Raw genomic sequence first — 110,396 nt, forward strand, 5'->3', positions numbered from 1 at the left:
GTAAATAAGACCTTACATATTTAATACAGTGCGTTACCCCTGTACAAATGGAAAAAAAAATTAAGTTTAACATTTCTAGACCAATATGGCTGTTAATTTCTGTACAATGCCAACTCACACTACAAGTGGGATACTTTTTTCCAAAGTTGACATCACAGCTAAAGTTTCCAAAAATTCAAATTATATATATATTTATATAAAAAGATAACCAATAGCGATTCACTAGGCATCAATAGCAGCAACAGCCTTTCCAGCTTCTGCAGTCATTTGAACAAAATTATACACATTAGACTTCCAACTCAACTCTTCTTTCCAAAAATGTAAAAAAAAAAAAAAAAAAAAAAAAAAAAAAAAAAGACAAAATCCCAGAAAAAACAGCAAATTCTGCTACTGATGTGGTACCTGGTGCTTTTTATTAGCTTTTCAATCATTGTCTGGAAAAAAACCTCTAGAATAACATTATTAAAAACAGCTCCAGTATAGCACAGTCACTACTACATATCATAAGCAGGTACAGGATATCTTACATTCACAGAAATATCATACAGTACTGTCCTACAGCTATAATACTAGAGGATACAATTAAAAAGGCATTATTTGACTTGATTCTACTTTCCAGCACACTGTGGGCCAGGAGGCGGTGCGACGCAGCTTGATATAAAGAATGCACCTTTTAGATAAAAATCGCTTTAATCTGACAAGGTTTCTTTTATTCTAGTGGCACAGTTTTAAGTGCTCGTTGCTCTATACAGACATAAGCTGGAAACCGTTTCAAGATCACTCGCTTCATATAAAGGTAGCTGGACAGAGGTGAACAGGACAAGTTTGACTATCGATGCGCTTAACCTTTCAACTCCAGAGGTGAACAACGGAGGCGGGGGGAGTGGATGTAAAAAAACACAGGTGGCCAAACAGCATTTCCATATTGTGATCTAAATACAGTATATTATCATCCAAGAAGCAGCAGCCAGCAAGCACTGCCTGCAGAGGGAAGTTCAACAACATCAAGGTTACTCTGTGTTATAGTGGGTTAGATGTCACATGGCAGAGGCAGTTCTGCCCACTACCTAATTCCCCCATTCATTACAAGACAGCAGCTTCTTAAATCACTAAAAAAAAAAAAAAAAAAAAAACTTAACACACATCACCCAGCCCAGCACTGCCTTCAGATCTGCATATTCTCATACACATGGGTTTATAAAAAGATAAATAGCAGCTGAAGAACAGGGCCCGAACAAGGAGAATCCACGTTGCCAGCCAGGAAGAGGCCACCTCCTCCCCGCTCTGCTCTCGCTCCGCTCCCACGCGGGCAGCACACAGGTGTGTAAGCGATACATGCGCACACGCGTGCACGCACACGTGCGCACACACTACCAGAAGCAGCTCTCATGCTGTTAGAAAAGTACAAGCCCAAGGAGCTTAGAAGCTCAGCTGGATACGCAGTTGACATTGTAAACGCTGATGGCTTCTACGCCCCGTGCGCTGGTCAGAGCCCCACGGGGAGAGGCGACACTAACGTCTCACCCCTCGGGCTCCCGCTGCTGTCACCTCGCCCGCCCTCCCCTCTTCCCCCACCTCCACGGCAACACGGCCCCTACGATTTTGTCTCCTCCGTTTTGATTGCCTGAGGTTTGATTGGTCCAGTTCTGACGGGCTTGGTGGCTGTGGCGGGCGCAGGGGCCGGTTTCTCCTCCGCCTTGTCCGGGCAGCTCCCGGCGGAGTCGGCAACGGCCTCGGCGGCTTTGCTGCCGTTCTCCTCCACCTTCTGCGCTTTGCCTCCCATCGGTTTGCTCTGCTGCTGCTCAGAAAAGAACCTCTGTGTGGACTGAAGTACCTCTGCTCTCTGCTTTGCCTTAAGAAAGAGAAAATATATTTACTGGAGACAGGGCACAGGAATCGAAGGGGCTTCCTAAGCTGACCACAGCGGCCAGGCTTCCCTGGAAAAGCTGTGCGCCTCCCGTGGCTTCCCGGCTGTCGCCACGTCTGGGCGCTTGGCTCAGAAGTCTGTTTTACATCCTGCCCAGGGTCCCCTGGCTCTTTACACTCCTCGCTTCAGAAGAGGGATCAAGTTGTGTGAAACATCTTTTTGAGGCACGCGCAAGGGCAAGCTGTCCGTGCAGAATTCCAGGATGCGCTGCGCGGGCACGGCTGGCACCGGCACTGCTGCCCCCGCATCCTGCTCGGCACCTGGACGTGCGCCTGTGACATACAGCCCCTGCTCTAACAGATTTATGCTATGTGGACTTTTCCTCTGTCAGCAAAGCACTGCGCAGACCAGGCCTTCCAGAGCAAGTACCCACCTCTCCTGACCAGATCGAGGCTGAAGGCAAGTACGGCTCTAAGAGGTCAAGCTTCTGAAATCAGCACCACCAGGCCCAACACTGGCAAATGCTTTTTTTTTTTTTTTAATTAAAAAGCAGCATGTTATGCATACAAGCCAAGCCTCTGTGTACCCAATCTTCCATAACTTTAATCATTTTATCAAAAAAAAAAAAAAAGGGGGAAAAAAGCAGAAATTTGCCACAAAAGCTCTTAGCAGCTCCAAGCTGCACCGTAGCTCCAAATTCAACCACCAACAGTAAAAAACAAACAAAACCACAACCCTCCCCCAAACTCGGATGTGCAAAAATAGCCTGTGTTTACTGTAGTGACAGGGACATCCAAATCCTCTGCCTGGCTTTCAGACAACCCCCGAGGTTAAGATAAACAGCCGGATTACTGGGCTGCAAGAAGGATGCCAGAATAACCTATACCCCTCTGAACATGGTTTGCAGAGAGAATCAGAAAACTAGGACTGCCCAGCTCTGTTTACTGTGCCTGGCCCAATTCAGTTGATAACAGAGTCGGGATGACACCAGGCACCACCTGGTAGGGCCACAGGTAGCATAGGCCAGGGGTAGGACACTGAACTGAGCACATTATCTGGAATTTAAGGGGGTAACCAGTTGTGCTGTAATCATACATGTTTATCACTGTGAAAAACACACATTAGCTTTCCTTCACAACACATGTTCTATGGCGAAAGGCAGTAAATGAAGGAGCTCCTTCCATGACCTTATCCATACAAGCAGCTTGCTCTACCAAAAGTGCACGACATGTCCCCACACAGACCGTGGCCGCTGCTTCATCCTGAAGGGTGACAACTAATGTTCAGGTTCATATGCTCCATCTCTCGTGTAAAGACTCAGGCTCCTGAAATTTAGTCGCTGAGACCAACTTCAGCAGCAGCAACCGCTTCACAACCATTTGAGACAAGATTCATAGACCCTCTCTAGGCCTAACAAGCCACTGGGATTGAACTGGTGTCCACACACGTTCATGCCCTCTTCAGCCTTCATCATGGCCTGGGCCTGACTACCTCTGACTCCAGACACTGATCCACTAGGACCCCTGGCCACACGCAGTACAGGAGGGGGGCTCATGAGGCCTGTGCTCACCTGAGGCACCATCTGACCGGGCAGCACTACTGGCAGCCTCTGAACAGGCAGTGGGGAGGGGTTAGTACACGGGGCTTTTACCAATGAAGGGATCGGGTTAGGCTGAGAGAGGGTCTAAGGGAGGGGGGAAAAACAACAGAGAGACACTTCACAATAATGAAACTGCCAACCAGACTGCACTGGCATTATCTTAAATGTGGGGGGAAACAGCCTGCTCCATCAAAAGATGCCAAGAAAAGAGTCTTATTTTTGTCACTAGTGTTAGGTTGGTTAGATTAGCTAGCTTCTGCTAGCTGCAATCAAATAATAATAATAATTAAAAATAATAATAATAATAAAAGAAAATTAGTGCAGTCTCTCCAGGTCTGAAATCGCACATTTTTATATAGGGGCTATATCTACATTTCCCTAACAGCCTGACTGCAGTCACTTACAACCCTGGAGTGCTAGGAGCAGCCCTGAAGCAGCAGGCTGGGCTGTACAACCTTCAGAGGACTCTTCTAAACTCCATGAAGACTTCTGATGTGCATTTCACGCAAATAACTATCAATCTGCTTCATTTTTAAACATTTAAAACCTGCACTGGGACCCTTCTGAGATACTAAGATTCTGAAAGACTTACTTATGCAGAAACAAAGTCTATTACAGCTGTGTGGGGAAACCAGCAGAACTCTCTGTTCTACATCAGACACAACTAGTGTTAAATTACTCTCCGGTGCACACAACTGTCAAAATTAGAAGACTGCAAAACATGTATTACTAGTTAGCTACATAAAAGCTTTTACTTTTTTTTTTTTTCTGCCTTATTCTTCAAATCAGTGGTCTTTTTCTTTGAAGACTGCGGTTTTATATCTCCCTGTAGTCAAATGTGCAGAAACACCGATAAGTGTAACCAGGGTATAAAGAAGAGAGTTTTGTAGGAGTCACCAGTTTACCTGGGGTGCAAACTGTGCAGGAAACGGCTGTGTCATTCTCACTGCGGCAGCTGCTGACTGGAACTGCTTCTGGTAAACAATGCTGTTCATTTTATTGGATTGATTGTTAGGGCTTGTAGAACTGGCCCTAAAGGAAAAAAAAAAAAGTTATATATATATATATATATATATCCATCAGTTTGAATCACCACACTCCTCATGCAAAGGATGTTTCTGGCTTTAGCTAAAACTTAACTAGGAATTCAACATTCAGCTAAAAAAACTCTTCAGAGAGAAACCAACATTGGCTATTCTTCTGGATGTACTGGTGGCAAAGGCAAACAACCCTAGCAATTAGTAATACAAAGATAAAAGACACAGAAGTGTTTTATGATATGGAAAGATTGACAGCAAAACTCTTACCAATTAACAAAGTAAACATGCATACTAAGTTCATTTTTGAGAAGCTTGTAGACCACACAGTGACTATTTGTTTTCCAGAGCTGTTACTACAATTACTGCGCTCTGAAATTTTGAGTAATTTCAATTTAAGTACTGACAGTTAAGATGAAATGAAAAACAAAAACAAAACAAAACAAAAATCACCCAGTCTACAGCATCACCCCATAGCACCTATTTCCTACCACTCTTGTGTTCTACTCGTACAATCCCAGGTAGTTTTTAGGAGGATTGTTCAATTTCATTTAACTCAAACGCCCCCATTTTGTTATGCTTTTGGCCAAGCGCAGCAGAAGCGATGATCTACGGGCACACTGCTTTTGAGTTAAGATTAAGCAGCAGGTATTTACATTAGTGACCCCTCACCTCATACCTTTTGGAATAATTGGCTGATCAAGGCTGATTCCTTACAACATTTGAGATCTGACTTCAAGGAATTCTGAGCTTAAAAGACTCTTACCGGAAGGGACTGGAAGTTGGAGTAGTACTTCTGCCAGTAACCGGCGGTGTGCCAGGTTTAACTTCAATGCCACTTCCAAAGGCCTTCAGATCCATTTCTGATATCTGAAAAATAGTAGTTGATGTGTTTTTTCTAATGTGTTTTTTTTTAAAGTTAATTTTACTGGGTAACCTGTACTTTTAGCTTACCTCAGATTCTTCTCAATGAATAAAGGTCACTTAAAGCAAGGGGAGGTGAAAGCTAAACTGAAAAGCAGGACAGCCCAGCAGCACGCCCACTTGCATACAAATTTCCTGCACTCTGGCACTTACTTCCAATTATAGCATTGGATTTGAACGTGAATCTCCCTTAATTATTCTGGAAGATCATGATTCATTCCAAGTTTTTGGCCCTAAAAAAAGTGGTTTAGGGCAACATCCCCAATTAAACAGTTCTTATTAAACAAAGCATACAGCAAAGGGATTTGTGAATTAATCTCCAAGCTCTAAATGGAGCAACGAATCTTTTATGTCCTCTCACAAGTGCAGTCAACAGTTCAGCTTAAGAGTTGACAATAGTACATGAAACAGTATAAATTAGGTTCCTGGGACAATAACTTTCCATATAGCACAAGTCGTGAAGCACAAGTAGCAAAAATAATCCATTAAAAGTGGCTCTTTTAAGTTGACTATCCTTAGCAGAAACACGACAATCTTTAAACATAGGGAAGCAAAATCACCCTCAAGGCAAAAACCCACAATCACGACTCACCTCTTCATTTCTTTTTGAGGTGACATTCTCCAGCATTAGACAAGAAACACAGTGACAACAATGTTGTGCACAACCAGAATCAAAAAACTGTGCTGATAGTCCAGTGCTGTTTGCCTGCTGCTCTACCAGTGGCTCCTGTATGAGTTTCTGCACTGCTTCCTATGTGAAATATCCTATTAATTCTGGTCTACCAAGTCATTATGAAGCTAAATATGCCCTAGAATGCAAAGGGACTGGTAGCAAGTTATTCATCAGCTAAACTCAGCCAAACTTTTGCCAAGTGTACAAACCTAGTCACTCAGAGACTCATTGTCTGGCTCTTTTACCTTGTTCTCCCTCCCTTTGAAGGTCAAGGCAGGTTTTCAGATGCAGCACGGCTTGCTGTGCTGCTGCTGTGAGACAATGTAGAACCAACACTTCATATGAATTTCTGTCCTATCGACTTAAGCATATTGTTACCTTCCCAGTTGCAGCAATCATGCTGTGTTGAGTTCCTGCTGGGATTAATCCTCTGAAAGGCTGGGTTACTTGTGCAGGTCTACTCAGATTTTGAGCCTGTGCTTGTGGCGGTGTGTGCTGTAGTGGTGGTTGCAAAGACTGGGGGAGGGCAATTAGTGGCTGCGCTGTGGATCCAAAGTTGGGCAAAGAAAGCTGTGATCCTGGTAAAGGTACAGTCACCTGGAAAACAAAAGTACAGAATCACCAGCAACATATACACTAGGGTGATTATTTAACTTTCTCTACTAGCTCTACAGGAACAGCTATAATTAGGGCAAACAGCTAAATAAGTTCATATATTTGCCCACAGAGATGCGAGTAAATGATAATTGAATTCGCTCTTCACTAAGCCTTTATATTCAGTTCTGATATCTGGTCTTTGCTTTTCAGAAAAAGAACTAAACTCCAACATCAGCCGACATGACCTCCAAGTTGGAAGAAGGAAATTTAATTCAATTAGAAATAAAAGTAGAGCAAGATGGTCTTTTTTTTTTTTTTTAAATCATCAAATAATTGCAGTCATCATAATGGCACTGCTCAGGAGATTTTCCTTTTCAGAAGTGCCAAGCATCAGGCATTTCTTGGCTTAAACAGAACTTGAGGACAGTCCTTTGTTTTCATTAACAGGGAATGCTGTGGGCTGAAAATACTGCAGAATGCTAGTGATAAAGAGGTGAAAATACCACAGCAGTGACCTGATCTGCAAGAGTTCCTACATTTCCTAGTCTGACCATCAATGCAAACCCTTCAAAATAATACTGGGGGTGACTAGATGATGTGATATTCTCCAGATATGAAAGACTAAACCAAGGCTCTGCTCTTAGGCATAAAAGCAGAGACAGTCAAGCTTGAACGCATTAAACTAGCCCTTCTACAGGGCTCTGAGAACTTTTATGCTCAATTTTCAACATGAAACTCATTTTTAAGACTCTTTTCCAGATTCCTGTCTTGACCACTTTCCATGTCTATGAAGTAGTCTATTACAATAAAACAGCCCATTTTAAACATTTAACAAGCTACTTAAACAGAAATATATCAAAAGCAACCAACCCTAAAACCCCCATGAAATTTGAACCAGAAGACAGAAGCCACTACAAAGCATGCTGCAAATACGCCAGAAGGCTTGCACATAGCAAACTGGGTTCTTTTTGATCTCACAGACACATTTGGCAGCTCTGAGATTTTACCCCAACGGGGCTTGGTATTTACCAATTAGGCTGCATTAAGCATCTGCATTTTGCCTGGCTCCCTCCCCACTGTCACTGCTATATGCTCCCATAAAGGCAGTCTATGCCTGAGCCAATTAGCAACATTATTATGTTGATTAAATCTTTAGCTATCACTAGGAAGTGGATTATTTAAGAAAAGTTTGCCAGACAGCAACTGATATGAACTTGTAAACCATTAAATTTTTCAGTAACTCAAGTTCTTCAGCGCTGCCACAGTAGCTTTCCTTGCAGTCAGTTTTCAATTCTTGTATTTAAGATAGAATTAAAGATTGTCTCAACTGCCTACACCAAACTAAGAAACACAAACAACAACAACATGCTTTTAAGAAGAATACAATTTAGGAAATTTACCATGCCATAGTTTACCTGCTGGAGAGCACTGGGAGACTGTGCAGTGTTATAGAAATTGCTCTGGCCAGGCTGCTGAACTTGCCCAGAATACAGATTTGAAGCCTGGGTAAGTGTAGCTCTGGCCTAGGAAATGAGAAAGACACCATTACATGGAGAAGAAAAACAGGTCTAAGACAGCCTGACACATTATTTCAACTACTATGGTGTTAAAAAAAAAAAAAAAAAAAAAAAAAAAAAAAAAAAGTAGCACAGAAATCTGAAAACCTGAAGATTTCAGCTCTCATTTACAAGTGGTAGAACATTCCTTTATTACTTAAGGTAACAGAAATCAAACTAGCAATAAATGCACGGTTTCCTGTAAAATAGCTGGGAGAACAATCCTCAATCCAGAGATTATTCTAATGTATCTGCATGAAATAACAAGAACATTGTCTTAAGTGTCTGAACTTCCCTGCCAACTTGACTATCGTGTAATATTAGAGGCAGACTTATCTTAAGCTAGACAGTACTTGATTTATTATTGCATTATCTGTATCAAACGATTGCAGTCATTTTGCATTTCAGAGTATCTCCTACCTGGAGAATGTGTGTATCAATAAGTTGAGAGCCTCCCAGTCCTGAAGCTTGACTAAGCTGATGCTCGTATAAGATAGGAATAGGTTGTGTATTAGAAGTCTGTTGAAACGCTAGGCTTGACTGGGCCTTAGCCAGCTCCTGGTGTTGCACAGCTGGGAAGTTGTGCAAGGCTGTACCAGAGAGAACTACTGGCGATGGCTGAGACAGACCACTCTGCATAAAAGCTTGCTGGGATCTGCAAGAGATTGAAGACATTGACACATACATATAAAAACACATACACGGTCCAACCAGGAGCCACTAAGAATTATGAAGACAGTTATACGCTTCAAACACACCTAGAACTCCTGCATATATTGGCCAAATTTTCATCTGAAAATCTAGACTTTTTCCATTTACTCTATATGCAGCAAAATAACAGGTGCTACTAAAGGCCATGAGAATAATGACTATGCTTTTTATTTAAATAATCAAGTACATAAAGCTATTTAAATGTGCACGTTAAGTAATCACCACGTGGTTCTAACTGAATTGTAACACACGAAAAGTTTCAGTTAGTTTTTATGCTATGAGGCAAGCATAGTGTGGAACTATCACATGTGTCTAAGTCCCACTTAAACATGGAAAATAACTGCTTTGTTCTCTTAATTTCCAATATTTCCATATTCTGACCTGAAATATTTGCAGGTTAAATCACTGAATGCTAAAATCTGTAGTTTTAAAATTAATGTCTTGACTTCAAAAAAATCCAGACCACTGACAGACAAAGAGTCCAGTTTTAACTAGATATTCAACCGCCGTATCAGCAGCATGGGGAAGTTGCAGCTCGTTTAAAAAGCAAGGACCAAAACCAGTACAGCACGGTACTTATACAGAGGTTGTTTTAGTCCATCAGGAAATACTTATCCAAACATTTGCATTAAGTCAGCTGAAAGGCCACATTCTGATCACAGAATCAAAGGCAGTTTTAAAGTATCTCTGCTGAAGACTCTGAGAGGACAGAACAGAACGTTTTTGATGTAAACACATTTTGCATGAAATACTTGGTTGACACGTACAAGCTCGGGTTTTGTCCATCTGCTCTGCATAGAGGCCACATGCTCCTCCTTTGACAGAATACTTGGTCTAACTCCACTCTGTCATCTTAAATTACCTCTCCAAAAGATTAGATTTTGTGCTTTACATTATTGCCAATTTACAAGTTAAATTGTAACATAAGCATTCCAGAATGCATGCAGAAAATTGTCTTTAATATAGAAAAAGAAATCTTATCCTGTATTTCAGGTTTATTTATTTATTTTTTTTAATTTAGACCAGTTAACTTCCACATGTCAAAGCTTATTCCCCTCTGCATCTTTTAAGATGTGGGAAAGATATTCATACTTTTAAATACAGCACAACCCAAACAGTACTGGGTTTTGCTCATTATCACATCAGCCAGCAGCATTTAATCCGGACCATATGCCAGACTAACTGTATATCTGTAATGACATTCTGTTGCAAACAGTTGGCTAAACTGTGGAACAAGGGGCAATACATCCTCCAAAAGAAAGTCAGCCAAGCACAAAGTTAACCCATTCAAACATTTTTAAACAGTCAATCAGCTGTAATCAACAGTACCACCAGCCAGAAAACATTATGCCTTCATAAACCATATGGATCTGATGAACTGTAAAGCTGGATGTGCAGAACGCACTACTCCACCTGAGAAAGTGTATTCATCCAATACAAGAGTTGCTTAGCAGAGTGCTCAGGACAGAGAACTGACTTAGGGGTTAAGACATTCAGGAAACTCACAGCCAATTAAACCTTCCCTGCTAAGACCATCTTGTGTGGCTTCAACTCTCTGCATTGCTATAGCAAGTTTTCCTACAGCATGTGCAAGAGCCTGAAACTACATCTGCAAAGACACTTGGAGCCAGACAGCCAGTGTGCAGAGATCTCAGCCAGCCCCTTTCTTAAGGCACAAATAGATGAGAGAGATTGATCTCAGGAAAGACAGAAAGTTGCTACTGAACACAGAACATGAGTCTGTAAGGAAGCAGGCTCTGTAAATTCTGCCACTCAAAAAACAAACAAGTCCACATATGCTGCTTACCTGTAGGGCTGTAAGGAGGAGTTGAACAACTCCTGGGCTTGTGAAACAGCTGGTGCCGCTCCTAAACTCAGCTGAGCTTGGTGCTGTCCTTGTAGAGGTGCATAGATGGGGATGGGGATCTGCTGGACTGAAGCAGGCTGCACACAGAAGAAAACATTAGCTATCCAAGGACTATGAACTAAATCCACAGCTATTCACACTTGTTAAAGTTATATGCACCAAACGTGTATCAGGTTTTGTTGTAGATGTCAACAGGAACACCACAAACAAGGTGAAACCCCAAGGCTACATGGAGATATTGCTCCTGCTAATAAAGTTAATTGTGTATTTTTACACTTCCTCTGCAATTAAACAGCAAAAATGGCATTAATCATTTAGATTTGTGTACAAAACAACTGCACAAGATTGCATAAAACTTCATGCATTTTTACTAAAAAAGTAAAAAAGCCTTCAGTAACATGGCCACCTATATCCTACTATATTAAGTGTATTTATGAGAAAGCTTTTTCTATTAAATTTCATGACAAATGCTTTTGTTCACAGGAGCAAAAAACAAATGCATTCTTCAGAATGAAATAAGGATGGGCACAATTTCATTTTTAGAGTCTTTAGCCCCATCCTTCTCCCCACTAGCTCATCCACAGCATTTTAAAGACAATACAGTAGTGAGGAAAAAAAAGACATATCTAAATACCTGAGAAAGTCCTGGTTGAAAGCCTTGCTGCTGTGCCAAGGAAGGTGGTGCCAAGCGTGCATGCTGGGTGTTGAACAGATGACTTGTATCCATGTAGAATGCCGGGATTTGAGCTGCAGCGCCACAGAAAGAGCAATTCAATTAGTACCTCCCTGCCAGATAGGTTTTCATCAAGAGTTAGACACAGAGCCACTGCTGGTACTTCTCAGTGTGACTACTACTATGTAGAACAAGAAATGAAACTCAGGACTGAAGAGCAAGGTGCCTGTTCAGCACTGATGACTCTTCAAACTCACTCCCATAATCTCTCAGTCCTGCATATCCATTTTCAGTCCTATTCAATTTTTAAGATGTTTGCAGCGATGAACAAAGAGATTCTGGCCTAAACTGAGGTTTGGGTGAAGAAAATGGAAGAACGTGCTATACTGCCATGTAATTTAAACAAACTTACGGAAGGTTTTCTTTAAATAAAAATGCCGTGATTATAAGCTATTGAAGCTCTTTTGAGGAAATAAGCTGAGACTGAAGTCATTACTTGTCTTAAACAGGAATTTCTAGTTCTGCATCCAAAAGATAGTATAGAAAGAAATAACAACTTTTTTTTGTTTCAGTGGACAACTGACAGCATAGCACAATCTTTACACATAAGGGCAGAACTTCACATATTTAGAATAAGACCCAATTGAATACCTGCTTACAAATTTCTTGCCATCATTCTGCCCTTGCTGCAGAGAAAACCTAAACCGAATTCCATTCTCCAACTTCAGATCATTAAGAAAAGGGCAGAGACATGTTGTCTCAGCCAAAAATACTATTACCTGCTGCAGACTGAGACACGTAGACTTGGGGACTTTGCTGCTGCTGAGCGATGAGGGATGGCATGCAGCTCAACTGCGAAAAGTGACCAGCAGAAGCCAGACTGCTTGTCTGCAACTGCTGTGGTTTCACTTTACAGATATTGGGTGGGTCTGAGGTGCTTGTAGTCTTCGTACTCAGTGAGGAGGTTGTGTATGTTCCAGCTCCTAAAAGGAAAACAGCAAGCCACATATCATAAAGCAGCTGAATATATTCTAAAACTTTATTGTCTAGTGGCCAAAGTTTTCAGACAGCTACACAAGAATATTTATCACTGGAAAGGATGCTGAATCCTATTATAGCTGTTCTCATGCTACAAGATGTACATGTAAGACGGACAGAACAACTCAAGTTCAGTACAGGAACTGCTGCAACCCTAACATTTCTTGAGCACAAGAATATTAAAAAAATACAGAAGTTGACTTTGGTTACACTTTGGTTAGTAATCCACACTGCATGGCAGCTGTGCCTCTTACTGGTCAACCTGGCTATACCAAGGAAAGGCCTTTGTCAAGCACTTCAGTTGGGATTTGTTCACACATTCTAGTATTTCCAGCTGTGAAGATGTAACAAGGGCAGCAAACAAAAGATGCTGTATAAGATCCATGGCGGAAAGCAGCACTGTTTGTGAGGAGCACCTGGACACTTACTCTGCATGGCAACAGCTCTTGGAAGCCCTGACTCCCAAAGCTAGAGTGCAAGTGAAAATAAAAGCACAGCTAACTGGATGAAGTGACAGAAATTTGAAGCCACCTGCTAGAAGTAAGCAGCCATCAGAGCTACCAGCTTCTTCAAAGTCCACCTGTCTGCTTTTATTCAGTCTAACAAGGAGAAACCAACATGGTAGTGAACAGGAGAAATCTACCACCTCTCAAGCCTACACAAGTAACACAGGCAGAGAGATGTCTTTATGATATCCCCTCCCAGCTGTCTGTCAAGCAAACAACAGGAAGCACCTCCTTGTTAACAAGACTATTTGGGAAGCAACTGTCCAGAGCTGACATGTTATAATTGCACCAAATGCATTAGCTTTGCATTAAACATACTTCCAAAAGGAATCTGATCTCATGGCAAAACTTAGTTAAAGAACAACACCATTGGAACATAATTTTGACAACCAGTACCTGACAGAGAAGTAGTTGGTGTAACTGAGGCCACAGGAATAGGAGGCATTGATGCACTAGAGAAAGAGCTGTAAGTACCAGTGCTTGGCCCAGCGCTGCTGCTGCTACTGCTGCTGCCGTTGCCACTAGCAATGGGAGACGCTGCGGAGGTCACTGGTGAACTCTTCTCTCCCATGTTGGGGGAATTCTCCCATGCTTTGCGGGCAGACTCCATCTATTTAAAAGAAAACACATTTTCTTATCTATTAGGAAGTTTCAACTAGTCAAACAGTCTTCTTATTTCAACAGTTATTTTTAGTTGAAAAGGCAATTCAGGCTTCATGCGAGCCTCTTTAGTCACGAAAATCGTGCAACTCTTCATGCAAAAAAAGCATACAGCCTGATGCTGGAGCCTCTCTATTCCAACTGCACACGTGCATAATTAATTCATCTTAACATTCAGTACTCAAGAGAATTTGCTCGCACTAACTCATCTGGATTTTGTTTGACAGACACAGCAAAAGGCATAGGGCAAAAGAAAGGTAAAAAACACTCTAAGTATTTCCATGAAGCCCTTTACTGCAAAGTTATTAAGCCACGTAAATAAAGTATCACCTTATTTTCTTGATAAATCATTATTTCAAGTTTAATTTCCAAAGCAATTGCCTTTCAAAAAGCGATCATGAGCTGACATGACCTGTGCATACTGCTTTATATTAACACTAAAGACACTCCATGCTCCTGTCTTTGTAATGAGTTTAAATCTTGCACAGCAAGAAAAACTTAAGATTTTTATATGCAGTTCTCAGTTCCACCAACAGAGGGAAGAATTATTGTTCTACTGCAGTCAGTATCAGTCTGACTACTGCTTTAATAAACTTGCAATAACAGATATTTGAATTGAGACACTGTTGAGAGGCGACTGAAAGGAAATATTAATGTTTAAAACCACACTCCCCAATTTATGTGCTCCAACATGGCACATGCACTTCTGTACAATCCTCAGCTATCCCCATTTCCCATGAAAATATTTTTGTTAGCAGTGCTGGAAGCTGCAAGGTGAAATCTTTCCTCTGGCTGATATAAACTTCAGAAGGCCAGGCACCACCTTGAACAGTAGAAGCAGCAAATTCTACTGTTAATACTAACAGCAGTAGTAGTAACTCGTAGAGAGGAAAGTGCATTTTCACCTAGAATCTTTACCTAGTTGCCAGGATCAAGAGCCCTAACTGGGACTTGCAGTCTCTGTATAATAGCCTTTAAAACGCTGTTTTATGCAAGTGGAGCACTGTCTAACAGACCAAGGCAGGTTATCTGCACCTGGCGTTCTGGAATTGAAAAATAAACAAACAAAAATAACCCACAAACAAGGCTATATACAATAGTGAGCAACAGCGAGTCAAATGTTTTTGCTTTAGTGGAGAATAGCTAAAGCTCTGTGCTCCCAGAAAGAATGAAAGGAATCGGGAAAGCTGTAACAGGGTTACATATTGAATCAGACAGATTAAAACATCAAATAATTTCCCTTTTTAAGACCATTCTCCCTAGCAATCATGCACTCATGCTCAGTTTCCCCACCACAATATTTTGCTCTGAATTGGTTCCAATTCTTGTAGATAGGGCAAACTTGAGGATTTATTATTAATCTCCTGGAAAGGATTGTGCTTCAGTTGCACTACGGCTAAGACCACAAGCCCCCTTCTGAACACCACTGGCTTCTGATGAAATATGTAACAATTTAGCTCTGCTCTGCATTTAAAAGAAAGTGCTGTAAATGTCTGTAAGGAAAAGGTAGAGAAGCCTATACCATGATGTCCTGGAGAAGCTAGAGGCTACATAATGAATTTTGTCTTTCTAACCTAAACACTACCTAGATTCCAGGTCATCCCCTACCTGTACAATTTGCTGCGAGGGCCCGGTAACAGTCCTGAGCTTTCTAATAGCTTTGCTTTTAGAGAGCTCCTTAAATCTCTGATTTCTTAAACCTGGAAAATGGATGCAGGAGTCTGTTAATCTAGGAGCATCCATGGGACACCATGAGAATACAAAGCTCTAAAATTAAGTGAAGCTGGGGAAGGTGTGTGATTCTACTCTTCTAGTTATGGGAAGAGGCAAGTGTGAGTTGGGGTTCTTCAAAGCTTCTCTTCACTGCTGACCCACTGACCTACAGGCTGCATTAATGGTCCATGCGAAAGTTAACTGGAGACAAATACCCATGTCAATATCCTCAAATAAGCCCCAGCTTAATCAAGTGATGAGAAAGAAGTCACAGCCTGTCAGAGTCCGTTCCAAATTATTCATTTGTCTACACAGGAATTTTGACTGAACTCTGGAAAACAGAAGTGAGACAGAGAGCTCAGTTGAAGACGGATTTTGACTTTTTGCCCAGCTCCTTCTCTAGAGCAATAGCTCTTCTCTAAAGGGCTCTTTATAGAAGTCTCTGCAAAGAAAATGGATGTCTTGAGCCTTCCAAGCTGAGCACATTACAAACTGGTGGAACGATGGTGAGTAATGAGAGCAGTTTTAGGGTGTAACTTGGCTGATAATCCTTCTGAGTCTTTTCAGAGAAAACTTTCTGTGATAGAGGATGGAGAGAAGAAATTTGTTATTAAAATGATATTCCTTTCTGGAGACACAGCATGGAAATTTTATTCTAGGGAGGAAAGAAAACACTTTGCTCATTGCTGCTCCAAAAGCATCTTTTGAAAGCAAGGATTATATCACGCAGGATGAGACAGACAGCAGCTTTCCTCTGTTTGGGCCAAAATGCCTGTTGTGACAGTCTCTGTGTGCTTCCCAACAAGCATGTTGCCTTGCTTCTGCCAAAAGGAGGCAGAATTCCAAGGGCTGGAGCAGAGAACACCATTAAGATCAAGCTGTTTTCAAATACCCTCCTATTCTGATTGTGATCGGAGTACTTCAAGGTAGCCTCAAAACATGGATCTTTTACTCACTTGGTTATCACATATCCAAGATCTATTATCTGCTGAGAAAATAATTGAGCCTCTGCCACCAAAACCAAAGTTGTGGGATGAAATACACAAACGAAGATCGCGGCCTGCCCTGTAACTCAGCAGTGTCACATTCTTTGGAGTATCACGCTGTACTCATATTCCTACCTATATTGTGTTAATCAGATATCCAGCTATTAAACAAAGACTGCTATTCCAGAAAACGTATTCAGACGCCAGAAAATCAGATTATGAATAAACGTATTACATGAGAAGGCAATAGAAAACCAGTTATTTTGTTAAATTACTTGTCCCCCTCCAGCCCTCTCCCTCTTCTGCTAGTCCAAATGCCTACTGTTTTAAAGCGGTGTTACATTCTTTCAGGAAAAAAAAAAAAAAAAAAAACCAACCAAACAAAAAAGTGTTAACAAAAGAAAAGAAAAGGTACAACGAGAGATCATTAATAACTACAGTCCACAGAGAATATGAGCAAGCAGCAGTCAAAACGTGCCACTGGGATTGACAAGCTCCTCCAAAGGCTATTAGCTGTGCATTCAAACCCTGCTTTCAGTCCCATCTGCCACCAGTGGAACTCAGCTTAGTGAAACCAAGTTCAAACACCCTTCTCCCTCAATCGTAGGAGCAGCAGCAGCATTTCTACTAGTTCAGTCACCTACAGTCACAATCACAAAGCAGATCTAGAACACGAAGAGAGACCAAGAGCTCCTAAAGATACATAGCCAAGAGACCAACTCCATGTTAGTGAGTTATACAACGCCACAATCCAGCAAGGAAATGCCATCCGGAAGAGCGTATGCGCTTGCTCTACGCTGAAGACCGGGAAACAGAACCCTTACAACACCAACAAATCTACTGCTCCAACACCAAAGTACCACCTAGCTTTGACCATCTTAAGCTTTCGCCATCCATCTAAAGACCACGTATCGCTGCCTCAAAAACTCACAGCTAAGAAATTCAAGCCTGGTTTACTTTACAACCTTTAATTCCCAAATAAGCAACTTTATGCCACGCACTCAAACAAAAAACACCCAGTCAAACTCCAGTGGGTTGTCATGAACACTATGGTATGAGGTTACAATGCTAGGATTCTTTCTCAGGGTAGTGGGAGCCAAGATTGGTTGATGCCAGGTGTTAATGCAAAATGGGGTTAGAAATTTATGCTTTAAATGCATCCTTTGATATAATCTGTTGTTTCAGCCATCCATTTATATGCAAAAGCAGTTCAGCAGAGGAAACAAAGGAAGGCTCTAAAAAAAGGTTTCACCAGCAAGTTCTGCATTAACTTTTTTCCCCTGCATGCAAGAAAACGACCCTTAGAGGGATGTGGTACATACCTTGAGGGTGAGGTCGACGGTAGCGGGAGAAACTGGAGTTAGGCTGGAGCTCTGTTGTAGAGTCTCCCTCCTAGGGAGGGGAAGGGTGTGGGGCAGGGGCACCTGAAAGGCAGGCAACACATATCACATTCTAACTATGTCTACTATAAAAGCCCCAGAAAAGCAAAGCTCAAGCAGTATTAAATGAGCTACAATTTCTTCAAGGCTTGAGCATGTGGCAGGGAGATTTGATGAACTAAGATGAAAATTTAGTAGGTGGGGAAAGGCATTCAGCAGGTGCTGGGCTGCTTCTAAGCCCCCTTTAAAAGAGGCTGAAGACTCATGTTCCAAAGCGTCAATGTCTTCTGTACAAGCAAATACCATTCTACTTTGATTTACTTCAGAATACCTTTTTTGTTTATTGTTACACAAAAATTCTTCTCAAGCCAAGTTTGGCCCCTTTGCGCCAGGACAGTACATGGGGTTTGGCGACCTCTCGAGCTCTGAGATGCAGTTTCTGGAAGGAGGAAACTGTAATCCTTCAAAGTCACAGGATCATGACACCAAAATGAATTTGCCAACTGACAACTGAATTAAAGTGATTTTTTCTTTCAGTTAAGATGAAAAATGCCAAGTTTGGGAAAAACAAACTTAACAAAACGCTACTGCTATCTTTGACCAAGAAAACACTCACGATGGATCTCCAAGAAATTGTAATGAAATGTAACAGAGAACATCCTAATGGCCAGCCTGCTACTTCTGACCATTTCTTCACAATTTAAGTGCCAAGTTAATGGAGTTCCACAGGATGAACTAAAGCTAATCCAAGAGATCCACAGAGTGAAGCTTTGAGGCAGGTGACAGCACAGTTCCTTCGTGGCTAGGAGCTCCTATCCTGTGCTGCAAATCCAACTCCATCTTGCCACAAGGGAGCATAAAGATCATTAACACCACAGAATTCAGTCTCCCAGACTGACCAGAACAGCACAAAACACAACTGCATCATGAAATCCAGCAGAACAAGAAGGTCCACCAACATTGTTTCAAACCTGCACTGAAGAATGCCACAATGAGTTGAAATGTACTTCTTGCATTGAATTCACAAGACCATTTAACAAAACATGGAGACCCTAATACACAATTCTTTCCTCCCCCATCAACAAGCCACTGAATTCAATTCTCAAAGCTGATTATATTTCCACTGCTAAAGCAACAAAAGGAATCACAAGATCCAAGCTCCCAGCCTCATAACCCAGCAAGCTCAACACAGACTTGCCTCTGCTACAGGTCGCAACCCAGCTATTCCTCTTGGTCACCGTAACACACACACACACAGAGCCAGCACCATTCTCCGGGGGGCCTGCAAACATTGAATCTTGAATACAGCTGAACAACTGACATCTTGCTGCCTGCTTTCATGAAACAGTGAGCTGCTCCCTTCATGTGCTGTGATTTCAGAGCTGCTTCATTTTAAATGCGTTTCTTCAAACACGCTCACAGACCTTTGTTATTGGCACCAGGTTCAAGAACTGACTGCAGGTGAGGGCCAATTCTCCTATTATATCTTATTTTTGCTCTTTAAAATTCCCCAAGCAACATTTATTTTCTCCCACTTCTTAAGCTCTTTAGCTCATCATGGCTTTTTAAGGTAAAATAACTGAGACAAAATAAGAGTTCAGAAACAAATACTAACTGGACCACCTGTCCTTGAGAGCAAGAATCAGCTGTGCGTTGCCCAGTAATAACACAAAGGAAACCCTACTGACTTGTTGGCTGAAGGCAGTATTTTGTGGTCTAAAGAAGCATGTAATATTTTCTTGTCTTCAAAGTCAAGACGATCACTGCAATAGACTTACGTTCGTCACCAAAGTCTCCTCCATTTTTGTACTGCTAGTAGCCACTGTGTTAGGATGAGAAGAAGGTGTAGTGTAGTCTGTTACAGACTCCTGTGAAGAAAAATAATTCCATTAAAATATCTCCCTTATCTAAATTAGATTTCAAGTTCCTTGGGTGGAAGTCAGACCTTCTATAGGAGTTTACCAAGCAACAGAAGGTCAGAATTTCCTCCCAAAGCTTTTTTTTCCCCTCTGTGGCCATGTCCAGCAATCCTTGCTGCTGAATAGCTGCTAAGGCCAGAAGAACTTGAGGTATTAGCTTGCCTCATGGCCTTACAATATACAGCTGGAGGGTCTTTTATTTAAAATGCATTACCTTCAAAATACCGTCTTTAAAGTGAGCACGTGGGGTGAGGCAATTCCTGGGCACTAAACACTGAATTGTGGTGGTGCAAACAATTATCATTTGTCACCCAAGGTGCTTCAGCTTCCTACAGGCCATTTTAGCCTAGTTGGTTTAAAAAGCAAAATGCTTCAGTTAAAGCTTGTAATAGCTTTAAATAAACTTTAACATTTCTTAGGTAAACCTTTGACAAGGAAGGCCCTGCAGATTAAGAAAGAACAGCGGGATGTAAGCCATCCGATTGAGTGACTTTCATTTATCCTCCTCTGAAACAAGATAGTTTCCAGATAGTAGAGTTGGCCTCCTGATTTCTGTGCTGGGCAGTGATTTCACAGAAGGAAAAGAATGAAATTTCTAGTCTACTCAGAGGCTTTCCTTGAAGCTCATTCCTGGCACAGTCGAGCAGACCTTAGTTTTTCAAGGAAAGAGGGCTAGTTTCATTGATTTAATTGTATACACTGAAAAATCACAGCTGTGTGATGAAAATTCACCTAAGTGATATGCTCCTAGAGCATGACCTACAACAAACTTGGGGAAAAAAAGCACTGATACTGCTTGGAAGCTGAAGCCCACTGGAACCTCCTCCAGACAGGCAGTTCATTGCTACTGGAATTTGACCCCAAAACTTTGCTAGATAAAGAATGGAACTCCCAAGAAGCATTCGTTAGCAGACACTGAATAAGGTTTAAATGTTTTAAGTTCTACTTTGAAGCCCGAAACAGTGCCAAACACCAAGAAGAGGCCACCACACACACTCATTTTTGTGTCTATGAAGGAAGTGGAAAGAACTGTTTCTCCAATTAGTTTTTTCCTTCCCTCCTTGTTCCCACAATCCAAACTACTCAACTGCAAGTTGCACATTTGTATTTGCATCCAGTAGTTAATTTTGGTTCAGGCAAAACCAGACAAGCACATAAAGTTGCTCTAAACATAAGGTCCTTTTAATGAACTAATTAACTGGCTTCTTGGTTTTCAAAGAAGCCTGGCTCTATAGAGCGGAGGAAATTTTTAATAAAACATTATCCAAATCCCTTCATGGTTTGGATTCAAAGTCTTGTAAGGTCTTAGCACTGAAGTGCCTTACAAAGTTACATTAGAACTATGGATATTTTCACATGGCCTTTCAGTGCTCTCTTCCTCACTTTGGAAACAGCAAAAAAAAAAATGCTTCTTATGCAAAAGAATGAAAGAACAACCACATGCATTTTGGTGCCCTTAGAAGTACTTGCAAAGCTGAAGTACCTTACAAGAAAAGCTAGACATCCTGAATGTGCAGATAAGACAGCCCTTTAGCCCTAGAAAACACTCCATAACTGTAGATTGCTTAACCATCACCCTTCAATTATCAATACATGAAGTCTACAGTTCTCCTTTAGTTTTAGCCTATTCCTGTAAGTTTTCAGAGTCTTAATTAAAATGTTTCTCCTATGAAACTATTTTACCCAAGAAACCAACTAAGCCCTGTATTACAAACTAGCAACAATAACCACAAGAGAAGCTGTGCATGCTTTTCAGAAACCGTCTGAAAGTCATCGATACCCAAATAAAAAGAACAAGCAAGCATCTTACAGCTACCTAATTTGTCCAGAAAGGAGAGAGATCAAAACTTAAAGTGATTTTACAAACAAAAGGGTAAGGTAGGCCTTAGAGATGATACTGCCGTAAGGGAACCACGGACTATAAATGATCCTTTCACGGAATGCTTGACTTGTTCCTGGTTTGTAAAAACCATCCAAACCAGGGAGCTTATCGGATGCTGAGTCATCTGAGAAAAATCAACTCTCAACTACAAGCTATGTCCTCTTGTGCATCATCTCCAAAAGATACAGCTTCTCTCCAATACATGTGCATATTTCATTACAATGCCCACAGCCAGGTATTCATCACAACTGAGATTTGAAAGCTTCAAGATTTTGCTTGCAAATTGGATAAAAAGGTAAAGAAAACAAAGGGGGGGAGGGGGGAGTCTTACCTGATTCAGAGACATACACAATAAATCACTTCTACTCCAAAAATACAGCAAAACCCAAGAGAAGCAGCTGCAATCGCTTCAGAGGACCATCTTTATATCCCAAATTAAACAGCTAATCAGTATAAAGTAATTTTAATTCATACAATTAAAGGTAAAATTGTCTTGCATAATTATTGCAATATATGCATGTATTCTTATAACAGCATCTTGTTTGGGGGTGAAAGGGGGACTCTTACAAGGCTTCTGCAGGAAGTTTTAATTACCAGATATACTAAATCATGATGCTTCCAAAATTAGCTCTCAGAAGTAGGAAGAGTCTCTTCCTGGAAACTGAGCACTGGTTTCCAAGAGGGATATTAAAGAGTGTTAAAAGAGAAATCATTTAGGTTTGCTAAAACTTTAACACTCCTTGACATTCAAACAACAGATTAAGGATGGTGATGTCGCTTCTTCCTTCATTAATGAAGACAGAAAACACAAAAGCATGAAAAAAGATCTGTAAAACTAATCACTGTAGAACTTTAGGACAAGATTAGTATTTGAAACTATTTTAATGGCCACTTTATAGTGGTTAAGACTTTCCTAGAGGAAGTTTCTTTCCTGGAAAAAAATGCAGGCTGTTGCTCAACTTCCACAGAATTAAAAATAAACCACCTCTTTTCTAGAAAAGATGTCTGGGGAACTACTCCTAACAAAGGAATTCAAAAACAAAATGGGAACTGTTGAAATAGGAATTTCGCAACTATGATTAAATTATTCTATTAGCACCCACTTAACATGATAAAGAGATTGTTGGGGATTTTCACATGCAGCACAAACTAGAAAGGTTCATTTCAATCTGCTCTCCCTTCCAAAATGAAATGTTGCTCTTGATGTCCTATACTGCAATACTTCTAAGAATCTTTGCAACCCGTTTTTGATAAACAGAAAGGCGTAGAAAGACCATAAAATCCAGACTGCCCTTTTGAAGATACCCCACGTTTTTATACTACGATTACAGCGAAGAAACAATACTGATTTACTTAGTAGAGCTCTTCATGAGGGTCTCTGCCTAGAGTAATCAAACAAGATATATTTCCTACTCCGTAGGTGCCTTAGAATAAGTCAAAGTCCCCTTCTCTACGTCTCAAGCAGGCCACTGTAATGGCTCCAGTCATAACAGCTTGAAAAACGGCAAGAAAGCACATAGCATATATATATATAGATCATGCTCCTCAGCAAGTAATTGACTAAGTGTTTACGGGTCTGTACTTCACATTCTGCATAGAGTAAGTGCACTTAACCCTGTTCTGACATCAACACAGACCATTCACACCTGCTTAGTAGATTGAAACCGTCAAGGACACAAAAATCTGAATTTCCATACATATTTGCCTTTCAACTCAAAAAAATGAATTTTGATGGTGTGACACAAGCATCCCTCTGAACAATTCTTGCCCCGGAAAACATTTCACAACATATCATCTGTTTGCAGAACATCTTTGTAAATGCTGCTAAGGCTGTCAAAAACAAACAAACAACCCACACAGGGAAACATTAAACTGTGCGTTATCTGCATGATTCTTCAACTGTTAATACTGCTGTTTTCTGCAGCAATCTTTTTCCTAAGCCTGTTAAGAAGATTTCTACTTAAGACCAGGAAACGGGAGAATGAGACAGCACAAAACAAACTTGTGTCTGAACTCGTAAAACTGCAAGTGCATAAGAAGCCTTTTGCCATCACCAACACAGGTAAGTAGCAGATATCCAAGCAGTATGGTTTCTTTACAGTTCAGAGATGAAAGAGCTTGTGCCAAGTTCTTGCTCAAGAAGCACAGCTCCGAGCAGCAAGGGCTGTTTTGTAGCATTCCACGTGCCACCCCTTACATGAGACATTAGACAAAGGAGTAGCTGCCTTTCAGCCTTTCTTTGCTGTCAGTGCAACATGGCTAAAGACGGATTTTGAGAACGATGAATCCTGACAGGAAGTTGCAATCTACCTGTTAAGGTTAAGCACAGTTAAGCCTACAGAGAAGCCAGGGGAATTCCAGATGGCTAACTATGACCAGTCCTGAACATCCTGATACTGCAAGGGAATATCCTCACAATACCCAAGTCCTCAGAAGCTGACATATTGACCTCTTAGACCTATAAGGTCTCTAGCATACTACAGTTCCCTGCTTAAAGTCAAGCACTTGTCCTGCACATTGCAAACATGTTCAAGATTCAAGGCTACACAATCTGCCTACACCAGGCTCCAGTACCACTCTTCCCTGGAAAGGTAAAGCTTGGGCAGTTCTCACACTTGAAGGACAATAAATTAGCTTAAAACAGTTCAAGGTGAGATCTGCACAGAGATATAATGTCTCCATACCACTTCTGGAAAACTGCTGAATTCAAGCACTGTTCATATATTTCAACTCAGGGGGCTCTGCTGTCCAGGTGACTATCACCAGCAAGCAACCAAATATTAGTTCAGTGACCATTAACTCATATAATCATATTTAAAAACAGTGGTCAGTACTTTTTCCATGTTTTTCTTACCTTTGTGTTTGTTCCGAACTCTGGAGCAGACACAGATATCATCGTTCCTATTTCCGTACTAAGTTCACTTGCTGCTTTGGTCTCCTTTGTAGTGACAGGTTCGGGACTTCTGACAGAGGTGGGAGATGGCTTTTCCTGTCCCTCCGGCTCTCCCTGTTGGGCATCCTTCACCTTCCTGTTCTTTAAAGAACGCTCTTTCCCAATAGGACCAGGTTTATACTCTTTGTTTTCTACTGGACTCAAGTCTGGAAGCTAAGTTAGTGTTAACTTGTCAGTTAGGTCTTCCCCCCATGACCTATCCCATAAGAATTATGCTAACATGCTTAGAACATCAACTTAAAACTTTGCAAAGCTTTCCTAATAGGTAAGCATTTTCTTTTTCAACTTACAGATCATTTGAGACTAAGTTAGCAACAAGAACGTGAAACGCATCCATTTTGAACATTAGGAATCTCAAGCGGTGTGTTTTGAAGCAGTATGTCTTCTATGTCAAGTGTCAAGAGTTCAACTAAAATCTCCTCTAGTTAAAATCTACAGAACAAAACCATTTTCACTCTCCTTATGGGAAAGCATGAAAAAAGCATGTAAGCCACAAGACTTACATAGATGTTACTTGGATTTTCAGAGAACCCAGATTTTACAGGGCCCTAGAAAACAGAAGATTGCCTCCATTTAAAGCTATCTGGACACATGCATGTTGACAACATTTTTATCTAGGAATTGAGCACTAAACGTATACTCAGAGGGAAAAAAAGGCATGCAAGTGTTGCTGTATTTTGCAGAAACAGCAGCTAGAATAGCTGCTGTAATTCTGTTCGCGCAGCTGAACTAAAGCAGAATGAAAAGTCTCAAGTAAGCTGAATGCTGTACTGTTTAAACAGTCATATCCTTTCCACCCAAGACCATTCAAGCCCATTTAACCCCAGAGCACCACCAAGATTCATTAAAGGCAGTCCTCACATACTATTGCTTAAGCTTCCTTAATAGGAAAAGACAGAAGCTCTTCTGGAGCTGCTGGTGTTGCCTCCACATGTGCAGACCTTCTGCACAGAACAGATACAGACTGGGCTTGGGGAGGGGAGGGTTCCCTACCCAGGTGCTGCTACCCTCAGAAAGCAGCACAGACTGCAGGAAGCTTTCAGAGGGGAGCAAAAAGCGCAGACCTAACTCCACAATGCCACGATTAGGATCATCAGAAACCATCCCTCAGGCCTCCTTGCCCAAATATTCCCCTCTATCCTACCTCCACCAGTTTACAGAAAGAAATCTCACCTTAGAAACAAACCTGAATAGGTAGATTGATGTTTCTTATATGCTTCTCTTAATACTTCTCTTACATGCCTAAATCAGTTCAACAGTACCAACCTCCAGCTCTGACCATAAACTTGTATTGAAACTTCACAGCAAACAGTATCATCATGAAGGAGATTGGGGCAGAGGGAGGGAAAACGTGTGTGTTGTCACCACGAGAGCTAAAAGATTACAACCCTCTCCTTTGCCAAGAGCCCTCCAGAATATAAGCTCCCAATGAACTACAGCCCTTAAATCCTCCCCCAACTCCACACTGTTATAATTTACCATGCCATCGTACACTTGTTTTTCAGGGGGGAGGAAAAAAAAAAAAAAAACACTATAGGAGCCTGCATAGCTATAATATGAGAAACAAGGAGAGAAGGAAAAAAAAATACCCCAAAAAACAGAAGCTTTCTAGACATCAGATGACCTTATTTTGAGTTCAGTGCCTTTGGGTGATTTGATGTAGGCATCTTTAGGCAAACTATTGGTATATCTAAGAAGGTTTTTGGATGTGCTGGGTCATCACACTTCAGGAGCAAGATTAACCATGAAGTACTTCCTGCTATAAGAGGTCATATTTTGTGATAAAACCCAGCAGCTGCAGGATAACCAATAAGCATTTCAAGCAGTAGTAGTTAATTCACTGCACATGTGACAACTTTCAGATTTTCTTTTTCTCTTTTTTTTTTTTCTTTTCTTTTTTTTTTTTCTGGAGAAGGTTAGAAAATCCCCAACAAACTTCCCAGTCTTCTCAAAAGCCCAAAGAGCTTTATTTATTTACATCACAACCACTGCCAAGTCTCAAACACCCAGAGACTGAAACAGCTGGCTCAGTAAGATACCAGCCAAGTGTATCTGCCCTAATTTTTCTAGGAGTAGGAAGCTGGCACTAAGAGCTAGTAACACAGAGGAATATGCATTGGAAATGAAGGTAACAGGAATGTACATTTACTCCCATGGTGAAGTTTCACAGGAAAGAATTTAGATGATGTAAGGAGGAAAAAGAATTCCTTTTGAGGGGTCACAATGGGAAGACAAAGAAGAAATGATCAACTGGAGCACCTAAATCTCCACGTGACAAGCGATGCGCGTTTTTAAATTGAGGTTAAGTTTGGTTACTTACTCAGTCTTCTCAGATCTGTTTCATTAAAAAAGAAATCTAGACACCTATGCATTTGAGACTTCAGTGACTGACACTCCTCCCTTTCCCCTAAACACCTTTTTTTTCCCTGAAGCTTGATGCACTACTCAGTTTTGTAACTGATTTACTAAGCTAAGTAGGGCACCATGTGTTTGTAATTTGTTTGTTGCTTTTTTGTTTTGTTGTTTTTGGAATGCTAGGAGTCAAAGCTGGAGACACAGCTAAGACAGAAGTGGGAGTACCTGCTTCAAGAGAGCTCTGAAAGCTTGAGTAAACACAAAAAAACTCACACTCCATCCACTTCCATAACTAGTTCAAAACAACTTTGCCAATCCACAATCCCTTCTTTGGCTGAGTCAAATCCCTTTCTCCAAACAAACGGAGAAACTGTTTGGCTAGCATGCTATTTAATTTGAGGAAGTAAATGCAAGTAATTCCCCCATCTTCTCTCCATGAACCACTTGTTGATTATTTTAGGAAGCATCTAAGCAGAATGTGATTTTTATAGTAACAGTCTTAACTGAACAAATATCCTATTTCATTAATAATCACAATTAAACCATTACTGATCTGTAATTTTTTTTTTAACTGAACTACTTCGCTATTATTTAAAAGTTTGTACTGAAGATATGATCTTTTACCTTTTGTGCTTTGATGGGTCCAGCCCGAGGCTGTTTCTGTCTCTGCTCTTTCGGTTCCGGTAGCTTGTCAGTGGACTTCTCAGAAAGCACAGGGCCAACTTCATTGTCACTGCCACTGGAAGCTGGAGCTCCAAACTGAATAGTTTCTATACCGAGCTCAACTCCACCCTCCTGTCCAGGCTTTGCTCCCTAGTTAAAAGGTAAACATCTGCATTTCAAAAAGACTTCTAAATCAGTGTATTGCCACCAGTGCAGAATAGTGCAAATAAGATCAGCTTTTTAAAAACACAACTGTACTTCCAGCTTCTGTCAGCAAAAGCACCATTTGTCTCCACAACAGATTTGCAAGAGGAACAAACATAACTGAATGTACATCCTCAGCCCCCCAACTAACTTATTACTGTTTATACAAGCTCTGGGAGAGGAAAAACGAAAAGTAGTGGAGGAAAACACAATTATCAAGAACAAGAACTGGCAGAGAAAGAGAAAAGCACAATATCCAGGCGCCCAGGTTCAGATTGACACTATTCTCTTAAACACCATAAATTCTCTGAAAATAAATTCTCTTAAAACTTCAAAATTAATCACAGAAGCACTATGGTTGGAAAAGACCTTCAAGATCATTGAGTCCAACCATAAGCTCTTCAACACCATGCCTGCTAAACCATGTCTCTACCTGCCTCACCTACATGCTTCTTGAACACTGCAAGGGATGGTGACTTCACTACTTCCTTGGGCACCCTCTTCCAATGCTTGACACTCCAAGCATGCGTGTGGCACAAATACCTAGATAATCTGTACCTGAGTCCAATCAGGCATACTTTGAGTAAGCTCAGTATACAGCTACTCTTCTCTTTGTCCTTACCTCTGGAGATGGAGATGAGCCAAAAGATGTCAAAGGCTTGTTCCAAGCACTGACTGAAGGTGGCTGAGGTGGGCTAATAGGTCCCACTGGTGATAAAAAAAAAAAAAAAGGGGGGGGTTAAGAAGAATTGGTTGGTTAACATATTTAACTAAAATTATGAATTAACTGAAAAAAATGAGAAATGGTTTATTTAGTAAGCCTGGTGCAGTTGAGAAATTCTTAACATATTCAGCACTTATCAATACGCTCCTTATTTAGCCATTTTCAACTGGGACGATCCATCGTGTTTGGAAACAAACAAGCCTGACAAAACAACATAGATTTAAGAGAGCAATAGGTGCTTTAAAGAGTCTCAATTTACAGTCCTGCATTTGGAGAGGCTGCCCTTTACTCCCTGTGCAGCATCAGGACTACATTTGCAGGGGCAAATGAGGCATCAGTGAAGAGAGCTGGCAATCAGCATTCTCTAAATGCATGGCTAGTCCCTCCCTCCCCCACAAATTTCAAAAGACACCACTTACATTTTTTGGAGATGTCGTTTAGAACTGCTGTAGAAGGCACCTTGTTTTCCCACAACTCAGTTCCTAGCCCATTGTGAGCCTGGGTGTTCTGCAGAACTTTGCCCGACACTGTGTACTCGGGACTGGCTGTGCCCCCCGCAGCCTGGGGCGGAGGCTGAGCAGAAGCCTGGGGCTGCCCTGGAGCCTGGGTCGCACACGGAGGCTGTGCCTGTGCTTGAGCCTGTGCCTGCTGTGCAGCTGCAGCTGCTGCCTGTTGCTGCTGCTTTTTGGCAAACCTGGGTGGGAGCTTTGAATTCTGACCTCGTCCTTTTTCACTTGATCCTTTTTTGGTCCAAACCTGTAAGCGGAAGTCAATTTTATTCTTAAAGCAGACAGCCTGCATGGATGACGAATTGTACTGCATGACAGCAGAAAACAACACAGTTAAGCCTTCTTTAAAGAGTATTTTTCATGGTATATTTAACGACAAGAGGAGTGATTTATTTCTCATCTGTTTTCCTCTTTGAATCAACTAATACACAAGCAGTGGTGTAAGTCTAGTTAACAGTATTTAAAAAAAAAAAAAAAAAAAAAAAAGATATTTCAACTTTCCTGATGCCACCTGCCTTATAGTGACCAATCGGGGAGCACAGAGAATCCTAAACTAGGGGAAGATTCATTTACAAATTCTGAACAACTTTAAAATATTACAACTAAATGCACACATGTAAAAGGTCAAAATACAGCTGCTTGGGAACCAAGACTCCACAACTTTGCAACACCTCCAATACCCCAAGTATTGCAAGAAGCTTTTTCTCATTATAAATGTTGTGTCTTGTACCTGCACTGTTTGTTCTTCCTTCTTTCTGCGCTCTTCATCTTGCAAGCGTTTTTGTTGCTTCTTAGACACCACTTCAGTAAAACCATCATCATTCAAGTTAGACTGGGAGTCTTCAACTACTGTCACTTCAGGGTGATCATCAATAATCACAACACCTACAGACAAAGGAAAGGTATAGATGGTCCTTCCCTACTGCTTTAATAGCTTCAGATGCAGCATGAAATAGAACACACCAAGCCAAAAACTGCTTTAGAGCAGTAGCAATCTCCCCGCAACCAACTACAGATGGTGGCCCTGGTTATGCTAAGCTTCTGTGTGCAGTATTCACTGTGGCGAGCAGAGGGAGATTTTAATTGAATCACTGGCAATTTGAAGTTTTCTGTACCAGACTCTCCAAGAAAAAAGTGCTAAAACTGCTCAAAACAATGTCTTTTATGAAAACCATCTGGAAGTTATCAGCGATAACCTTCATAAGCAAAGGCAGTGGGTAAGCAAATCATCAGAAACCAAGTGATGGAAGGTGGTCTGAATGTCAGAGTTCAGAACAGACAGCGTAAGAGACTTGTTCCCACCTATACCTAAAAACAGTGATACACGTCACCTTTCAAAGAAATACACAATATTAATTAGATATGACAAAGGGAGCAACAACTGAGTATGTGATTTTTCTGTATTATTTATTTTCTGAAGATAATCTTTCTCCAAAAGTCTTCAAACATCTAGTTCTATACCCAGCAAAGCTAGTATGATTTACAAATTCTTGTTAGAATTAGATTTTATCAACACATACTTGCATAGTTGTTAAGATCAAACTGAGACAAGGCATCCACTTTTTCCTTAGGCTTGGGTTTTGGACCAGCCTTGGGTTCCTCTCTCTTTTTGCCACTGGCATCCTTAACACTCTTTTGTCCTGCAGCATTAGCACCTTCTTCCTGATGCACAGAATTGCTGTTGGTGGGATCAACAGCAGGCAAACTTGCTGTCTGCTCTTCAAATGGTCTGTGTTAGAAAAAAATAAACAGAAAATTGATAACCAAGGACAGAACAAACAATCAGGAAGACTAACAGCCGAACACACATCACAGTATAGGGTTACAACTATCTACTGTATAGCATCTAAAACATGGAACATTGATCACAAATTTAAGCCTGGCCTAAGCAAAAAAGCAAAACCCTACCTTGGAATACAACAATCTACAGCACAAGGCTTTTACATTTATTTTCCAAGATTTTCTATACACTAACATAAAAAATAAGTATATAGTCATAGGTCCATGTACTTCTGTCTCACTCTTTTCTATCAATTATTGCAAATCTAAAATGAGTAGCAACAATTTGGAGCCACAGCAGGACCACAGCCCAAGTTCACAGGTATCCATACTTCCTAAGAGAAGCCAACACTCACCCTCTTTTCCCACTTCTGGGTGGAGGACCACTCCGCCTTTCACCCCGAGGCCCCGAGAAGTTCCTCCCTGGTTTAGCTGGCCCATTGTTGCCACGTCGGTTTTGACGGTCGATTCCAGGCCGCTGACTAGAGAAACTTCTCTTGGCTATTTCCCTTTTGGGGGCTCCAGTGTTTTCTCCTGCTTTTACAGCCACTTGTGCTGCTGCATCAGCCGTTTTCTTCTCATCTCTCTCACGCCTTTCGTTGAAGTCACTGCTTTCTGAAGCTGTTTCCCATTCTTCATTTGCCTGATCTGAAGAATTTTGGTTGGACAAGTCTGGTGTCTTACTCCCCGAAACATCCAGTGTGGGATTGGGCTGCTCATTAACTGCATTATTAACTGTAGCACTTGTTGATGAGTTAGCTACTGCCTCGTTTATCTTTGAGGCAGCCTCTCTTTCTTTTAGGCGCCTGAAGCGTGGTGGCTTATCCTGCCTTGGAGGCCGAGCAGGCCTTTGTCTTCGTGGCCTTTCTCTTGTTGGATCAAACTTCCTCTCAAATTTTTGAGGTCTTTTATCGACTGGTATAGGACCATAATGTTCATTTCTTCTCAGAGGTTCCCCATCTTCTGGTTTAATGATTTCTGTTTGCCTAGGAGGGTTCCACTGATTGTCTCTGTAGGCTGGCCTCCTTATTGTAGATGGACGTGGAGGACGCCCATTAGGATCCCTACCACCACGTCTAAACATTCCCCCTCTGCCTCGTCTAGAAGGCTCTCCTTTAGGAAGAAACCCTGGTTTGGGTTTATTCTCATCTTCCCTTATGTAGGTTTTTTCTATGGATCTATTGTCTATTCTGATATTGTTTTCGGGTTTGAACATCAGAGGCTTTGGAGGCTTCTTGCTCTCAGGTCTTTCCTCTCTCTTGGGGTGCTTGCCTTTGCTTAGGCTGTCTTTGTCCGAAAGCAGTGTGTCACTTGCACTTTCATGAACTTCACTGTCAGAATCTGTTTCTGAACCATGCTGGCGGCGCCGTTTTGGGATAACTTCAAAATCAGAACTCTCGCTACGAGTTTCACTCTCTTCCCTTTGCCTAACAGGCCCCGAAGGCACATGGTCTGATCTAGGCTTAGTATCTCTGTAGTGTTGTGGGTACTCTCTGTTATGGCCTCTACTGCCCCGGCCACGTCCTCCATAAGAACCTCTATAGCTGCGACCTCTGGAGTAATATTCCCCGCGACCTCTACCTCTGTATCCTTGATCTGGGAACCAGTCTCTATCCCGAGCCTCTTTCCAGTATGTTCTAGGTGGTAAGCCAGGCTCTCTTTTTACGGGTCTGGTTTCTAAACGTGGCTTCTCTACAACCTCCTTGCTAGCTACCTTCTCTATCTGCTTCTCCTCCTTCGCTGTGGTAGCTGCCTGCTGGACATGGGGCTGCTGCGGGGCTGCAGGCTGGGCAGGGGGCTGCTGCGGGGCCGCAGGGGGAGGCTGTGGGGCCGCGGGCTGTGCGGCTGGGAGCTGCTGCTGCACTGCAGGTGTGGGTGGCTGTGCTGGAGCTTTAGCTGCTGTCTCACTTGGACTGCTCTCTGAGCTTGCTGGTATTGGTATTGAAGCAGCATCCTGGGTTACCTTCTTTGCTGGAGGAGCAGCACTGCTCGAGGCAGATGCTTCGGGCTCGGTCTGAGGTAGCGGCACTTGAGGTGCTTCCTTTTTGTCACTTTTTTCAGACTTGCCCATTTTTTCGCTAGTTGCTTTTTCTCCTTCTTTCTCCTTCCTCTGCTCACGTTCTTCTCGTTGTTCACGCTCTTCTTTCATATCTCTAAGCACAGGTTTTTTAATAGGACCAGATCTTCTTATTGGTCTATCACTGCCTTCTTCCCTTCTGCCATAACCAGGTCTAGGACCCCATCTTGTTTCAGACTTCGGTTTGAATGTTTTTTCAGGTTTTGGTCCTTCTGATGTTCTGTTACTGATCAAAGTTTCTCTTTTTGGCTTAATCTCAAGTCTCTCCACAGTCTCCTTTGTCTCAACAGACCTGTTATTTAATTTAGGAATATTTGTTACTGTCTCGTTCCTCTGGTCTTCTGATTTTAGAGAGTGACTTGAACCATGGGAAATGCTTCTCTTTAGAGAAGAGTGACTTTCCCCCACAGGCACCAATTCTTCCTGAGTGCTGCGTGTAACATTCTCATCAACTCCTTCAAAATTAACTGCTGGGCTAGGTGTGTCAGCATGGAGAGGCTGCACGTCTTCCGAAGGCCTGCTTGGGAACTTCTGTACTTCCACCTCTCCTGATTCTCTGAAAAAGTCTGTCTTTGGATGAGAGTCCAACTGGTTGTGTTCTACAGGATAAGCAGCGGGGACAGCAGCAACTCGTTCTTGCTCCATGTGTGCCTCAGGCCTAAGGAGAAGTAATAAAGAATGTTGGAGGAAGAAAGCTTTTATTCACAAACATTCTTACATATATGACATATCCTGAATTAGGTGCAAATTAACCTTCTAGTCCTTCCTATGAACCATGTCTTTTGTTTTAAATACCATCAATATTCACTTGCAGAATTTCAATGATGCTTGAAAACAACAGTGCCAAGTACATTATATTTCTGCAGCCACAGCTCCTTTTAAAGTTTAACAAAATTTACACTTTAAACTGTGCTTCATAATATGAATTACAGTTAAGTATGTGAGGCTCCAAGAAGCGTCGGGAATTCAGGCTTACCTCAAATCTTCAGGCTCGTCTAACACTTTGGGAGGAGAGCTAGCTTGCTGAGGCTCTGCGTGGGGGTATGGGTCAGAGCCCCACATCATGCGGGGCTCGGACAGCGGAACGGCGTGCTCTCTCGCCGAGCGAGCCATGTGCTCAAATGAATCAGAACTAGTTGCTGATCCCTCTATCTGGTCTCTTCTCATCAGTGGCTTGGGAGGCATCATTCCTGTAACAGATTTAAATTCAACAATTGAAACCATTTTAAGATTACCAAAGTGACCCGCATTCAGAGAGACTAAGCCTGTCAGAGATACCAGAATAAACTCTCTTCCCTCTTCCTTCTCTGCCACTCACACTGTTTGAACCATGTATCATCTGTTCACTGCTAGCTGACCTCAGGAAGATCTGATCTTCACCACTAGCACTCTATCTACTAACAAAAGGAAAAACTGTCTGCTTCCACTGTAACAGAAAAATAAGCTCTGGAAGCCTATAAAATTGTTGAAGAAGGTTCTACACTAAGAAATTGAGAAAAAGTGGCTTTTAGTACTTGCCTAAGGACTCCAGGAACCTTTTGTTGTTGCTGTTTCTAAAGGTCTGTTTTCACTACTTTTGCTCGGCTTGCCATTTCTTCCATTCATTCCTCACAGACTTTCTCAATACCTATTCCTTTGCATTCCCCAACCCTACCCTGGCTCATTAGCTGGTTAAATATCTCCTTTATATTACATGCCAGACTGGTATTATTTTTGCACAATAGCTTTTCTAATTGCAAGTCAGGCTTTCCAAAAATTCCACAAATTGCTATTCCACAAATTAAAAAGTGTTTTTTAGTGCCAAAGAAAGAATCCCATGGCCACAAAATTAGCAAGACTTTTCAGGTGTTAATAGGTGATTTTTTTTCATTTTAGGTATATTTTTCATTTTTATAAACAATGTAATATAAATAAGGCTGTCAGCAGATAATGAAAGGTGAGTGGTAAAAATGCTATTTTACTCAGTCTAGCTTAAGTCAACTTAAAAATCGGTAACAAAGCAATTTTTTAATTGACATTTTGAATATAGCTATCACCTGCAATACAGGACAAACCTATGATTTTACTTTATCAGAAACAGACGCTGATATATTTTTCCAGTGTTATTAATATCTGCTTGATTCTAAATGATGAAATTACATAGGCTTACCCTCCCCCTCCTCCACTAAAATATGCAGTTACTATACATAGTGTGGTTATAAAGAGAGACTTTTATTCCAAAACCCGGACAATTCAACAATCAAAAATGCTGCTAGGTTCTACCTGGATGAATAGGAGGCATATCCATTGCAGGCCTTCCCGACATCATTCGTGGGTCCATGTAGGACTGCATCATGAGCCACCGTGGATCAAAGCCCATGGAAGCTAAATGCTGGGGATGTGGTTGCATGGGTTGGTAGAGAGGTCTGTGCTGGGGAGGAGGGACAGGGCCACTAGAAGGCTGCGATGGAGCAGACTGGGGAAGCACACCCTGCTGCTGCTGCTGCCACTGCTGCTGTTTCATTTGCTCCTGCAAAACACAGTAGTAAGGGATTGTTTGTTAAAATGCATATTTGGGCAGAAATTAAAATAATCTATGGCTGTCATCCCCACAACACTAAGTAGCCTGAAAATTTAAGAACCAGCATGTATCAGCATGAACTGGTGCAGTGGGAAATCATATTGGACAATTCAGAATAGCCACAGTTTTGCCTATGTTCAGGAAAAATACAAAACCTACACTTTGTGCAATTCATTAATATAGTGAAGTGTTCTTCAAAGCTTAGGATCTGAGTGCAAATTACATCTGTATGTCAGGACCCCTTTGAGGAAATCTGTTAGGAGAAACCCATCACCTTTCAGGTTCCATAAGAACCCACAAGTCATTGCTCTACTTCCAATAACTTCTGCAAGAACAAGCCAGTTGCCCCTCTTGCTTTCTGATCAATTACATAGTTTCCAAATAGTGAGAAATACTTCAAGCAGAGCAATTCCTGCCACAAGTTGAAGTTGGAAGCGAACAACTTAGCCGCTTCTAAACTCGTATAATCACATTCTTCCAGAATAAGGGAGAATTAATATAATGTTAATGTAAACATATTATTTCTTCTTTTAGTAAACTACTTAGTTACCTGCTGCCTCTGAAATCTCGGTGGCAATGATTTCTGGAACTGCTTAGAATAGCCAGAGGAAACAGCAGGACGAGGCTGAGACCCTGAATCTGGCTCACTTTCATGAGTCACCTGTGTCTCTTTCTCTTTCTCATTCCGACCACTATCTTGACAGGTAAAGACTGGCTGATCTTCTGAAAAAAAAGAGTCAAATGTTAAGATACAATCTCACAAATGAATCTTAAAATTACAGCAATTTTGCCCTAACCACAGTGCCAGATTTAGTCAAGCTACAGGAGTATTTTTCTAAAATGAAAGTAGTCTGCCTTTTCTATTCTCAGTCTTAGTTTCAAAAAAATTTACGAAGTCAAAAAAGCCTAAGTATGAATTAGTTTATGATCACAGAACTGGTGTTGATACTTCCCTCAGTATTCTTTTTAAACAAATAAATTCGGCAATTAACCACAAGCATTGACAAAGTAAGCATTACGTGAACTAGGAAGTGCTGTGAATATAAATACTAACATGTTAACTCTGAACTTTTTTATTTAATGAATCAAAAATCATTTTCATTCACAACACAACCTTATTAACTATAGTCTAACAGAGGTCTCCTTTGGCACCCAAGCTCCACTACAAAAAAATGCATCAAGTCCCAAGACAAGTCCTAGTTGTGCAAGCATACCTTTTTCTTCCTTGTTATTCCTGCTTTCACTTTCTTGTTTTTCCACTACAGGTGCTGCCACAGGTTCTTCAGGCTCAGGAACCTCAGGGGCTGGTTTCTCCTCCTCTTTTTCTTTCTCCTTTTCCTCCTTTTCTATCTCCTTTTCCTTCTCACTCTCCCTTTCTTGTTCTTTTGCTTTCTCCATTTTTTCTTTTTCTTCTCTCTCTCTTTCTAGCTCCCTCTCTCTTTCCCTTTCTTTTTCCTTCTCCCTCTCCCTCTCTTTTTCTCTCTCCCTCTCCTTTTCCCTTTCTCGTTCCCTTTCCCGCTCCCTCTCCCTTTCTCTTTCTCGTTCCCTTTCCCTCTCCCTTTCTCTTTCCCTCTCTCTCTCTTTTAGAGGGTCATCTCGGGAGGGTTTTGTCACGCAGCCAAATTTCTCATTTAACCGTTTTAGCTTTTCTGCACAAGCTGCTTTTCTTTGTTCTTCCATTCTTCTTTCTTCCTCTTCTCGTCGCTTACGGGCTCGCTCAACTGCAGCCGATATCTCTGACTGCTGTCTTCTCCTCTGTTTCCAAATTTCATCTTCATCTGGTACTGGTTTAGGGGGAAAGGGACCCTGTCTTCCAGGTCCTACCTGACGATCAGGAGGAGGATGCTGCAATATTCAAACCAGTAAATTTAGTAGAGAACATATTACACCAGTCAGCTGAAATACATCATTTTAACTATCTTCCAAAACTTATACTTGGATGGCATGTTTACACAGCAAGGTTTGCAAGACAAAGCAAGTCCCCACCTTCCTGCTCCAGTTCTGACTCATGGAACCCAGAAGGAACAGTAGAAAGATTCAGCTGGCCTTCTGCCACACCTCACCCATCACTGCTGAGATGCCAAGATGACAAACATCATCTTGGTTTGGTTACAGTCCACTTAATCACAGAGACTCAGGGGAGAGCTCAAACAGGAGTGCCCACCAAAGCGAATGCTAAAGATGGGTAACAGGCTACCACCTACAGATTTCACTAGAGACATCATCTAATTCCCTCCATGACAGCATCCAAGCATTGCATGCAAGCAAATAAAGACAGCTCTACTTTTTCTTACCGGTGGTAGAATAGATTTTGGATGAAGAGCAGGACCACCTCTTTCATGTAGAGAAGGCTGTGTTGGACCCCGTTCCTATTGGATTGAATACAGTACTAAGATAAGCATGCTTGCAGTGACATAGGTTGTCAAATTTTGGATTTATTGCATTGAGACAACACATCTAGCAAACTACACTCCATCTGAGATAAATGCATATGCAAAAGAGGGCAAGAATCTATATCCTGTCATGAGAGCTAAACAATTATTTTAGAAGTGTATCACATCCAAATACCAAACTTTAGACTACTACACTATTTTTCTCTGAATTAATGTAGTGTCACACAGAATCACAGGATGATTGAGGTTGGAAGGGACCTCTAGAGATCATCTAGTTCAACCCCCTGCTCAAGCAGGGACACCTGGAGCACATGACACAGGGTGGCATCCAGGCGGGTTTGGAGGATCTCTAGAGAAGGAGACTCCACAACCTCTCTGGGCAGCCTGATCCAGTGCTCTGTCACCCCCACAGTGTCAAATTCTCGGAGGCTGTACGGTCCTTATACAGAGAGAAAAAGTAGTAAACCAAATTGAGGATCCCCAAACCTTCACTAAAGTAGCACATTTCCACAAAATTTCCCAGCAAGGCTAACAGCAGCTTTCCTGGGAGGAAGAGGAGAACCAATAAGCCTAGGCAGTTATTAATCTTCCTCTACTGCAGGATAATCAAAAAAAACAAACAAGCAAAAAACCTCACATTGGCTGAACTGATAAATTCTATATGGTCTTCATAAAACATTTCCGAGAAGTTGGCTAAGTTGTGCTGAAAAAAGCAAGTCACGATATAAAAATCAAGAAAGATGTATAGGCAAACAGGGCATGTTTACCCAGTGCCACTATAAAACAGGACAGACAGACAAGCACAGCTTCATTCCCTTTTACAGGGTATGGACTCACAAAAGTATCAAGTTAAAGTTTGTCAGGTAAGTTACACCAACTGACAGAGTTCATAAAGACTAGCTACAAAATAAAAATTCTTATAGCATGAAGAAGCTAAGCAGCACCAGACCAATTATAGCAGCACATAAGCAGTAGCACCTAATACTTTCACTTATGTTCATAACCTTAATAGACCTGACAGTTTGGAAAGACACCCGAGTTGGGCCTCTTCTGTTAAGGTTTTTACCAGAGGAGTTGAAGTGGAAAACAAAACAAAACAAACAAAAACCCCACAAACCTGATCAAGCTGAGAGGTTTTGCCATATGATGCTTTGGTTGCTGCTGTGGAAACCTGCGTGGCAGACTTTGTCTGTTCTTCTCCGTCCTTCTGGTCATCAGGGCTTTGAGAGTCTTTTGATGGTGTTTGTTCATCACTGCACACAAAGAAACAAGAAAAATGGAGGGTGTACTCCACCGAGGTATTTGGTGATTTACCTTCTATCCGCAACCTTTCTTAACAGGAGCAGAAGTTTCTCACCATCAGAACTGTTTCTACTGTATGCTTAACTGACTTGAGTGTAAAGTTATTCCAATAATTCAATATTATAATAAATTGTGTAAGTGTTGTCAAAATGAATAAGCTTTGCTTCATTCAACTTTCCCAAAAGCTAAGCCAATTACATGCCACTCATAAAACTGGCAGCACCAACTTACCCACTTTCCTTCTCTTTTTGACTACTTCCTTGCTCATCATCATCACTGAAGTTCAGCTGTTCAGTGTAATCCACTTCACTCTGTGCACCTGTTACATAAGCAAATACTCAATTAATGCTTTAGAAAGATTTAATGTACAAATAAAAACAACAAAAAAAGTCAATCTGATGCTCTTACCTGCCCAGCCCTCATCAGCCTCAGCATCTAGGTTATCAAATTTATCTAGTTCTTTAAGTTCACTAGCACTAAGAATAGATGGGCGCTCTATAGGTTCTGAACACCAGGAAGGTGGTCCTCTTCCCCTTGGCCCTCTGAAAGGGAAACAGAAGCAAAAGCCACTGTCACTAATCAGCAATATGAACAGATCAAAGTCAACTTGAGTGACAAGCAATTATTTCAAGTAGACAGGATACAGGATATATCAAATACGGTATACGAATTTGAGACAAGCGAATACTGTATTTCAAATAACTGCTATGGCACCATATTGATTTCTTACTTGTTTGGAAAGTGTCTGAAGATAGTTTCGTAATGGAAAAGTTATAGCCTTCACAGCAAACCTGACGCTTTGTGCTGTTACTAAATAGCTGAAAACCACACCTTGTAGCTTGTGCAGCACATACACAAATGTGACATCACTCATACGAACTTACCTCAAGAGATTTTTTTTTTTATACTTTCCAAGCTTTCCCCCCCTGTCTATGGTTCTGTACCCTATGCCTACTCAAGCTCTCCCAGTCACACCTCTCAGCTTCTCCTCCCACAACCCCAGATTGTCTGTCAAAGCTGTAACTCACTGCACATAGAACCCACCCATGCTCTCATGCATGTGTATAGCCACCTTCAGCTACAGAAAGACATACAGGAGAGAAGGAAGCTAGTTTTAACACACGGCAGAAAAGCATCCCCAAATCAAAGCCCTAAGTAGATAATTTCCTCAAGTTTTCCAGCTGGACAGATGTGGTTTTCAAAAAGTTCTGCAACACAAGTGACCCAATGGCACTGCTCTACACAAACCAGACTTGCAAAAAATCTAAACAGTGACAGTTAAGCTATATATAAATACCTTTAAAGAGAAAAAAAGCTAGTTTAAAGTTACAGACAGTTCATGCCCAACAGTTCACGCCCACACAACTGTAACACTTCCAAAGTTGCTTACCTGCCAGGGTCAGAACCAGGAAACCTTGTTGGACCTTGCATGGAAGGAGGATATGCCATTCTTGGATACTGATTAAACATCTAGGAAAGGTTTGTAATAGGAGTCGTTTGTTAAAATTACTGTATTAAACATACAGATAACATTAAAGGAATGACAGTGAAAGTAAAGAAAGATTTTTCACTTGAGACAGTTTGCTATTGAGAAGCGTATGAAATCAAGCCATCAAAGCAGAATGACTACAAGCCTTGATTAGCAGTATATAATTAGCATTTTCTCTTCAGTATGCTGCTAGTTGAAAAGAGTAATAACACACTTACATAAGGGGGCATCATTGCCCTGTACTGAGATGAGATTGGTGGTTGCTGCTGACCATTCAGCTTGGGCTGAGGGACCTGTGGTAGTCTCTTCTCTGCTCCCTTCTGGGCATCGTTTTGTTCACCAGGTGCTGCAGCATTATCATCTTGCCCAGGAGTTTTAGCTTCTTGATCAGTTGGAGACCCAGGCGAGTTCTTATTACCACCTTCTCTCCAGTTGGTACTATCTGCATTGGCAGAATCAGCACGAGAGAAAAAAGCAAAACAAAAGCAGACTTTATATTACAGAATCAGAGGCAAGTAAAAGGAAAAAATATTCTATTGAGTTTTCTGTGATACAAATATCTTTGTACAGATGGGTGTCAACATTTACTGCCCAAACAAGCAATGACTACTCAAGAAAAAAAGGGGCTGTTTTCCAACCCTCCTCAAACTTATACCCAGCTGAACTCCTGAAGGGCAAGAGCTACATTCACAGGTTGCTCTAGTTGTCTTTCTCACCTTCCAGAATACAATGCAATTTAGGAAAGGCATTAAAAATAGCACAAAATGAAACACAGCTTTAGTTGTTTTAAGTTGGCCACTCTTTCAGCTTGATGTCTTGATGGTATATGAAAAGCTGCTAACAGGGAAAAAAATTTCATAAGCAGCAGAGGACTACAGAGCCTGGCTCAGCTCTAACTCACAAGGATGGAATGGAAGTGATGAGAGCTGTACTTCTGGGTACAGGTGTTGAATAAAAAGCCTAGGAAAACTAAGATCTAGCAATCAAGCACTTGTATCAGACAGTCCTTTCTTCTACTGTTCTCTACAAATTTCAGAGCAAGTATTAGGGCAGAAAAAGTAAAATATGGCATCCTCGTTTACAACACTTATGGACCAGCAACAACTCGCAGCCATTCACTGTGCATGATGTTGTCCTAGAAATAAGCCCCTGGCCCAAGGCAATGCTAAAGCTATAGGCTTCCTGTTCCCATCAGAGCTCTTCCATTTTCCTTGCATGGCTGCTAAAGGGACAGTACTCACAAAGCCTGTTCAGCCCTCTGCCATCACCCTTAACAGCATACATAGTGCTGACCAAAACTACAACTGAATGATACAGGAGGCTGGAACAAACACATACAGCTACTCTCCTAGTGTTCCTTTATTATTTTTTTTTTTCGTGACATCTCTGAAATTTCTTGTCGACTTACTCTTAGCACTAAAATCAGGATCTGAAGTAGTACACTGTCTCAGTCTGCACTGCTGTGTGTTTTTACATTGAAAAAAGCCAAGAACCACCCAGGCTAGCAGCACAGAAGGGAGTCCACGACTCTGGACAGCCTAGGCCACTGCAAGAGCAGCACTATCTCCTCTGCCATGGGTACAAAGCAGTGCCAACCACAGTGTGGAAAGGGCTCTTTAGGTGTAAACCCTGCCAAAAAGTTCCGAGGAACAAAGGAATCCTGTTCCTCCTAGGAGACAAACATAATGCCTAATCCTTTCCCATTACAAGGACAAGGAAAATAATACACACCTCGAACTGAAACATAACACTAACCTTTTTTATGTTTATGATTGTCTTGCTATAGTTAATCATCCAAAACTGAAATAGATCTACCCCAGATTTTCACAGCACTGCCCATTCTGACCTTGCAGGCCGAACTTCCAAACCAGGTTATCTTTCAGGCTACACATATGAGTGTTACACATTTTGGGGTAATTCTAAAACTGTTTTCATGGTTAACTGATATTAGAAGAGCACTTTAAATACATTTTTGTCTGCTGAATGCCACAACAGCTAAAATGTTAGTACTGTGCAAACAGTAGAAGTCCCTTGGAAACAAGAGTGGATTACTGACCACTTTAGGAAAACAGGGAGAAAACTGCAGAACAGGGTTCAGAGAAATATGTTGTTTCCATCAATAGGGAACATGGCAGAGCAAGAAAAAAGCAGCCCCCTTTTCCCACAAATTCCTATGACAAGCTCTTAAACAAGATAACCATATAGTGAAATAGAGTTACAAGAGTTTCTTATGGAAGAACAATTTGGATCATTTTCAACAATTTATATATTGTAAAAGCATGTTGATTAAAAAACCCATTCAATGTACTTTACATGGGAAGCAAGAAATCTTGTAACAAGCAAGTTCCACACAAATATACGCAATTTCACAAGAACTTGTAGTAAATACTTACTTTGGGGTCGCAAGTTGGGTCCAGATCCATGCTCTTCAGGTGCATCTTTCTCTTTGCCTGACTTTTCCTGATCCCCAGCTGCCGGCAGACTGGGAAACTCTTGCTGGAAATAACTATTTACTTGAATAGCTGGACCTACACAGTAACATAATCAAAGTCACAATTTTTTGTAGTCTGAAGAGTTCAGAAGGTTACCCGCCCTCTAATTCTGACCATCCTTAAAAGGTCAACTTGAAATCTACATGAATTTACTGGTAACACAGAATTCACATGAGTCTACAGCAATCCTTAAAAAGGATTCACATTTGCTACCAAATAACAAAGTTGTCAAATCTACTGGGTCAATTACCTTTCAGGACTACAGAAAAATCCTGAAGTAACCAAAGAGACAAACGGACAGCTTGAACTGCCCAAAGGAACAAGATGCAACACAGGGAGCTCTTAAGTTCCTCAGCTCTGTCAACATCCTTTTCTCAAGCACAAAGACTTCCCTTGTTTTATTCACAGCAGTTCATCCAAGAACAGGCAGTTATGTTATTGCCAAAGCCCCTAAGATTCATCGCTGCTCTAATAACAAATAATTCCGCTGGACTATTGAAGGCCGCAGTTTTATCTTTTGAGAAAACTTAAGCATCAGAACTGGAACATTCTTTGATTCAAAGCTGAAGTTAAGAAAACTGCCACACAGGAAGACAATCTATGTTTGGTCTATAAGCCATAACAAAAGCCTTAAATTCCAATTCAGAGTTATGCCAAAGGTTTTAAGCAAGTCATTTTTCCCCTCCGGCCAGATACACACTGAATATTGACCTATTAGTCTGATAGCAAACCACTGAAATTTGCTGAGGAAAAAAAAATTTCCTTCAGTTTGAATAATGTCCTGCTCCTCCATCTATTTTAGCTCCTGGATACTTTAAGAGACAGCACAGTAGTGCACAAAGACTACGGGGCAAACTGACAAAAAATGGGATCTGAACACATACAGTCCAAAACAAATAATCCCTTGGGTCAGGAGAAAAAAAGGCTTCCTTATATCGTTTTTTTAGTCAAAAGACAGTTTCCTCTTTAATCCACAAAAGAATCCTTGAAAAAAAAAAAAAAAAAAAAAAAAAGGCTAACATAGGGACCTTGATGTTTTCCAAGATTAAGGAACAAGCACAAGGCAAAATCCTTACTCTCTTCACTTCTGTTGTGAAGTCGTAACAGCAAATACCACAATATTTACACTTGTGCCTACAGACTGCAGTGAGAACTTTCAAGCTTGATTCCAACTTCACCTTCTGCAGGTCATATTAACTGTTGTGGCTTTTTTTTGTTTTTCAGACACTGGACTCCTGCTGTGTCCATTTAGCTACACCCAAGAGCTTGTTTAATAGCACTGAAAGCAGCAGTCACACTAAACCGGCAAGGGATCTCCTTTAGAGGTCTTGTGACATGCGATGCTCCTGAGTTTTATACATCTTGAAAATGTTTTCTGCCCCCAAGTCTACGCTGACAGCAATGTTTTAATTGCAAAGCAATACCATCCTCAGTGATAAGCTCGACAGCGCTCAGGTCATCAACCTGAAATAGCTAGGCTGTCAGCCAACAACAGTTCAGCAATTAAGGTCTTCAAAGATGTTACAGCAGCAATTAACTTCACCTTCTAATCAACATGAGAGCAGAAAAATACATGCTGCAATTACATTTTAGAAGTCCTTCCTTTCTAGCTGGTCACATGGAATATCCAAGAAGGATTTCATCTTGCCTCACTCAAACGAAGGTTTACAAAAGCATGAGGCTGCTGGCTCCCTTCCTGCTGGAACGCGTGCCAGGCGTCTAGAAAAAGCTCAAGTCCCACCAGCCAACTGCAGAGCACGAAAATATGAGCACGACAGGTGTACCCTGAGTTTCGAACCAGGGAGGAGAGCAAGCAGTCGATGCCAGCTCACATCCTGCATTTTTTCTCAAAGCACCAACCGCACTACCGCATTAATGGAGTCAAATGAGGGTGCCATCTGGGATTGGCACACAGTTGCCATGGCAACCACAAAATAATTAGCTAAATGCATTTAAGCCACTGAGCCGAATCACTTTATTTCTCATGTCACATCAGCGGTGATCTTATCAGCTCACGTAGAAAGGTTGATGCAAAGTGATCTGCATGCCAGTGGGTTTTTTTTAAACATCTATTCTACAACACTCCTTCAAGACAAATTATAGAGCTGGTTTAAGGGAGTGGATTTTCCATACGGGAGAACAGTGGTAAAATGGGCATGAGACAGGGGAGCAAAAAGTGCAAACTCTTAAGAACTGCCACTTTGAGTATCTATTCCATTAAAATGGCAAAGTCATTAGACGTGCAATATTAACAGTAAGCTCTAAGTAATGGCTTAGAGGTTACCTCCATGTAATACAGATTTATACAACCATTCCAAGATTTGTCAAGAAAAGAGCTCACTTCAACATGAAAGACAATTTTCAGACAGAAATCTTGAAAGTCTCAGATTTAAGACAACAAAACAAGTCACGCGTTATTTTTCATAACGGAGATGTAGATATTCTGAGTAACCTCTCATTCCACATGCAATTTTAAAAGTCTGCTGAAGAACAAGCTCTAACCTTACATGCGCAACAGAAACAGTAAAGGTAAGATCCACAGTAACAGAAAGAATTCTCCATTCTTTCATATAATTACATAAGACACCTTTAATACTTTGCCTCAGCAACAAAAAAGTGCTACTTGAACAGTATCATTTTAAAAAGAAACGCACCAAACCAAGGAATCTAAGATAAAGGGAAAGGAGTGTTGCTACAGACATTTATACAGAAGGTAGACTATACACCTTTTGAATAAAAAATTCAGAATATTGAATAAATTGACCACTAAGCACATAAGTTGCTCCTTCCTGTGACAGAATTCTATGTACTAAAAATATACATTTCTTCCTCCACCCATTTCAGCCCTGTTCAAGATCTGGTGCTATAAGCACTATTGCTCTTCCAATCTCCCCCAAAAGGCCATGCAAGCCCTTTAAAAGTCAGACTTGCTACATACTAAATTGGGCTGGAACTCACTTGAGTGACATGGGACTGGCTCACCTTCAGGCCAAGAAAGTTGCTTCCACAGCATTCCTAGTCCCAGCTGGCTCGGTCAAGACTCAAAAGGTTGCTGAGTGTGGATCTCTCACAGCAGCATTCATAGCCCGCTAGGCCAGTCCAGATTCCCACCACCTTTAACACCACTTACCATCTCCTTGCCCACCTGGCTTGGTACTGGCCCATGATTTGGCAACAGGAGCTGCTTCTGGAGGAGCAGGAGCGGCAGGTTTTGGCTGTGTCTGCGGCACTTCTGGCTGTCTGGAATCAGAGGAAAAGCACTCATGAACACAAGAGAGACTGAGCGCAGAATGAGATTGTCAGGATGACTGCTGAAAATGAATGAAGTGAGATAACTGCAGCTGAAGAACCAATAACTAACAATTTTCATATATAACAACAGTTGTTATAGTAACAGATAAATGGAAATAAATTAGCTATCTAGATTGGATTTCCCAAAGTGAAGGGGTATGAGTAAAATGGCTGGGAAAGAACAGTAATCAGTCACGAACAGAAATACAGCTTTTAAAGCAGTTTATTAGAAGATGAAAATCCAGTCACTCTACAACCACAGAACAGAAAATTTTGGAATAATGTTTTCTTGGCTCAGTGGCTAAGAGAAGAAATCAATTTTTAAAAAATACCACCATGAGCACAGAGAGATGACACAAATAAGTCTGTCAGAAATTATGAAGTACAAGGAACTGATAAGAAAACCTAAAGACATCATAAAAAATAAAGGGTATCAGGGATTAAAAGAAGAAAGTTGAGTTCTACTGAGAACAAAGGTATGGTCTCAATTTCATTATCTAGCAATGAAAAGAGAGGCAGACATTTTCAACAGGCATTAATTTTGTTTCAATCTAAGAAATGAACACATGCTTGAAGAAGATCTTTCCAGTCTATAAACCTGATGAGGCTGTTCAACCCTTTTCAAGAATAGGTATTTCTCAGTTCTGGCTCTGCAAATATCTTAAGCCTCCAGACTGTCAAGAGTGTCCCCAAGTCAAAATCTCCCACTGATACTTATTTTTGCTAAAACAAAACTAATAGGGGAAATTACTAGACTAGAATTGCTTTATTATACCACTAAAGCAAGACCTAACTACCACAACACCATGTTAGCTAACCTAGCTCAATTTTTTTAGTCTGCAGTGCAGATTAAAATAAAAAATATTTTGCTAAATAATAAAGGATCAGTGCAAAGAACTACCCACTAAGCAAACTCATCCTGATCTTACTGGTCACTTACTTTTCTTCCTCATGCTGTTCTTGTTTTGAAGCCCATCCTGTGCCATCTTTAGGCACGATGTTCACATTAGGGTCATTGCCTTTGTTCTCTGCTTTGAGACTAGGGAGGTTAGCAGGGGGAGGCATCCTCCTCGAAATAGCAACTTTCCCAAGACTCTGCAATCCATGGCGTGCGGCAACTGCATGCCAAAACAGAAAGTGGAAGTTAACAGTGTTAATTGGCAGAGCTGCAGAAATAATAATAATTTTTAAAAAAGCTAGAAAAAAGTAAATTAAATAGAGAGGGAGTTTAAGAGAATAACAATTAGAAACTCAAAATACTTTACAATTAATTAAAAAAGGGAATTAGAAATATTCAGCCTGGCATAGCTTGAGTATTTTTTAAACAGCAAATCAATACGGTTAACCTATTCCAGAGATGAAATGGGATATATGGCCCACTTTTAGAAGCACTGCTCAGTGACAGTAAGGTAGAGGAGCTCTTGTAAATAAAATGTTGGTATCTTAAAGCCCTTTAAGATGGTGTTAAGTATTATTCATTCTCTTCCTCCTTTTGGGTTTTAACATACCTTGATGAGTCCAAGAACACACACATGGGTCCAGCCCATTTCTTTTTTGGTGCACAAGCCCACTGGCTGGTGCTTCAATTTCAGCTGGCAGATGCTGTCCTTGCAAAAACATTCCTACAAAGTGCATTTACTCCAGGCCACAGGTATGAAAAGCAGTACAAAGCTAACACTGCACAGGACATTCAATCTACCAATTAATTAATTCAGGTGAAAAAAGTACGATTTACTGCCCTAGAGTATGTTATAGCATACAAGTGTCATTTTCAAAGCTAAAATCTAGAACTACTGTGAACTTTAAAATAATATCAAATATTAAAAATAATTCTCAAGTTAGGATTTCTCCCCCTGGATTTAAGCAGATACATGAAATCACATTCCAGGCCTACAGAGTTTTTTTTCCCTATGCTTCTCAACCCTATCAATCATGAAAAAGCATAACCACATGGGGTCTTATTTGGGACTTCAGGAAAGTTTTGTCCTGTGTTTGCCTGAAAAACACACATGAAGCACACGATGCGACAGTGCACATTCCTGTCTTGCAGATCAAGCACCTCCAGTTCTGCACAGGTTTTGTTATTTATATCCTTAAAGGTATTGGAGGGGGAGGCGGGGGAAGGAAGCAGCAGGAACAAACATACTCACTAAAGATCTCAAAATATGCTCAATGGCAGAAGCAGTGTTATATCACTGCCCATCAATTTACAGTTAAAAAACAGCTAGGGAATAAGAGCAGATAATAAACAGTTCTCTTAATTCATCTACATTATACCTCCTAGTAACCTGAAAACATTGTCTTCTTGAACTGAAACACTAACTTACAAGTAATCAGAAACTGTAATCAAGATTCCTTCCCACAATTCTTCCATTTAACCACTGTCAAGCATGTCAAAAATCTTAGGGTTGTCAGGTGCTCATATGCTTTGCACTCCTGGATGGCTGTACTGCAGTGATGAGGAAATACTGAAAAATTAAGGTCAGTGTACTCACCTGTGGTTTTTTGAGTTTCCAGTGATTTTCCCTTGTAAGTATTAAACAGACTGAGTGTTGCATACTTGGTTTTTCCATCCTTTGCTTTTGTACTCTGACCTGACTTTTCCGACATTTCGGTGGAAACTCATCGAGTCTGGTACCTCCTTCTCACTCCTCAAAATTAGCCTGAAAATATGAATACCAAAACAATCAAATAATTTGAGCACTAGCCAATACAGGAGGCAAAATTCATGAGACAAAAGTTCACACCACATTTATCTGCATCATCACTGCTGTATCACTGCTACTCCTTTTAAGCATGTTGGGTGGAGATGTTTTAGAATCCATTACATGCATGAATCCTTAAATTTACTTAAGAATATATTATTTTAAGGCATTTTCAGCTCCCCAATTTGAACTTTACAACACCGCAACAGTCAACATTTGATCAATACAAAACCCTGAAAAATGTAGAATTGTTGAATACTGAGCATGGACTCACTAAAAAGCATGTTAAGTTTCTACAGCATTTAGCAATCCACGAGGGGAGCTCAATGATTTAACTCAATTATGCAGCTGAGGGCTCAGATACCATTACCCGTGGTACAATATTTCTGATTTTTTCCCCCCAGTTAGAATCATTATGGACTCCGCAGTTAGAGATATTAAATACACCAAGTCATATTTCCTAATCAAACAGAGGAAAACAACACGTTCAGACAACGAGGAGGGAAATTCCTTATATCAAAAGTTACACTATTATTCTTGCTACTTGTAGCAAGAAATTGCAAGCCTGTTAAAGCAGATCAGGTCATCCCCTTTCTTCCCTCCTCCCAGAATAGCAGACCTTGAGAAAAAGAACCCAGCAATTATCAGTTACATTGCCCTAAACATTCTTAGCTGGAACTTGCCAGAGTTGCTACTCATCATCAGGCAGGCACATAAGAGGGCATTCACTTAAGCAGAATATTATTATATAGCCAATTTAATCTTACCAGCACTGACACACACACACACACATAAAAAACCCTATTATACCCTTCTGCATGACTGTTTTTTTTATTTCCATATAGGTTCCAGAACAGTTCAGATAAAAGGAAATGCAAGGATATCTGAGTTAAGACCAGAAATCAAGACAGTGATCCATCCAGCTCTTAAAATTCTCTGGTGACCAATGAACCACCTGATCCAATGCAGGACCTCTAAGCACTTTCAAGAAGATCCCAATTCACACACAGGCACTCATGCATTTAAACAAAAACAAAAAGCAAGCAAACAAACAAACCCCCGAATAAAACAAAAGCCTGCAAGGACAAACAACCCAAAGAATAAAACACTCACTTGGTCATGAAAGATATTAACTATTGTCAAAGAGGAGGAAAGTTTCATTTACATAAAAATGACAACAACATTCCCACCTTCCTTTGCCTTCTATCCCAAAGTGCTTTTTATGCCCAAGTTATCGTAAAGCTGAAGAAAGAAAATATTCAATAAGTAATTCCCAGGATTTTTTGCCAGACTAGTCACCATTTAGCTGTTTCAATAGCATGTGTTATCCCAAAAGTCACTCTTTGTCTCTTCCAGAAATACGAAATGCAGAATGAGAGCAAGCTGAGCTCAGCTCACCAAGTGCGGCAGGTATTCAGAACCTAGGACTTGGATGTGGCCAACAGTCCACCTCAAAATCTCTTCTGTCAAATAGAAGGCATCTTTTATATGGTCTCTTTTAGAAGAAAAAGGAAGTAAACAGAAGAGGATGTATCTCTGTTTTCCCCATCTTCATTTTTTTCCTCTTTTTCATTTGTTCTCACTTTACCTTATGATGACTATAGCTCTTCCTTTCCTCTATCCAAAAACCTACAACTGGATACCACAACTTTAGATAAACTTTTTTTTTTTTTTGCAGCTACCAACTCCAGCAATCATTCACTGTTCATGGAAGTCCCAACGTTTATTTACAATTCAACAACACACCAAGCCTTGCCCATTATCATCATGCATGACCATGCAAGTACTTTCAGCTAAGTCTGGAACCCTAAACCAAGGCCAACTATCAAGCCAGAGGCTAAGTCTGACACTAGACCTTGAATTAACCCATCTTCTTCTATGGGGAAACTCAGTTTATCACAAGGTCTTCACTAAAATTGGCTGTGGAAGAACCAGAAAGATAATTCTACCTTCAATTTTCCTACAACATTCTGCAAGACCACAAATCTACCACAAACTACCTGGGGCACATCAAGGAGAGTAGTAGGTATCGATCAGGTAAATACCAGAATGCTGCACAGGTAACAAACAAGTTTCTACAAAAGCAGCTAAGCTGTAACAGATATAGGGGGAGCAGAAGGCAGCTTGAGGATAATTTAAAATAATTTCCGAGTCTGTCTTATTTTTCAAACCTGGCAGAAACCACAGAGTCTTACTCTCTAAGGAAAAGAGTTATGGTTAAGACAGAATTAGCACAGAAGCACTAGGGCAAATCTGCATTATAATTGTTCTTTCTAGAACACTTGATAGCTTTAAGAACAAGAGGAGGTTATCATGTTTTCCAGTAACTCTTTTTGATGTTAAATTTGCAAAAATCAACAAAGACTGCTCATTACAGATGAGCTCTATGCATTCTTTGTATCAAAATGCATACTGTTTGACAACTTTTTTCAGAGTTACAAAGACAAAAAAACACAGAATATTTTAAACTGATTAAAATTGCACATTCCTCAGTAATCTGATTTGCAGAAAATGGATCAAGCACTATAGGCAGGGCTCTTTTAAATTAGGTCAGTCAATATATTCACATTTAACTAAGTTTACATCTGATATTGGGTGCTAAATATATATACTTGCAAAATTAAATTTTAAACCAGATACTTGAGGCAGAGACGACAAGTCTTGTCTTTGAAGAGCCCACCTCATCCTCTAAAAATATATCTGCCAGGTCACACATTAAACATGCACCTTCATACCATACAATACGAGTTAAAAAGACTGTTTCCAAGCCATACGAAATAAAAGTTCAGTCAGCATCCAGCTCTAAGCCGCTTGATTTCTTCACTCAAATTTATCTTTTATATAATAGGAGCATTATCACTTCCCTGCGTACCACTTAAGAGATATTTTAAGATAAAACATGTTTAATTTGTGTATACAACTATGTTCTACGTTGGCAAGCACTAGATTCACCAAATGATTCAAAACTTGCCCTAACACTTTTACCTTTATCAGTAAGCTAGCTGTGTGACCAACCTCTATTATTCCACTTATTAACAGCTAAGTGTTATTGTTTGCTAGGTTTAGACATCCAGAATCACTGTCAAACAAGAACATGAGACTGCTGTAGACCTCTGAACGGGAGCACTGTATGAAAGAACTACTTACCAAAATTAATTACCTTGAGAGCAACCAGAAGTTAGGCAACAAAACAAGGAGTAGCAGTTGGCACGTTTCACTGCGCCATTAAGAAGCTTAATCTAGTCAGCGGCTCAAGCTGAATTGCTGTAGTTACTATAGGCATGATGACAGAAGGCTCAAGGCTCCCTAACTTCAGGAACAAAGATTCCATTTCAGCCGCTTAGTAATGTTACCAAATAGATTAGCTGACTTTTACTGTGGCCTTGTTTGTGATTCGGAGATTAAAATACAACTATAATTTCCAAACAAGTCCATCTTTTTCAGATTGCAAGCAGCTGCTTATTTAGATCTTGCAATGAACTCAGAAGCATGGGTACAGAATTTAGCACGATTAAGTTGCCACCACAGCTCCTAGATGATATTTTACTTACACCATTTTAAACACTCCTGAGAGGAAGTCTACTATGCCCTATAATCTCCAAACATTCCCCTCTAGCTGATATAAGCACAGACAGTTGCATGGCAAACTCTCTAGAACCATACTTTATATACTCTTTTTTAACTCCTAGAGAAAAAATAAGTCTTTTTTTCTTTTTCAGAGCTTAATACATAAACTTATTCACTTATTAAGTTAACATGTTAACTTATTCATATTACAATTATAATTTATGTAGTCCTATCAGATCTTTTAAGGATTTTTTTTTAATTTAGCCTACAAGCATACTTTTTAGGACTGGTAACTCGCATGGTATCTTCAAATGATTTTAAAGTGCTACAAATATTAAGTACAGCAATCATTCCCACATTCCCTATTTAACACACATGAGATATCCAGGTGCCAAATTTTGGCAGTGCTTGGGAAAGGATAAACTGTAATGATTTAGGGAAGGAAACAATTCAAACCTGCTTCAAGTTTCTCAGAACCATGAACTCTCAGCCCCTCAAATTCACATCTGCAAAATGTGAAGCAGCAACAGCAACAAAAAAAACCTACAAGAATGTTAATTCATAACAGGGATATATTAGTACCCCTCAAAACAGAAAACAAGAAACGAACCAGAAAGACAGTTCCAAATCATCTTGCTCCTATTTTGAGTGCATTAAAGTGTTTAAGAGGCAGAAAACTTTTACGGATTTGTCCTATTTATCTGGACATACTCCAGGTTTCTTAAAATAGCTTCACTTCTGGCACCCTGAAGATGACATTTCTGGTAAGTTTTGAAATTAAAGCATTAGAAAACTAACTTTTTTTTTTTGGTCACAGGGCTGACTGGATTTTAGAGGCTGATGTTCCTCCAATTTCAGTGCTACTGATTTTGAAAGAGCCTTTTTCAATACCTTTACAAGTCCTGCACTCGACACTCTACATGAATAATTTGGAACTAAAAATGTCAGCTAGAAGAGCTCCATTTCAACTGCAAAGTCTGGCACATTTAGATTCTAGAACTGCACTAAAGAATTTGCTTCATAATGGCGCAACTGAAGAGTAATCTGCACTTAGAAATAGCCATATAAATTTGGAAAAAAACATGTGTGACCTGCAGAGAAGACAGGGATTTAAGCAGTGATAGAAAAATATGACTGCTTTAAAAAGGTGGTCAACTTGTACTGGATTCTAGATACTCAGAACTGAATACTTCTTCATACCTTATGATGCATTATCAGGAAACGCTGTTATTCAAAGGCATCACAAACATAGCATAATTACTGAATATATGGTTTTGCATAAAGAAAAGGCAGCACACGACCAACCACAAATGGGAGTTACAATTAAGCATACTCCTTTTGCCATTTGGATATGGATATATGTTTACAAACAATACTAACTTTATACTACTGTATACCACACTATACCACCAGTTTACAAACTAAGCAAACAGATCAGCTTTCATTTACAGTAACTTTTAAGTGACTAGAACTTCATTCCAGGACCGAAGTGTTTCAGGCTCAATTTCCACTCAAGTTTCAGCCATTCATCCCACAGGAAGAATTCTGAAGCTCTAGCATCAGGCAGTTTAATCCAACATGAAAACCTGCCTCAGCCCGCACCCCGTAACACCTAAATAGCAAAAAGCTCTGTCACACCGAAGTATCTAATAAAAGAAAAGCCTCCGAGGGCAGGAAATTATGCTAAGAGTAATTTCTAGGAGTGCTCATTGCTGAATAGTTTGTTGCTAAGCAAGCAGAAAATTAAAGAAAAAAAATCTGGGCCTTTTGAGCTTCCATTTCACCCACCTCAGCAAACTACCTACACGAATAATGGCTCGCTATCTCTAAAGACTGCTGGCTAGATCTCACTACAATTGATTCTTGATTAAGATCTATATTAAGCTTCATTTCCTTAGAAAGCCAGACTAATGTGCATTTCTATCCCTACCTTTCTTCCACATCTCCAAATTTTGGGCTCACTGGGTATTTTCACATAAATTTGAAACAGTGCAACTCAAAAAAGACATTCTTCTATAAATTTTGTGAAAGTAGGTGGCAGAGTAGGAAGAGAAATCCTTTTTAATCATGAACTCTTCCGTGCCCACCACCTCTGGAGGAAGCTCTTAAGCGGATCCTCTTAGCGCAGCAGAACCTACAGAAGAGTGTTAGCACAGTCACCAAATGGAAAATCAAAGTGAATTTTGCTTCTTAGAACCAAAACATTGCACCAAAAGACAAATATGTAACAAAGCTGGCGTTGCTAGTTCTATCGTTAAATTATTCTTCTTTAGAGCTTAAGAAAGGCCATCCAAAAAAATACCAAAACTAGATGTGTCAAGTAGAAACAAGACCACGGCAGGAAAAAAAAAAGTGCCATTTCAGTACATTTCTCCATATGCACATCTTATAAACATGCAGACTGTAGATTCTAGAAATAAGCATCCACAAATGTCTGTATCACTTCTAACAGACACCTAAACTACAGTTTAAATAAGGCTACTGACTAAGCTAAGTGATGGAACTAACCAAAATTAGCTACCTGCACAATAAAGTCAACACAAAAATTAAGTTTACTGCAAAGTGCATGATCAATTTTAAACTAGCAAGCTATAGAATATGCACATCTTGCTTCCTTAGAGCAAGACCTTGAACATGGCCTTCCAATAGGATAGCTAGCAGCAAAACACAAATATCTCTGGAAACATTTACTCTTAAGTTTCTCAAGTGTAAGATGGCAGCAGCACTAACACTTGGCAAATAAACTTTTAGGACACATCCTGCAGCAGAATAAAAAGTTAGCAGAAAAAAAAAAAAACTATCCATTTCTAGTCAGCTTTTTCAGAGCATTCTCGAGAACAAAAGGAAAAACAAGGTAAGAGCAGCTGGTTAAGTTTAAAAAAAAAGGCAGATAAGACAGCAACCATGCAAATCTCAAATTGGTCTCATTTGTCTCTATTCACAGATTTGCATGTGTATTTAAGCGTATGTGCACGAACACATTACTTTGCAGGCAATTAAACCATATTACTGTGGAAGTGTCCTGCCAACAGAAGCTTGCTTAATAGTATCAGTCCCCAAGATCAATGTGCCTTTTTAAACATATCCACATTAGGGTGATCAAAAAAACACTGTCAGGATAAACTCACACCAGCAATAATATTGAAAACATTTAGTGTATTTGGCATTCTCTTGTAACTGTTTTCTTTTACTTAATGAATTTTTAAACAGACAAACTGCTTCTGAAATCTTCCTCTCCTTAAGCGAGCTCAGGGAACAGAGAGGTTAGCGTTCTTTCTCCTCAAAATGAGGATGCCAGTATTAAAATACGCTGGGGAAAGAAAGGACAGATTTTACTTTACACTGATTATTTTTTAAAAACATTTTTATAGTTATAGAATCATATAAAGTAATTCAATATTCTGATAACTACTATCTAAATATTATCTAAGGCAATACTGTTACCTAGGAATTCAATTCCATCAGGGCCTAGTTTACGGCATTCTTCCACATCTTACACCACAGGCTCATTTTGGTGTCCTGGTTTCCACTCTTATAAGAAGCTGTACATGAACATGGCTCGTCTAACCATTTGGGCCATTTGCAAGGAAGGAGATAAGAAGCACTCAGAATATGCATGCAGATATTCTGATGACCAAAATGCTAAAAGAATAAGCATCTCCAGAAAAGGAGAGGAACCAGGAGTTCTGGTCTGTTATTTAAGTTAAAAACCTCTGTAGAGGAAGAATGATAGTTTAGCATTTTGCAGATACAGCAACAATATCACTCTACACATGTAAAGTTGAGAAATGAAAAACAATGACTTATTTGATCTCCCGTTCTACTTGTTCCCATAAAATTAGTTTTCTGTGGAGGCAAGAGAAGGATACAGTTATATTCTGCACAAGATATGTACAGTTTGAACAACATAAGTCATTATCCTAAGTGCTACTACTGACATATATGCAATGCCTTCAATGTTACCCTAACTAAGTTTTCTTAAGGAGTTTTAATAATTATCACACCATTTTGTTAAGCTACTGGTACACTTTCACGGCTATACTCAAGAGTTTTCCTGTTTCCATAAAAATGACACATTTTGCTAATGGAGACTAGACAGAAGGTCAAATTAAGAAATAGCCCTCAAGATATTTTGTATTCTTAACCTAAATACAGATGATAAATTCAAAGCTATCCCTCATTTACCACAACAAATACGACCTCCAGAATTTCAGAAGAGTAAAAGCTAATTCTTAGAATTACCAAAGGTTAGAAAAATGAAAAAGGGTATGTGTAACTTATTTTCATAAAAACTTCTTGAATTCCTAGCCTTGAACAGTAATTAGACTTACTACCATGCCTCCATATGCCACCAGTCATGCAAAACTTAGCATGTTTGACTTCTGGAAACCCGAAGCACAATTTAGTCTACACCGTTAGATAAATTCAAACAATAACTGCATAACTTACTAACCTAAATAGACACGACCTTCCCCCCCACATTCTTCTTGGAACATATTCTTGGAAAAAACATTACTCTTGGAATAACTACATCATATAACAGATGTCAGATCTCCAGTTTGGGTCATCTCCAAGAATGCGACTGACACCTATTTCTACAAAAATCCTCTCCCACACTCATTCTAACAATCAAACACTTCAGAGAAGCAAAATACGCAATGTTCAGCTCAAATCTGAATCTCTAATCCTCAGCCAAGATAATTGAAAATTGCCTTAAAAATAGATAGAAATTGCTTTAATTTGCTTTCTGAGTTTAGAGAATTTACTTTAATCCTATTTCCAAACTTCCCTGAAACATGACGAATAGCATCCCAAAAAAGTCTGAGAATTAAAACTCCTGACCATATCACTAGACCAAATACTTTTTGGGTTGCTTCTGCCACTGTCATTCAGCATTCACCTACTGCAAGGTATCTGAACAATCTCAGGATAGGTTAGATCACCACAGGGTTCATCTAGCCTGTCTTGTGTGCATTGGTCCCAGATAGCTTCTCACTGATGACCAAAATAAACATGAATATACGCTTAAAGAAATAGCACCCTCTGTGTCTTTTGGCAAACTCAAAACAGTAACGACTGACAGGCTAGCAGAGCAAGCTGCTCCTTTTAGAGCAACTCAAAATTTAGGTAGGAGTACAAAAGATCAGCAGAAAAGCAATACTGTATTCTCATAGATAAATGGATAAAAAGCTTCTAGATCCAAGAGACAGAAATTCATGCGGAAGTTTTGACAGCACGCTACAGTAACCATATAAAACATACAATGGCCTTTATTAGTATAACAAATCTCTAGTTTATTTTTTTGTATATAAAGCGGACTAATAGAAAGACAAACCTAATACAGTCTACCATAGAGGTAAAAATGGCAAAGTTTTACTAGGAATCACTAATAAATGCATTAACAGAAACACCCTTTAATGACTCAATACATTTTGAAGTTATCAAACCACATTTAAATAGCTTCTTCACTGGAGAGGATTTTTCAAGGAATTCCAGGAGCAGAATGGCAACACGACACACACACACACACAAGAATCAGCACATCTTAAGCTCATGCACTGACACAACTGTTCTTGCCACATTCTGATAAACCTAAAGACGACGTTAGAATTTTTTTTTAACAAGGCTACTGAATACATTTTAAAAATAATTAAATTTGAAACTGACTCTTAAATTTTCAGCCTGCTTTTAAGGCAAATTATTTTATTCCTAATTAGCCCAAGAGTTTCTTTTGAGTCCTCATTTCATTGCCACTAAATACTTTTTTTCAGGGCAGGTTTTTACTTTCATAGTTTTGGGCTGATGGCTGAAATTTTTTAATACCATAAATTTTTAACTATGGCATAAGTTTTAAAGTACTGGAATGAAGCCAGGGTCATTAAAAAAAGGTGGTGGGGGGGAGGGGGACAGCTTCTATACAATTATAAAGAACATCATAATGAGATGCTTTCTCATTATTTCAGAAAGCAGAACAATATGGTTTTTATCCGACTAGCTTTTCAAGTAGCATATGTCAAAGATTTTTATTTTCAAGATTTGCAAAAGAATTTATTAAAGAAGTTTCCATTATTTAGAAAAACTTAAAAGCTATCAGAATTGAAGCACTGCCTATTTTAGGGAAGGGAAAAAAAATGTGCACACACATAATTGTTTCCCCCGCAAGATCCTGACCACCACTGCTCTCTGTAAAGGTATCTATTAATACCTAAGATGGCAAACAGTCCCTTAAGAAAAAAGTACAAAACCATTTTGCCTGCTGTCACAAATACTACTTTATGGTTCTTGCTCAACTGCTTCGTATCACCCAGCAGAAGCACAGAAAGGCAAAGACCAGCACAAATCCCCTGCACATTTCCAAAGCCCTCCAACACCATGTTGGATTGAGCACTGAAAGGAGACAATAGATTAAGAAAAAAAAACAAAAAGCAATTCCTTGCTCTAAATAACTTAGCCTCAGATTCTTATTCATGACTTCCATTTTGTGTTCCTGCATCACTTACCTTCCAAATCCTACTGTAATAATTAACATTTCTTGACAAAGGAATACCTTTCTCATTTTCAACCTCCTTCTCAAGGAACCATAACTCACATTTCGTAGTGGGTTTCTCTGTACCTTTCTCCCTTAGGCTTCCCATACCTTTAAAGGATCCCCAATCTCAGCTGCAAGTACATAAGTTTGTCAGTTTTTACACAAAACCTGTTTTTTCAAACATAATTTCTTAAGTAATAAACAGTTCTTAACCTCAGAAAACTTGCATGTTCCTCTGAAAAATTGTTAATGCAATCTCCTACAATCATGAGCACCACTGGAGTATTTTCTAACTACTCTATGAGAACTACTCTAGGACTAGATACTTACACATTTTCATACCTCTTTAGAATAGATTTGCCAAATGAATTCCCCTTTGCAACTTCTTTTCCTTCACCTTCTCAAGGCACCTCTGTTCCAACTACAACCCTAATATACTTAACAGTACAGATTTAAAGAATAAAATGCTCTTGTAAAAAACTCTGTACTCACAGCATTAGCATAAACACTGTTCAAAAATAATTATTCTAAACAGTTATCTAATGATTTATGGCAACTTGCCACATTTCTTAGCTTACTTAATGCATGAATTCTGTGTTGCCTGCAACTCCTACAGCATTCCTAACCTTATCCATGTACATCATCATAATTTCTCTTCTGTACTAAGGCATTCGGATCATACTGAATATTTCAGGGATATTCTCGTTATGACTGATAGAGCCAGGGCTGTCGAGTGCACCATGCTCATACACCACTCTTGACGTCATAAAACATGATAAAAACATTCACTTACATACAGTCTATACTGATTTTGTTCCTTCAGAAACCCTGAAACTCCCAGGTGTTCATGAACCTAATAGTTTCTATATAGCTACAAGTTATTCCCTTGATGCCTACTTATGTCTTCATCCCTATCATTTGCAAATTTTTGGAGTAGAAACTTTGTCTCTGCAGAAAACCACATCAACGGCAGAATCAGACAACATTGGTTAAGGGGCTAAAAGAGTCATAAGGGCTAAAAGAGTCATCTTCAGCCTTCTGCCTTAGACTGGATTTATTCAAACTTTGTTAAAAGAAAAAGCATAACATAATCTTGTTGACATACCTAGCTTGCCTTTTAGCATCACAAAATTCATTTTACATGAAAGTTAACTTCCATTTGCCAAATATCTAGAGATGAAGTTTAAAATTTTGATTTGCCCTTCAATTCTTTGTTTGTTCTACTTAGAGAAAGAAAACAAACAAAAAACACAAAAAAAACTATATGGGATAAATACACTATCAAAAGTAAGGTTATGAATGTATTATTGAACTTGTATGGAAATTGATTGTTGAAATTCATTGTGGAATTGAAAGTTAAATGCCTGCTACAAAGCCCAGTCCATGCTGCTATCTTGATTTGGGACATGAAAAAAAAAAAACCCCTTAATCAAGGCAACTTCTGCAAATTAACTATATAACAAGCATGAAGAGGCAAATTTCTCCTACTAGAGCACATAAATTGTTTATTCATATTGACAGAAGATTTATTATTGCTCCATCTCTCTAGAACGTTTGCTGTACACTGATGCATTTAGATATATCTATATAGAAAGTACAGACTGTCCTAAACATACTATTATAAAACAAACCCTGTAAACACTACCATTTATTTTTACAAAATGAAAACATCAAAACTTTGATCTAGAGAGCCAAGCAGTTCAATAAAGTATGCGCTTTTTTCAAAAAAGAGAAAGATGCAAGTCCTGAAGCATATCAAGTCGTAAACTGAGAGAAAAAAAATCAATAACTTTTTGATTAAGAATTTATTCTTCTGGAAAACTGAAGATGTTTCTGCAAATCCACCTTTGCTGAAGATTTAATATGAAGAATAAAGACTAAAAGATAGCTCACAAATCTTTCTTTAACAAATAACACTTTAGTCTAACTGTTCTTCCTGCATAGTTTTAACAGACAAATCTGCAGTTCTTTTCCCCCTAGAGTTTATGACTTCTAAAATCTAGAAACATTAAGGACACATACTAAAAAAAAAAAAAAAAAAAAAAAACTTAAAGCAACCAGTTGCTGTTTACATAATTTAATTAGGACAGCCTGAAAAAGTATGCTCTTCTAAGCAGGGAAGGCTTGATCTGCTAGCATAAGCAAGCAGTGTGCCAAGAATGGCCAACCGAGCCACCACTGGTTTCACTGTAGAAAACTATTAAGCACATCAGAGTATGTCCAGTTATATTTTACATCTCAACTATCTAAACAATGAGTAAAGCAGCCCTTTCATCTAGGAGTCAGTTTTACTCAGAATCAAAGTTACTTAGCAGAGCCCTTTTCTCTAGTTACCCAAACCTGGGTGATTCCATTGTTCTTCAGACAGAACTTGTGTTTGACAAACTCAAATATAAAGTGCAATATTTCTTGTGAGCAGTGTTTTGACTGCTAACCCTGAAAAGACCCTGAAAAGACAGTATATATATATATATATCTTGTTTTTCCTTTTTTTTTTAAAAAAAAAAAAAAAGGAAAAAAAAATCTGTTAAAAATTTTCATCATTATACTTCAGATAGTAGACATACATGTGTGTTCTTACTATAATCTCACTGTTAATCAAAATGGTGTATATCTATACAAACAGTATGAATGATACCAAGCTTCTCCCTTTGTATGTGTTTGCAATCTGTATAAAACTAATTCGTCACCATTTAGTTAGAATGTTATGTAATGGCTGAGGTATTTGTAATAAAAACAGTCTATTTCTGTTAGCCTGTTCTTCATAGACATAAAAGCTGTCTTCATCTGATTTTTATTAGGACTCCATCATCTGCTCTTTATGCATTTTTTAAGACTTCTGTTAATCCCATTTTCATTTCACAAACACATACAAAACATTTTTGCCTTCCACCTCACCGCACAAATTTCCTCTCTTCTTTTTGGACCCAACTTCACCCATAGGAAATTCCTATAAGGTTTTGTGAAACCAGGGCCTGAAAGAAAGAAAAAAAGAAAAAGAAAAAAAAGGGGGGGGGGGGGCGGGGGAGAAAAAAAAAGAAGAGGAGGGAGGAAAAAAAAAAAAAAGAGAGAGAGAGACCTACACACTAAGACAAGAAGATGAGTGAAAAAAATTTGTTATAGAAGATGAACAACTGGTTCTACCAGTAAAACACCACTGGCAGTCTCGTCACTACAAGTCCAACATCCATCCCCAACTAGCGGAAAGGTGGTGCATTTTCAGAGCGGAGGTTTTTTTTTGTTGTTTTTTTTTTTTTTTTTTTTTTTTTTTCCTCCACAAAACCCTCCATTAACATCTACAGCCTCCAAAGATGCTCCCCTCTTTAACAGGGAAGAATATTTCTTCTTCATCCACAGCTCCAACATATTATGCAAGGGTTTACCTCTCTGCAAGAGCTACCTTTTTCTTTCTATTTCTTCATCTAAGCCTGTGCAGGCTATCATTATACGGCAATTACATTATATTCTCCACCCGCTCTCCACTTATGTCATTCCCATTGTTAATAGAGGTGAAACACTGAAATGAGAGACTTGCACTTTCAGTAACCTAAGACATCTGGCCAAAGTAAATTCCATACAAAATACCCACTTCTCCAATTTATATTCCTTCATTTTATTGACCTACAGCACTCATTCATGCAAGACCAAACCAAAAAGGAATCGGTCTTCTGAACTGCATCATCTTTTCCCTCCTCCTTGTGGTCTGTTTCACTTTCCAGACTTCAGGATGTGGGGAAGAAATGCCTACAGAAGGTGCATAACAAACCTTGGCCATGGAGCAAGGGCTGCAACAGCACAGAAGTTGCAAATGTACAGTGAAATAACTATTTTTTTTAAACAGGCTTCTCTACAAACAGCTACGGCTTCCAGTAAAGTCTAAGCAAAGTCTAAGTCTAGCATGACTACAGTGATATTAACAAGGCTTCCAGAAATGGCTGTATATTCACATTCTACAAGCTATTACTTACCAAACTAAGACTTTCTTAAGATGGAAACACATCTCTCTTAAGGCAGTGCTCCAAACACTAGATTCGAAGCCACATAACAAGCACCAAACTCAGTCTCCACACACAAGCAGCAGCGGCCTATGCTGTTCAAGGGAGCATCTTTTAGGAATTTACCTCAAAAGCAGAGTGGTCACAATACTCACTCACTGAGCTCATGATAGCATAATATTCTTGAGGACAAATCATATTTTCATTGAATATACACCAAGTTCAATGAAATCTCAAACCTTTCCAAATCCTTAGCCCCAAGAAGATCACTGTTAGACAATTTATTTAAAACATCCCAAGAATTTTCTTGAAGATTAATATTTCTACTGCGTTATTCAAAGAAAATTGAGACCAATTCAGCTCCTGGCAACAAGTATTAAACGACCACCCTTTTGTTTCTCACTGATGTACAAATGACATCATACCCCATTTCCTCCTGCCTTCAGGAGTAACTTGTCTTGGCAGTGCTCCGAGGACCAGGCAACTGGTAGGCTTGGTGTCTCACCACAGAAAAGAAAAAGCTACAAAGACCAAAAACGTTTCAGCTGCTCGAATATGGTACCATTTGACTGCAGTCATCAAAAGCTGGAAGAAAAAGCAGTTTTAACTCAATTGGAAGGCACTGAAAAGCCTTCACAAAGCTTACAAAACACATGGCTGATAAACAAAAGGAAAGGAACATCACCAAGCATTCCACAAAACTCCCAACGCCATTCCCTCACAGATGCGGCTCAAATCCCTCTGGCCCATAGAGACAACCTGATTTGGAAACTAGCTGGGCCATCTTTGGCCCTAAGATTTTCAATCCTTGCGTCCCTAGGTGAAGGTTCCCATAATACCTACCGCATCCTGCCTACCCAAAATTTAGCTATGTCATCTACCCTTTCTCACAACCATGGCTCAAATGAGAGAACATACTCCTGGCTGCGCTTACCACACTTCTGTAAACCTTGTCCCTACGTGTGGAAATAGCCTCTGTGAAAACAGTTTTACCCAGCCCCAAAACGGTGCAGGAGCAGCCCTTGCCACCCATCTCAGGAACTGTGGATGAACATGTCAGAGTTAGAAAACCAAGGCGCGGTGCCCCGCATGTGCCTCCAGCATCCCCTGGGAAAAGCGCCCTCCCCCCACGCACGCGAAAAAAAAAAAAAAAAAAAAAAAAAAAAAAAAAAAAGGCAGTTTGGGGACGGGCATCGCAGCCGCAAAGCAGGCGCAAGCGCACGCCACGCTTCCCAGGGGACCTCCCCGCAGAGAAGCGGGACCCGGAGCCGGCCTGGGAGCAGGCGGAGGCGGGAAGACGGGAGGCAGCAGCAGCAGCAGCGCCGCTCGGCAGCGGCCCCGCCGCGCAGCCCCCTCCCGCCGCCGCGGGGCGCGGCCGGCCCCGGGGGCCGGCGATGCGGCACGAGGCGCTCCGGGGCAGCCTGGGCCGCCACCGCGGGGCCAGGGGGCGGCCGGCGCCCGGGTGCGCCGGGTGCAGGCCTGCGGCAGCCGCCAGGCCGGAGCCCGGCGGAAGCCGCCCCCGCCCGGGGCCATGCGGCGCAGGCCGCTCACCCGCCCGCCCGCTCTCTGCCTCCCAGCGCTGGGGCCGCCGCTCACCTGGCGCACGGCGCGGCCGGCCGGCGCTCCGGCCTCCCCCGGCTCCCGGACTCGGCGAGGCCGCTGCCGCTCCCGGCGCCGCGACGCCCGCGCCTCAGCCGCTTCCACACAGGGGCCAAGATGGCGGGCGGCCAAGCCGGCGCCAACGACGTCTGACCTCACCGCGCCGCGCGCGCGCGCCCGCCCGCCCCGCCCCGCGCCGCGCACGTGACCCCCGCGGTGCCGCAGTCGGGCGGCGGTGCGCGCGGCGCCCCTGCGTGGCGCCCCTGTGCGCGTGCGCGAGCTCGGCGCCGCGCGGAACCGCGGATGCGCGCGCCGCGGGCGGCCGGTACCGCTCGTTCGGGAGCTCCCTCCCCGCCCAGAACCGCCGGTGCGCGAGCTCCGTGCACCCCAGTACCGTTAGTGCGCGAGCGGTGGCACCCCTGTGCAAGCTCCATGCGCCCCGGTACCATTGGTGCATGAGCTCCACGTGCCCTATGCTACCTGGTGCTGGAGTTCAGTGCAGCTCCGGTGCTCCACACACCTCAGTACCACCAGAGTGTCAACCCCGTGTACCCCGGGGCTGCTGGTGCACGAGTTCCCTTTCCAAGCGTGGCCCCTTGGGTAGCCTTTCGCTTAGGACACCGTCCTTGCTGCCAGCAGGACTCAGGCTATCAGGGCTGCTTGAAAAAGCCTCCTCCCTATCCCCAGTAGTACACCCCATCATGAAAAACATTGCAGAAGTCTAAAGCAGTGAGATTTATTTACAGATATGTCCCAGAAGTAACTGGGCAAATAAAAGATCCTCGCGCATTTCAAACATCTCGCTCTTTTGTGGGTCCTGCTGAAGAACCATGGAGAGGTTCAAGAAACGCGACCCAGGGTTAGCGCTGTCACCAAGGTCCCGATGGAGCTGAGGTGCAAGGCCCTGCTCCGCCATGGAGCCCATGCCCTGCGGCCTCTTGGGCTCTGCCCCAGGAGAACCAACCTGGTCCAGGGTGGAAGAGAGCAGGGAGGTGACACATGCCAGCTGTCACCTACGGCTGAGCCTGTGGCCTGAGCATCCGCCAGGACAGGAGGAAAGGGGGCAGAAGAAGCAGGGGCAAGGCCAGGAGTCCCAGCCTGCTGGAGCCCGTGGAGCCCCCCAAGGAGTCATCGACGATGCGGGTTCGCAAGGGCTCCAGCACCCGCTGCCGCTGCGTGAGGATGGCGCCTCTGGCCCCGCTCCAGCGGCCGCGGCCCCTCAGGCGGTACTGGTAGGGCAAGCAGGGCCCGAAAAACACAGCCAGGGCCAGGCGGGGGTCGGTGAGGAGCAGCCACAGCAGGCTGGGCTTTACGCCGGTGCACAAGGCAAGGTCATCCATGTAGCTAACAAAATTCATGCGCGTGTTCACCTGCTCGGGAGGACTCCTTCGATAGGACAGAAAAAAAGACGAGGAAGAGAAAAAAAAAAAAAAAAAACAAGCAACATAATGGCCTGTTTCCAGTCATTTTTGAGCAACGAAGGAGCTTGTGCTCACTACTACAGTTGCTAAAGGGCCTGCTGGGAGAAGCTGAGAGATGCAGCTTTTTGGCTCTCAGGACATGAGAAATGGGCTAAGAACTTGGGTCATGTTAGCAATCAAGCCCATAGGCCAGTCATGCCGAAGCTCTTCTCCTACCTCGTACCAGCAGCGAGAGCTGAGCCCTTTAACTAGCGAGCATGTGGGACAAATCCAAGCCTTGTCTTCCCTGCAGGAGGTGTGTGCTCAGTCCCCTTTAACAGGTCTGAGACAGATTTAGCTCCAGTGCAACTCAGACTCCACTATTTCTATGCAACAATACATGCAAGGAACATGCTCATCGGCAGGAGATGGGGCTAATGATAAAAATCCACGTGACTCCATTTTGACCCAGATTTTCACTGGTATCTTTGGTTGTATGATCCAACGGTACCCCATGCATCATGGGATCTAACCCAGACTGCGCGCTGCCTGACTCCAGATAGGACAGCCAAAAAAAGCTGCAGGCTGCAAGGCAGCTCATCCAGTGCATTTGTCCCATAGCCTTGAGGACATATCCTGACCTGTGGTGATGGGTGGTCCTAAGGTTGGGTGATCCTCAGCACTATCTACATAAGAGATGTGTTAGGGCCTTGTCTAATATTCATTTTTGACCTGCCACCCAAGCAACCCACAGGCTGCATTACCCAGCTCCAGTGAGGTTGTGTGTCTATTGTGCTCTCTAGGTCCCTAGAGCTCCCAGAGAGTGGATTTAGGAAGGAGAAGCCACGAGATGGCACCACTAGTCTGGAGGAAACCAAGTCTCCAGCTTAGAAATAACTGCATGGAGGAGGAGGCCACCAGCCTGAGCCGTCATGGGTCTTGCTGAGAACTGCTCCAAAAGTCAGCAGCATTTGGAGCAAGCTTGGGAGCTGAACAGTGGAGAGGGTGCTCTGGCCCTGGAAACTCCAGCCCGGGATGTTCCTGTTGCTGCAGAGCCTGGGAAGCTCATGAGGCAGCAGGAACATTTTGGCTACCAATGCTTCAGCAGAAATGGAGCAGCTCGGTGCTGCTTGACCCAGGTACATGTGGCTCTAGACGTGTCTGTGGCACCACCACTGCAGGACCTGTCTTCACTCATGTTGTCCTGGCCAGCGCAGCATGCCCGAAGCATGGGAGCAGCACTCACCCTTTGGCCAACTGCTTCTTCTTCTTTGAAATATCTTCCATCATCCTGCTGATGGGAGGCAGCTTGTTGAAGCCTGAAAAGGAAAAAGAAACTGTGGTCCATGGGGCCAGATGCTAACGCCCTACCGGTGCCGTCAGCCCCAGTACAAAAGATGCAAAGTGCTTTCCCGGTGTAGACGGAGCCTCGCGGAGAGCTGGTCAAGCTGTCCTTGACCTCCCTTGTGCCAGGTCCCATTGTCCGGGAACAACGGCTCCTACCTGCAAAGACGCTTGTCACCCAGCGCGCCTGCATTTCTGCTCCCACCATCACAGAGCCCATCAGTTGTATTAAGCCGATGATGGCCAGTGTTGGCTTTTCCAGCTGTGGGGGGAAGATGCTTTTATAGAGGGAAGAGCTGTGTTGGAAGAGGCTGCGAACTGAGTCTTCCAGGAAGGGAAACGAGAACCCGTATCCCGTGGTGAAGACCACCACGTCGATGTTTTCCATTGTCCCATCTTCAAAAACGGCCGAGCTTTCAGTGAACTCCTTCACCGTTGTTTTCAACACGACAGTCCCAGAGAGGATGCAGAATGGCAGCTCTTCATTTATAATTACGTTAAACTTGGGACTGGCACACGGAGGGAGAAGGAGAAAAGCATTAGCTTGTGGAGGGGTCCTGAAACATCTGGAAAGGCCTTTTGCAGCAGAAATCAAGGAAACCAGTGCTGGGAGGGATCTTGAGGGCCTCAGGTTTTTGCCTCTGCCCCCAAAAGCAGGATCAGCCATTGCAAAGCAACCTGACGTAGGTTTAACCTGCCCCTCGAATGCCAAAGTGATGGCAACTCCACAACCTTCCCAAGCTGCCTGTGCCTCCCTAGTAGATTTTCCTTAAAGTGTGATCAAGTCTCCAGCTTTACTAGGAGCACACTGGAGTAACAGGCTTGCTGCCTTCTCACAGTAGCTGTTGGTGAGAGCCATTTGTGGAGTGTGGACTCTGGCTCCACGGACCTGAGCTCTGGCTGGGACACTGGTCCATCTCGCATGGCCTCAGAGGGAGCAGCCACACCACCCTGACAGCTTCATGCTAAGGTGACCATCTCTCTGCAGGTAGGAAACCTATACCCAAAAGTCCCCTATGACCAAACTGGGAGTCCCGACTCTGCTGTGAACACAGGCACCAAGAGGAAAGCTCCCAACAGTCTCATTTACGTCGTGTGACCATGAGTTTAGTACAAAAAACAATACATCATAAAAAGTGCTGATGAAAAAAGAAGTTCGTTCCCCATTAACATTATGCTCTTCCTCAACTGTTCTTTGCAGTGCTCAATTGCATATTTCCATTCATTAAAACCCACCAATAAACCAACAAAGCAGTCAGAGGCAATACCTTTGAACAGAAGCCAAGCCGTAGTTTGTGTGGTTAAACCATGAATTGAACTTCCCAAACTTGATCCTTTTCATGATGGCTGATGGGAGAAGCCATTCAAGAAAGTGTATTAAGCGCGTTCTAGTGACCATGTCCAAAGGGAAACCATGAGATGAAATACGACTGACCACCCATGTGCTGCTCCTGGCACTGATAAACACCTGGGAAAGAAGGCAGGATTGACCATTTCTTGCTCAAAGATCAAAATTTCCATTTTTGCCCTGAATGACAGATCCCAGCACATGAGTTTGGTAGCATGGAGCCAGATTAACCGTTGTAAGGGAGGGAGGTGTCCAGATGAACAGCCAACTCCTGGTGCCTTTAACAGCCTTCCAGCAGGCTGCAGCCCAGCTACTCTGCCTGCCTCCCCAATGGCCTAAATGCACCAGGAATCTCAGCGCTTGCTTTGCTGGCCCACAATTTGAAGGTCCATTTAGTTAGAAAGCAATTAGGCAATGCTTTCCCTAGACATGTCCACAGTTGCTGGTGTGGGATACAGTTTGCTTCTGGCTGCATCATGTCCCGGGAGGAGATGCTGCCCAGCTTGGCAGCACTGGGGCCGGCCGCGCTGCCCAGCTTGCATGTTGGCTTGGCACCATGGCAGGGCCTACCTTCGCAGCCACGCGGCTCAGCTCCACGGAGATGTCGCCGCCGGTGTTCCCGAGGCCGACCACGAGCACTCGTTTCCCCTGGAAACCCTCCGTGTCTCGGTACTCCCTGCTGTGCAGGTACCGGCCTCTAAAGCGTGTTTCGATACCTAGGCAAAGAGCATCTCCGACCAGCCGGTGCTCAACTTGCAACTCTCCTGCCCCTTCGTTTTGTCTCCCATCTCCCTCTGGGCAGCAGAGCCAAGTGCAGTGAAGCCCACAAGGACCTTGGCTCTGTTGAATGCTGCCAAGAGCAACCATGCTCTGCCTGGCATTCCCTTTCTCCTAATACCATATCCCTCATGGAAACAGCCCCTGGAAGCCCACCAAAGGAGGGCTTACCTGGAAAAGAAGCTAAGGGCAAAATAGGCTCCTGGTACCGGCCAGTGCAAACCATGACAGCATCGAAGACATGCGACTCTCGGCCTGTTTTGGTCTCGGTGACAACATCCCACTGGCCTGAGGTGGAGAAATCGGGGCGCTTCCTCACACTGCGAACTGTTGTCTTGCATCAAAGCCCAAGAAAAATCATAGTCAGTGACCAAAACAGGCCGGGACTTTATATACAAGTTGCAAAAGATCCACAGTCCTTATGAACTTCAAGCATGCTATTAACCCATGGCCTGGGCCCTGCCCTGGTGTTTGCAGCTTCTTCTGGACCATCCCTGGTAGCCGTGACGCACCGGGACCCTGGCTCACCTGGAAGCGTATGTGCTGCAGGAGGCCAAAGTGCTGAGCGTACATGCGGAAATACTCCAGGAGCTGGTGGTGGGGTAGGAAATTGGGGAAGTTATCTGGGCACGGGAAGTCACTGAAGCAGGACATCTCCTTGGAGGTGTTGGTGATGACGGACCGGTACACGCTGGTCCTCCCACAGTCCGCTGTGCCCTGTGGGAAGCAAGCGGTGCAGATGGCAGAGGGACAGCTATGGGCTTGATTTGTCTGGGTCGTCAGAGTGACTTGGACTTGAGGAATCAGCAGCATCTAACTCCCATTGTCTCCACTTGTGGTTTCAGGACAAGGTGAGTAGAGTCCTGTCCTTTGAGCCTGGCCCTACGTGGCCGTTGCAGGAGGTGCAGGCACCTGGAAACCACAGCTTCTACTCCCCCATTCCCTTCTGCCCTTGGAACCAGGGACAGAGCCCTGTTCCTGGGACAGAGATGGTCCCAGAGGCCACAGTGGCTCCTTCTTCTTCAAAGGTAAGTGAGATTGAAGTGAAACCAGGGAAAAACCTCCTTGTGCAGGCAGAGCCCACTCACCACATAGCGCCAGAGCCCCCCGATGTCCTCACTCTGCTCGAAGCAGGTGGGCTCCAGGCCATCCTCTAGGCAGCACTTGATGGAAGCCAGCCCGCTAGCTCCAGCCCCGATTATGGCCACTCGCCGCACCATGGTGTCCTGCAGGAGACCAGAAGTCTCACTCACTGAAAGCGCATAATAATTATTTTTTCAGTTTATTCCTTTTCCTTATTTACTCCTTTTTCATTAGAAAAAGAGGCGATGATCAGGTTTAGGATCACCCTTGGCCTTACCTCTCAGGCATCACCCTACTTGTGGAGAGCTTCCCTACTAAACCCCATTGACAGAAAGGGGCAAGAAGACTTCTCATTTCTGAAGCCGTTTCTGGAGCAGCTGGTCCCCGATTGCTGTCTCAGCTCAGAAACCTCTTCGCATTGCTCTGCATCATTGCCCTGACCCAGCTGCTCCTCCATGGCTCTGGATGTGGCCCTGCTGACTCAGCAGGAGCGGAGAGGGGCCATGGTGGTCCAGGCTCTCTTCTTGGAGCTGCCTTGGAGAGGCCTGGCTAGGGCACCCGTCCTGGTTCACCATTACAGGGGCAGCCACATTGCCAGTAGGGGCTTGCAGAGTAAGCACGCATGCACCAGGCTTCCCAAAAATTCACACAATGAAACTTCACTTGAAGGTGTTTCAAAGAAGCTGGAGAAGAAGGTAGTGGTGAAAAAACAACATCTCCATTTTGGAGGAAAAAAAAAAAAAAGGTTTTGACATTTCACATTCCAATGCAAAACCTTTTGCCCTTATTTCTGTGGTTTATTTTCAGAAGAATGCTGTACTGGACAGGGTGGTGGTTTGGAGGCAGTCATCTCACAAAGCCAGGAAACCTGGGCTCCTCCCTCTAGAAATAGGGTTTCACCCATCCCCTACAAAACACAGGCAAAGAGAGTGCCCCAGGGTTCATGGCAGGCAGTGTAACCTGAGCAAATTACCCTCTGGAAACATTTCTAAGAAACATTTTCAGCTAAATTGATTCATTTTCTACTTTTTCTTTTACTTCTCAATTAAATAACATTTTCTTGGTGACAGGGTAGGAAGCTTTTAAAAACTTGTAATGCCTGACTCTGAGTGGGAATGGAGATTAACGAATCTGAGGCCATGAACAGTAATGGAAGTTCTGATGGTTATTACAAAATGTAGGAAAGCAAAAAGGAAAGGAAAAGTTAGAAACCCAGGAGTTCAGCATGCAGAGGAACTCAGACCTCAGGGCACACAAACCAAAGGCTGTGCTGCACCTCATTTAACACCGAAGCAAAAAAACTAGAGAAAAATTAACCCGTGTTTGTTACATTTGATTAGTAGCAAAACCTTAATCTGCAATGTCTCAAAAGGGAGCAATCTATAACTTTTAAGGCAAACAGTAAGTTAACGTAAGCAAGAAAATGCAAATATCTAGACGGCCCTTCCTAGAAAAGCAGAAGAACTAGAAGGATCTCATGAACTTTCTCAGCCCACTGCTCTGCCAGCCACAGTATGAGGTTTGACTACCACCAGTTATACAGCCAAGACATTCAGATAACTGGGTATCCAATGCTGAGTAACTTACAGCCTGCAGCGCTCCTCAGGTTCCTTTTTCAAGCACTTCTCAGGACACTCAGCTATGTCTTTCAGGAAAGAGGAGCAATATGTCTCGGGTGATAAACAGCACCTCTGTGTTTTAGGGCTGCTTACAGCCTGTTTTGTTTGCAAGACGAGCTCTGGAGCTGGCTGGACCCACAGCCTGGCCTCACATTTGCACTGCGTCAGCTCAAAGCTACTGTCTACACCCCAGGAGAAACTCCACGGCAACAAAGCACTAATCTTTTTTTCTTTTCCTGAAAGCAAGCAAAACGCAAGTGCAAAGGAATTAGGAACAAACCTTTCCAGGGCAACGCTGCGCTTTTCCGTGCGGGCTTCGTCCGTCCTTTGCTTGGAGTTTCTCAGACCACAGATTTAAATGACAGGCTAAAGTCCGCAAAGTCCCGGTGCGCTTTCCTTCCCAGACCGCCAACCTTTACCCCGACACTTCCACACCCGCGCTCCCTGTCTCCGCCGCTGCATTTCAAAGCATCCTCAAGGAGAAAGCTCTGTGCCCGGGCAGAGCTCGGCTCGCCCGTGCCTGCCAGCAGGAAGCGGGTAAATAGCTCTGGGCTCATCGCGGCAGGGCTGGGAACGACGACATTTGTGTGCGCCGGGGACGGGCACAGAAATTCCTCTCCCATGGGACCGGTCCTATGGAGAGGGGTCGAGGAATGATCCTTCCCCATCTCTTTCAAGACCAGAGTAGGAAACGGCACAAGAACCTGCCCCCGAGCTGGGCAGGGACTCAGGGCCAGGATGAGGGGCAGCTCCGTGTCCAGCTACATCCATAGGGATGAGCTTGCAAGGACTCCCGCAGCAGCTCAGTGTGGCATCTGTGCACAAGGGCTGCCCAATCCTGCTGCAAGTGGTTGCCCTGTGCCGTGTCTGTGCTAGACACATGCTTAATGTCCCCAGGAATTCAGTAAAGCGTCCTCCTTTTGCATGTATGCTAACCAACAGTCTGGTGGGGATTAATGTGCCCACTACAGCCTATTTTCTGGTGCTATGTGGAAGTCCTCAGGGCACAGGGCTATAGGATGTGTGTTCTCAGCCCAGGAACTGCTCCACCACTGGTCTGGCCAAGGAGCTGAGCTGGAGGCCTGCAGATAGGCATTGAAGAGCACGTTAGCAAGTCCTGGTCACACCAGCAGCCATGAGGGCAGGTCAGAGAGGAGTGAAAAATGCTGGGGTGAGCCTGGTACCACCAGTTTCACCAGTTAAGCCCGCCTGCAAAGGTGCAGCTGGAGCAGAGAAGGTTTAGTGCTATCAGTTAAAGCTTTAAACCTGTTCCCCTTGTCTGTTGAAATCCCTTTGGTCATATCCCATGCATGCCATACCCCAGCACACCTTATGGGACTGACTGATTTGAGATTACATTCCCCAGGACAAAGACAGACAGGCTTTTTAATCACATCAGAGTTACTGGAAACCAAAGACCACTGCTGCCACGAGCAGGAGAAAGCCAAACACAGTAAGGAGAGAAGGCCAGATGCTGGAAGAGCCGCTGGTGACTCTGGTTCTCGTTGGCTTTAGGGTCCGGTCCCACTGGGTGAGGATGGCTTGTCGCGCTCCATCCCAGTGCCCGGGGCCTCGCAGCCGGAACTGGTAGGGGGTGCAGGGGCCGAAGAAAATGGTGAAGGCCAGTTTGGGATCGCTGAAGAGCAGTGCCAGCACACTGGGCTTTGCACCGATGAAGGAGGCGAGCTCGTCCGAGTACACCAGGCAGTCAGTTTTGAGGACTTCATCAAAGAGCAGGCCGAACCTTAATGAATTGGAGAAAATGGGGTGGGGAGAGATGGGCATCAGCTGGGTTTGCAGAGGGAATGGAAAACAAATACCCTTCATTGGCTTTATTACTAGATTTGAACACAATTGGCATCCTTTTAGTACAAGACTGGGCATGAAGAATGGATGTCAGGGGCTGCGCAGTCACAAAGCCTGCCCAAAGCAAAATCAGCTTGTATAAAGAGGACGCCAATGTGTTTAGATACCTATCCACTATGACTCTTTCACCAGGAAGACTTGAACTGTGAGGTCTGTCTTACCAGACTTGGTTTTTGCTCTTCTTCATTACTTCATCCTCCATTGCAGACCGAGGAGGCAGCTGGCACAAGCCTAGAGAACAGAGGAGAGCACCTTGTAAAGTCTAACTTCAGGGGGAACATGTCAACTCATTTGGTGATGCAAAATAGGAAAATCCTTCCCCAGAAGGGCGGGAATAAACAGTCTCTACAGTTTAGCTCAGCAGTAGGGAATTTTGCCTAGAACCAACTCCACATGTTTGTATAAATTAGCTTCCAGCAGACAGGGTATAAAGCATTAGCTGAACAGGCAACAACAGCAATTCAATCAGATTCAAGGGGGATCCCATGAACTTGCATGCAGTTTGGATTAAGTGTGAAATCATGTTGCTGCAGCCCAGCTGAAGTGAAATACTTGGAAGGAGCTAAGTTTCAGCCCTAGAAATGGTCCCTCATCCACTGGAAAATTAACTTTTAGCCATGATGTCCCCACGCACAGAAGTCCTTCCTGGTGCGTGCAGAGGAAAAGGTGTGCCAAGTGTGCATTTTGGTGCAAAGGAAAGCTCATGTCACTCCCCTACCTTTGAAGACCCGGGTCACCCAGCGTGCTTGCATCTCTGTCACAGGCATGATTGCTCCAAGGGGCTTGATCAGGCCAAGGACAGCCAGGGTGGGCCTCTGCAGATGCGTTGGGAACACATATTTGTAGAGGGATGCGTGCTTGTTTTCCACTTTGACATCTGCTTCTTCAAGGAAGGGGAAAGAGACATTGTAGCCCGTGCAGAAGACGACTATATCAATAGGCTCCTCTTCAGGGCAGTTGTGGAAAACAACTGAGTTCTCCTTGAATTCCTTCACGCGTGGCTTTATGGTGACCTTCCCCGTGAGAATGTAGCTTGGTAAGTCATCGTTCAACACAGGCTCTCGTACTGGGTAGCTGCAGAGAGACCAAGGGGCTCTGAATCCTGGGAGACCACGGACAAGCTCTGCACTCTACCCTTCACCCTGACTCTGGGGTCTCCAGTCCCACAGCTCCATGTCCTCCAAGACCAACAGCGCTGCCTCCCTCCTCTCCAAACACTAGAGCAATAATGTCACCCTGTCCCACAGCCCAAGTTTCTTATGTGGATATCTCCTTCATTCTTCCACCATTCATCCAATTATCCTTAAACCCCATTCTTTTCAGACTGATCCCTGCTTTAAGTCTCCTTTCTCCTCTTTTTCTGGGGAATCGCTTCAGAAAAGCTCCCCTGAAGCATGGTTTCTGTGACCAAGAGGGCTAGAGCTCACCTTCTCCAGCTGGACCAGAAAACCCCAGGGGTCATGGCCAGCACTGCAGTCTGGGGTCAGTCTGCACGTTCCCACACATGTGGCTTTTGTTCATGTGCAAGTCTGGCTCCAGCAAAGGGAGCTCTCCCCATCCCCCTGCAATGCAACCCCTTTGAGACCAGGCTGGAGGGAAGCCACCTGAGAAGTACCTCTTCTCCGGCTGCAGGCCATAGTTTTCATGCTTAAACCACTGGTTCACCCTGTGACTAATCAAGCCCCGAGCAAGGGGCCCGGGGAGGTTGTTCCTAAGGAGGCTCATAAAGCGAGTGTTGAAAACCATGTCCCACGGGTAGCCATGATCAAATACGTGGCTGAGCACCCAGGCACCTCGGCCGGTGCAAATCGTCACCTGGGAAACAGCAGAGAACCAGAAATTCAGATGAGGAGCTTGTTTCTTTGCCTTTCTAAAGCAACCCATAGGCAAAGCACAGCACAGACAGTTACATGATGAGAAAGCTGCAACGGCATATTTAAGATTTGCTGGCAGCAGGAGATCAGGGTGAAGCAAGAGAGAAGAGAGCAGTCATTTAGCTTTTGGGGGAGGTCTCCAACAGAGAAATATGGACCCAGAGATACCGTCTGGACCCTTCAGGGTGAATTCAGAGGTTCCTATCTCATTTCTCCTGTGCTGGCAGCTTGCAAACAGAGCTTGGCTGTGCCCAGCAAAGCCAGCGTGACCCTGTACCTTGGCAGCCACGCGGCTGGCTTCCACGGCAATGTCCACTCCTGAGTTGCCCATGCCGACCACGAGGACTCTTTTCCCTCGGAACACATCCGGATGCTTGTACTGCCGGCTGTGAAAGTATTTGCCTTGAAACTTCTCAATGCCTTGGGGAAAAAGAAAAAAAAAATCTCTTAATTACTTCAGCAAGCAGACATTGGAATTTGCAGTTTTCATAGGGATAAGTGGTACGGAAACAATCCAGATGGCAAGAGAAAGGAATTCCTATCAGTGACCACTAGGGACATGGAGAACTCCAGCTGTCCATCCCATATGCACAGGAAAACCATTTCTATCCCAAAATGAGGGCCAAGCTCTGAAAGTCTGACATATCAACCCCTAAAGTGAGCTTTTCTCTGGTAGCAGAACAGAAAAGTCCCCAGCTCCTTAGGCTCCTTCAAAGAGGTTAAGGGCACGCTGCCCAAAGAGGTCGGCTGTGTGGAAGGCATGTTACCTTCACTTCTCCTGTCCCGAGAGCGGCTTCAAAGGTACTGAAAAATAAAGGCAAAAGCACCACTAGGTTGGGAACCGGGGAGAACTCATCATTGCTGTGACGGGACGCAGCACCCAGGGCAGCGACACAAAGACCTGCCGTACCGGGGAAGGTGTGCAGGGGGAGGGATGGCTCCCAGAAGTTGCCGCTGCAGACCATGACGGCATCGAAGATGTGCGACGTCCGTGTGCCGCCTGCCTCCGTGACCACATCCCACTGGCCGGTGGTAGCAAAGTCAGGACGCTTCCTGATGCTGAGCACGGTTGTCTGCAGAAAGGAGCCATGCCCAAGTGAGCCAGCAGTGCCGCAGGTGGCCCCATCCCGTCCCCCGTCGCGCTCCTTTCCCACCTGGAGCTGGATGTGCTGCCGCAGGGCGAAGCGCTCCGCGTAGCGCCGCAGGTACTCCAGGAGGCGTGCATGGGGCAGGAACACCGGGAAGTCCTCGGGGTAGGGGAAGTCCGAGAAGGCCGACATCTCCTTGGACGTGTTGCTCACCACCGAGGCGTAGAGGCTGGGTCTGCCATCCTCAATGTTCTCCTGGTGCCACCAGCAGCATCAGCCTCCCCTGTCCCCATCATCACCGCCCCATCACGGCCGCCCTGGCGGCTACTCACCGCATAGCGCCAGAGCCCGCCGATGTCCTGGCTTCGCTCGAAGCAGGTGGCGTCCAGCCCCTCGTCCAGACAGCACTTGAGGGCTGTCAAGCCGCTCACACCGGCACCCACCACTGCCACTCGCATGGTCACGGTGCTGCCTGTCTCTGCGATGGGCTTGGCACAGACACAGCGGAGTCTACGTGTTGCAGACGGGTGCTGTTTGCGGCAGTGTCCAACTGCTCCCTCCGTATGAGCCGTGCAAATATTTGCGTGCTAATCCTCAGAGCTGTGCCAAACCTCCGCTTGAAGGAAAAAATAATAATAATAAAAAAGCGCCTGCAGGGACATTACACAGTTGAATTCCATCCCCTGCAGAGCCGAGGAGAGGCGACTCCCGCCAACCCTGCACGCGCCACTGCTAGCATTTCCTACATGAGAAATGGCGACAACGTGCCATGAAGATGCCCATGCAAGCACGTTCTGGCAGCCCAGCCGTGCCAGCTGCGAGGCATGGGCATGGACATCATCCCCATCGCAGAACGCAGCTGCTGGCTCCCGCCTTACCTCCCAGGCCTTCTCCGCGGGCCCGTCGTGGCGGCCGCTCGCGGGATTTATAAGCGGTGCAGGGAGCGCTGGCCCAGGCAGGGAGAGGCCGAGCGGCCGCCCCACGGCAGTTGCACAACCAGGGGAGGAGCAGCCCAGCACAGCCATCTGGGCTGCACCCAGGCCAACATCGGCCACAGGAGCGGCAAAACACCAGCCGGGGCCAAGGCTTGGGAAAAAGGATCACGGTGTTTTTCTTCTGCAAGCAAAGCGGCGTCGCACCTGCGAGGACAATGAGCCACACAGTCGTGGTGGCCTGGAGGGCATCCTGAGCCCACGGGTGGCTCCCCCTGCAGCACCTGCTCTGAGAAACTCTGGGAAACCAGAAACATGGGAGGACTGTTTTCACTTGCCTCTTGGCTGTCCACCAAAAAGGTAGCAAAGCTGCTGGCAGTTGGGAGGGTTTCAGCAAGACTTTGCCCCTGGAGCGTCCCAGCCAGCCTGCCGTGGCGCACATGGAGGGCTGCAAGGGGCAGCATGGGGTGGCCGTGCCTGCAGCCACCCATGCTGATAGAGGACAAAGTCCTGCTACGAGCTGGAGGCTCAAACAGGAATTGACCGAAACAGCCATGGACACATAGAAAGGGTGCAAATACATCAGAAGTGGAAATGGATGCAGAAATAGTCTTGCAGTACATGGCACACAGCAAGACATACCCTAGATGTGAACTATCACAGGAAGGGAAGGCACAGGGGTGGCTTCAGAGTGGTCTTTGCCCTTGCTGCTTAATACACTAAGGAACAATTGGAGAGAAAGTATCAAATCCCTGCAGATGAATCCAGAAGGACACAGAGTCCATGAGGAGACAGTCGGCCAAGGGCCGTGCCTTTGGCAACACACCGTTCAGAGAGATTTCACAAGGTTTTTGCCATGGGATCATGGCAGATATATCAGAGACTCTAAGAAAAGCCATCTGTTAACAACATACTTTTAATTCTGCAGACACTGGCCTGAGATGTGCTGGAGAAGGGCATGGGAGTCCCTAAGGGCGGCCAGACGATGGGCTGGAGTCCTCATGCTTTGCAAGCGTGTCAGGGTCACTGGCACCGCGGGATGAGCAGGGTCGCTGGCAACATGAATGCTGTGGCCAGGGTTAGCCCCAAGGCTGTGCCCCACTGCCTGACAAGGAAGAGCTCGTCGCTTACCTGGGACACCTGCAAGTGGGCCAGTCCAGCTTGGTTGCAGTCACAGGGCCAGGTGGCACCCACAGGGACCTCCGCTCTTGATGGCACTGGTGTCTTCTAGGAGGTCCAAAGAATGTGCTGGGAAATGCAGCAAATGCCTGGGAAGCTTGGTGCTTCTGGGAGCCTAAACTCCTTCGATAATACATCCAAGTACAATTGACAAAAGTTCCATCCTGCCCCAATGCCATCCAGTGACCAGAATGGCTCTGTGCCCCAAAGACCCTGTGATCCCACTCAGCCTTCTCCAGCCTCCCTGGAAGATGGACTCTTTTTTCGTAATACCTTGCAGCTGCACAGATGCTTGACAATACTCAGCACAAAGGAAAAAGAATAGGAAATCCTTGAAGGAAAAAATATTTTCTTCCTTATTAGCTTCCATTTGCCCAAGTTTGTGAGCACACATCCAAGCATCTCATGCATTTGGAAAACCCTGTGCTCTCAGAGGCCTCAAGGGGAGCTTGCTTTGGACAGCATGAGTGCTTTTGGAGACCAGCTTGGGGGAGCTGCCTGAAACAAGGTGTGTATTGGCAGGGGAGAGCCGCTGGCACAGGAACAGGGTCACATCCCCTTGCAGCAGCCCTGTTCCTTGGATGAGATTGCCATTGCCCATAGCCACGGTGGCACTAGCCAGCCCCGCTGGGGGAATTCAGTCCCTTTGGAGCTCATGAAATGCTTTTTGGTAACTGAGAGAAGAAAAGGCAGACAGTCTGAATCGTTTTTGGTAGCATGGGCAGATGGAGAGATTTAGGATCCCAGCGCTAGCCAGGCCCTGTCTTGAGGCATTGCTCTTGGGATTTAAAGCTTGGGTTTTGATTGTGCCACAGTAGATTTTTTAAGGTGCAGAGCCTGTCTGGGGACGCAGGAAGGGATGTGCTTAGGTGCAGTGCATGGGGCAGTGGTAGGAACATGTCCAAAGGTTAGGAACACCCAAAGTCTGGGCATTAAAACTCGCTTTCCTGTAATCTGTCTTCATTCTCGGGATGCTCCCCTCTGTGCAGACTTCTGCAATGCTCTAGCCTGGGTATATAGAACATTAAACTACCAATGGAGATGTACTATGCGATAGCAGGGGTGCAATTACTGTAGTTATGCACAGATGCCTAAGGCTCTGAAAAGCATTCGTAAACATGGAGTGAAATCCCGGTTGCTCTGCTCACTTTTGCTGCTGCCACCGCAGGGGATGGAATCCTGGTCCCTGCACTCTACCATCCCAGCTGTGGCCAGAGAAAGCCAGGACTGACCTTTCCAGCTTCTCTCCAAAGACAGTCTGTGCAGAACAGAGAGCACATCAGTGACTTTCATATGTTCACAGGGTTGGAAGAGGCCTTCCTGGCCTGATTTTTGACCCAAGCACAGGTCACACTGAACAAGAGGTTCCCAAAAGGTCCCATTGAATTTCCCTTCTTAGCATGAGGGTAATAGTTTTGGGAAATACACTTGCCCTATCTTTCCTCACAGGGACTTGAGAGGTTGAGACCGGCCCTCTCCCAGCCAGCAGTCCAGGCACCAGGACATACTGCAAGGGAAGAGCATCCTTGTGAGTGACCCAGGAAAGTGGGAAGCAGACACTGCTGCAGAGGCCAGGAGCAGTGGATAAATGGTAATGGTCCAGGAAAAGCACTGGGAACAGGGCACTGCTCCAACATGTCCTGCATGCTGCATAGCCCCCTTCTCCCCTTGAAGGGCAAAACTCCCCAGCACCATGTTTATCACATCACCATCATACAAACCTCAGTTCTGCAACAGGCTTTTTCCCCTCCCACTTGAAACTGAGTGGGCAAAAGGAGGACAAACAGCTCCAAACAGCCTGTTTGCTCCAAACAAGACAGGAAAGAATCCAGCAGGTTCTTGTCCTTGCCTGGGGAAAGGTACTTTCTCTGCAAAATTCTGGCACTGCTTTATCATCTCTGTCAAGTAACCCCTCGAGCTAAGGAGGGGCAAATCTACAATTCAACAAGTCTTAGCATAGCCTGCATTGCTGTTTTTCAGGCTTGAGTCAGCTGCCTTTGGAGTACATCACACTGAAGGAATTCGAGAAGAAAAATAGGTTTTCTTCATAGGTGGTTCCTTTCCATGTTTACAAGCTCTGTGAAATCTAAGAAATGCAGAATACAAGTCCACATTTTCCATTTGCTCCCATTATTCAGCATATTAGGGTTAGAGGGAACACACTGACTGCAAAAGGATTACACTTAGCCTTCACAAGAGTGGGTTAAACTGCCTATCTCAAGCCAAACGAATGCAGCTGTGATATTCTGAACATCTAACCAGAGAGCAGAGATCACAGTAAAGCACATTAATTGCTCAGAGAAGGAAGGAGGCTGAAGTATTAGGAGTATCTTATCCTCTGTAGCATAATAGTCACTCTCCTACCAGTGTTGTCAGATGAAACCAGTCAACCTTAAAGAGTTTTTCAACAGTTAATAAATTTTCAAGAGTTAATCAGCCAATTGATACCTTTTTTGAGCAAACATTGACCATGCTTCTAGCTCCATCCACTTAAAAGGCTTTTAATTCCTGCAGCCTCTGTAAGAGCCTCTTGAACTGAAGTGTTCCCATACTTGACATCCCTGCTCCTCAGGGAAACACTCTTCATTCTTACAGACATACATTTTTGCATTACACCAGGACACCCAGACTCCCATCTGGAAGGACTAAGTTTACATATTCATTACCAGAAACAATCATTTAGAAGGAGAGAACAAACAAACCCCAAACACTGTACCACTACCACACTACTCACACTTGCCTTGCAAAGAAACAGCTAGGATAGGCTCTGGAGAAGTTGCACCAGTTAATATCAGCTGACAAATCGTTTCTTGGCTCTAAGAGTTCCACCAGCCCCTAGGAAGCAGGATGAGAAGGAACTTCAGGAGCACAGGAGACATCTCCTCCAGAGCAGCCCTAATTGACCATCCTCATTTGCCTCACCTGTCTTCAAGTCTTCTCTTATCTTCAAATGCGGATAAACTGATCAACACATAGATAATCATACTTGTCTGTATTTGAGGAGATTTTGCATCATTGCCTCTCTAGCAGTTTAAATGGGAGTTCCTGGATTAAAGTGATAAATGACTCTCTCCTGCCTTTGATTAGCTTGCTAATAGGTTTAAAGAGCTGCCAAGCTCTCACAGGTGAGCCTGAGGGTTTGGAGTTGCTCAGCATTCCTGTGGCTTAGCCCCACCGCCTGGTGGATGGTATTTCTACATGAAAAGTTATTTCCAATAGGAAATCATCCTGAACCCTTCAGAGTATTGGGTTGGTTCTCTGTGAGCTTGACACGCGCTTGAGGGGATCAGGGCTGGGAGAGGTCAAAGACCACCACAGCCAAGGCTGCCAGATTGCACACAGGCCAACATGAGCGCACCAGCAGTGCCTCGGTGTATTGGATGATTCTTTCCTTGAGTTAGGCCGGCATTTTGGGCTCCCTCATTTATCCTTGAGCAAGACTTAGTTTCTATGGAGATGGCAAAAACCATCTCTTCAGTGGCAGATCAGCCTTTGCCTGAGCTTACGTGGTTCATACAAAACACATCAATTCAAAGAAAGAAAGAGGAAGAGAACAAAAGAGAGAAAGAGAGGCAGAGAGAGAAAGAGAGGGAGAAAGAAAGACCCCACAAACTGCAATATTGCTTCGGCCAAGAAGGGGGGGAAAAAAAGTGGGGTAAGTGGGTTTTCGTAGAAAGCATGAAAGAAACCTATGAGCACTGTTGAAATACTGTCTTGCTGCTGCTGAGGCAGCAGAAATGAGAGCCGCTGTTCTCTGAATATTGCAGAAGAGACTGCTATTTTTTTAGCAGACACTGTAAGATGGCTGGCATGTTTGTAACACACGATGCCTCTGCAAAGCACAGTTGTACTGAGATGAGACTGGCTCAGAACCGCATCACTCCTCAGCAGTTGTCTCTCTCCCCCAGAACTGCAGTGCACAGAGTAAAAGCTCAGAAACCCACCCCACTTGCCAATGCCACATCCAGGGCATGTATGACACTGCTGCTGTCAATGGCAGGGGTGCAAGGATGCATGAAGGGGAGCGGGGAGGGGGTGGTTTTGCCCAACTGGCAGGATTTTGCAGGGAAACAGCATGAAACTTGGGAGGCATGGAAGTCCGCAAATAGGAAGAATCAACACATGCTCACAAACGACCTCCAGTTTCTTTGAGGACATCCCTGAGTTGGATTTCAGTCTAGCCTGATTTTGCAACATTTCCTTTAAGATGCTTTTGATGCATACCCTACCTTTGAAGGTCACACTGTCTTCTTCAGCACAGTTTGTACTACCCAAAGTCATAGCTTTGCTGCAAAAGAGTTTTCTGACAGAGTGACAGGACTGGCGTGAATGTCGGTCTCTGCCTTGCATCCAGTGAGATGACCCATACTCAAAGCGTTGTTCTAGAGCCAAGGACATCCTGGATCACCCAACACTTCTCCACATGCAGGGAACATGGCCTCCAACCAAAAACATCAAAACAAAAGGGTCAGATCAAGCCAAGGGCTGTAGCATTTTGTGAAACTGCAGCACTCATTGCTGGACTGGATCATACAAAGGTGCTGGCTGGGCTGTTAGTGCTGTCCACCTTCCCCAGGTGACGTGGGATGGTGCCTGTCCACATGCACAGTGAACTTCCACTAACTTCCAGCCAAAGACAGCCTGGAGGATTTGGGTTTCAACCTCCCTGAAAAGGGTGTAGCTGTGGGCCCAGCGGCCAGCAGCCCTGGCCAGTTGTGTAGGAGCCAGCCACCTCCCATCCTCCTGGCGTACAGCTGTTTGGCTGTTCTTCTGTGGAAACAGCCTTCCCATCTGGCATATATGCAACTTATTAACCCTGTTGCTAGGCAAGCACTTGTCACAGCACTTTATAAACAGCCTTTCCCTCAAATGGGCTCTAGTGGGGCATATGAATCTCTACGGTGACCAACACAGCACGGCATCAAAAATGGCTGATTCCTTCTTCCCGTTAGTCTCCGTGACAATAGCCCGGAGCTGCAGGGGCTCCCTGTCATCCTTCACCCACCGACCGCATCCTCTGAGCATCAAGCAAACAGCAGCATCTTCTGCCTTGGCACCCTGTGTCCTGGCTAGTGATGAGGCTGCAGCCATCAGCCAGCATTGATACCACACAGATACAGCATGTGCTGTTTGCTAAATTGTAGGAAAAAAATCCAAAAGGCTAATTAGAAGATTCCGCTGCGTTTTTATTTGTATTTTTGAGATATATAGTACATTTGAGCTTTTTTGACTTAGACAAAAGTCAAAAACCAGAGGTGTTTCCTATATAGGCGTGATTTGTGTTGGGAGAAGCTATAAACCTTCATCTCCTGGCACCAGAGAGCTTATTATCAGTGTTCTCAGCCAGTAGCCGGGGGCATCAACCTGTCCTTTAATCTCATTTGGAGATCCAGAGCTTAGGATAACCGTACTACTCTGCATTTATCTGGTGCTTCATAAAACTGTGGAGTATTTTGCAAAAAGACAGCACATGGTGAGTGTATCCTGGGGCCGCAGGCTGCCCTGGGCATTAGCAGGGGGCTGGCAACAACGGCCTGTGTTCCTGGGAAACATCTTTCTTTCCAGCAAGGAGCTCCCATAGTCTCAGTGAACCCCTCATCCAGTACCCAGGTGCTTGCAGAAGGTTCGACCCTGCCACAGTGCCCGCTCGAACTAAGCACCGATGTCCTTCTAAGAGCCCTGCAGCTGCCACTTCTGATTACACAACCCGAGCTTGACTGATTATTTGGGCTTTTGGATATGGTTCATGTCTGCTTTCGAAAGCATGTGGGCTCCAGCAAAGCCCAGATGTTGTTCTCAGTGCCGGCAGGCAACTTATATAAGCTGGAGAGCATTATTTTCCAAAGGAATCTTATCTTTTGCAAAGAAATATTCTTTTGATGTAGTTACTTTTGTTTTCAGCTGAAAATTTTCATTTTGGTGTCTTTTTCTGATGGAGGAAAAACCACAAATATGGGTGTTTATTTATGAGGACATTGATTAATCAGAAGTGCCAACTAAATTGAGTTAGTTTCACCCAAAGGGCAAGCTTCACAGCAAAACCAACATGTTGGCTCCAGGCTTTCACTGAGAAATGAGATGGGAGATGGAGGCATTTATAACCCATAAACCCATTTTTGGGCCATGTTTTGAGGGATAACATAAGCAGCATTACTAGGCTTAGGATTTACACTGCCCTAGACCCAGCCAAGAAGGCTCCCAAGTCTAAAAAGCACGGAGATGGCATTTTATTTATCGGTGCCATTGGTCAGGACTTTCATGGACTGTTTTATGGTAACACCACTTCCCACCTGGCTGCTTCTCATCAAGCCTCTCTTAGCAGTAAAGGGCAGCGAGGATGGCCACAAGAAGCAGTGGGAGGAAGAGCAGCTTCAGCACCACCAGAATGGGGAAGGTCACAGAGGTGGTGGGGGCCACCCGCGTCCGTGTGACCCTCAGCGTCCGGTCCCACTGGGTTAGGATGGCTCTCCGGGCACCACTCCACTTTCCCGGCCCCGTCAGCCGAAACTGATAGGGGGTGCAGGGGCCGAAGAAGACCTCCAGCGCCAGCCGCGGATCCGTCAGCAGCAGCTTGGGCAGGTTGGGCTTCACGCCAATGGCGGTGGCCAGCTCATCCATATAGGTGATATAATCCATCTGCAGAGTGTTGCTGGTCCCATACCTTTGGGGAGAGAGAAGACAAGGCTCCTTTTGACACATTTTTCCTTTTCATTTTACCTCGCACAGCCCCAAGATCCTCCTGCAGCACATGGCGGCAGAAAGAAGAGGTGGTGCGGGAGCTCAGTTCCCCATTCTGGGGCTAGAAATCACTCATGCCACTCGGCCAGCTTGCTTTGTGGCCTCCATTTCTGTGCTAGGTCCAATGGGCCACTCTCATGGTGTCCTTTCATGTTGCACCTTCCAGGTCTGCAGTGGGATCTGGTTCAAATGGAGAGTGCAAATTATGTAAGGTAATAAGTGCAAGTGCTAAGGTAAGTTGCTACGTTGTGCGAAAAGAGACCCTGTCCATGCCAACAACATTTGTCATTGACTGTCTCCTTTCCTTGTATTTTAAAGGAACTTTAAGCCAGAGTAGAGGAGTAAAACCTAAACTCTAATTCCACTCAGATTCCTTGCTCCGGCTTAGTAGGAAGGAAAGAAAAAGAAAAGAAAAGAAAAAAAAAAAAAGGACAAAGAAATCTCCATGCAGGGTCAAATCAGTGCAGGAACTTGGCAAAACACAACAGGAGCCCTCTGTAATTTTCAGCATCTCTTTTCTTCAGTGCAAGGGACAGAGAACCTGTTCCTGCTGGAAGTTCCCAAAAGAGGGAATAGGACACATCCCCTTTTGGTATAGTGGAGACAACAGTGTCTGTCCCTTGCTCTACCCGTCCCCAAGCTATCTGGGAGCACCATTATATGGAACAATTATTACTGGCATTAATGAAGAAATCTGGATCATAGTACAATGCTGCATGTTGAAACTTCCTGTAACGCAACGGTTTCTAAAAACGAAGTAAAACATTGCTTGGGTCATGTCTCAGTTTTGACTGCTTATATTCTTATTTTTACTTTTTATATTCTAAAAAAAAAATATTGCTTAGCTATAGCATGAGATACACTCAGAGTGGGGGAAAACAAGGCATCTTTATGTAATTTATGAAACTAAAATGTCAGTTTGAAGAATATGGACAGAAATGTTCTATTTTTGCAGGAGCTTCACTCTCCTTGCATTTGAGCACAGAACATGTTTTCAAACTGATGGGCTCGATAACAGCAAACAAGCATTTTTGAACAAGAAACCTTTTCACCAGAAATTTTCCACCCAAATTTGCATAGTTCAGGCCCTACAAGTGGTAGAAACACATAGCTATAATAGCTCCAAGTAGAAACATATCCACCAACACCAGTGAGAGCTGGGCTGAGTTTTCCTCCGTTGCAGAGAGGCAACCTGTGGATTAACATGTTTGAGAATTGAACAGGGCATTTCAGAGAAACCCCTTGGAAGAAGCTGCCTTCCCCTTGCTTGTGAGCTGCTCTCCCAGCAGCTCTCCCCGTGCCTGTCCTTCCACCCACAGGCAGCTGAGAAAGGCATGGCTTTTGGTCCTCTCCCTGTGAGGTCACTGTGAGCTGCACCTACCACTTCAGCTTCTTCCCTGACTTCTCATCAATGTCATCCATCATCTCATTCACTGAAGGAAGTCTGCACAGCCCTGGAAACAGCAGGAAGAGTGTTGGTCAAGAGAGGATGTCTGGGAGATCCCCCTCACAGCCAACAGGGTTTCCATGCTTCAGGGCTTCTCTTCCCTTTGGCATGAAGTTCTGGGCTCGAGTCAGTCTTGGGTCTCCAGGGCATGACAAAACCAGGAGTCTACAGAAGCTGTCTCTGTAGGACACTGACTCCCCCCTGCTCCTTTAATATGTGTGACTGTGCCCAAGAGAATCTGCTTTTCCACCATGAGGACCTCGTAGCCATTGGCAGCAGTCTGAAAAATGACTTCTCCCATGGAACAAGGCACCTCATCACACAGAGACCAGTGAGGTGGCTTTGTAACTGTGAAATAATAATTGATATGGGGGAAAATAAACACACACACACAAAAAGCTATTATCAGTCTTCCCTTGAGACTGAAACTTCCACTTGGCTTCTTCTCTCCCTCCATCATTAGGCTGTAGACATACAAAACACTGCATCTGTTTCTGGCAATATGATACCTCTGGCAGGGAAATAAAAATAGCCCCCCAAGGACAGGGAGGGGTAAAAAAAAATATATATATATATTCTCCACCAAATTTGCTATTAAAACTGGTAATTCCCAACTACACCACTACGGCAAAATGCTAGACCCTTTGCTCAGGATGTGCCCTTCCACTTACCCTGGAACACCTTAACTGCCCAGCGACACTGAAGCTCTGATATGGGGATGATGGGTCCAAGGGACTGGACTAGTCCAATGACGGCCAAGGTTGGCTTCTCCAGCCGAGGAGGAAGGATGCTTTTGTAAAGAGTGATGTTGCCCCTGCTTTTGATGATGGAGTCATCCTCCATGAAAGGGTAGGAAAAGCTGTAGCCAGTAGCGAAGATGACCACATCAACATCCTCCTGAACTGTCCCATCTTGGAACAAGACAGACGTTTCTCTGAATTCCTTCACATTAGGCTTCACCACCACCACACCACATGCAATGCGGCTTGGGAGGTCGTCATTGAACACCGGCTCTTTACGGAGAGTCCTGCAAGGAAACAGGCAGAGAGGCCATCACCCATGGGGAGCTCCTGGGAACATCCAGGAAAGGCATGCCAGGAGAGGCTTGCCAAGCCCTGCACTTGGGAAGAATATGAAGCAAAGGAGAAGAGGCAAAGGAGATGAGTGCTGTGGTCAACCCCACGTGCCTTGATGCCACCCCCTCCACAAAACACACATGCTCACCCATCTACCGGCATGAGGCCAAAGTTCTCGTGCTTGAATGGCCAGTTCATTCTCCTCACATACAACCAGTCACTGAGTGCCCTGGGAAGGATGGTCCCTAGCCAGGTCTGAAAGCGAGTGACGATCTTCATATCCCATGGGTAACCATGCTCCCAAACACGACTCATTACCCAGGAACCACTTCTGGAGCTCAGGTAGACCTGCAGAAATGGCCAGGCAGGTGTGAGCATGTGATTTCACGGTCAGAGGCAGCTCTTAGAGGCCACAGCAAGGAACATGGGCATATGCTGGGTTTTCCCAGCCTCTCAATCCTGCTGTGAACTCTTGACTCCAATTTTTCTCTCCCCCGCTGCAGGGCCATGGGCTCCATACCTGCGATGCCACAGTGCTGAGCTCCACGGCAATGTCACAGCCTGAGTTGCCCAAGCCAATCACTAGCACTTTCTTCCCTCTGAATTTTTCCGGCTCCTTGTACTCTCGGCTGTGGAAGTAGCAGCCTTTAAACTTCTGTATTCCTGCATGAAAGAGAAGAAAGGAAAATAATTCACCCCAGAAACAAAAACAAGAGGCAACCAGACTAACACAGAGTAGTTAAGGCTGACAGGGACTCCCAGAGATCCTCTGGTCTAGCTTCCTGCTCAAGTAGGGTCACCTAGAGCAGACTGCTCCAAAACACGTCTGTTCATGTGTTGAATCGATTGAGACACTACAATTTCTGAATGATCTGGGTAAGCAGCTACAATTGCTAGTGCTCCTAAGAACAAGGGCCAAAATAATATTAGATGAGACCGTTTTCTTCCCCTTGACCAAGTCATCTTTGCTACCAAGCAGGGCCCAGCAAGGCCTTGACTGCAGACAAGGGCAAGGATGTTGAGACACTTGGGCAGCAGTGGCAAGTTGTTGTCACCTGATCGAGAGCGAAGGTGCCCTGTGAGCAACACATTTACGTCATGTCCTTGCAGATCCAAGCGTAGGGCTCAGAGCATTGGCTGGCAAGGGTTCCTGCACAGCTGGCAATCCAGAGTTGAAGCCGTCCTGCCAGCACTCTCCATTCTCCCAAAAAGTTCCCAAAAGCACATGTTCATCACCAGGAATTTTGCCCCTAAAAGCATGACTGAGAGGCAAAGGCACTCTGCTAAAGTGTGTGACATCTGTGCTAGAAGTCACAGGAAAATGCCAAAAAGAAAGTGCTTAACAGATTTTTTTCCCCCCACCCGAGGGATTTTGTAAAAGGAAACACTCCAAGATCATTTTCTTTTTTTCATGGAAAGATTAGAAATGTCTGTAGTAAAAAAAATGTCCTTGCTTTGATACAGTTTAAATACTGAATTTTTCTTCTTTAAAAACACGTTTTGATTTCCTTAATGGAAAAAAAGCAATGCTAATCATGCCAATGACACTCTTCAAAGCTAAATAGGCTTTTTTTCCCCTACTTTTTTCAGGGAAAAAGAGTCTGATAGAAGATACTTTCCTGGCTGTGTCATGTTAGGTGTCTTAAGCACACACAGCTTACCTGGGAAGCTGGCAGCAGGGAAATTTGGGTAGACGTGATGCCCAGAACAGATCATAACAGCGTCAAACACCTCCGTCTCTTTCTTCCCTTCCTTTTCCGTAACCACATCCCATTGCCCCGTAACAGAAAAGTCAGGGCGTTTTTTTACTTTGGTGACCAGGGTCTTAAATAGAATGAACAAACAGATCCATGCATATTTGTGGTGCACATAGGAAGGTTTGGGAATGCTCCTGCGAGATTCAGGGGTCCCAAGCAGTCCAGGGGACATTGGCCTCTGCAATTTTGTGCCAGTTGCTCTGGGGGAACAGATTCATTTGTGAGCGTGGCTTCAAGCTCAGCGCAAACCAAGCCATGGAATGGCTGTTTCTTGGCAAGTGGTCAGCAGAAAAAAAAAAACACCACACAAAAGAATTAAGCTTGTGGTTTGTTTTTAAAAGGTTGCTTATGTAAGACTGTTTTACTTTTAAGTGTACTTCCATTTCATTATATTTTTCATAACTGAGATCCTTGATTCAGATCAGAAAGCAACAACAAAAGAAAAGCAGGAGAAAGTTCCCCAAACCACCATCTTCTGGAGAAGACAATGCAGAAACAGCACTTTTCACATGATGGCTGGTGGTTTAGCATTACCCCTGAAAAGCTGAGAAGGCCCCATCTAACGACTATTCCCCAGGACCTTTTCCTGGAAGGATTTTTCCCCTATGGCAAGGAGATCCCAACGTGACGTCTCCCTTCCCAGTTTCCCCAGTCACTTGCTGCCCTTGCCCCTTCCACGCTCCAGGTTTCCTACCTTGAAGCGGATGTGCTGGAGCAGATCAAAGTGCTCGGCGAATTTCCAGATATACTCCTGGAGCTTCGTGTTGTGCATGTAATTGGGGTGATCATCAGGGAAGGGAAAGTCGGGGTAGCACATCATCTCTTTGCAAGAGTTGGTGAAGACAGTGCGGTAGATGCTGGCTCGACCCTCCTCGGCATGCTCCTGCACACACATGGCAACCATTTTAAAGCTGAAACATCTCTTTCTATGAACAGATGCAGAGTTCAAAGTCATTTCTTTTCTTTCTACTTAGCTGGAAGATGTATAGGCTGCCACAGGTGGATTGCTCCAGGCAAGAGAACAAAATCCAAGCCCAGAAAGCATTTTGGGGTTAGAAATTACACAGACGCTTCCGAGAATCATCCTCCTCTGTCTCCCTCCTCCAGTGTGAAGCCAGGTAAAAAGCAGAGAGCCAACAACGAAAAAACGTTCCAAGCTCACCGCATAGCGCCACAGCCCGCCGATGTCCTCGCTCCGCTCGAAGCAGGTGGGTTCCAGCCCCTCTTCCCGGCAGCACTTGACGGCGGCGAGTCCGCTGACCCCGGCGCCCACGATGGCCACCCGCCGCACCATGGTGTCCTGCGCCGGGCAAGGAAGCAGCCACTGAGCCCACGCGGCAGCGACACCCCCAGCGACACCGTCCCCCTTCCCGGCTTTGTCTCGCCAGGCTCCCTCTGGCGTATCCCTCTGCTCTGTGTTTACCTGCTCGCTGCAGCTCTTGGACGTGTGCACAAGAGTGTCGGGCAGGGAGGAAAGCCTGCAGCTTCCCTGGTCCCCCTGGGTTCCTGAAGGGAGATGGAGGCTTGGGAACAGTCTCCTGAGCTCTTTTATGCACCCTGGCACAGGAGGCAGGGCCAGAGGCAGGAGGGTGCTTCCCCGAGCAGCTTGTGCTGTTTGGACTTTAGCAATCCTGCAGCTGTGATAGGAGGAGGAGTCACGGTTTCGGCACACAGAAATTAGGAAATCAAGCATTGGAGTGAAGCTATTCCCGTTTCCTCGGTGCTTGGAGAGCCACACAGGCCAAAGATGGGGGAATGCAAGATGGATGGATGTAGACAGAAGGACGATGCTCTTCCTTTGCAGAGGCTACCAAGGAAACTATCTAGAGAGGGCTCAGCCACCTTGTGATCATCAAGCCAAATGGATCAACAACACAAATGGCTCCACCAGCTCTTACTCAGTAACATAAAGCCAGCTCTTAGTATAAAATAAAGCCCTTGCACCAATAACAGCTGGCATAGTGTCTCCTCAGTCCTGAATTCCCACTCTTTCTTTATAGTGATAAGGACACAATGACATGCATCTTATTGAAGGGCAGGCAACATGAGAGTTTTGCAGCACTTTCAATTTTTGAGTGGACAACCTTCGTTCTCCTCTCCTACGCTGTGGGGGTACCTGTTCACCTCCACAGGAGTGAGAGCAGCAGCAGGTAGAGCAGCAAAAGAGCACCCCATCCTTGGTCAGGACTTGTCACCAGCAGCCTGTTTAGGAGCTCTGAAAGATCCCTTTTTCCATGGAAATTCCCAGCAAATTGAGGCTCCTCAGAAACACCTCCATATATGAGAAGGCCTTGGCCCTACAGCAGCCCTTGACATCCTTGGCCTTTGGAGCCCCCCAGCACTGCAGTGAGCCTTGGGACACAAACGCTTCATGTGAAGTTATCTCCTTGCCAGCAGCATACGATAAAAATCTTCCTATCCAGTTGAGCTGGTTGCTAGCACACGCGGGCACCTTGTGACCCTGAACCTGTGTGAACTTAAGCGCTGATTGCCCACGAGGGTCACTGGCTCCAGAGCTGAGCTCAGAGTGGGTATTCATTAACCACAAGGCAGAGGTTGGCAGTGGACACTTACCAAACACCTCTCTGGAGAAGACAAGCTTTAAAAGGCAAATTCCCAGTGGGAACATATCACCTGAGGGTCAAATTATAGATAAGGCAATGCAAAGCTAAGCCGACACGACAGGAGAAAACATGGTCCTGCTAGAGCACTTTACCCCGGCCACTCACCCTTCCTTGGTGGCCTCTGCAACAGGAGGTCCTGGTGCCTTCCCATGTTATTGACCATGGCAGACGCTCGCCACAGGTCCCTCTGCCCATGCAGGATGCAGGACAGCCCGCCAGCAACAGTGCTGCCATCCCACACAGCATGGGCCCAGGCGCACATCCAGTGCGACCTTTTCGGGACCGTGTCCTGGAGGGGTTGGGGCAAATCGAAGAATTCGAGAAAAAAAAAAACAAACAAACAAACAAACAAACAAAAAAAAAAACAGGAATGAGTCCCAGCCCAGTGCCTTGAGCACCACCACCAGCCCCCCAGAGCGATGAGCCCAGCAGCTCGGCGCCGCCTTGGGCCTCGGCAGGAGGGCGAGCGCCCAGGAGCACAAGCTGCGTGCCGGAGGGGGCTCTGCTCTGATCGCCACCGGAGCACAACACCCAGAGAAACCGCTGCGGCCACATCCCAGCTGCGGCTGCGCTCCAACCCCACTGGCAGCAAAACACGGACAACACTCCCCGGCGGCGCCAGGGCCTCTCCGGGGAGCGGGGGGCTCCGCGGCACAAAGGCGCTCCAGCGGGATGAGCCATTGTCCTCTCCCCCCACATCCCTCCGGCTCCGGCAGCGCCTCGGATGTGCGGCTACATTGTTCCATTGCCTTTGAAGCCTCAATAAGAAACACCCTGCGCGGCTCAGCCGAGCCCTCCAGAAAGGCCCTTGGCGCCCCAGCAGCCAGTATCCGCTGTCAGGGGATAAATCAGCGGCTGGGGTTGCGTAAACACAGCCAGTAAACAAGAGCAGTCACCTCACATCTGATCTCTGGGAATTATGTCCAACTCTTTCCCACTCCAGCTCTCTTGTTTTTTCTTGAGCATGGCTAACCATACATTTTGCATTTCCTTTTCCCACCCTCTCCCTTTTTTGTTTGTAAGCAAAATCCTTCCTGGAAAAGCCTACAAGACAACTCCTATTAAACCCAGGATAAAGCATGATGGACAAAGCATCCCACAGAGGCTAACACTTTGCAATTATAAGAGCAATGGAACAGCAGCTTTTTGCTCTCCTGAACCCTTTTGCACCAGTCTTGATTTGGGGCAGCTCTTTTCTAGAAGCCCCTGTGATCTTTCATCTATGCTGCAAGCATGGCCAGAAGAAGAAAAAAGAAAAAGAAAAAGGACTCAGAATTCCCTGGGATCATTCTGCTGTCTGGTAGTCACCCAACATGAGGACATCAGAGCATTTACCTGGTTCCTGCTCTAGCTCTTGCATAACCTGGCAGGCCCTGAGGCGGTGAAGGGGAAGAGAGGCTCATAGGGACACACGTCACACACCTCAGCTACACCACCACTGCACCTCTGCAGAGGCTGGAGGGGCTACACAAACGGAACCATGCTTGGAGCCCAAGGCTTGGTGAGGTCCCAGGCTGGGACCTGGGAATGGCCTTTCCCTGGGAACGGCCTTTCAGCCCTCCTCTTTCCCTCACTCCCCTTTAAGTTTCACCTTTCCAAGTAGGAAGCCACAGCTGCAGGAACAAGCATGGGCTTTGTTCAAGGAACAGGACACCAGCAGCTCAAGTCCCAACACAAACCTGCTATCCGACACCCCGTGGCCGCACCTACCTGGACCAGGTCCTGTTGATTTAACACACAATTCCTGCTAATTGAGCGTGGCGGCTGGTGCAACCACCCCGGAGTGGAATGCTAGTGACAATCCAGGCAACCCCCATGAGACACATGCACATCTCTTATTCCTTCTACCCCAGGAAGCACTGGCAGTGCAAATGAGGTCAAAACTGCAGTCCATGGCTTGAACCCGTGCATTTCTCTCAGGTGCCTAGAGAAAAGAGAAGTAGCTTGTTGTTTCTTCAGCTCCAAAAGAAGGAAGCCTACTTAAGCACAGGACCCCCAGCACTACTTTTGCCATGGGAACTGCCCCTCTTCCATCTTCTTAAGCCTATATATATATATGTACATATATATGTATATATATATACACACACACAGTGTCACATATAGTAACTTTCCAGCTCTTTCAACACCCAAGTAGAGGTTTGTGCAAGCAGGAGGGTTTGCAAGATCCCACCTCAGCCTGGCTGCCAGGACAAGGTGGTGCCCAGGAGCCAGACAAAGTGGGACTCTGGCAAGCAGGCCCTTTCTGTACTGGATCAGCTGCTTCAAAAGCGGAGCAGAAAGCAAATGCACAGCCAGACCCTCCTGCTTGGCTTTTCCAAGCCCGCTCAGCTCTAAGCCTGTTACAGCAGGCAGCCTGAGCGCCCGCCTACTCTTTGCAAGGCCACAGCTGCTCCCCAACAGCAAGGAATCAGGTTGCATCGTTAAGGTCTTAAGGCTGCTAATTAGCAGCTATAAGAAACCCATCTGAAGGCTACAATGGCCCTTCTCACCTGGGAAGGGCTGTTCCACCCCCAAGGATGTGCTTAGAGGATGGCCTCCAGGTGCTGCTTGTAACACATCTCTCCTAGCAGCAGACATTTCCAGCAGAGGCCAGAGCTCCAGCTGAGGGTATTTACTGGATTCTCTATGAACAGATTTGTCACCGACATTGTCATTTGGTGGGGACACAAAGGGTGAAACCAAGCAAAGCTAGGCAGACCCAAAGGACATTCCTCAGAGGGCTGGAGACACTTGGGGATCGTGTCCTCTGTCCATCCCCTGCCCTGGGGGAGAAAATACTTCACAGCAGCAAGGCTGCCTGGAGCCAGAGCCAGGTCCCCGCAGGCCATGGAAAGCAAATTTTAGATGCATTTTAGTGTTGGCAAATGGGTACTTAATGCATCGTTTGCAGCTGATTTTGAAGCAAAAGGGAGGAGAGAATCTGAAACCACGGAAAACTGGTGCAGCTCCAGGAAGAGACAGCTCCTCAGCAGAGCTGCTCAAAGAGCACCTCAGGCCCCAACTTCTGGGGTCAAGTTGTTAAAAGAGAACTATTAGCTTTCTTTAAAAGGCAGAATTTACACCTATTGTGGCCTTTATACCTATTGTGGAGAAAGCTGGAAAGTTTGACCCACTGCCTAAACAAAAGCCTGACAAAACCTGAAGTTCTGGTTTCCTGTTCACTTGTTTCTCCCCCTCCCCCTGCAGACTACTATAAGCCTGGTTTGGATAAAACTTTAAGGCAATAGTGCCTTACTGTCAGTAGGAAAAGACTTACAGCTCTTACATTTAATACACACACACATCTAGATATATATTTGTATAAATACCCCTTCTGAAAGTACACTGTTTCTTCTGCGCCTGCACCTTTCTGCACCAGAAGCAGAAAGCACACAGATAAACATTTTTTTTTTTCCCCTACCGTGCACCTTCAGTCTGCAGGTCTCCTCCATGCACATTCAAGCTGCCAGCCCTGGGCAAGCTGGGAAAAAAAAAAAAAAAGAGAGAGAGAGAGAGAGAGAGAAGGCTCCTTGGCAATCAGACACTCTGTCTACTTCCTCACCCCAGTGGCTCTCCTGGCACAGCTCAGGCACCCAAACCTGATTTCCACTCATACCAATGCCCTTTTCCACTGTCTCCTTGTAGAAGCTTATAGCAAGAAGGCTTGGCAAGCAGGGAAGGCAGAAACGTGGGGAAATACTTTCCTGGGCATGTAGCAATTATGCCAAGGAGAAGTGAACATCACTGCCATGTCACTCTTCTCCATTCCAAATGCTGGTGCCTCTGGCTGTTCTGGTCGTGCCAGGCGTGCTCCAGGAGTGCCGGGACAATGTCTGCACGACACTCCAACCGAAGGCTGCGGATGGATGCAGGAGCCCTGCGGAATGCAGTGCAGCATCTGCAGGCTTTCAGCTCCCTCTGGTGGGCTTTGAGCCCTCGAAGGAAACCCTCTGCACTCTCTGGCATCCCTGAAATATTCTCCATTCTCTGGCTTTCCCACCACACTGCTGCTACTGGAAAGGGCTGATGCCTTGTCACCAAAAGGCCCCTTTCCCCAGGCACATTTCTTCTTCCCAGTCCAAGATCAGTCCCGTTTTTGCAAACTGCAGAGCTGAAAGGCAGCTGTTCCCAGCACCTAGACCCTACCCTACCCAATCGGGCTGCGGTGCCCGAGGGTGATGTTGGCTTGCCCATGTGGTGTCCCAACTGCTTTGCTGCATGTTAACAGCTCCCCCAAACTTCCTACTTGGAAAGCTCTCTCACTTAAAAGTTGGCTGCCCACCTACAGCAGGTGATGCCTCTGCTAAATGTCTTGTTTTCCTAGGAATGGCTTTGTTATTACTTCCTCTTTGTGATACAGCATGAGTGGAAGTGTGTAAAAATTCTCTTTCCAACCCCAGGTCCTTGTCCAGTAGCTCCATCCAATCCCAAGACAAAACAGCCTCACAAACAGCTCACACAGCCTAAAAACTCCCAGCCTTCTCGTTCAGAAGAGGATCTTTTTTTCCCTTTTGCCAGGCTGTGATTCTGCAGGCGTGATGAGTCTGCTGCTCCAGCCACATTGCCCTCCCAAACCGTGCACTCTCATAGAGGACACTCAGGTGGACAAGCAAGACCTGAACCTGTGGCCATGCATCCCCTGGAGAGGCTGGAGCCCTTTCCCACTAGGCTGCCTTGGATACTCACCAGCTCAGACGCGGGAGAATAAATCACAAAAAGATGTTTCTGGAATGATTAAACTTAATTAGCTCAAATGATGCCTCTGAAGGGAAATGTTTCTTATTTCAGTTCCATTCGACTTGGTCCCAAGCCTGGTTTTCATAAGATCAGTAACTGCAAACAGATAGGGCCTTTTCATTGGAAACAGACAGCACAGGATATAATTAAAGAAGTATGCACTGGCATTTCAAAGAACCATTTTCAATTACTGCTATTTCAAGAGTATTAAGGGGAAATATTTTAAACAAGACCACTGCAAAAATAGATTTTGTTTGTCATTAACTTTGAAATAATATTTGACTTAAGGGCTGAAATTTCCATGTGCCAGGTCTGTCTCTGTCGGCACTTTCTCCATTGGCTGAGATTGGGGTGATTCACTGCGGCATGGGTGCTTGCAGCAGATCTTCCTATATAAGGGCTTATTTTCATATGGGAAATACCCTCCTTTTCCCCTGGCCAGGTTCTCTCCATGTCAGCCTGGAACTGAATCACGGGGCTGCCTCAGCCGCGAGGAACGCACGGCAGGGGACTTGTTTGCTTATGAAACTGTAGCCCGCGTGCCTCAGGGGCACGGGCTGCCTCTGCCTTGCACGGCAATGTTCTCCCACAGAGATGTGGCTGCACTTTCCTTGACCAAGGCCGCATCCCTTTGGCAGGCATTTTGTCCATTCATTAGAGTCAACAGGTAATCAGAGAGATCAGTCCACTGCATCTCTCCTTCACCACCTCCAGCCTCTGTTCCTTCTGCTCAGACCTTACCTGCAGAGACAGGACAGGTGGGGACACTCCTTCATGCTGTAACTGAGGAGACTCCCTGGTCCCAGTCTCATGGATGCCATTAATCTGGCGCCCTCAAGGGGATCTGCATGCCCAGTGCGAAGGAATGGATTACAGGAACATACAGAGGATGAAGATTTTCTGCAGAATTTCCTGGCGGTGTTTAGTGGACAGTCTAATATATGAGCAGAAAAAAATAAAATAATAATAATAATAAAAAAAAATCAGGAAACACATAATCTTTGAATTCCCTAAAGGAGGTTGGCTTTGCACCTTTATCCAATAGAGAAGAGTTCAACATGTAATTATAGGCAACTTAAGTTCATTGAGTCTCTCCAAAACTCATGTCACCATCTGCAACATGGACACAACCATCTTTTCTTTGCAGGACTAGAGTTTTCAGAGGAAAGGGCTGTTTCTCCCAGCACCTGGGCTGGTGGGGCTCCAGCCTCCCAGGGGGCCCCTAAAGGCCTGGGAAGAGATCGAAACATGGAGTAATCAGAAGTGCTCTCCACCAAGATTTAGTCAGCAAGCTTATGAGGCTCAAGCAACAGAAACACTGGTTCTAGCAGAAGCATGAGAAATCATTTTTCTGCGCTATTTACAGTGAGAAAGGACATATTTTCCTTTTGGAAACACCACAAGAAGGATGTTTCTCAGGGCTGTTGAGAAAGAGGGGTCTGCCTAGGGGAATAGCATGGGTTGGGATGCGTAAGCTCGGAGCAGCAAGACAACACATCAAACAAAGCCAAGGATGCCAAAAGCAAATTTTGGCCACTTCCGTGTCAGAGTGCAGCGCTGCTGGCATCAGCTCAGACTTTTGTATGGGAGATGACATCCAGCAAGCTGCAGAGACATCTGATGAGGGGAGGCATTGAAAGACACATTACCAGGTCCTCTGGCAGGGTGGGAGCATCGCCTGAGCGATACAAGGCAAACACAACAGCTTCACCCTCCCATGGTGCAACCGATGAGCACCACTTCCTTCCCCTGGGCTCTGCCCATCACCTGTAAAGATGCTTCCCGGAGGTAGGGCATCTCCTAATAGCCTGTAAATGCCTGTCAGGAACTGATCTCCCATTTATTGGTTCTTAAGATCTCATCCATTTCAGAGCACACCTAGGAAACCAAATGGATTTTGTAAGTGCTTTTGAGCATCAGAGAGGATTGGCTGAGAAACTTACCCTGCACTGCCACACCACTACCACCCAGTGCCATGTCCTCCAGACACATCACCTGCTGCTGGGCTTCTCTCCAAAAGGTGGCAAATAAAAGATCCTAAGGGAAGGACTTCTTATTGTGTTGATGGAGCTAAAAAAAACATGAGGAGAAATGGGGCTGTCTCAACTTCCAAGGGGATGTCTGATGGCAACCGGGTGCAAGCTGGGCAGGATAGAGGACAATTCCAGTCTCCCAGACGAGAATGGGGCAGCAGGCAACGCTGGAGCCAACACAGCCAGTAGATATGCTTGGTCATTTCCCTGGCATGGGGTTGAGTCACTCATGGTGCTTTCCAACCTTTTATAATGCCAGGAAGCCTCCCCGTGATCCCTCCTGGTTGGGAGAGCCTCCTGCGCTTTCTGCATTGCCTGCCCTCCACCTCCTGCTGCAGCGCCTCTTGCCAGACTCCTGTAAGCCCTTCAGGAAATATCCCATGGAGAATGAAATTAGATGTCAAAGAGCAGAAGAATTTCAGCTTTGGTTCAACTCTGGCAGGTCCCCAAAGCTGGGAGGAAAAAAGAAAAGAAGAAGAAAAAAAAAGTGTTCCGAAAACTCTCACCAGCAGGCAGTGAAAAATTAGACATAGGTCATTTGAACTCCAGCCCTGAGGAAAGGGGTCAAGTCCATAGGGTAAAGCACAGCTGGATGGGAAGAAGCCAGCAATGTTTCAGAGAAGTGACTTGATTTGTTAATTTGTTGACATTGCCTAGGCTGGACTTTTCCTTCACTTTGAGATGCGCTTCGGACCCCTACCATGAGCCCCATCCCTCCCGCTTGCAGGGGACAGCAGCACCTCTCACGTTAACACCACAGTAGATTGAGACCCCATTTACCAAGCTCAGATTTTGGCAGGAGCCATGCAGCACTGCCAGGTGATGTTTCTAGACAGTGGAGCCCTGCTTGCAAGACCCAAACAGGCTGTGCATGAGCAACATGGTTCAGTCCCTGTGTCCACAACCACAGGTTGCACAAGTCTGTTGTTAGCAAGTGGTAATATGATGTGCAAGATGCATACTTGGGGGTTTGTTTAATGGTTTCCAGAAGGGAATTTAAAGACAATAAAACTGCCTAAGCCCTTGCCTTCACATCCTCCAAACTCATGTAAACACATGTCCATCCCAAATTCATGAGTGCTGATATTAAAAAGTCAACCTGCAAGATTAAATTGATTCAGTTTCACTGTCAACAGTGATTTTTTCTTTCTACTTCCATACATTCATCAGTTAAAAAAAAAAAAAGTATTAGCATAGCAGCCATGCACCTACACCACTGCCTTGTACTAAACAGACAGACCTTTTGAAGACAACTCCCAATTTCAAAAGGAAAAAACTCTTGAGAACATTGACCAAAGAGAACTTTGTTTCCTAAGAGCAGCTTCCTGCTGAAAACACTATCCCAAATCACTAAAGGGATCTGCAAACTTTTTTCTTTTTTTTTTTCTTTTATATCACCATTTTTTAAAGTATGTCTACTCAACAGTCTAAAAAAATTGGTGGAAACCTGGTGATTAAGCAGCCATCTGTTTGGTTTTGATAAGGAGATCAACTATCCATCCCTACATAGCAATTACAAAATCATTTGTCAGAGATATCAGAGAGGTTGTGACCTGAGCCTGGAGATTCAGCTGAGCCCCAGTCTGCAGAGAGAGGACTGACAGAAGATGTTGCATTAGCCATGAGCTCAAAGTGGCAAACTGCAGTGAAACCTCCCTGCACCGTGGCTGCACCTTGGAGTCCAGGGTAGGGTTTTGTTAGGGTGAGGCATGGGCTAGTCCTAAGCCACAGACTGTGGAGAAGAGGAGACACCAAGCTCCAGCATCCAAGATGCAGCATGTGAAAAACAACTGCAGAAGAATTAGGAGCTGGTGAAGCTTCACAAATACAGAGCATGGCTGCTGGCCAGTCTCCCACCAAGTACCAGGGCGAGTTTGGACCATGCCGGGGAGACACTTCAAAGCCAGCATCTCCTGGGCATGTTGCCTAGGAGGACACTCCATCAGGGGACGTGTGTCACTCATAGGCAGGCAAGTTGATTCACGCTGTACTTCCAGGTTGCTCTGGAAAAACCAGCATCCTCACGAGCACAAGCTCTTGGGAGATTTAGAGCTCAGCTCTGCAGCCGTACACAGTTCATAGTTTACATAAACGCTGGGCACCATCCAAGCCTGGCTGCTGACTCAGGCTCCCAGCCCTCGAAGAGCCCACGTCACCCATTCGAAGGGGCTTCACAGAGCGGCTGCGATGACATTTCATGCTGCAAGGGCCAAGACACGCTACTCCTTGCCCCAGGGGGAAGGGGTTTTACATCTTCCCCTCCCCAGCCCCTGGCCCGAGTCAGAGGGATATCACAAGAAGTGACAAGGAGAAGCAAGGGAGATTGCCAAGATGAGAGAAAAGGCAAGTGCTGCTGCTCAAGATGAGGCTGACAAAGCTGGAGCGCAAACGAGGTCACTGTGATTCTTCTTCCCTGAGGAGACGCCCAAGGCAGCTCTGAGGGCTGATTCATGACTTCCAGCCTGAGCTAGAATTGAGTTGTTTGCAATTTGTGATGCTAAAATACAACACAGAAAGGGTTTTCTCCTCAGTTTTTCCTCCCCGAACAGTCAAACCCTGCTCCTCCAAACTCCCAGGTACAGGTCCAAACAAGCCCTCTAGTACCTGCTCTTCTCAGCTGCATCCCCATTCCTGGAAATTCAAGGCAGAGCCAAGAGCTGTGGACCTGTTTATGGCTTATTGTGCAAATGTGATAAATGGCTGCTCAGAAAGTCTCTCGTATGTGCTGCTCCTCATGTACTCCTTGTCTGCTTTTTAATAAACTAATGTTTGGGAAGAGCTAAGTAGCTGTCTTGGCTTGTTTAACTCAATATCCACAGATATTTCACTGGACTGACATGGGATTTATGCCTCAATAATGCAATAATGTTTGGTAAGCATCATGATTTCAAGATTCATGTCCAATCAGCAGCCTGAGAGGTGCTTATACAGCCCGGCAGAGGTAGGGTTGCAGGAAGGCACCACCCAAGAAACACTAAGTGCTGCATCTCATTGCTCCAGGGCTATTCCTCAGAGAGACCAAGTCCTGGAGCATTGTAGCCTGCTGATATACTGCCCTGATGAGGCTTTTTAATTACTAGAAGTACTAGGGCTAAGGGAGCTGCCTGGGAATAGAAAATACTTTATAATGTCTTTCCACTCCTCCAGCTCCTGCTGGTCTTTTCTCTGATGCACCAGGAAAGGGGCTGTGGAAGCCACTACAACCCAAACCCACCAGGAAGTAGCTCACCTAGCCCATGTTGACTCATGGAGATGGCTAGCAGTGACCTCCCTACTGCCACATTGTCCTTGTAAACCATGTTCCTGTGATTTAGGCACAAGACACATTACAAACAGCCATAAATTCAGTTCTGCAGGTGGCTTTCCAAAGCAGTCCCAGTACAATGGAGATTCTGTACTTGTGCTTTCCCTGGGGGGACACCAGCTACAAAGCAAATCCTCCTCTCCAATGAGTTTAGGAGATCAGGGGGCCATTGTCTCCAGGCACATGGAGGACAAAAAGGTGCTCAAGAGTAGTCAGCATGGATTCACCCAAGGGGAAATCTTGCTTGACTAACCTGATAGCCTTCTATAATGGAATGACCAGCTGAACAGATGAGGGGATAGTGGTGGATGTCATCTATCTTGACTTCACCAAGGCTTTTGACACCGTCCCTCACAACATTCTCCTGGGCAAGCTCCAGAAGTGTGGGATAGATGAGTGCACAGTGAGGTGGATTAGGAACTGCCTGGATGGCAGGGCCCAGAGGGTGGTGATCAGCGGTGCAGAGTCTAGTTGGAGGCCTGTAGCTAGCAGCGTCCCCCAGGGGTCAGTCCTAGGTCCAGTCCTGTTCAATTTATTCATCAATGACCTGGATGAAGGCACAGAGTGCTCCCTCAGCAAGTTTGCTGATGATACCAAACTGGGAGGAGTAGCTGATACCCCAGAGGGCTGCGCTGCCATCCAGAGGGACCTGGACAGACTGGACAACTGGGTGGTGAAAAACCTCATGAAATTCAACAAGGTCAAGTGCAAGGTCCTGCACCTGGGGAGGAATAACCCCAGACACCAGTACAGGCTGGGGACTGACCTTCTGGAGAGCAGCTCTGCGGAGAGGGACCTGGGTGTCATGGTGGACGACAAGTTGACCATGAGGCAGCAGTGTGCCCTCGTGGACAAGAAGCCAATGGGATCCTGGGCTGCATTAAGAAGAACATCTGCAGCAGGTTGAGGGAGGAGATCCTGCTCCTCTACTCAGCCCTGGTGAGGCCACATCTGGAGTATTGTGTCCAGTTCTGGGCTCCACAGTGTAAGAGGGACGTGGAGCTGCTGGAGAGAGTCCAGCACAGGGCCGCAAGGATGATCAGGGGCCTGGAACATCTGCCCTATGAGGAGAGGCTGAGGGAGCTGGGCCTGTTCAGCCTGGAGAAGAGAAGGCTGAGAGGGGACCTGAGCAGTGTCTATCAGTACCTCAAGGGAGGCAGTGAGGAGGATGATGCTGGCCTCTTTTCACTGGTGGCCGCTGACAGAAAGAGAGGAAACGGCCAGAAACTGAAGCATCAAAAGTTCCACAGGAACTTAAGGAAAAAATTCTTAACAGTGAGGGTGACAGAGCACTGGAACAGGCTGCCCAGAGAGGTTGTGGAGTCTCCTTCTCTGGAGATCTTCAAAACCCGCTTGGACGCAGTCCTGTGCCACGTGCTCTAGGTGACCCTGCGTGTGCAGGGGGGTTGGACTAGATGACCTCTAGAGGTCCCTTCCAACCTTCAGCATTCTATGATTCTATGATCCTTCTGTCTGCTGGGACAGCCTCCTTTGTTGTTTTTCAACTACAAGAGTTTTGACTGGTGTCTTTGCAATTTCACCAGCAGAGATTTCCTACAAGAAATCAAGCCAAATAAATTCTCAAAAGTATAAAGCAGTTAGGAAAATTTTTTTTTTTTTTTTTCTCCTTGCAGGTTGGCAAGAGGCTGTATAGGCTTCTCAAAGCTTAATAAACCTGCAAAAGACTCCACTGCAGACTGGAAGACTTGTTCTGGAATTTCTGCTCTTCAAGGAAGCACCAACAGACTCTTTGCTTCCTAAGACAAATGTCCTTTGGGTTAAAAGTGTTCCCTGCAAGGTCTCGACAAAGAGATAAATCAGCAGCAATACTCATACAATTAAAATAACAGATCTAAAGCAATGAAGTGAGAGATGCAGGTGCTGAAGGGAGGAAGCAGACACCAGTTTTGCTGCACTCAATGACACTGACGCCAAGATGTGCATCATCTTTGCTTTCTAATCAACAATTCAGATTTGAGAGATCTGTTCCAGCTTTAGATGGGGGTCTCGCTCATAGCAGTTTATAGGACAAGCTCAGCCTTTACTTCTTCAGACAACAGCACTGATTTTCCTGTAAAAGAAGTGCATTTAACAACAAACCAATTTATCAGCCCAGCAAGAAGTGGCCTGGGACATGGTTTGGCTGCTCCACCCAGCAGCCGTTTCATTTGAGGTCAGCATTTACTAAGTGCAGAAGTATCCAGACATCAAATATTCTTCAACCAGATTCTACACTGAGCAGCCAGACCTTGGTGGGGAGGACAGGGAAGAGAGAAAAAAAAAAAAAAAAAAAGATGCAATCAAGACACTCTAAGATGCTGAAAGGCAAAGAAAAGCAATATGCATTGCCTAGGAATAAAATAATAATAAGAAGAAATAAGGAACGAATTAAGATAAGATCTTGCTCACAGGCCACAGAGCCAAGAGAGTTTTTGATTGCCTGCTCAGAGAAGGCTCTGGTGTTAAAACAAGCACATCCTACTCAGGCACCAAGTCCCCACTCTGGCTTTGGAAAACCAGGCTCTTTCCAGATCATTGCTTTTGCTGCTAATGTGGGAAGTGCTGTTAATCACAAAGCACGCGTTTCCCTGTTCCTCACTCATAATGAGACCCGGATGGCCGTGCTGACATCCCAGCCAGCACGCCGGCATCTTGAAGCAGTGTTTGCTTAATGACACACACCTTGAAGACATCCCAGAAAAAACAGGCACAGGCAAAGTCACGCCGTGTCAAATGAACCATGAGAGAATTCATTAGAATAGCATTTTTAATTACAAAAGAAAAATAAATAAAACTGGGGAGATGGGAGCTTCATATTTCCTGTTTTTTTTTTTTTTAATAATAATAATAAAAGAGAAAAAAAGTCCCTTCCAACGCCCTTTCTGGGCAACAGAGTCAAGGTGAGTGAAAAACTCAGTGGAAACGTAGTGTCTTTTCAAGCATGCTATCACAAACTCCTATCTCCTCCCTTGCAGGACATGAAAGTTTTGGGGCAAAAGTGCTTCCTTGTACCCTGAGATGTCCCCATTGACCATAGGGCTTGTCCCAAACTGAGTTTCAATCCTGTGATTCTGACTCTCACACCTACATCAGAAAAACCTCTGAATCCACCTCGAGAAAAACCTCCAGATCTGTGCGCTAGCCCAGGCAGCACATGCAACACATGCTTCTCCAAGACATGTGTTTGGACATGGATGCCTTCCTGCTACCGTGCAGCACATGCTTCTCCCTATTGGTTTCAATCAGCCTGCGACAAAACCAGCTTGAGGTTGCACATGTGCAGCAACACTATCGCTCTTTAAAGCAACAACAGTTGACTTGGGACACAGCTTTGGACACATACGTGGTGCTGGGCAGATGCGGCTGTGCTCACAACCCTCTTGCTGTGCTTGGAGAAGGCAAGAACACATGGGACCAAGGCCAGACAGGGCTTTGCTCCCCTGGAAGGAGGTGAACAGCCTGGCACCATGAGTGGGCCTTTTTTTTTTTTTTTTTTTTTAAATTAGGAAAATCAACAACTTTGCTGACTTCTCCATTCTAAGTCTGTTCCATTCTCAGTAACGGCTCTTGTTGTAATAAACAGCACCGCAGCCTGGGTTCAAACACTAATGACTGTTGATGGGAAATATTTTGTTTCATAACAGTGGCTGCAGCCAGCCGAGCACATGAGAACATTTTTTCAGGAACAGAGAAGACACTATTTTTAACCATTCCCCCCCATATTCACGGTGCTTGGAAAAGTGATGCGCCAGCTTAAACATTTTGCAGCAATATGCGCTGCTTAACTCCATCAGCGCTGGGAGAATTGGGGTGCAACCACCCCAAGTCATTGCTGGGGCAATGAGGTGGTTGGGCACATAGGTGCTGAGGGGGAGGAGTGCTGATTTCCTTGCTGTGCCTCTGCCTACAATGTCATAGACACCAATACCGCAACTACTGTCACGGGCATGCAACACAATCCCACACACTGATGCTTGTTCCGAAACCTATCCTTCTTCCCTAGCTTTAGAGCAACACCTTAATGAGTGCACAACCCGTATCAATCTCCCCCAAAATCAGATCCCTTGGTGCTGGAGTGGGTCCTACATGAGGCTCCAGGTAGGTCTGAGGAACCCTCTGCCACCCATGGCCACATCACAAACCCAACAGCAAGAGCATGGGCAAGAGCAGCACTCAAGCAAGCAGACAGTTGAAATCACATCCCTCCATGTCCAACAAAAATACTTCCTTAATAAGCATGGAGCTAAGTGGAGTCACCCAGAGTTATGCTTCCCTTTCAGCAGATATTTCATCTCCGAGCTGTCACTTTCACTGAGGCCATGATTAAAACAATAAACCCTGCAGAAGTCACCCCACTCTCCGCCAACAGCTACTTCCTCCTCTCACCGCCATGGCAGTGACTTGCCGCCGAGAAGAGGGAGGCAAAATTGAAGGCGGCTTATTATTACTATTATTTATTATTAAAGTCACTCAATTTGCAGAGGAAGCCATCCTGGGCGAGGCAGCAGTAACAGATCTGGTTGCCCACTTGCAAAAGTCAGCTGAGGAGGGAAGAAGCCAACAGAAAGGTGCATGTGGGTCAGCAGGAATTTACACCCTCATCTGAAGGCTACACGCTAGAAAAGTAGTCTATGCCCCTCTAAGACTAGGCTACCAAGCGTCCTGCTCAAGCAAACTACAGTGCCTGTCTGTGGCCCATGTAAAAATGCAAGAGTTTCTTTGGAATTTTGTTTTTTCCCCCACTTTCAATAAGGATGGAAAATCTCCTGCGTCAGCGCTCCTGCCATGCCTTTGCATATTTGCAACTTCATTCCAGTATTTTAAGAGATTTCCACTCCTCAGGCTGATTTGGGATAAAATCAAAAATGTGAATTTTGGAAGCTATCACAGGAAATTATACTCCATTTTTCAACAGGCTTTAGATATGGCCTTTGGCTGCAGCAGGCAGGCTTCTGCCAGCCAGAAGAAGTGCATCCTTGCCTTGCAGATAAGGTCCTAACATGGCCCAGAGCATCTTTCTCCTCCACCCCACCCAGGGAGACACTGGAGCCCCATGTCTCCACAGAGGGGCCAGAGGCTCCTTGGTTCCTCCCTGCAACTCATTTTGCTGCGGCATAGACCTATGCTCTCCCTTACAGACTGCCCCAGGTCATTGCCACAGCTCAATACCAAGTAACTACAGCCCCAAAATCCTAAGTTATGACCTTTACACGTTGTCATCATAAATCCCAGGCAGCTGATGGAGACTCAGGCTTGCAACCGGCTGACAAAGGTGATATTTAACGCATGCAGCAGAATCAGTGGTGTGAACTGTGTGCTCAGTATTGGAACAGTTGGGGAGGAGGGATTAGTAGACAACAAATCTATATTTGCTTGTATGGCTCCAAAACGTGGTTGAATCCACCTATGTGACCACACAGCTTTCCAGTCTGCACTTCACCATGGCTATAGCATACATGTATACTGGGGTACTGGTACAGAGCTGCTTCTCTGGCAATAATGTCAGCATGGCAAGTCAGGGAAATTGGTACCTTCTCTTTGGGCCATTTTGTCTTGGTTTTGGAGGAAGCAGGCTCAATGGGGGTACAGTTTGCAGCCTACATGCTCAGCCCCTGTGACCTTGACTCCATCGGAGAGGCACAGGTGGCCTCGAGCAATGAGATTTCAGTCCCAGGAGACACACTTGTGACCATTTCTGCCCTGGGCTTTACTGGGAGCACCCACCTTCCCAGTCCTATTGCAATCCCAGGGAAGACAAAGCCATGGGAAACTTGGGCTTCCCATGCTCATCTCCAGGAGAGCTCGTCATCTCTGCCACTAATTAGGGCTGGCCAGTGATGAAAGCTGCTCTCCTCCACGCGCGCTGGCTCCGGGTTGGCCGCCCGCCCGCGATGCGTTGCAGGAGCGTGGCGCTTGCAGCACCCCAGCCTGCGTTTATAGCGTGCCTAACTTTAGCACCTCCCATTCTCAGGGCCGGCTCCACCCAGCCCCACGCCAAAAGCACCTCTGGGCTGGAAAACAGCAACTGCGAGACAACATCTGGCATCACTCTGGAAGCAAAGGCAGGAAGCAGAGGAAAACAGTGTCTGTGCAAAGCTGCTGAGGGACTTGAGCTAGACAGAGAGCAAGATTTGGCCAAGACACTGGAAAGACTAACTCTAATCTTTAAAAAAAATAGAAGTTAAAGAAGAAGGATGAGGCATAAGATTCTGGTTGCCATTTGTCATCTTTGAGCCTGCTGCTAACTCCCTCTGCATCTCTCTCTGCCCTATGGACAACTGCAGGAAAATAAGGTTTAAGTCACCCCCGCTACTTTGAAAGCCATTGCCTAAAAGGCAAAGAGCTACAGAGACCACAAAATAAGGAAGTGCATTGGGTATTATTTAGTATAACACAGTCCCTTTTTGTGAAAAATGCTGACAGCAAGCAAAGGGAAAAAAAATACACACGAAAAAACCCCCAAGGAAGCAGAAACTTGCTGCCTCCACTGCCACTGTGCCACAGGTGCATGGACCCGGCTAGTAGGGCCCCATGCTCCTGATTTCTCCTCTTCCTCTCCAGAGTTGTGCTCACTCAACCACACAGGGGCTGAGCTGCCTCCCGGGCAGCACACGGACCCGACATGCTCCACAGGTGCTCTCTGACACCAGGAGAGCTCTACGGCTACGTGGCTTTCCTTCCCCTCCTGTGCTTTAAGCATCTTGAGCTTTCCCAGCAGCACAGGACAAAGGGAGGGCAGGGCTTCAGGCCAACCTCAGCACCCACTCCAAACCTCTGCCAGGGTTGCGAAGGTTGCACTTCTGGTGGCTTTTTCCACCACAGCAAACACTAAATTTCTGAAGCATAACTCACCATCTCCAGCCCAGCCTGCTCCAGCTTAGCTCGTATCTCCAAGAAAACCCTCCCACCTTGCCCTCGTTTGTGTCTTTATAGGCTGCTGCACTAATTAGTCATCGTTAGGCAGTTGGCTCCTTCTGATGGTCTCCCTTGCTTTGCTGTGGAGCCTCTTCCCTCCTAAGCTCATTCCTTTTGCCCCCACCTAGGCAGTGGGGCTCCCTTTCCTATTCCTAATTTGTGTTCATCTGCTGTTCACCCCTCTCCCCATGTCAGGATCTCCAGCACTACTTGTCCCTCTTTTCTCTGCAGGAAAAGCCCCTACATGCCTCCTGTCCCCATGCTGTCTCGACAGCCCCATGCAATGGAGGGAACTAGGGGAAAAGCCATGAGCAGAGTCACTTTTCTCTTCCTGAAAAACACCTCTTTTAGTAGAAATCTTTGTGGATGCTTCCTGCTTTACCCTCTTGTTAAACCTGCATCCAGTAGCCCTCTGTGCATCTGTGGCAGCCCAATGCCATGTGTGACCCAGTGCCCTGGGATCCCAGCCCCAGCTAGTGTTGTAGAGGCAATGTCAGGA

General features: G+C 44.5%; 4 protein-coding genes across 13 annotated transcripts; all 4 read right to left on the reverse strand.

Moving 5' to 3' along the window:
- Nucleotides 1-1,552: 1,552 nt before the first annotated feature.
- Nucleotides 1,553-64,792, reverse strand: PRRC2C (proline rich coiled-coil 2C). Of its 10 annotated transcripts, none has more exons than XM_088524448.1 (34): nt 64,772-64,792; nt 48,875-49,042; nt 47,320-47,497; nt 46,234-46,328; nt 42,986-43,124; nt 40,815-41,034; nt 40,498-40,577; nt 39,516-39,649; nt 39,339-39,426; nt 38,923-39,058; nt 37,707-37,781; nt 36,627-37,257; nt 35,963-36,135; nt 35,115-35,361; nt 33,829-34,042; nt 31,132-33,510; nt 30,517-30,725; nt 29,727-29,881; nt 28,907-29,243; nt 28,386-28,471; nt 27,521-27,709; nt 24,443-24,694; nt 19,566-19,655; nt 17,731-17,832; nt 13,446-13,659; nt 12,285-12,488; nt 11,467-11,579; nt 10,773-10,909; nt 8,675-8,909; nt 8,099-8,221; nt 6,480-6,698; nt 5,271-5,374; nt 4,373-4,499; nt 1,553-1,852 (listed from the first exon to the last, which is right to left on the reverse strand). In XM_088524448.1, the coding sequence occupies exons 2-34, from the start codon at nt 48,987-48,989 to the stop codon at nt 1,595-1,597; spliced, it is 8,058 nt and encodes a 2,685-aa protein (XP_088380574.1). In that variant the 5' UTR covers nt 48,990-49,042; nt 64,772-64,792; the 3' UTR covers nt 1,553-1,594. The 10 variants fall into 10 exon arrangements, with proteins under 10 accessions (XP_088380574.1, XP_088380573.1, XP_088380572.1 ...); XM_088524447.1 differs by having other exon boundaries at nt 8,114-8,221; nt 46,219-46,328; XM_088524446.1 differs by having other exon boundaries at nt 46,219-46,328.
- Nucleotides 64,793-65,767: 975 nt separating this feature from the next.
- Nucleotides 65,768-70,872, reverse strand: FMO4 (flavin containing dimethylaniline monoxygenase 4). Its single transcript, XM_088524426.1, has 8 exons — nt 70,732-70,872; nt 70,172-70,360; nt 69,815-69,977; nt 69,437-69,582; nt 68,787-68,986; nt 67,678-68,027; nt 67,421-67,493; nt 65,768-66,160 (listed from the first exon to the last, which is right to left on the reverse strand). Exons 1-8 carry the CDS (start codon nt 70,861-70,863, stop codon nt 65,788-65,790), a joined length of 1,626 nt encoding a protein of 541 aa, XP_088380552.1. The 5' UTR covers nt 70,864-70,872; the 3' UTR covers nt 65,768-65,787.
- Nucleotides 70,873-73,715: 2,843 nt separating this feature from the next.
- FMO1 (flavin containing dimethylaniline monoxygenase 1) lies at nt 73,716-77,655 on the reverse strand. The gene is made up of 8 exons (XM_010216975.2): nt 77,506-77,655; nt 77,240-77,428; nt 76,996-77,158; nt 76,363-76,505; nt 75,827-76,026; nt 74,930-75,285; nt 74,373-74,442; nt 73,716-74,089 (listed from the first exon to the last, which is right to left on the reverse strand). The coding sequence occupies exons 1-8, from the start codon at nt 77,629-77,631 to the stop codon at nt 73,747-73,749; spliced, it is 1,590 nt and encodes a 529-aa protein (XP_010215277.2). The 5' UTR covers nt 77,632-77,655; the 3' UTR covers nt 73,716-73,746.
- A 7,870-nt stretch (nt 77,656-85,525) lies between these two features.
- Nucleotides 85,526-91,608, reverse strand: LOC104569983 (flavin containing dimethylaniline monoxygenase 3). Its single transcript, XM_088524427.1, has 8 exons — nt 91,465-91,608; nt 90,997-91,185; nt 90,207-90,369; nt 89,066-89,208; nt 88,694-88,893; nt 88,141-88,496; nt 87,404-87,476; nt 85,526-85,945 (listed from the first exon to the last, which is right to left on the reverse strand). Exons 1-8 carry the CDS (start codon nt 91,594-91,596, stop codon nt 85,600-85,602), a joined length of 1,602 nt encoding a protein of 533 aa, XP_088380553.1. The 5' UTR covers nt 91,597-91,608; the 3' UTR covers nt 85,526-85,599.
- Nucleotides 91,609-110,396: the final 18,788 nt, after the last annotated feature.

The sequence above is a fragment of the Tinamus guttatus genome, unplaced genomic scaffold (genome assembly GCF_059628265.1).
Source record: "Tinamus guttatus ecotype Peru unplaced genomic scaffold, ASM5962826v1 Tinamus_guttatus_pri_ptg000211l, whole genome shotgun sequence".
In the NCBI taxonomy this organism is placed as follows: domain Eukaryota; kingdom Metazoa; phylum Chordata; class Aves; order Tinamiformes; family Tinamidae; genus Tinamus; species Tinamus guttatus.

Coding starts and splice junctions, on each gene's coding strand:
- PRRC2C (XM_088524446.1), bottom strand. CDS start 48,989: ATGTCGGAAAAGTCAGGTCAGAGTACAAAAGCAAAGGATGGAAAAACC. Junction 30,726..31,131: donor CCCAGAAGTGGGAAAAGAGG/GTGAGTGTTGGC, acceptor TTTCTAACACAG/ACCATTTGAAGAGCAGACAG. Junction 17,833..19,565: donor AGGAGACTTTGGTGACGAAC/GTAAGTCTATTG, acceptor CCTGCCTTTCAG/GTGCCCCTGCCCCACACCCT.
- FMO4 (XM_088524426.1), bottom strand. CDS start 70,863: ATGGTGCGGCGAGTGGCCATAATCGGGGCTGGAGCTAGCGGGCTGGCT. Junction 69,978..70,171: donor TGCAGCACATACGCTTCCAG/GTGAGCCAGGGT, acceptor CTTTGATGCAAG/ACAACAGTTCGCAGTGTGAG. Junction 68,028..68,786: donor GGCTTGGCTTCTGTTCAAAG/GTATTGCCTCTG, acceptor TCCGTGTGCCAG/TCCCAAGTTTAACGTAATTA.
- FMO1 (XM_010216975.2), bottom strand. CDS start 77,631: ATGCGAGTGGCAGTGGTGGGTGCCGGTGTGAGCGGCTTGACAGCCCTC. Junction 76,506..76,995: donor CCCCCTGCACACCTTCCCCG/GTACGGCAGGTC, acceptor TTTTTCCCCAAG/GCATTGAGAAGTTTCAAGGC. Junction 76,027..76,362: donor CCAGCCGCGTGGCTGCCAAG/GTACAGGGTCAC, acceptor GCTGTTTCCCAG/GTGACGATTTGCACCGGCCG.
- LOC104569983 (XM_088524427.1), bottom strand. CDS start 91,596: ATGGTGCGGCGGGTGGCCATCGTGGGCGCCGGGGTCAGCGGACTCGCC. Junction 90,370..90,996: donor TCCAGCACATCCGCTTCAAG/GTAGGAAACCTG, acceptor ATTCTATTTAAG/ACCCTGGTCACCAAAGTAAA. Junction 88,894..89,065: donor TCAGCACTGTGGCATCGCAG/GTATGGAGCCCA, acceptor CCATTTCTGCAG/GTCTACCTGAGCTCCAGAAG.